We start from the raw sequence: 144,179 nt of genomic DNA on the forward strand, positions 1-144,179 counted from the left end.
TCTGTTTCTGATGGCGGCGCAGCAACCCAGGAGGACCTTGAATTAAATACATGCAAGCGCCCAAATTTCAAAGAATCGTTCCTTTCTCGCAGCGCATGGTGCGACCAAAAACTCTGGAAAGAATAGAATCATTAGGCGCAAAGCGATACTTGCGAAGCGTGGGAGGCGCCGTGCACTGCGGTGGGTGCAGCAACTGGATCAGCGTGTCGTGGCACCGGCCACGTAGAAACTTGGCCGGCGCCGGACCGTCGAGGGGCTCGAAGCGGTACGTTGCGAGGAAGAACAGCAGCTTTCGCTACCGTGTATGGGAGCACGTAGTTTATTCCTCTGTTGCTTGAATGTACGCTCAAATCGTTCAGCTTCTCTGTTCAACTGAGCACTGGTAAGGTGAGTGATACCATTGGCAATACAAAACTCTTCAAAGTCCTGAACCGTGAACTGTGGTCCGTTATCTGTATCCAACACTTGAGGCAAGTCTTCCAAGCAAAAAGTAGGTGACAAAGCCTGAATGGTACAACGCAACATAGTCGCCTTTGTGGGCGCTGCAAACGGATATTTGTTGAGAGTCCACAATAATAAGCTAACGAGTGCTCCATAACAGACCAGCGAAGTCAATATGCACTTGTTGCCATGACGATTGAGACTTTGGCCAAGTTGAAAAAGTTTGTGGCGGGGCCGACAGATTTTCAGCACAAGCGCTGCACTGTGACATCGTTTCACTGCAGGCGTCCATGCCCAGCCAAATACACTGCCGACGTGCAAACTGTTTTGTGCGTACAATTTCCCAATTCCCTCGATGGAGCAGTCGCAACACATCTTTTTGCAACACTTTGGAAATAAGCACACGTGAATGTCCAAAGTCATTTTGCAATAAAATCACATTGTGCTGGACGGAAAGGCTATGGCGACGAGCCAAATATCGGCGCACAAAAGAATTCTGAATGTTTTTCCTGGACGAAGCCAAGCAGTACAAATATAGAGCAACAAAATGTTCAAGTCAGCATCTGCTTCCGTGACCTGTGCAATTTTCCTATAGTTCAGTGGAAAAGTCTGTAAAAGTTCAGTGGCCTGCGCATCGATCTGACAAGATGCGGCAGTAGCGTCGAATTCAGAATCAGACCTAACAGGCAGGTGAGAAAGGACGTCAGCAGTTGCTTGCTTCGACATGGGACGGTACAATATTTTGTACTGATATTGCGACAATAACAAAGCAGAACGTTGCAGCTTCTGAGCCACGCAGGGTTTGGACGTTTGAACGTGTAGTGGCTTATGATCCGTCACTAGGTAAAACTTCCGACCACACAGATAATGGTGAAACTTTGTCACATCACAGATAATAGCAAGCGTTTCCTTCTCGATTTGGGAGTAGTTATACTGAGTCTTGGTCAATAACTTGGAAGCGAAAGCACTCGGCCTGTCCTGTGAACCAAATATGTGCGAGTGCATAGCTCTGATTCCGTACGAAGAAGCGTCCACTGCTAAAACCACAGGCTTAGCGGGATCGAAATGAACAAGGCACCTGGCACATTTTTAAGTTTATGGAATAAATCCTGACAACCTTTAGTCCAAATGAAAGTCACATTCTTCCGGCGCAAACGATACAACGGAGCCGTGATCTGGGCTGCGCTGGGTATAAACCGGATATAATATGTCAACTTCCCGAGAACTGAGGGCAATTCCGTCATGTGCCGTGGAGCAGGGAGATCCCAAATGGCCAGCGAATGCGACTGAAGGGGATGTACACCTTGGATCCCAAGAATAGGGCCTAAGTACTGAATTTCAGACTGAAAAGGACACATTTGTCCAGGTGACACTTCAAAACTGTAGCTGAAAGCACTTGAGAAAGCGTACGAAGTTACTGATGTGTTCCTCCAGTGAACGTCCTGATAACACAATATTATCCAAGTAATTTGAGCAGAATGGAAGTTTTGCAGTAAACTGTTCTAAGTAGCGTTGCAATATGGCAGATGTGGAAGCGGTGCCAAAGGGTAAGCGCAAAAATTTGAACAACTCTAAATATGTTTTGACCACATCTGAGATTCATCATCGAGCGGAATTTGCAAATACGCATCACGTAAGTCAATTTTTGAAAAATAGCGGCCTGCACCAAGCCTGTCCATTAATTATGAAAGGCAAGGCAATGGATAAGTAACAATTATTGTTGGCGGATTCACAGTGGATTTAAAGTCAGCGCAAAGATGAAGTCTCCCAGATGGCTTTGGTAGGATAACTAAGGCAGAAGACCACTGACTAGCCTGGATAGGAACAATAACACCGTTGTCTTGCCATTCTTTTTAGTTCACATGCAACTTTATCTCTAAGAGCGTGAGAGATGGGGTGCGCCCGAAAAAACCTAGGCTGCGTATTGTCCTTCATTGAAACGTGCGCAACAAAATTATTCGATCCGCCAAGTCCTTCAGGTAATAAATCAGAAAACTCCACAGTCAAACGAGTAACATAGTCGTTTGGGTTGAAAGCAGAAACAAAAGTACATTGTCCCGAATACAAAGCCCAAACAAATCAAAAGAATCGAACCCAAAAATATTTTCACAGTCTCGCTAATGTACAATTGTAAATGTCACTGTTCTGATGTGAGAGTGGAATGTTGATAAGTAAACTAAATGTGCAAAGCACTGGAACGTCATGTCGGTTATATTCACTAGCTTGCGTGCAAGATTTTGTCAACTGTGGTAAGCCCAAGTGTTCATAAATGGCAGAAGGCGCACTCAGCGTCTGGCAATGACTAAGTTACGGCTTTCCACACGCAAAGCAAGTCGCATTCCGCGAAGTGCAATTTTGTCTCTTATGCTTGGAAAAGCAGCGGGGACATGATTTCACAGAAGACACGCGTGATACTCTTTTACTCTTGCCGTGGGGGGGGGGGGGGGGGGGGGCTATTTGTGCACGTTTGTCAGTCCCACGGCCTATCTGTTTGTCATTTTGCGTTACACTGCAAATGGGAGGTATTGCAAAATTTTCCGTAGCACTATCACACGAGTCCTGATGTTCAATAATTTGTAACACTTGTTTCAAAGTAAGCTCAGAATGGTTAAGAATTTGTTCACGAATCCTAGTGTCTGGCACATTGTACGTAATTACATCTCGTATCATTGTGTCACTAAGGTACTATCCATAGCTACATTGAAGATGACACTATGGTATCAAACCCTGAAGCTCAGTGACCCACTGACGGTATGTGTGTTCTGGCTTTCTCCACAGTCGAAAGAACTTGTAACGAGCTGCAGCAACCTGTACCTGATCCTCGTAATACTTAGTGAGGGCAGAAACTAAATCTTCAAAAACTAGCAACTATGGCCGACTAGTCGGGAATAACTTCTGAGCGAGGCGGTAAACTCCTGTGCCGGCCACTGGCAAGAAAAGGACAGTACTTTATTTCAGTTTCTATAGTAATGTGTACAATCACCAACAAATTTAATCATGGCACAGTTCAGTGCACCTTTAACCCACACTGACACAGACTCTGATTCATTTACTTTACGACGATTCCTTGTCCTGAGAACCAACGGCATTGTAGACATATAGTAAGATGAACCACAATCTCTGTCATACACTTCACATATCTGAAATGTATGATAAGCAATAACTTCTCGGCTGTTAAAAGTCTCCAGCCCTGATACAGTCTCCACTTTACCACGATGAACTAGAGCCACAGTAACTCAACCATTACTATGTGCACTAGCATCAGCATTAGAAGTGTAAAATTCAGTACGCATCCACACAACACTGAAGGATGATGCAGTTGATGTGAGTGAACCACTAATTCCATGCCTCTTGTTGTTCACTGAAATCTCGGAACAGCGGGATGCTTGGAGGCGGTGCCTTGGATGTGGCTGGCTGTTGTGGCGGAGTTGATGCAGCAGCTGAATGTACATTAATGAGCTGCTGGACGCACATCATCCACTGTGACGTTTGGTAGTTCTGAAACTGAATAAATTGCATTAGATCAAAGCCAGCAGCAGCAGCGGAGCATAGGTGCATGTGGTGTAGGAGGCGGGTTAGGGGCCATGTTAATGAGAGTAGTGCAAAAATTATAAGTAGAAGCAAGGAAAAAGGAAGGCAATTAGTAGCAATGCACCTCTGAAAGGAAAAGAGAGGCGCCTCTGAAAGATAAGAGAGAAACATTAGTGAGGCGGTGTGACAGAGCGGCGAAGAGCGAAGGCAGTGTCGATTCTGGAATTCTCGTCGCCAGATGTTATGTCGCCTACTGTGGGAGTCAGCACTGACAGAAACAAGGAAGGAGAGAAGTTCTGATAGCTGGTGACAGGAATCCAAATCATCTGTACAAAGCACCTGAGGATTAATGTTACTCTTTATAAATATAACTTAGCTTGAGGTGCTGCTTGTGCCTCCTGTAAGCAATTACTGCTCACTATTACTACTCGCAGAATGCAGGCTAGGTAACATCTTCCTTCTACTCAGTACTGATGCACTCAAAGACTGCGACCCAACTGGGTCGACCAGCGATAAGTGACTGGTTAAATAAGTGTTGACAGGGGGCGCTGAACTCTTGCTGGAAGTGTGGCGCTGCCCGTTCTTTCCACTGGCGGTGGGTCAGCGCCTTCTTGATGCCGTTTCACAGCGGTGCACTGGTCGGTGAGCAGTCGATACTTTAGGATTGCACATTTTTATTGTTAACTAAATCTTTAAATTCTTCCTGTAAGTTACTATAATGTCGTTTCATAGCAAATTTGTAGTCTGTCTGTCATTACCATTAATTTTTAAAAGCTTGTGATGATAAATCACCAGATTGCCCCACTGAGCCTGTAAATGTCCCACATACCACAAACAAATAACGAAGGGGGTAGGTAAATCGTGTTGACACCACAGTGCTGCCGAATTGAAGAGAGTTGTGCCAGCTGAAGAATGCCAGCCACACCGCAACACTAAATGGGAGGTCGCGCTGTGACGGGTACTTCCAAGAAGGACTGACCAAGGTCAAGACGGCCCGCACGTGGTCTGCACATCCGGCTCATGTGCAGCCTGGCACGCTGTAATTGGCCGTCGAAAAGGAAAGACTATTTCATTAGTACATCCAAATTACATGTTTTTAGAGATGCATGCCTGCGTCAGTAAAAATGGTACACGTTATTGTTCGTCTGTTAAGACGCCTTTTTCTCAAAAATGGGTAGAAGTATCAAACTGAAATTTACGTGAAATACTAGGTCTACGGCCCCTTGACAGCGTAGAAAATTGAACCATCTTGGTCAATGCAATCAAAAGATACAGCCTTCTCGTAAGACCCCTTTTTCTCAGGAATGGGTAGAAGTATCAAGTTGAAATTTATGTCAAATACTAAAATCTATGATCCCTTGGCAGAGTAAAAAATTCAAGCTTGTAAGTCAATGCAGTCGAAACATACGGCTATTTATATCACATATGTTGATACCCGCAAACTCATTCAGCAGAACCTTTCATGAACTATGTATGTACATAATTATGTTTGTTCGAACGCTCAGAGCGCGAGTCCTACTCTTGCTTGCTTGTTTTTTTTTATATTATTATCTCTATCGGTTCATGTCGCTATGGACAGCTCCCCATGTACTAGTTAAAGAAGATACCAACACATTTTCGACTTTGAAAACACGCGGTTTTTCCTCTATTTTAGCACAGTAAATGGTAATTATACTGCGTTTGTGACCATAGATGAATGATAGGCGAATACACCTACAGTATAGTGTGACCATCTTCTCCATATTCGACTACAATCGCATTACTTTGTAAAAAGACAAACGCTAACTTAACCGTTGAGGTTGAGTACCAGACGAAGGGGATGTCCAGTGGGAACTGGGAATAAGTGTCAAACAGCTATATTGCAGCCATGACTGCCATGTTTATAATCTATTTGGTGTTGGAGCTGTCTCTTTCTACAGTTCGTTAGTTTCTGTAGAACGAAGCAACAGAGAAAAAAGCGGGTACTTTATGTCGACATCGTGCCGCACAGATTTACATCCGACAGATTGCAAAACAACGCCGAGAGCGCCGCCGTGACAGGAAAAGAATATGATATCCCGTGAACAGCCTGACAACAAGCAATGATTTCAGTTTTTAATAAGGCACAATGTTTCCCCTTGTATTCGGCAGAGCTAAATCTGCGGTTCAGTAGAACCACAGGCAATCGTTCCTAGAAGTGCACGAGAATTCTGCAATGAATAAAAACTCTACTCGAGACTCCAGGAGGTGACATTGACACCCCTTGCGGATGCCGAAGCGAACACTGGCAACAAAGGAACTTTCGCCTTTTCTCACTCTTTTCTTGTCCCTACTGTAAAGTCATGCAGGACGAGGTGTTTCGCTCTTGTTCGGGCATAAAGGTGTAGTGCTGCTCATATGTTTGTGCATGTTAACGTCGTATGAAGAAAAGAGGTCCTGGTTTAATTAGTCAAAGTAAGCTAATACTCTTTTCCTCAAAGCAAGTTGTCATTATTCTGTCACACCATCTCATATTTTCCTGTTTGTGTACTTAAGCCCTTTTTCCCTGAAGAAGGGCGTGTTGTTCTCTCATGGTGCAACTTGGTAACCTTCAACCGATATTTGTTAGTAATTGGATATGTTTTTCAGGAGTAACGCACTTGCCTATTGTCCGATTATTAGTTACGAATTTTACTGGAAATATGGATCTACTACCAACAACAGTAATGCCTAACAGTGCAACAAAACAGAAAGAAACTTCAAAATGGTGATACAAAAAGGTATAGCTGCTGGGCATTAACAAAGTGTGGGGAACAACGTCAGCATAATACATTGCAATGTTTCTTGCAGCTCAGTAGGTCGTTGGGCGTGCAGGTTCACCTTAGATCCTAGAAGTGGCAGACCACAGTTTCAGTTTATTGCAGCCTATGGGCGAACGTTTGTCTCACAAATAGCTGTGTTATTATTCTGAAGGAATGAAGAAATATGCCACACATAACGCTCCAAAAATGGTACTGTATCCATCCAATGAAATGCACATATCTGGGACAATAATGAGCGAAGAAGTAGCAGATAGCTTGTAGGCTTTATTGTCTATGAACCATGGACCTTGCCATTGGTGGGGAGGCTTGCGTGCCTCAGCGATACAGATGGCTGTACCGTAGGTGCAACCACAACGGAGGGGTATCTGTTGAGAGGCCAGACAAACATGTGGTTCCTGAAGAGGGGCAGCAGCCTTTTCAGTAGTTGCAGGGGCAACAGTCTGGATGATTGACTGATCTGGCCTTGTAACATTAACCAAAACGGCCTTGCTGTGCTGGTACTGCGAACGGCTGAAAGCAAGGGAAAACTACAGCCGTAATTTTTCCCGAGGACATGCAGCTTTACTGTATGATTAAATGATGATGGCGTCCTCTTGGGTAAAATATTCCGGAGGTAAAATAGTCCCCCATTCGGATCTCCGGGCGGGGACTACTCAAGAGAACGTCATTATCAGGAGAAAGAAAACTGGCATTCTACGGATCGGAGCGTGGAATGTCAGATCCCTTAATCGGGCAGGTTGGTTAGAAAATTTAAAAGGGAAATGGATAGGTTAAAATTAGATATAGTGGGAATTAGTGAAGTTCGGTGGCAGGAGAAACAAGACTTTTGGTCAGGTGATTACAGGGTTATAAATACAAAATCAAATAGGTGTAATGCAGGAGTAGGTTTAATAATGAATAAAAAAATAGGAGTGCGGGTTAGCTACTACAAACAGCATAGTGAACGCATTATTGTGGCCAAGATAGACACAAAGCCCATGCCTACTGCAGTAGTACAAGTTTATATGCCAACTAGCTCTGCAGATGATGAAGAAATAGATGAAATGTATGACGAGATGAAAGAAATTATTCAGGTAGTGAAGGGAGACGAAAATTTAATAGTCATGGGTGACTGAAATTCGTCAGTAGGAAAAGGGAGAGAAGAAAACATAGTAGGTGAATATGGATTGGGGGGAAGGAATGAGAGAGGAAGCCGCCTTGTAGAATTTTGCACAGAGCATAACTTAATCATGGCTAACACTTTGTTCAAGAATCATAAAAGAAGGTTGTATACCTGGAAGAATCCTGGAGATACTAAAAGGTATCAGATAGATTACATAATGGTAAGACAGAGATTTAGGAACCAGGTTTTAAATTGTAAGACATTTCCTGGGGCAGATGTGGATTCTGACCACAATCTATTGGTTATGAACTGCAGATTGAAACTGAAGAAACTGCAAAAAGGTGGGAATTTAAGGGGATGGGACCTGGATAAACTGACTAAACCAGAGGTTGCACAAAGTTTCAGGGACAGCATAAGGGAACAATCGACAGGAATGGGGGAAAGAAATACAGTAGAAGAAGAATGGGTAGCTCTGAGGGATGAAGTAGTGAAGGCAGCAGACGATCAAGTAGGTAAAAAGACGAGGGCTAATAGAAATCCTTGGGTAACAGAAGAAATATTGAATTTAATTGATGAAAGGAGAAAATATAACAATGCAGTAAATGAAGCAGGCAAAAAGGAATACAAACGTCTCAAAAATGAAATCGACAGGAAGTGCAAAATGGCTACGCAGGGATGGCTAGAGGACAAATGTAAGGATGTAGAGGCTTGTCTCACTAGGGGTAAGATAGATACTGCCTACAGGAAAATTAAAGAGACCTTTGGAGAGAAGAGAACCACTTGTATGAATATCAAGAGCTCAGATGGCAACCCAGTTTTAAGCAAAGAAGGGAAGGTAGAAAGGTGGAAGGAGTATATAGAGGGTTTATACAAGGGCGATGTACTTGAGGACAGTATTATGGAAATGGAAGAGGATGTAGATGAAGACGAAATGGGAGATAAGATACCGCGTGAAGAGTTTGACAGAACACTGAAAGACCTGAGTCGAAACAAGGCCCCCGGAGTAGACAATATTCCATTGGAACTACTGATGGCCTTGGGAGAGCCAGTCATGACAAAACTCTACCATCTGGTGAGCACGATGTATGAGACAGGCGAAATACCCTCAGACTTCAGGAAGAATATAATAATTCCAATCCCAAAGAAAGCAGGTGTTGACAGATGTGAAAATTACCGAACTATCAGTTTAATAAGTCACAGCTGCAAAATACTAACACGAATTCTTTACAGACGAATGGAAAAACTCGTAGAAGCCGACCTCGGGGAAGATCAGTTTGGATTCCATAGAAATGTTGGAACACGTGAGGCAATACTGACCTTACGACTTATCTTAGAAGAAAGATTAAGAAAAGGCAAACCTACGTTTCTAGCATTTGTAGACTTAGAGAAAGCTTTTGACAATGTTAACTGGAATACTCTCTTTCAAATTCAGAAGGTGGCAGGGGTAAAATACAGGGAGCGAAAGGCTATTTACAATTTGTACAGAAACCAGATGGCAGTTATAAGAGTCGAGGGGAATGAAAGGGAAGCAGTGGTTGGGAAAGGAGTGAGACAGGGTTGTAGCCTTTCCCCGATGTTATTCAATCTGTATATTGAGCAAGCAGTAAAGGAAACAAAAGAAAAATTCGGAGTAGGTATATGAGCCATGATGCTATGGACTGGGAGCAGGGATTGTGTAAGGATGGACGAGTATATAGTGTAGGTTCATTGGACGGTGGAATACCACGGTAGGAGGGGTGAGAAGAATAGTGGGTAGGACATTTCTCATTTCAGGGCACAACAAGAGGTAATCGAAACCCTGGCGGAGAACGTAATTCAGTTGCTCCAGTCCTGGATGGTACTGAGTTACGAGGGGAATGCTCCTCTGCGGCCAACTGTGGGACTTTGGGAGGTGGTGGGAGACTGGAAAGATAAGGCACGGGAGATTAGTTTTTGTACAAGGATGGGAGGATAATCACGGTCACTGAAGGCTTCAGTGAGACCCTTGGTATATTTAGAGAGGGCCTGCTCGTCACTGCAGATGCGATGATCACAGATGGCTAGGCTGTACGGAAGGGACTTCTTGGTATGAAACGGGTGGCAGCTGTCAAAGTGGTGGTATTGCTGGTGGTTAGTAGGTTTGATATGGACGGAGGTACTGATGTGGCCATCTCTGAGGCGGAATCAACATCTAGGAAGGTGACTTGTTGGGTTGAGTAGGACCAGGTGAAGCAAATGGGGGAGAAGTTGTTGAGGTTCTGGTGGAATGTGAATAAGGTGTCCTCGCCTTCAATCCAGATAGCAAAAATGTCATCAATGAATCTGAACCAGGTGAGGGGTTTAGGATTCTAGGTTTTTAGGAAGGATTCCTCTAGATGGCCCATGAATAGGTCAGCATAGGATGGTGCCATGTGGGTGCCCACAGCCATACCATGAATTTGTTTGTAGGTAATGCCTTCAAAGGAGAAGCAATTGTGGGTGAGGATATAGTTGGTCATGGAGACTAGGAAGGAGGTTGTTGGTTTGGAATCCATAGGGTGTCTGGAAAGGTAGTGTCTGATAGTAGTAAGGCCATGGGCATTAGGAATGTTAGTGTACAGGGAGGTAGCGTCAATAGTGACGAGCAGGGCACCGTGTGGTAAAGGGAGAGGAACTGTAGAGAGTTGGTCGAGGAAATGGTTGGTATCTTTTATATAGGAGGATAGGTTCTGGGTAATACCGGTAGGTTGAAGGTGTTGGTCTACGAGAGCAGAGATTCTCTCAGTGGGGGCACAGTAACCGGCCACAATGGGGCGTCCTGGGTGGTTGGGTTTATGGACTTTAGGAAGCATGTAGAAGGTGGGAGTGTGGGGAGTGGTTGGGGTAAGTAGAGAGGTGGACTCTGGAGAGAGGTTCTGGGATGGGCCTAAGGATTTGAGTAGTGACTGGAGATCCTACGGTGGTGGAGCCTTTGTCTGCAGGTGGGATTATAAGATCGGGATCAGTTTTTAGATGGTGGACTGCGTAACCCTCCTGGTCTCAACCCTCGTTAGTTACTCACTGTCCTCACCCATCCAGCCCCCTCCCTGTTCCCATTCCAGCACTACACAGCCATCATTTCACTGCCACACCCAGTCTTTTAATTTCTTTTATTTTTATTTCTCTCCTTTCCGCTTCTTACTCCCTCCCCCCTCCGCACCTTGTCTCCTACCCTCCGTCTAAACTGCAACACTTTACTGTCTGCCACTCCCAGTATATTATCCCTCCTCCTACCCGCCCCAGCCTCCTCCTTACCCCCACCCAGTCGCCACTCCCATCATGCACTGGTGCTGCCGCTCGCAGTGTAGTTTCAGCTCTCTGAGACTGAAGATGTGTGTGCAAGTTGCACTTGCGTGAGTGTGTGTGTGCATGTGTGTATGTGTGTGTACTGCTGACAAAGGCCTTAATGGCCGAAAGCTGTTTGTGTGAATCTTTTTGTTGTACCTATCGCGGCTCAGCATCTCCGCTATATGGTGAGTAGCAACTTTCCTTCTCTCGTATTGATACATTACATCCTGGATTTTCCATTGTTTGATCTTCTTCATATGGTGCACATTTTTCAGCAATGTAGTATGCTTATCCATCACTAAATATACAAACTGAGCTGACTGATGTTGGTATCTAAAATCACATAACCAGAACCAATGTAATTCACCATACACTACCCTACGCAGCTAGACATGAAATGGACAACTGATTTTTAGTGCCCCTGTAGTGCAGTCGCAAGGTTCTTCCAGGAGAATTAATTCATGGAGAAGAAGTAAAAACTTTGAGGTTCGCCGATGACATTGTAATTCTGTCAGAGACAGCAAAGGACTTGGAAGAGCAGTTGAACGGAATGGACAGTATCTTGAAAGGAGGATATAAGATGAACATCAACAAAAGCAAAACGAGGATAATGGAATGTATTCAAATTAAGTCGGGTGATGCTGAGGGAATTAGATTAGGAAATGAGACACTTAAAGTAGTAAAGGAGTTTTGCTATTTAGGGAGTAAAATAACCGATGATGGTCGAAGTAGAGAGGATATAAAATGTAGACTGGCAATGGCAAGGAAAGCGTTTCTCAAGAAGAGAAATTTGTTAACATCGAGTGTAGATTTAAGTGTCAGGAAGTCGTTTCTGAAAGTATCTGTATGGAGTGTAGCCATGTATGGAAGTGAAACATGGACGATAACTACTTTGGACAAGAAGAGAATAGAAGCTTTCGAAATGTGGTGCTACAGAAGAATGCTGAAGATAAGGTGGGTAGATCACGTAACTAATGAGGAGGTATTGAATAGGATGGGGGAGAAGAGAAGTTTGTGGCACAACTTGACTAGAAGAAGGGATCGGTTGATAGGAAATGTTTTGAGACATCGAGGGATCACAAATTTAGCATTGGAGGGCAGCGTGGAGGGTAAAAATCGTAGAGGGAGACCAAGAGATGAATACACTAAACAGATTCAGACGGATGTAGGTTGCAGTAGGTACTGGGAGATGAAGAAGCTTGCACAGGATAGAGTAGCATGGAGAGCTGCATCAAACCAGTCTCAGGACTGAAGACCACAACAACAACATTTTTATAGGCGGTGAAGTTGATGGTTACAACAGTTACTTATAATCCAACACTTGCTTCTTTCTCAATACAGTCACATGCTAGCGAAGACTCGGAGGTACCGGTAATCAATATCGAGTAAAATTAATGTTTAAAGCTGTCGACAAAGAAAGTAATGGACTTTTGAAAGTGCAGGCAAATAAATATCTTAAGATGTCCTCGATTACAAAGTTAACAGGCCATGAAAAAATAGCATTTGTAATTGAAGCAAAGGTGATATTAAAGAACTCAATTGCAACATCTCGAAATTTATCTCAGATTATACATGTTGTTGTTGTTGTCTTCAGTCCTGAGACTGGTTTGATGCAGCTCTCCATGCTACTCCATCCAGTGCAAGCTTCTTCATCTCCCCGTACTTACTGCAACCTACATCCTTCTGAATCTGCTTAGTGTATTCATCTCTTGGTCTCCCTCTACGATTTTTACCCTCCACGCTGCCCTCCAATGCTAAATTTGTGATCCCTTGATGCCTCAGAACATGTCCTACCAACCGGTCCCTTCTTCTCGTCAAGTTGTGCCACAAACTCCTCCCCAATTGTATTCAATACCTCCTCATTAGTTATGTGATCTAACCATCTAATCTTCAGCATTCTTCTGTAGCACAGCATTTCGAAAGCTTCTATTCTCTTCTTGTCCAAACTATTCATCGTCCATGTTTCACTTCCATACATGGCTACACTCCATACAAATACTTTCAGAAACGACTTCCTGACTCTTAAATCTATACTCGATGTTAACAAATTTATCTTCTTTAGAAACGCTTTCCTTACCATTGCCAGTGTACATTTTATATCCTCTCTACTTCGACCATCATCAGTTATTTTGCTCCCCAAACAGCAAAACTACTTTACTACTTTAAGTGTCTCATTTCCTAATCTAATTCCCTCAGCATCACCCGACTTAATTCGACTACATTCCATTACCTCGTTTTGCTTTTGTTGATGTTCATCTTATATCCTCCTTTCAAGACACTGTCCATTCCGTTCAACAGCTCTTCCAAGTCCTTTGCTGTCTCTGGCAGAATTACAATGTCATCGGCAAACCTCAACGTTTTTATTTCTTCTCTGTGGACTTTAATACCTACTCCAAATTTTTCTTTTGTTTCCTTCTCTGCTTGCTCAATATACAGATTGAATAACATCGGGGAAAGGCTACAACCCTGTCTCACTCCCTTCCCAACCGCTGCTTCCCTTTCATGCCAGATTATACATATCTGTTTCAAAATCAAAATCTTCAGTTAGTATGCAAATTTGCCGAGTGGTATAACTTCATCACTATTCTTAACTATTTTCCTATAGGCATACAGACTGTATATTATCTTTATCTTACTGTAATTAATCACGAGGGTTACTGCCATATTTGCACTGATCATCCACTGACGTCACACTCTGCCCTTGGTCAAACTCAGATAGATCGCGCACCTTCCCCAATCTACACACATCCATAGCTTTATATCGATAGTAGATCGGTGGTCATAATGCTTTGGCTGACAAGTGTAGCAGGTGGCAGAAAGTAGCTGGCAGAGCTACCTGATCACCCAGACACAGCCCCTGCCAGGGAATATGGGCCCAGCCTCGACAAGCTGCAGCCAGAATGGAAGCCCTATTAACCACTCTACCACTTCTTATTACATGTGCCCCCAGTTTCCAACAATATTTCCACTAAAAAGTCGTCGGTAAAGTAATTAAATCATAAGTGGGCAATCATCGAAAAACGTGCCACTCCTTCGATATTTTCCTATAGTGTTAAAGTCATTCCACAACTACAGAATTGGTTTGCTTCCTGTGACTTCCACATGGAGTTGACACTGGATGTAAATTGTGCATGCATAGAATAAGAAATTCAGTGCTGATCTTCAGCACCATCGCTGGAGACGCTAGTAGCTGTATAATACGTAGGAGTAGTGGACCTAAAGAAAGTGGAAGTAGATGTTGGGCTGATAGAAATGTAAATCATCAGTGAAAGAAGCGGTTTCCCTAAAAAACATTACTACTGATAAAAATTGTATTATGTCATTGGTTGCATCTGACCTGCGAATTGAGCACATCGTGTAGATGTTAGGACTGTATACTTCATTCAAAAATTTAACAGAAAATAAGACCGGAAAAATTTGACGTATTTCTCGCGATATAATTTAAGGGAGGTAAGGACATGTACAGAGGTATATACACTCCTGGAAATGGAAAAAAGAACACATTGACACCGTTGTGTCAGACCCACCATACTTGCTCCGGACACTGCGAGAGGGCTGTACAAGCAATGATCACACGCACGGCACAGCAGACACACCAGGAACCGCGGTGTTGGCCGTCGAATGGCGCTAGCTGCGCAGCATTTGTGCATCGCCGCCGTCAGTGTCAGCGAGTTTGCCGTGGCATACGGAGCTCCATCGCAGTCTTTAACACTGGTAGCATGCCGCGACAGCGTGGACGTGAACCGTATGTGCAGTTGACGGACTTTGAGCGAGGGCGTATAGTGGGCATGCGGGAGGCCGGGTGGACGTACCGCCGAATTGCTCAACACGTGGGGCGTGAGGTCTCCACAGTACATCGATGTTGTCGCCAGTGGTCGGCGGAAGGTGCACGTGCCCGTCGACCTGGGACCGGACCGCAGCGACGCACGGATGCACGCCAAGACCGTAGGATCCTACGCAGTGCCGTAGGGGACCGCACCGCCACTTCCCAGCAAATTAGGGACACTGTTGCTCCTGGGGTATCGGCGAGGACCATTCGCAACCGTCTCCATGAAGCTGGGCTACGGTCCCGCACACCGTTAGGCCGCCTTCCGCTCACGCCCCAACATTGTGCAGCCCGCCTCCAGTGGTGTCGCGACAGGCGTGAATGGAGGGACGAATGGAGACGTGTCGTCTTCAGCGATGAGAGTCGCTTCTGCCTTGGTGCCAATGATGGTCGTATGCGTGTTTGGCGCCGTGCAGGTGAGCGCCACAATCAGGACTGCATACGACCGAGGCACACAGGGCCAACACCCAGCATCATGGTGTGGGGAGCGATCTCCTACACTGGCCGTACACCACTGGTGATCGTCGAGGGGACACTGAATAGTGCACGGTACATCCAAACCGTCATCGAACCCATCGTTCTACCATTCCTAGACCGGCAAGGGAACTTGCTGTTCCAACAGGACACTGCACGTCCGCATGTATCCCGTGCCACCCAACGTGCTCTAGAAGGTGTAAGTCAACTACCCTGGCCAGCAAGATCTCCGTATCTGTCCCCCATTGAGCATGTTTGGGACTGGATGAAGCGTCGTCTCACGCGGTCTGCACGTCCAGCACGAACGCTGGTCCAACTGAGGCGCCAGGTGGAAATGGCATGGCAAGCCGTTCCACAGGACTACATCCAGCATCTCTACGATCGTCTCCATGGGAGAATAGCAGCCTGCATTGCTGCGAAAGGTGGATATACACTGTACTAGTGCCGACATTGTGCATGCTCTGTTGCCTGTGTCTATGTGCCTGTGGTTCTGTCAGTGTGATCATGTGATGTATCTGACCCTAGGAATGTGTCAATAAAGTTTCCCCTTCCTGGGACAATGAATTCACGGTGTTCTTATTTCAATTTCCAGGAGTGTAGAAAATAATTCGATCAGTGAGAGAGAGTGGAATGGAAGGGAAATCTTTAATATTGCTTCATGTACCCTCCACCATCCACTGTACAACCATAATCTGCTTAGGTGTAGGATGTTTGCAGATGATGCAGTTGTCTATAAACAGGTAGTAGTGAATTTCAGAAATACCTGTGGAGGATTGGTTATTGCTGGGGTAGTTGACCTGAATGTAAATAACTGTAAGTACTGCATCTAAATAGGTATAGAAATTCTCTACCATGCAACACTGCAAACATTAACCTTCGTAAAATACCTATGAGTAATCACCTGAAGCAAGCTATAGCATACATCGGATTCAGATTCATTTGCAGGAACCTTAAGGGAATATATTTAAACATCCACAAAGGAGTGAGCTACAAAACACATAGTAAGCTGATCTTTTTTATAAGTATTTGCTAGTCAGCCTGTGATCCTTGCCATATTGGATTAATAAAAGATCTGAGTTTTTGTCGTAGTGTCAGGAGAATACTATGGGTCTGGTCAACAATAACAACAATTTTTTGTTGTAGATGCTATGAGAAAGGCGATATGCATCATGGAGAGGTATTTCGTGTTGAGAAAAAAAAATCCGTGAGAGTATGTTGTGGGCGTGCATTTCTTTCCCGCGTATATGTCATGTGAAATTATTACAAGTTGAATGGAGCAGTATGAGTGTCAATAGACTCTCTACAACACAGCACAAAGTATCATGTGGGTGTCACAAATCTGATTTCTTGGCATGATGCCCATATAGACACTAGAATCATTTCAGAAACCTATTGCATTTTGAATCCTATTTAATTTCCCTATTGTACAAGCCTTCAATATATAGTGACTAAAGGGGACAAATTCACACAGTGTCCCTCTACTCTAGTCGAAATCTGTTATTATGCAGGTACTATGCTACGTATATTTTAATTCAAGGTGCAATAGCAAGGTCTCTTTGATCATTGCTCTGGAGAACTATAAATACATCTTCTTGTATATTGTCACCATTAAAATGCTAAATACGATGTAGAGATCATAAAAAAGATTAGGTTATTTACAGTGGCATGTAGACAATCATTTCTTAATCAGTCTTTGTGTGGGAGCAGAATGGAAGTGATATCAATAAGACTGTTGTGATGTGTAGTGGCTTACAGAATATATGTTTAGATGTTGGCAGTTCTCTCTATAAGGGAGATGCAACACTAGTAGGCTGTAGCGATGTACATTGTATCTAAATATGCATCTCATTATTCCAATACACACACACACTGCTCACAATGTTTTGGTCTCCACACATGTCGTCACGTGCATAATTATACTAGACGGAAGTGCCTACAATTGCTTGAAATGTGAAGTATCTGTCTCTTCGTGATCTTTGTGCACACTAACCATAACCACTGATGAGATAAGGAAGAACATGAATTTTATTGCTGCTCATTTCACTTGCAGCAAAGGGCTTTTGCTTCTTCATTGTGTAGATTGAACAGTAGTTGCAAAAGACTACATCCCAGTCTTACAACGTTTCCAATTTGAACATTTCGTCCTTAGTCTTCCATTCTTATATTTCTCTTTTGGTTTTTGTACACATAGTATATTTCTCTATGGCCTACACCTATTTTCATGAGAATTTTGAACATATTGCAATATTTTATGTTGTCAAATGCTTTTTTGTAGGTGGACATATCCTATGGACATGTCGCGATTTTTCTTGAATCTTACTTCCATTATCGAAGATAGTGTCTGAACTGCCTCTCTGGTGTTTTTATCTTTCATTAAACGAAACTAATCGCCATCTACGAGATCCTGAATTTTCTTTTCCATTCGTCTGTCTGCTATTCTTCACTGCAACTTGGATGCATCAGCTGATAAGCTGATTGTGCGACAGTTCTTGCACTTCCCAAAGATATGTGATCCATGTCTTATAAAGCTTTGTTAAATCCTGGCTCTCATGCTGCATCCCCTTTGTCTTCCATATCGACTTCCATTTCCTCTTCTGTGACTTCATCAGACAGTTCTTCCCCGTTGTACAGGCCTTTGATATATTCTTTCCACCTACCCCTCTCTTACCTGTGTTTAGCAGACGAATTCCTCTAGGACTTATAATGCTGATGGCGTTTCTTATAATGTCACCGAAAGCTGTGCTGATTTTTCTATATTTTGAATGAAACCTGCCAATGACCTTTTTTCATTTTTCATATTTTTTGTGCATTCGTTTCGTTTTGGCTTTATGCACTTCCTATTTATTTCATTTCCAATGGATTTCCATTGCTGGATCCTGTCTTTTCTTCAGCATTTTCGTGCTTTCTTCTTTCGTTGATTGGTTGAAGTTTTTCTTCTACTACCCAAGGTTTCTTTGCAGTTACCTTCCTTTTCAAATGCACGTAATCATTCCCCTGTACTTCAGCATCCCACTTCTTTCCACACTAGCTCTTCTGGACTCTTTTCTTATCTTGAACTTCTGTCTACGAAGATGATGATTATGATCTGAGTCTACATCAGCTCCTGGGTATGCCTTGCAATCCAAATCTGATTTCGGAAAATCTGTCTAACTATTATGTAACCCAGCTGAGATCTTTCGGTGTCTCCAGTCCTCTTCGTCTTGTGATTTTTGAAAACTGTATTCTCTGTTACTTAGCTGAAATTAAATAAAGAATTCAGTTAGTCTTTCTTGTCTCACATTCCTACTAGTGATCCCATATTCTCCTGTAACTCTTGTCTTCTGTTCCTTCCCTAAAATAGCATTCCAATCAACATTGATTATTAGGCTTTCATCTCCCTTTACATACCAAATTACACGTTCAGTATCCTCATATACTTTTTCTATCTTTTCATTTTCTCCTTGTAACATCGATATGTATATGTGAATTGTTGTTTTTACGTTGGTTTTCTGTCAGTTCTGATGAAAATAATCCTATCACTGAACTGTTCACAGTAATTCGCTCTCTGACCTACATCCCTATTCATGACGACCCCTGCTACCATTGCACTATTTCCTGCTGCTGTAGACATTACCTTATATTTGTCTGACCTAAAATCCATCATTTTAGACAACTACAAATTGACAAACTTTTGCTAATTTTCTATCTTCTCATCTATTAACAAAACGTTTTGATTAGTTATGGCATTTGGTTATCAAGTTCGTTTAATTCACATACCTATCCCGTTTTGCACATCTTTAGACATTTCAAACACTTTTCTGAGCTTCTCTTTTTAACTGTTTCTCTATTTTTGCTATTTTTAACTAGTTTTGAAACTGTGGTCGTATATGAACACAGACCAGTAGCAGGCAACCATGCTATCATGCTCACTTATTGCTCACCACAACATCCTGTAATTCAGGGATAGTGAAATATGTAGCAATGACTTAAAATCTTTAGAACAGCCTCTCACTTTTGATTAAGGAAGGACTAGGCCCAAGTTTGCACATATAATAAATTTAATTATAGTGTAGTTCCTCAGCACATGTTCACATTCCTTGGTACTCAAAAAAATATACTGTGCAATTTACATTCACTACACTCTTTATCCTTTAGCAAACTAATTTTGAAATAAATATGATCACTATCAAACTCTCTTTAAACCATTTCAGTAACACCAAAAATTTAAGCAAAGGCTTTCGAAGTGAATTCAGAAGGAAACTCGCCTCACAACCAGGCTAAAGTTTACCTTTCCCTTAAATAAAATATACTAAAAAACTCAACGTTAAAAGGACACAAGTATAATTGCATTTAAAAAAAATATTTACCCAATTAATAAAATTATTGAATGTTCAACATTATCCTAGCAAACTTTGAACAAAGCAAAATTTCTGCAAGCTTAATTACCACACATTTAAGCATAAGCTACTCAGACAATTATAGCTCAATAAGAGTGCTAAATTACAGGAAGAAAATAAAGTTTAGAATTTTACAGTCCTGCTCTAGACACATGCCCTTCTTGCTCTCCGAATGGACCCACATGACCCGCGTACTCCACCGAGCCAAGTTACATAAACATTGAAACCAGAACAAGAAAGCCTTCTAGAACACACAGAAGTCTGCTATTGCAGTCTTTAACATGCAAATAAAACACAATAAAATAGTGGCCATACAATTAAGAAAACAACCCCACAACTTAATTATGAGTAAAAACCCTTAACAATTACACATCTCTCTTTAACTAATGAAAAGAACATTCGCTGATATACACATATGAAAACCAAAATTCCTCTTTCGCAACCAATTAGCATGTCCTGGTTTAGTCGAATATTAATTAACGACAAGTAATGAGCAGCACCAGTATCATAATCTGAATCTGAACTGAGAAAGTTTTTATCGACGAACGAGCCTGTGCAACTCTTTAATTCTTGCGATAATCACAGTTGTCGTTGGAATGATGCTCACTAGAAGATTATCGGTAAGACTGAAACTCCAGCAGATGGAAACGGAGCCCCATAACCAACGTCTGAGGGCCAGAGAGCAGTTGCGCCTCCTGGTCTCTCAGTTCCGTCAGCCTCACTGCTTGCATTGGACATGCGCTATACATCCAGCAGCGCGAGACAAAATCGATACTGGCTAGCTTACATCGTCTTTGAACCAGAGGAGATAGATTCTATTACCTCGATGTGAACACATAAAAATATGTGCATGATCTCTTATGATATTTCAATATTCGTAAAATTATTGAATAAAAGTGATTTTCTCACTTTTGTTCAAGCACACTCTGATTTCTTAATGTAACGTAGTTTCATGGGTTTATCATAGACCTAATTTATGCATTGCACTGGTTTGCAGCATACATCTCCCAATCCTATATGTACCAAATTAAAAGTTCCTGAGTAAGGCTCTTAACGAATTTCTCTGAGTAGAAGTAACAGCTGGAGTAAACATTGATACAGCTAAAGAGGAGTCATACAACAAACTTCTATAACCCCACTACCGCAAAAAAAAAAAAAAAAAAAAAAAAAAAAAAAAAAATCAAGTGTAAATAGCGTAGTAAGACGTATTAATTCATGTTACTAAGCAGTAAACTTAGCAATATGCTAACGACTATACACTGAGGTGACAAAATACCGTGTCGGACTGCCTTTTGCCTGGCGTACTGCAGCAACTCGACGTGGTATGACTCAACAAGTCGTTGGAAATTCCCTGCAGAAATATCAAGCCAAGCTGCTTCTATAGCTGTCCATAGTTGCAAAATTGTTGCCGGTGAAGGATTTTGTGCAGGAACTGATCTCTCGATTACATCCCGTAAATGTTCGATCGGATTCATGTCAGGCGATGTGGTTGGCCAAATTATTCCCTCAAATCGTCCAGTATGTTCTTCAAACCATCACGAATAATTGTGGCCCAGTAACATAACGCACTATCACCTGCAAAAATTCCACCGTTATTTGGAAACAAGTTGTCGAACATAACCATTTCCACCCAATGATCCGTTCAGTTGATCAGTTCAGTTGAACTAGAGAATCCACTCTATTCCATGTAAACACAACCCACCAGCTTGACAACTTGGGCCCATGGCTCTGTGGGGTCTGCACCACACTCGAATCCTATCATCAGCTGTTACCAACTGAAATCGGGACTCATCTGACAAGTCCAAGGTTTCCCAGTCGTCTGTGGCCCAACTCATATGGTCATGGCGCCCAGGAGAGGCGCTGAAGACATTTGCGTCGGTATTCTGCTGGCATAGCCCTAATAACGCCAAATTTCGCCGCACTGTCCTAACGGGTACATTCGTCGTACATCTCATGTTGATTTATACAGTTATTTCACGCACTGTTGTTTGTCAGTTAGCACTGACAACTCCACACAAGTGCCTCTGCACTCTCTTGTTAAGTGAAAGCCACTGGCAACTGCGTTGTGCGTGGCGAGAGACAATGCTTGAAATTTGGTTATCTCGCCACATTCTTAACACTGTGGATTTGAAATATTGAATTCCCTAACGATTTCCAAAATGGAATGCTCTGTGCATCTAGCTCCAACTACCACTCCAAGTTCAAAGTCCGTTAATTCCCGTCGCGCGTCATAGTCACGTCGGAATTCACGTGAGTCATCTGAATACAAATGACAGCTTCACCAGTATGCTGCCCTTTTATACCTTGTGTACTCAGTACTACCATTATCTGAATGTGTGCATATCCCTATGCCATGACTTTTGTCACATCAGTGTATATCGGTGTGTATGGTAAATACAGCAATCAGACATCATAGTAGTCAACAGTGAAAAACGCTAGACACAGAAGGTATAGACCAACTATAATTTTTTGTGCTCCATTCACATGTGAAACGAAAAAAGGTGTACAAATCATAATTCGAAGGATCTTATCCTGTCACCTTACAGGAATTCACAAATTATTATTTCCCAGTTAAAGTTGATAACGAGAATAACACTGAAGCAAGTCTTGTAATCTTGGATCGCAGCATTTCACATGCATTGTGAATCGCCCCTACAGCATATTTTACACAGAGTGTGGAAAACCAGATCATTAGCTCCAGTATGCATACATAGCGGCCATACCTAGCTCATGCAGCCTCGAAACTCTGCCAGACACTCGTTTTTGCGTCATTGACAACTAAGATCATATTCCAAGACACGTCTATCAACATTTGGAGTAATTTACTTAGGTGGTAGGATAGGTGTGTTCTAGCACATAAAAGGCACAACTATTTACAAAGTCGACATTTATTGATAAGACTGGTTACAAGACGCTATTTGCAGAAGGAGACCAAATATCACAGATCATTTTTCATCACAGGACAACACTAAGTCACTATACATGCTATGTTTCAGATATGACCACTGAAATCATTGGACACATCCTGTCACATAAGCGAACACTGACATCACTGTACACAATCCTCGCTTGAGCCATCACTGAGACCACTGGACATATCCCATTACACAAGTGGCTCCTGACATTATAACACTATTATTCAATCAGTCATCTAATTTATAATTTTTTTACTTTAAAATTTGTCATAATATAACTGTGATAAGAGACTATTTGGAAAGTGTGATGTTGGAGGGCTTTGCTAATGTATATTTGTAACTTATGTAAAAAATATATGAAATGTACGATTTGCTAAATAATATTTTGTCATGGATTGATGCAATGAAAATGTTCGTGTATGTAATTTTATATACTTATGCAAGTTGTCATTTGTATAAAATGGTACACACTTAGGGACAATGTGTAGGATACGTGTTTAATAAAAGATGGAATTTCTGAAAATAATTGTTGTGTACTAACTTTTAAAGTGCAAGTAAAAGTACTGCATAATTTATATAGCAGAAGTGCTGAAGCGAAATTTTGCTTCACTACTGAAATAGATAAAATTCCTTCAGTTATAAATGAAATTCAGTAAAGTACAAAGAGTTATAAGAAGAAAATTGCTTATGTGCCTCAGTAACTCTGAAATAGGGATGCATAAAAATTTTGAATGACAATATAGAGTGACCAAACCCTACCTTTTGCTTTTGACAGATCATTTATTAGCAGAAAGGCGTAGTCAAAGTTTCTTAGCAAATTTAAATGTGTGTATTATGCTAGTAGAATATTTAAGTATTTAGTTTGTTGGTTATACAAAATGAAAACATAGAAGTCCTCTCTGGCCATTTTTTTTAGTACATAATGGTGATTAAAAATTCGCGGCCTTTCTGGGTCAGAACTATATATGTATATGGGTTTAGTAGCTAAAAGATTCCTGTGTATTTCTCATAACCATATTGTGAAAAGTTATATTTATTTGTGAATTTATGTTAGGGAATAGCAGGATCATAGGCCAAATTTACTTCTTCTGCTTTTCTGAAACTTATCCGTCTCTTTGCATAGATAGGCTGGCGACCTTAAATCCACTAGAAAAACCACTTAATGAACTTGGTATAGAAAGGTCCTAGATTCAGTATTATTCTATTTTTACTGATAGTCTAATTTCCACATCCTTTAATCACACATTCACACTCAAATCTTGTAAAAGGTCTAACATTCTACGACAGTTGTAGAAAGTATGCATGTTTATGTTGTGTATACCTGACTATTGTAGGTGTGGCAGTAGCCAAATTTTCATGAACAAAGAAAGGTTGTGTGCCATGCCAGTGGATTCCAAATGGACACGTGCAGCATGCGAACAAAGTGCGTTCAGGAAGACTGGAATGCCAGAGGCATCACTGTAGATCAAGCTAGTGGCTGAAGCATTGAGGTTTTGCTCAATTATATCATTCCTGACTGGAAGATGGCAGTGGTGGGGTGATTATGAGTGCCACAGACTTGGGCATGCTCATTGAGCAACTGGGATCCAAATCGTCTGCTGGTATCCATGGTCATAGGGACTGGGGAGGCAAACTCAGCAATACATATACTCACAGATGCTCGTCCCACAGTTTTGGCTGAGATGTCAGAAATTGATGACACCTCTGGTCAGCATGCAAAATGGCTGATGATTGTTAAAAGATACCATTGAGTGTCAAAGATGGGAAGAGGACAGACAATATCAACATGAATGTGACTAAACCTTCTTGTGGCGTCAAGAAAATCATCAAGAAGGAGCATGGACATGTCAGCCAACCTTTCTATGTGGCACAACAGTAGACCCTGGTGCAACAGTCTCAGCGGATGCCAGGCCATACGTAGCAATGGGTAACAAGCCTGGTAGTGGCTTTAACACCAGTTTGTCTCAGGTTGTGGATGCTGTCAAAGGTCTGACAGTGGAAAGCGGTAGTGGTTGTGCTTGTCTGTAGAGGTATCACAGAACAATTTTGCGTCTGCATTGGGGATAGAGACGTGTTTCAGTCTGGAGCCAGTTGTTGAATCTTGGTGATAAGCACCCAACTCTTTATCAGCCTCTTGTGTCACAGCAAGTGCAGGAAAATCTGTGCAACTTCTGCTGTTGGCAACTCATGACAAACAGGCAGCAACAATGTTGTCCATTCATGAGAGACGCCAAATATCTGTGCTGAACTGTGAGATACACTGAGCTTATAAAACTCATGGGATAACGATGTGCACGTACACAAATAAAGGTAGTTTCTCGTATATATGGTATAAAAGGGCAGTGCTGTCATTTTCATGCAAGCGATTCATGTTTCTGATTCAGGTTTCTGGCGTGATTATGGTTACACGATGGGAATTAACCTGGAATCGTAGTTGCAGCTAGATGCATGGAACGTTCAACTTCGGAAATCGTTAGGGAATTCAATATTCCAAGATCCACAGCATCAAGAGAGTGCTGAGATTACCAACTTTCAGGCATTACCTGTCACGTTCGACAACGCATTTGCCAGTAGCCATCACTTAACGGCCGAGAGCAGCGCCATTTGTGTAGAGTTGTCAGTGATAACAGACAAGCTATACTGCGTGAAATAACCATAGAAATCAATGTGAGATGTGCGACAAACGTACCCGTTAGGACAGTGCTGCGAAATTTGGTGTTAATGGGCTATGGTAGCAGAAGATCGGCGCAAGTGCCTTTGCTGACAGCGTGACACTGCCTGCGCTGCCTCTCCTGGGCTTATGTCCCCATCAGTTGGACTCTAGACGATTGGAAACCGTGGCATACTCAGACAAGTCCCGATTTCAGTTACGTGGAATGGACTGAATCCTCTGGTCCAACTGAACCAATCATTGACTGGAAATGGTTATGTTCACCTGCTTGAGGCCATTTGCAACCATTCATGGATTTCATGTTCCCAAGCAACAATGGAATATTTTTGAACTACAGTCTGGCCACGATTGTTCACAATTGGCTTGAAGAACATTCTGGACCTTTCAAGCGAATGATTTGGCTATCCATATCGCACGACATTAATCCCAAAGGGAACATAATCTAAAGGTCAGTTCCTGCACAAAATCATGCACCAGTAACAATTTCGCGATTATGGACAGCTGTAGAAGCAACATGGCTTAATATTTATGCAGGGAACTTCCAACAACGTTTTGAGTCGATACCACGTCGAGTTGCTGCACTATGTGGGGCAAAAGGAGGTCCGACACGATATTAGGAGGTATCCCACGTCTTTTGTCACTTCACTGAATATTTAAATTGGCAGAACTGGCGTTGTGATCACTGATGTTTGTCTGACGGAAAGTATAAATGAGGAATTTGTAGTCAATAAGTATCATGAAGTTCTTACGCTCCAGTGATGGACAAAAGTAGTGAACTGTGTCATGGATGGCAAGGAACTCCCTCTCACAGATGCTTCATTTGTGCTGTGAAAGTGTAAGGTTCTTTGAAAAGAAAGCCAGTGGTTGTCAGAGGTCACTGAGGTGTTTCTGCAAGGCTACATCTAAGCCATGCTGGCTGGCGTAGATCACTAGTGCCAGCTGGGTGCTGTGCTGAGTTAGCCAGAAGTGTGGTGTTGGCAAGGCTGTTCTTTGTAGTGGTAGAAGCAGCGTTCATTTGGTCTGTCCAAGAAGCAGGATTGTTATGCTTTGTGTTAAGACCAGCAAGGGGGTCTGTTAGTTTCTCTTGAATAGAGACTGTGCCAGAGAAATGATGCCAGCAGAAGTTATGCACTCCAAGGGACCAGCAGAGGTTTTGGGAGGTTTGTGGGTGCTGAATTTCCTGAATACCCTGAGCCTGTCAGGGGAGGGGGATGATACTCTCTGCACAAATTGGTGGCCCAGGATTGTCACCTGGGAGGCACCATAGATGCATTTGGTGGGAGTGATGATAGCCCCAAAATCGTTGAACTGTTGAAACATTACTGTCAGATGATCATGGAGTTCCTGCAGTGAGGAAGAAAATACCCATATGTCGTTGAAGTAGGCGAAACAAAAGGGCAGGTCATGCAACACACTGTCAATGAATTGCAGCCATTTCTCAGCAGCATTTCAGAGGTCAAACGTTATATAGAACGATTCAAAGAGGCCAAAGGGCGTGATGATGTCAGTCTGCGTGATATTTTCTGTGGCAACTGGTATCTGCATGAAAGCTTTTGTACAGCTTGCTGAACAGTGAAGGGTCTGACTGAGATCTTGTCTTGTGACAGCCAGAGCGAGAGAACCAGCAGCAGCGAGTACTGTTTGTATAAAGCGTTTATTTTGCATTTTGTTTACGACCTTCCACTAAGGAAGGGATTCTATTTGTGTTTATCTGCTCTGCATAGTAACTAACAGTTCTTGATAAAACTTTACGTAGTTTTCGTGTTAGATTTCTTAGTGTTTTCTTGATCGTTTAGAACAGAAAGCGCCCTAAAACCGTCTTTTGTTTGTTTCGCGGCCGTTAGCCACTAGTCACTTGAATCAGCAATTGTCTTGTGACAGCCAGAGCGAGAGCACCAGCAGCAGCGAGTACTGTTTGTATAAAGCGTTTTTGTACTTATTTGCTGCGCTTAGCTTTTAAATAGTTTTTCTGGGAAAACCTAGCGTAGTTTTCGCGTCTCGTATTTCAGTGAGTGTTTCTTGATTATCAGAGTAGCTCATCAGAAGATTATCTTGGGAATTTGTCACCGTATAGAGTAGGGTAAACAGTCATGTGTAGGGACTGTGGTTGTTGTGAGCGGACGCAAGGAGAATTGGCCACTCTTCGGGGGCAGGTGGAGGCTTTGTCTGTTAGGCTCATCGAGCTCGAGGCGCAGGCGCTCATCGAGCTCGAGGCGCAGGCGTCGGCTCGTAGTGGCGTTGGGGCAACTGTGGTGAGACCTATGCCTACTTCGGTGGCCTTGAAATCACATGGAACCCTTGATGTCGCTGCGTCTTCCGGCAGTGAGCATCTTACCGGTCAGCCATCACTCCAGGGTGAATGGCGGACAGTGGTGGGCTCGCGCGTGCCTGGCCGAAAGGCGAAGGTGGGATCTGGCCGCGTGGCAGCTGCCTTACCCCTTTCCAACAGGTACGGGGTGCTTCCTAGTGGTGATGACATCGTTTCCGAGCCACCACAGGATGTCTCGCCTGTTGGGCCAGTGGCCGATTCTCCGGCAAGGTCCCGACAGTCACAGAGGGCGAGCCTATTAGTTATAGGGAGCTCCAACGTTAGGCGGGTTATGGAGCCCCTCAGGAAAATAGCGGGTAGGTCGGGGAAGAATGCCAGTGTGCACTCGGTGTGCTTGCCGGGGGGTCTCGTCCGTAATGTGGAGGAGGCCCTTCCGGCAGCTATTGAACGCACTGGGTGTGACCGGCTGCAGATAGTAGCACATGTCGGAACGAATGACGCCTGCCGCTTGGGTTCTGAGGCCATCCTTGGTTCCTTCCGGCGGCTGGCTGATTTGGTGAAGACAACCAGCATCGCACGCGGAGTGCAAGCTGAGCTTAATATCTGCAGCATAGTGCCCAGAGTCGATCGCGGTCCTCTAGTTTGGAGCCGTGTGGAGGGTCTAAACCAGAGGCTCAGACGACTCTGCGACTATAATGGTTGCAAATTCATCGACCTCCGTTATTGGGTGGAGAACTGTAGGGCCCCCCTAGACAGGTCAGGCGTGCACTACACACCGGAAGCAGCTACTAGGGTAGCAGAGTACGTGTGGCATGCACACGGTGGTTTTTTAGGTTAGAGGGACCCCCCCTTGGGCGAAACGATAAAATACCTGACGGCTTACCAGAGAGGACATTATCATCGTTGATAAAGAACGTCCGTCCTCAGAGACCAAAAACAGGAAAAGTTAACGTAATATTGGTAAACTGCAGGAGTATCCAGGGCAAGGTTCCTGAATTAGTATCTCTTATTGAAGGAAATAGTGCGCATATAGTATTAGGAACGGAAAGTTGGTTAAAACCGGAAGTGAACAGTAACGAAATCCTAGACACAGAATGGAATATATACCGCAAGGATAGGATAAACGCCAATGGTGGAGGAGTATTTATAGCAGTAAAGAATTCAATAATATCCAGTGAAGTTATTAGCGAATGCGAATGTGAAATAATCTGGGTTAAGTTAAGTATCAAAGGTGGGTCAGATATGATAGTCGGATGCTTCTATAGACCACCTGCATCAGCAACCGTAGTAGTTGAGCGCCTCAGAGAGAACCTGCAGAACGTCGTGAAGAAGTTTCGTGATCATACTATTGTAATAGGGGGAGACTTCAATCTACCAGGTATAGAATGGGATAGTCACACAATCAGAACTGGAGCCAGGGACAGAGACGCTTGTGACATTATCCTGACTGCCTTGTCCGAGAATTACTTCGAGCAGATAGTTAGAGAACCAACTCGTGAAGCTAACGTTTTAGACCTCATAGCAACAAATAGACCGGAACTTTTCGACTCCGTGAATGTAGAAGAGGGTATCAGTGATCATAAGTCAGTGGTTGCATCAATGACTACAAGTGTAATAAGAAATGCCAAGAAAGGAAGGAAAATATATTTGCTTAACAAGAGTGATAGGGCACAAATCGCAGAATATCTGAGTGACCACCATCAAACGTTCATTTCTGAGGAAGAGGATGTGGAACAAAAATGGAAAAAATTCAGAAACATCGTCCAGTACGCCTTAGATAAGTTCGTACCGACTAAGGTCCAAAGCGAGGGGAAAGATCCACCGTGGTATAACAATCATGTACGAAAGGTACTACGGAAACAAAGAAAGCTTCATCATAGGTTTAAGAGTAGTCGAATCATAGCTGATAAGGAAAAGCTGAACGAGGCGAAAAAGAGCGTAAAGAGAGCAATGAGAGAAGCATTCAACGAATTCGAACATAAAACATTGGCAAACAATCTAAACAAGAACCCTAAAAAGTTTTGGTCATATGTAAAATCGGTAAGCGGATCTAAATCCCCTATTCAGTCACTCGTTGACCACGATGGCACCGAAACAGAGGACGACCGAAGAAAGGCAGAAATATTGAATTCAGTGTTCCGAAACTGTTTCACTGCGGAAAATCGTAACACGGTCCCTGACTTCAGCCGTCGCACGGACGCCAAAATGGAAAATATTGAAATAAACGATATCGGAATTGAAAAACAACTGCTATCACTTAGTAGCGGAAAAGCATCCGGACCAGACGAGATACCCTTAAGATTCTACAGTGATTATGCTAAAGAACTTGCCCCCTTTCTATCAGCAATTTATCGTAGATCGCTGGAAGAACGTAAAGTACCTAGCGACTGGAAGAAAGCGCAGGTCGTTCCCATTTTCAAGAAGGGTCATAAATCAGATGCGAATAATTATAGGCCTATTTCGCTTACGTCAATCTGTTGTAGAATAATGGAACATGTTTTGTGTTCTCGTATTATGACGTTCTTAGATAATACAAATCTCCTTCATCATAACCAACATGGATTCCGCAAACAGAGATCATGTGAAACTCAGCTCGCCCTATTTGCCCAAGAAATTCACAGTGCCGTAGACACTGGCGAGCAGATTGATGCCGTATTCCTGGACTTCAGGAAGGCATTTGATACGGTTCCGCACTTACGTTTAGTGAAAAAAATACGAGCTTACGGAATATCGGACCAGGTTTGTGATTGGATTCAGGATTTCCTAGAAGAAAGAACACAACATGTCATTCTTAACGGTTCAAAATCTGCAAATGTAGAGGTAATTTCGGGAGTACCGCAGGGAAGCGTGATAGGACCTTTATTGTTTACAATATACATAAATGACTTAGTTGACAACATCGGTAGCTCCGTGAGGCTATTTGCAGATGACACGGTTGTCTACAAGAAAGTAGCAACATCAGAAGACTCGTACGTACTCCAGGAGGACCTGCAGAGGATTAATGCATGGTGCGACAGCTGCCAGCTTTCCCTAAACGTAGATAAATGTAATATAATGCGCATACATAGGGGCAGAAATCCATTCCAGTACGATTATGCCATAGGTGGTAAATCGTTGGAAGCGGTAACGACCGTAAAATACTTAGGAGTTACTATCCGGAGCGATCTGAAGTGGAATGATCACATAAAACAAATAGTGGGAAAAGCAGGCGCCAGGTTGAGATTCATAGGAAGAATTCTAAGAAAATGTGACTCATCGACGAAAGAAGTAGCTTACAAAACGCTTGTTCGTCCGATTCTTGAGTATTGCTCATCAGTATGGGACCCTTACCAGGTTGGATTAATAGAAGAGATAGACATGATCCAGCGAAAAGCAGCGCGATTCGTCATGGGGACATTTAGTCAGCGCGAGAGCGTTACGGAGATGCTGAACAAGCTCCAGTGGCGGACACTTCAAGAAAGGCGTTACGCAATACGGAGAGGTTTATTATCGAAATTACGAGAGAGCACATTCCGGGAAGAGATGGGCAACATATTACTACCGCCCACATATATCTCGCGTAATGATCACAACGAAAAGATCCGAGAAATTAGAGCAAATACGGAGACTTACAAGCAGTCGTTCTTCCCACGCACAATTCGTGAATGGAACAGGGAAGGGGGGATCAGATAGTGGTACAATAAGTACCCTCCGCCACACACCGTAAGGTGGCTCGCGGAGTATAGATGTAGATGTAGATGTAGATATATCTGTCTGGCACAATAGTCGCCAAAGACATGTACTCAAATAATCATTACATCACATATCCAAATTGGATATCTACTCATCTGAAGCCTTGTCTCAACAAGTTCTGAAGCAATTTCTCACAAAATATTGAACAATATTGATAATAAATATAGTGCTTCTGAATCTGATGACAGTCGCTTCATTGTCTGGAGACGTGTAGACTGTCACTAGATCGTGAATCCTGTTCAGGAATTTAGTTACTTAAAATACGAAAATAAAAAGATATTTAAAAGTGAAAACGTGTAATTGATGTTGTTAAAACAGACTGTCTTGATATTATATAACGATTTTCAACATAAATGTTGTGATGTTGTTGTTATGTTGTGTGTTTATGATAGTACTTTTGTGTATGTCGATTTAAGGACAATATCTGGAGTCAGGATAACTACATCTAGTTAAAACTTTAGATGGAATGAGGTGATGAGACCTTGAAGAGTATTTTGAAAGTGGGTTGTAGTCAGGATGTGATGTTGGTGATTATGGGTTGATGAAGGGTATTTGTCAGGTACGGATTGCGAGAGTTGGGGTGAAGCATCAGGATCTGTCTGCAGTTTTGTGAGGATTGGGTGCAGTAAGAGTGGACATACTGCACCTGATATGGCCTGAGTGGTACAAAACAAGAATATATATGCAGGAGACAGTAAAATGTGTGTGGTTCTGTGATTAAGTGGTTATTGCATTCAGGCGAAATGTGGAATGGGTGACCAGTGTAATTTGCTGGAGATTAAGGGATTACTCAAACTGATGAGTATTTTCGGGAACAGTCGTGATAAGACAGATTGCATTGGGGATGGGATGTAGGGAATTATTTTGATAGAGTGAAAATTTAACATGGTAAATAGGCACTGTCATTTCAGAGGTTTTTATCTTCAACTTCTACAAATATGTGAGGAGTAAAAGGTTACAGGTATTACTTTATGGAAGGGCATTGTCTTAGAAGGGGATTGGATTTTCAGTGAGGACAGCTAGGTGAGCTTTTATATTTCTGCCTTTGATGGTAAATGTAGATGAGAGCCGGCCGGTGTGGCCGTGCGGCTCTAAGCGCTTCAGTTTGGAACCGCGTGACCGCTACGGTCACAGGTTCGAATCCTGCCTCAGTCATGGATGTGTGTGATGTCCTTAGGTTAGTTAGGTTTAAGTAGTTCTAAGTTCTAGGGGGCTGATGACCTCAGAAGTTAAGTCCCATTGTGCTCAGTCATTTGAACCATTTTTTGTAGATGAGAAATTTTAGGAGCAATATACATTGGTTTGAAATTGACAATATTCTTTGTATGGTGCCAAATGACAGTACAATTAACAATAGTGGACAAGCATTCTTGAAGAGAATGGGGAACAAGAGCAGTGGATATGGAGGAATTTTCGATCTAGGAACCAGGACTGGAGTTAAGTTCCTAATCAACCTCCTGTGGCCTCAGACTCTGTCTCATAGAAAACAGCTGTGAAGGTTGACAGATAACTTGGAAGCCAGGGTTTATTTGTGATTTGGGGAGGGGGAGGCTGTATGGTGCAATGATCCTTAGGGCCAAGGTTGTGGATGGGAGGTTTTGTACCAACACAGAGCAGAACGCAGGAATTGAGGAGTGATCAGGTATTGATCATAGACTCTTTACATAGTATGAGTTGAATAATGAATGGAAAGAAGATCAGAGTATAACGTCCCATTGATAGTGCAGCCATTACATAAGCTCTGATTGAGAAAGGGTAGGGAAGGAACTTTGCAACTGCCTTTCAACAGTACCATTAAAAAATTTCCTTGAGGGCTTGAGGGAAATCTGGGAAAATCTAAATTTGGATGTCTGGACAGTTATTTAAGGTGCTGTCCTCCAAAACTGTATGATGTTGGATTTATGTTTTCTATTCTGGAGGATAGCGTCCTGGGAATAAAGAGTCTGTGGTCAGCACAGCACAGGTATGTGTTGAAGAAGATGTTTAAAAAGTGATGAAGGTCATATCCATTGGTTTAGTGTTGGCAGTTTCATGTGGGATTTCCTTGGCTTCTTGGAAAGACGAAGTATCAGTACCCTGTATTTTGTCTGAGTTTTTTGTTTCGGCAAGGAAACTGTGGAATTTCGTTTGACACTGAATTTATCATACCTGGAATGTACTTCAGTTGATGCAGATAAGAATGATATGACTATTGCAGGTGCATATGAGGTTGAAGGGATGATGCTGCTGATGTTTAAACTTGTAGGTTACTGTTCAGATGGTGCTGTTGCTGGGTGGTGCTACTGAACTGGAAGTGACAATGACCAAGGAGCTGATGTAATGGCAGCTGCAACAGGACAAATAAATGAATTCATTTGTGGTGGATAAGGTGGTAGATGTGTGTAAGGTGGCATAAAGACTGGAGAAGTCATTTAGCGGTGGAGTATGCAGGAAATATGGGTCAACGAAGGGGGTGGGGGATGAAGTTATGGGTGTCGGTAGGAACAGAACAGAAGTGGGTGTAAATGACTGGATGTTGTAGTTGTGGTATTGTCCATGGCTGATTTTCTCGGTGAATGTTCGGAAGAAGGCAGCAACAGAGACAAAGTGGACAACTCGAAATGAGGAGCAGGGGGCAGGAATGGTAAACGGCGACTGGGAAGAGACCAACCGTTACGACAGCGATAACAGTTAAGTATGATCCTGGCAGTGTAGGTGCTTTGAAGAAAGATGATGTTGATGAAGGTGACGATTGCAGGGAACATGGAAAACTTTTCTGGCGATGACAGCCTAAATGTGGGTTAGTGGGAGCAAGGAAACTTTACCTTGCTATGAACTGTAACGGGTGTACCTTGCCTTTCTAGAGTATAAGTCGATGAGGTGTCCCAGTACTCGGATCGGATGACGGCTGCCTAGTCAGCAGTGTAATTACGTATGAAAGGTGCTTTTATACATATGTATTGACAACGTTTTTTAAATAGTTTGTCTGTTACGTAAATTATTAAAATTAAATTTTTTAAGGTTGAGTTCGAAAGCAAAGTTTGATGGCATTTTCAGCTGTCTATTAACTTTATTTTTCCAAACTATTACATGTGCCAGTAAAAGCATGAAGCGAATGCATTGCTCGGTCAATATCTTTGTACGTTTATTACTCTCTCAAAGATCATCAGTATAAGTGTATCACATATTTCCCCTTCAAATTGTTTGTAGCAAATTAGGTTGCATGTAGTGGTCAGGTGATTCAGTGTTTACATACCATGTGAATTGTTTTATCGGCCCAAACTTTTGATGTTGAGACTTAAAAATTGCTATAGGAAATTCGGTCTGCCGCTTAACGTATGATTGATGTGCTCCTACCGCGACACAAATTGAATTAGGTCTTAAGAACTTGTAGGTTTTCATAATCCGCAGAAGTTGCGCAGGAAATTAGTCATCGGATTGAACGAGTGTAGTTTTTGCAGTTGGAGTTCGCAACCTCACAAAATTTAGAAGGTAAATGGCAATGTGTAACCTTCTCATAACCTCGTTAAAAAACCGGTGATATCGGTATTGTGTAGTTATAGATCTACACAACCTTTGTTATGAAAACACATTTCCTTTAAACAAACTTTGTGTTATTGTTGTTGTCTTCAGTCCAGAGACTGGTTTGATGTAGCTGTCCATGCTACTCTATCCTGTGCAAGTCTCTTCATCTCCTACAGCCTTCTGAATCTGCTTGTGTATTCATCTCTTGGTCTCCCTCTACAATTTTTACCCTCCACGCTTCCCTCCTGGGCTAAATTGGTAATTCCTTGATTTGTCAGAACGTGCCATACCAACCGAACCCTTATTCCAGGGAAGTTGTGTCACAAATTCGGGACTGATGACCTCAGATGTTAAGTCCCATAGTGCTCAGAGCCATTTGTCACAAATTCCTCTTTCCCCCAGTTCCTCGTTAGGTACATGATCTACCCTTCTAATCAGCATTTTTCTGTAGCACCACATTTCGAAACCGTGTATTCTCTTCTTGTTTAAACTATTTATCGTCTATGTTTCACTCCCATACATGGCTACACTCCATACAAATATTTTCATGAAGGCCTTCCTGTCACTTAAATCTGTACTTGATATTAGCAAATTTCTCTTCTTGAAAAACGCTTCCGCTACGGTTGCAGGTTTGAATCCTGCCTCGGGCATGGATGTGTGTGATGTCCTTAGGTTAGTTAGGTTTAAGTAGTTCTAAGTTCTAGGAGACTGATGGCCACATATGTTAAGTCCCATAGTGCTCAGAGCCATTTGAACCATGTTTTGAAAAACGCTTGCCCTGTCATAGCTGGTCTACATTTTATATCCTCCCTACTTCAACAGTCATCAGTTATTTAGCTTCCTAAACAGCAAAACTCATTTACTACTTTAAATGTCTCATTTCCTAATCTAATTCCCCCAGCATTACCTGATTTAATTCAACTACATTCCATTATCCTCGTTTCGCTTTTGTTGATGTTCATCTTATATCCTCCTTTGAAGATACTGCCCATTCCTTTCATCTGCTCTTCCAGGTCTCTGACAGAATTACAATGTTGTTTGAAAACATCAAAGTTTTTATTTCTTCTCCATGGATTTAAATTCCTATTCCAAATTTTTCTTTTGTTTCCATTACTGCTTACTCAGTATACAGTTGGATAACATCAGGGATAGGCTACAACCCTGTCTCACTCCCCTCTAACCACTGCTTCTTTTTCGTGTCCCTCGACTCTTATAACTGTCATCTGGTTTCTGTACAAATTGTAGTAGCGTTTTGCTCCCTGTATTTTACCCCTGCCACATTCAGAATTTGAAAGAGAGTATTCCAGTCAACATTGTCAAAAGCTTTTTCTAAGTCTGCAAATGCTAGAAACATAGGTTTGACTCTCCTTAACCTATCTTATCTAAGTCATAGGACCAGTATTGCCTCGGGTGTTCCACATTTCTACTGAATCCAAACTTATCTTCCCTGAGGTTGGCTTCTACCAGTTTTTCCATTTGTCTGCAAAGATTTCCTGTTACGATTTTGTAAACATAACTTATTAAACTGATTGTTCAGTGATTTTCGCACCTGTCAAAACCTGCTTTCTTTGGGATTGGAATTATTACATTCTTCTTGAAATGTGAGGGTATTTTGCCTGTTTCATACATCTTGCTCAGGGTAGTTCCATGAGTAACAGAATGACACTCAGTGATTGTTTCTGCACTTAAGCATAGAAAAGACCAAAAACCATGATAAAAGACAAAAAAATTTAATATTTTATTTTATACAAAACCAAAGGAACACAATTTATTTAATTTAATAGTTTAAGTTTTGTTCATATAAAGAGACTCACGTAAAAGAAACTTTCTGGTAGTGGAATGATATAATTCCGGCATGCATATTTTTATCATTTATAATGCAACAATAATTCAACATGTCCATTCCCTATAAAAATTCACGAAAATTATATTGTGAAGAGGATAAAGGGAAACGAAATGGTATAGAAGATAAATGCACGAAACTAATATTTTACTAACACAATAAAAAAAATCGCTGTTAATGGAACGACAGTCAATAATAATGGAATGACACTTTCACTTGAAAATTACAAGTTTTATTCTGCTCTGCTGAATGGGTAGGGAAATGGTACTTATTCCTCTGGTCTATAGTAGGTGCAGCTAGTTTCTCTACAATTTGGTCTTTTTCTACCCAACATTTATATTCCTTTGCGGGAAGTGTAAATATATTTCCATTTGCATCATTCTTTCTAAGAAAAGAAATTTCGTAACTATCATCAATGTAAATCACCTGCCCCACAAAAAATTTTGATATGTTTCTTCCAGCATACGAAACCAGAGCAAAATCACCTTGATGCAAGGCCGTATCATTGATCAGGCCTTGTGAATTTTCTTTGGCTGAAGATCGCTTTTTGAAATTGTGCACAAACCTCTGGAGAGATAGCGAGTAATGCTGGTACTCAGTAATATATGGAATGATAGGTTAAACAGCCCCCCCCCTCCCCTCCCCTCTCCTCCCCTCCCCTCCCATGAACCATGGACCTTGCCGTTGGTGGGGAGGCTCGCGTGCCTCAGCGATACAGATGGCCGTACCATAGGTGCAACCACAACAGAGAGGTATTTGTTGAGAGGCCAGACAAATGCGTGGTTCCTGAAGAGGGCAGCAGCCTTTTCAGTAGTTGCAGGGGCAACAGTCTGGATGATTGACTGATCTGGCCATGTAACACGAACCAAAACGGCCTTGCTGTGCTGGTACTGCGAACGGCTGAAAGCAAGGGGAAACTACATCCGTAATTTTTCCCGAGGGCGTGCAGTTTTACTGTATGGTTAAATGATGATGGTGTCCTCTTGGGCAAAATATTCCGGAGTTAAAATAGTCCCACATTTGGATCTCTGGGCGGGGACTACTCAAGAGGACTTCATTACCAGGAGAAAGAAAACTGGCGTTCTGCAGATCGGAGAGCGGAATGTCAGATCCCTTAATTGGGGAGGTAGGTTAGAAAATTTAAAAAGGGAAATGGATAGGTTAAAGTTAGATATAGTGGGAATTAGTGAAGTTCGGTGGCAGGAGGAACAAGAGTTTTGGTCAGGTGAATTCAGGGTTATAAATACAAAATTGAATAGAGGTAATGTAGGAGTAGGTTTAATAATGAATAAAAAAGTAGGAATGCGGGTAAGCTACTACAAACAGCATAGTGAACGCATTATTGTGGCCAAGATAGACACGAAGCCCACGCCTACTACAGTAGTACAAGTTTATATGCCAACTAGCTCTGCAGATGATGAAGAAATTGATGAAATGTATGATGAGATAAAAGAAATTATTCATGTAGTGAAGGGAGACGAAAATTTAATAGTCATGGGTGACCGGAATTCGAGAGTAGGAAAAGGGAGAGAAGGATACATAGTAGGTGAATATGGATTGGGGGTAAGAAATGAAAGAGGAAGCCGTCTGTTAGAATTTTGCACAGAGTATAACTTAATCATAGCTAACACTTGGTTCAAGAATCATAAAAGAAGGTTGTATACGTGGAAGAATCCTGGAGATACTAAAAGTTATCAGATAGATTATATAATGCTGTATACTGAGCAAGCAGTAAAGGAAACAAAAGAAAAATTCTTAATTAAAATCCATGGAGAAGATATAAAAACTATGAGGTTCGTCGATGACATTGTAATTCTGTCAGAGACAGCAAAGGACTTGGAAGAGCAGTTGAACGGAATGGACAGTGTCTTGAAAGGAGGATATAAGATTATCATCAACAAAAGCAAAAGGAGGTAATGGAATGTAGTCGAATTAAGTTGGGTGATGCTGAGGGAATTAGATTAGGAAATGAGACACTTAAAGTAGTAAAGGAGTTTTGCTATTTGGGGAGCAAAATAACTTATGATGGTCGAAGTAGAGAGGATATAAAATGTAGACTGGCAATGGCAATAATGGTTCAAATGGCCCTGAGCACTATGGGACTCAACTGCTGTGGTCATTAGTCCGCTAGAACTTAGAACTACTTAAACCTAACTAACCTAAGGACATCACACACACCCATGCCCGAGGCAGGATTCGAACCTGCGACCGTAGCAGCAGCGCGGCTCCAGATTGGAGCGCCTAGAACTGCACGGCCACCGCGGCCGGCGGCAATGGCAAGGAAAGTGTTTCTAAAGAAGAGAAATTTGTTAACATCGAGTATAGATTTAAGTGTCAGGAAGTCGTTTCTGAAAGTATTTGTATGGAGTGTAGCCATGTATGGAAGTGAAACATGGACGATAACTAGTTTGGACAAGAAGAGAATAGAAGCTTTCGAAATGTGGTGCTACAGAAGAATGCTGAAGATTAGGTGGGTAGATCACGTAACTAATGAGGAGGTTTTGAATAGAATTGGGGAGAAGAGGAGTTTGTGGCACAACCTGACCAGAAGAAGGGATCGGTTGGTAGGACATGTCCTGAGGCATGAAGGGATCACAAATTTAGCATTGGAGGGCAGTGTGGAGGGCAAAAATCGTAGAGGGAGACCGGGAGATGAATACACTAAGCAGATTCAGAAGGATGTAGGTTGCAGTAAGTACTGGGAGATGAAGAAGCTTGCACAGGATGGAGTAGCATGGAGAGCTGCATCAAACCAGTCTCAGGACTGAAGACCACAACAACAACAACAGGTTTAACAGCAAGGATGGTTTTGGTCAGCTCTATTGAAACTATTCCTATCCATGTTTGATCTAATTCCTCTTTATTCTCTGCAATTTGCAGGGCAGAGATATAAAATGTTTATGCCACAACATCTTTCACATGCAATTTTTGCAAAGTCCTCAGCACCAGATAGTATGTGTTTGCCAGTTTTGCAGACAGTCCAGACTGCAAGCTTTACAGTTCCACCAATCCATGTGACGTGACAAAGAAGTTCCATGAAATATTTATTCCGTAGTTTTCTCATAAAAATGTCAAGTTGGCAAACAGGAAACTTTGCTTAAATTGACTGGCTGTACCATCACTCATGAATGTGACAGATTCTACCTCTGGGAAAGCATGCAATGAATATTTATTGTGATCAAGTTCATCACTAACAACAGCACAAGAATATGCATCATTTTGTGAGTCCCAACATATGCTGTAATCAAAGTGATTTGTGGTTTTGACCAATGAGCACTCTGGACTTTATTCTACAGGTGAACAGTATAATTTTCTGCAAAATCTACTTGCACTGAGGTTTTCTTCTTGTTAGCAGAATTATTTTTGCTTTCAAAAAGTTTTGATTGTTGTCTTTTATTAAACGTATGTTGTGAGAATTGGGGTAGCATGTTTAAAAGAGCATCAAGACTCTGACCAACAGTAGCATGAAACTTTTTCAGTGATTCGCAGGTTCATTTCACAGGTTCACTGTTTGCCATCGGGTCCATTTGATCAGCTTCTTCATTAAGTTCTCAGCCAAAGAATACTTTTCTTTCAAAGATACATTTGCTCACTTTTCACAGTTTGACATCATGCAAACTTCTTTCTCTTGATTGCAAGCTATTGTGCTAATGGAGGCGGAAAAAATGGTTTTCGCTTGTGGAACAACCTCATTTATAACTTTCAAAAGTAGCTTTACGTTCTCATGGTAATGGCAGAGAGACACGTTGTGCGGTGTATCTTGTAAGGTGCACAGAAACTTGGTCTTGATGTGCAGAGCTTGGACAATTTTATGGACATGTCAGGGAATTCCTCTTGATATATAACATGGGCTTCTTTCAAGGTCATGATCATGTACCTGTTCTGGACTTTGGTTTTTCCACTTTCCTTATCCTTCATTATCACATAATCTTTCATCCCAGGAGTTTGGCATTAAATATCATCTCAAACATAAAAAGTATCAACAGCTTCTTCTGTGCCTGGATTTAGGCAGCTAATTCCAAGACAACTTTCTTGCACCTTCTTGAACATCTAGGTAAACAAGTTTCTACATGTTTAACTGCTTTCGTTAATGAAGCGGGAGATTTATATGGACTGTTGGGGTAGGTGACGTAAGCATCACTATCACTGCTGGTTTCTAACTTTATTTCTGAATTTTTTTTTTTTATTAAGTTTCTCTTTTTCTCGTTATTTCTTAAGTTGAGCAACAGTTAAACTTCGCTGTTTTTTCCTTTACCTGTCTTTCCCCTTAATCTCATCACTTAACGCTGTTTCCGGTATTCTCTCATTTCCTCACCTGATGTGAGGAGCATGATAACAACTGTAAAAATGAAATATCTTGTTTGATAAGTATTGTGGAAACAGTGTAATTGCTAGAAATAAGCTAATATCTATTTTCAATAAAAAAATTCTATTCAGCACACTATATTAAAATGTCTCTATTATTTAGGCATAATATGTAGTGACCTTTAAAGATAACTGCTAGTACATAGGAAGTCAGTAACTTCTTTTACTATAGACAATATTGAGCCTTCCTTATAATTTGGCATTGTTATTGCTTCCCAGAGAAAACATAGGTCATAGAAGGATAAATACTGTTTATCAAAATAATAACTCCATTCTATATGTAGTATGCAGCCATTTAGTCATTTCATTGTAATCTTTACTAAGGAAGCTTATTAACTCACCTATCAGCGTTTACTCTTCAGACTCACTGAATGTAAGTTTCTTCTCTCTGAAAAGAACATTCTTGGTTTGTAGAACTTCCCCATTTTCCCTCCAATTTTTGCTAATAGTATATCCAACATACGAAATTGCAGTATAGCCAACATATGAATGTATTTGACATACAACTTATGGAATGTCAGTCAAATTCAGTTATATAATTATTGTCATTCCGTTACCGCAAGTGTGTCATTCCATTACCACTTTAAAATATTGTCTATAATGAACATTTTTTTTTTTTTTTCTCTGCTGTGATACTTTTATCTGTCTCATAAATCTGTATTTGCATGCCTATTTTCAGGAGTCTATAAAACTGTATTGATCCTGAAAAACAAATTTCAGGCTTTTTTCAGTAATGGAATGACAGGAGATAACAATAAAAAATAAACCAACTTGGGGACTGTACTAATTAAATAAAATCAATATAAGCTATCGAAATGGGCTGCCCTTAGATACTTGTAAAGTTTTTCCGATATATTCTGTTAATAAATTGCTTTACAATGCATCATTGTAGTACTTTTGAAAACTAATTTCTTAGAGGGTCTAGAAGCTGAAATTTAAGACAAGCTGTAAAGCCATTTGTCCAGTTCCAGTACTTCTTAACATGAGTATGAAGCTTCAAATTAAAAAATTGTGTTTCAGCTAACAGAACTGATAATCAGATTTGTAATGAAAATATTTTTAATTTTTAAGATTTGTGTCCATGTTCTCATGTAACAGCCCCTCTCCAGATGGAAGTGTTTTGTCATGGGTGGTTCTCCCAAGGCTGTCAGCAGTTCTGATGGAATGTTGTCTACTCCCATGGCCTTGTTTCGACTTAGGTCTTTCAGTGCTCTGTCAAATTCTTCACACGATATCATATCTCCCTTTTCATCTTCATCTACGTCCTCTTCCATATCTATAATATTGCCCTCAAGTACAATGCCCTTGTACAGACCCTCTATAACTCCTTCCACCATTATACTTTCCCTTCTTTGCTTAGGACTGGTTTTCCATCTGAACTCTTGATATTCATACATGTGGTTTTCTTTCCTCCATAGGTCTTTTTAATTTTCCTGTAGGCAGTATCTAATCTTACCCCTAGTGATATGCCTCTACATCCTTACATTTGTCCTCTAGCCATCCATGCTTAGCCATTTTGCACTTCCTGTTGATCTCATTTTTGAGACATTTGTATTCCTTTTTGCCTGCTTTGCTTACTGCATTTTTATATTTTCTCAATTCATCAGTTAAATCCAGCATCTCTTCTGTTACCCAAGGATTTCTACTAGCCCTCGTCTTTTTACCTACTTGATCCTCTGCTGCTTTCCCTATTTCATCTCTCAAAGCTATCCATTCTTCTTCTACTGTATCTCTTTCCCCTGTTCTTGTCAATCGTTCCCTAATGCTCTTTCTACAGCCTCTGGTTCTTTCCGTTCATCAAGGTCCTATTTCCTTAAATTCATACCTTTTTGCAGTTTTTTTTAGTTTTACTCTACAGTTCATAACAAATAAAATGTGGTCGGAGTTCACATCTGCCCCTCGAAAGTCTTAAAATTTAAAACCTGGTTCTTAAATCTGTCTTACCATTACATAATCTATCTGAAACCTTCCAGTGCCTCCAGGCCTCTTCTACGTATGCAATCTTCTTTCATGATTCTTACACCAAGTGTTAGCTATTATTAAGTTATGCTCTGTGCAAAATTCTACCAGGCAGCTTCCTCTTTCATTTCTCACCCCCAGTCCATATTCACTTACTCCTTTTCCTACTGTCGAATTCCAGTTCAGTCTCCAGTCTCCCTTAACTATCTGAATAAGTGCTTTTATCGCATCATACATTTCTTCAATCTCGTCATCATCTGCAGAGCTAGTTCGCGTATAAACTTGTACTGCTGTGGTAGGCATGGGCTTCATGTCTATCTTGGCTACAATAATGCGTTTACTACGCTGTTCATAGTAGCTTATCTGCGTTCCTATTATTTTATTCATTATTAAACCTACTCCTGCATTACGCTTATTGGATTTTGTATTTATAACCCTATAGTCACCTGACCAAATGTCTTGTTCCTCCTGCCACCAAACTTCACTAATTCCCACTATATCTAACTTTAACCATCCATGTCCCTTTTTAAACTTTCTAACGTACCTGCCTGTATAAGGGCTCTGACATTCCACACTCCAATCTGTAGAACACCAATTTTGTTTCTGCTGTTAATGACGTCTTCCTAAGTAGTCCCCGTCCAGAGATCTGAATGGGGGACCATTTTGCCTGTGGAATATTTTACCCAAGAGGTTACCATCATCATATGACCATGCAGAAGAGCTGCATTCCATCGGGAAAAATTATGGCTGTAGTGTCCCCTTGCTTTCAGCCGTTTGCAGTTCCAGCACAGCTCAGCCATTTCGGTTGATGTTACGAGGTCAGATCAGTCAATCATCCAGACCATTGCCCTGAAACTACTGAAAAGGCTGCTACTCGTCTTCAGGAGCCACACTTTTGTGTGGCCTCTCAATACCCATCCATTGCGGGTGCAACTACAGTACGGCTATCTGTATCGCTGAGGCATGCAAGCCTGCCCACCTATGGCAGGGTCCATGGTTCAGGGGGGGACGGGGGGATAATCTTTAAAGGTGATGAAATCTTTTGTATTCTACATCTTACGATCACACTGTATGTCGTAAGGGGAGGTATGTTGAATTGTATATTTTTTTGTTTATGTACGAGGAGTCTTTAACTGTCTGGTTTTGAAGAAGTGTATTGTGCAAAGGCATCTGAGCATGCCACATGACCTATGTGATTCACTATGTTGTTTCCAAGAATGGTATTTTACAAAGTCATCCAAGGATGTCACATGACTGTACTCAGACGTTTGTGTCTAGTATCTCGCAAGTACATTTTATAGCCATATAGGTCTAGAGCTTCAGCTATTTGATATGCTGGATACACTTTGGGAGGAGAGATGCAGTTGAGAGCTGCTGTAGTTATGTCAGAAGTGTTCATATAGCTCGGTGGTACTGTATTACCTCAAAAAGTACATATCTACATTTCAGATTACAGGTAGTAGGCCCACACTGTTTTAATATATCAGGATGCTCCATATATCGCTTGTTTCTGTTGAGATCAGTTACGTATGCATATTTAATTTAAAATTTTGAATGTGGTACTTACATTAATTGTGTTGCTTAAAGGTTGATTTTCCACAAAATCTATTAACACTCCCTTTGAGAGCACCCATCCAACTTTGTGTAGTGACTCAGGGCATCTTTGTTTTCATTATTTAATTATCACAAAATCCTCATATCTCCTTTTACATCAGTAAATATGACTATGCCGTGACTAAACTGTTACACTTAAAATTGGAAAATGATCTTTTGGATCTTAGTACAGCCACACCATTTTGTTTTTTTTTCACTGTTTCCACAACTTGTTGGAAATGAATCTAATGTGATTCATTGAACAAGGTAATACCGAATTGTTTCCTTTGTCCACTTAGTCTGGTACTTATTGCTGAGATTTTTGTTAGTGAAAAATGTCAGTTTTGTGTATCCTAGTAATTCCCAACCCATATCTCTCTATTTAGCTCTCCTCGGTTTTTGAATGGGTTTTACATTAGAAGTCCTTACCTCTCTGCCGTGAATCAAAGCTGCTAGTACATGCCAATTGTTAAACTTTATTTTTCAGGTTTGCTGGAAGCTTATTTAATTCAAACCTCTATTTAATGTGCCGAAAAGACTTCAGGTCTTAAGTCTTATGTTTATTTCTTTTCCTGCCCATACAGTTATCACCTCGAGTTCCCCTCCCCCCCCCTCCCCGTCCCCATACAAAAACCCGTGTTGTAGGACGCCAAAGTTAACAAGTGGTAATAAGTTATTCCATTCATTGTCTAATTTTATCAAAAATATGGTAAACAGACTGTCAGTTTGTTCAGATATGTTCCACTAATACACATTCTTTTTTTCAGTTTGAGAATGTGGTAATTTCTGTTTAACTATTGAGATCAGTTATGTCTTAAGGAATTATCATACCTGACTCTTCTTAGTTCAGTAGTTAGTTAGTTTCATGTTCCATAGGTCATTTTGCAGGATAGAACAAGTCATTTTGCATTCACACCGTAAATTAATTTGCACATATGGTTACATTCTGAACAATGAAGTTTTTTCCCAAAAAAGGGAAAGAAGGTGTGCAGATGTTGTGGGTTAGTAAGTCCTGCCCACCACCTTTTAAACATTACAGTGTTGGAAATTGTTCTGTGGAATAGGAGTTGTGAAGGAGAAACTTTCTCAGTTTGTTTTCAAATTTTACTTTGCAGTCTTTCAGACATTTTATATCACTTGGTAAGTGATCAAGAATTTTTGTTGCAGCGTTGTGTACCCCTTTTTTGTGCTAAAAACAACCTTGATGCTGAGTAATGAATGTCAGTTTTCTTTCTGGTATTGTAATTATGTACATCATTATTCCTTTTGAGTTGTAGTGGATTATTTACAACAAACACTGTAAGGGTCTAAATATGCTGTGAAGCAGTAGTCAGAATGCCCAACTCCTTAAACAGGTCTCTACAAGATGACCATGGATGAGCACCACATATTATCCTTACAACGTGTTTTTGTGCAATGAGGACTTCCTTTCTTAAAGATGAATTACACCAGAACATTATTCCATATAACATTACTGAATGAAAAATGTGCAAAGTATGTCAACTTACTGATCTGTCTCTCCCCAAGATTTGCAATGATTGTAAGTGCAAATTTAGTGAAACTAAGTTGTTTCAGGAGTTCCAAAATGTCCTTTTTACCAATTTTAAAATCCCGTTATGAACACCTAAGAATTCTGAAGTTTCCATTCTGTTTAATATTTCCTTGCCCTGTGTTATAACATTGATGTAGTGTCCCTAGATATGCAGAACTGAACATGTTGTGTCTTTTTAAAATTGAGGCTGAGACCATTCAGTCAGTGATACTTTTAAGAACTTCGTTTACAATTTCTTCTGTTCTTCAGTTTCTGTATGTATGCTTGGATTGATTAAATACTTACATCATCAGCAAAAAGAACTAATTCTGCTTGTTTTATATTAGACAGCAGATCGTATACACGTATGAGGAACAATAATGGACTTCAATTGGGCCTTGTGGATCCCCATACATGATTTCTCCCCAGTAAGAATTATGTCCCTGGCCTACATTGATTGACTTACTGAGTGCAGATTTCTGCATTCTTTTGGTTAGGTATTACATTATCCATTGTTTGGCTATACCCATCAACCCCATAATACTTTAATTTACCTTGGAGAATACTGTAATTCACACATTCAAAGGCCTTAGATAGGTTGCAGAAAATACGAAATTTTATTATTTAATGCTTGTGAAATCTAGTGAGTGAACATGTAAATGGCATTTCAGTAGAGCAACACTTCTGAAAGCAATACTATGATTTACTCAGGATATTATTGTTTATAAGGTGAAATACTATTCTGGAATTCATCATCTTCTCAAAAGTTTTGGAAAATGTCAGCAGTGAAACAGGCTGGTAGTTATTGATATTTCTCTATCACTTTTCTTCTAATAAAGTCTAATATTAGTTGTACCATCAATGTATACTACACACACACACAGAAAGTTGACACTTTGCACGGCGGCTGATAGGAGCGACCGTAATGGCATTTCCTATTTACAGTCACTGCCATCAGCCACAGCACGGAGTGTCAACTTTGTTTGTGCTAATATTATGTTCTTCAGTATACTAAGATGCTGAAATTGCTGTTTAACCCTTTCCAGCCCAACTTTTATTTACTTGTGGGAAAAAATATTTTTTCACGTATTTCCCTACATAATGATTGGAAAAATACATATTTATAAGAAATTTTGTTATATTTTTGTTTTTGGAGGGAAATTTGGGATGACTCCATATGGCAACATTGGGCAGGATTTGTTTCCTTCAGTCAGGTGGTTGGGATGTCACAGTGCTTGGTAATGGAACTTGAATGAATATTTTAATTACACAATTTGATGCAGTTTAGTAAAGAAAAATTAGTACATACAATAATGCAACTTGCATTTCAGGACAATTTTATATTTTTTACATCATGATTGTTACTTTACATGAAAATTTAAGAAACAGTTTCTGTCTTTGGTAAAGCAAAGAGGTTTATTACATTTGATGCATTTCGTTCGAGAATATGCTGTAATGCACAATTTACATCTCTGTTTGTTTTCTACATGCTGTGGCCCGTGTCCAGTGTCATACCTTACATCATCAACTGGGCTGGGAACCAATGGGGCTCGTTTCTTCACAACTGTAGGCGATGGACTGACATCTGATGGCCGTCCTCGTCTTCTTACCAAAATGTCTCCTGCTTTTAGTAGTAGTCCATGAGCTACATCAGACCGAAAAATCAACATAGACATGTGTTTGGTAATTCCTCTTTGTCTGCAATGTTGGCAGTTTAGGAGCCACACATTCACAACACACATATCAAGGAGGTGGAATACGATCCTTAGATAAAATCTTTTCACACCAATATTACTCCTATACAAAGCAACCAGCATGTCATGCAGATCAACTCCTCCCATCGAACGGTTATATTCTCTAACAATGTCTGGCCTTGGAACATCAATATATTTTCATTCTCCCACTGACCAACGTCTCACTGGTTCTACTGGACTTACTCCTTTGTATGATGATGCAAGAACGACAGACTTGTTATCATACCACTTCAGCGCTATGATGTTTCTTTCTGTTTCAGTTCGGTAATCGTATGATCCTCATCCCTGCTTTTTCAGCTCACTGTCTGCTTTTAGATTGAAGCCTTGAAGTCTTGTGGGTCTAACAGTTCCAACAGCCAAAATGCCATAGTTTTTCAGGGCAGAAATAAGATTGTAAGAGGTGAACCAGTTGTCTGTAAACACTTTAAAATTTTTATATTTTGGCAGACCTTCCACAAGCCTTATCACAATATCACCACTTATACCAAGACCAGTATCCTTATGTACAGTTCCTTTCCCTCAGTATATTTCAAAATCGTACACAATTCCACTAGAACCAGCATGGGCAAAAACTTTTATACCCCACTTGTGTGGTTTGCTTTTTACATACTGTTTCAGGGATGAATGACCTTTGAAAGGAATGATTAATTCATCCACTGAATGATATTTCTCAGGTTCAATAATTGAAAAACCTTGTTTGATTTTGTCAACAAATGGTCTCACCTTGAACAGCTTGTCATAATCAGGGTCCTCTCTTCATTTCGTTTTAGTGTTGTCATTCACATGTAAATAATTTCTTAGCTTATCAAACCTATTTCTAGGCATTGAGTCAGCTATTGGAGAAAATCTTGTAGACTCTGCCCAGTACATTCTGTAACTAGGCATTTTCACAACACCTGCTAGGATGTTTATCCCTATATACTTTTCTATTTCACGAAAATTTGTATCTAAAGATGCACCTGTTTCCTGTGTGCAGTATAGATTAGATTGCTCGACTAGGTTCTGGATAATGTCATCACTACACATTGTTCTGAAATACTGCAAAGGTCTCAGTTCATTTCCTGGAGGTTCAGAAAAAACTGCATTACATGATGTGTCCACTTCTTCAATGTCCTTCATTCTCCACCGAAGATCCCAGTGTGTATCACACTGAATGACTTGGTGCAAGGTTTGGCTCAGCAAGTAATCTTGAAGCTAAGGGAACATCATCTTCATCATTGGCTTGAGGGTCCAGAATTCCAACCACATCAAGGTCCATTCCTTGAAGAAACTGTATATCCAGTGTAGTAGGGTCCTGCTGCCGAGCATTTTCAATCTCTTTCTCCAGATGTATCAAGGTCAAAATCAGATAAATCACCTTCGAGAAGCAGCAATATTTCTTCTTCTGATAATGATTTATGATTGTGAATCATCTGGTAAACAAGCCAGAAATTTTTTACTAAAGCAGCTAAAAAACTGGTAAATTAAATCATTAAAAATTTTAACATATTAATATTAGTTAGTATAATAAAGCTTCAAAAGAAACTTGAAAATATTAGAGTTACACATTATGGTCAACTTTAGTCGAAGTTATTGCATGTACTACAGTTGGTAACATAACAAATGCCCAATGATGCCAAATGGAATCACACATGTTTGTGACTTCCAAGCAGAAAATTACCATAACCAGCATTATTTTCAAAGTGTTTACTAGTTAATTTACACTTTCAACAATAATTTATTAGTGCAACTTTTATATTAGTTTGCTTCCTTTACCTTGATATAATATTTTGAAAGTCCAGCTGGGTGCACTGTACCGTAGACACCATGCAACAATACTTTTGTCAAGGCATTGTAGCCTGGTGCTCTCTGTTTTAGCGAATTCGCGGTAGCCAACCTAAGAACAATGAACTTTAGAAAGCCCTGTACACTAGTTTATAATCTTTGGACAAATAGTTTGGCCTTGGGAAAAAGTTAAATATGATGATGCCATATGGCATCACTGGGCTGGAAAGGGTTAATTTAAACTTGCGTGCCTCCTCTTTTCTGAAATAAATTCTTGTACCTGCATCACTGATTTCATGCCAGAATAATATGTTTCTTTTGAGCTGTGCACCTGTTTTTCACTGTGCTTCTCAGTAGTCTGTGATTACTTACAAATTCTAAGGTGGCCTAGGACTATGATGCCATTCATGAAGTTAGTTTAAATTTTAGTTTGATTCTGTCTTTTCCAGAATCCATTTTATATTTGTTTTCTTCTGAAAGAATGTGTTTAGAACAAATGTATTATCATTCTTGTCAGTTTCTACTGACATACGATATTTGCCATACCTTAAAGTTTCCCACTGAAGACTTGCTCTTTAATTTTGTCACATATTTGCATTTAATTTGTAACCACCTATTATTTTGTACTGAGATTTCCTGCCTGTTGGTTTCTGCAACTCTTTGTGATGGAATTGCACCTTTTCTTCAGAATGTGGATATGTTAAGGCAAAGACTTGAATAGTTTCTATGTATTAAAAATCTTTCATTTCTTTTCCAAACAAGGCTTGATATTGTGTTGGCAAATTCCTTCAGTATCTATAAACTCTTTTTAACTTTTTTATTCACAATAAAGTGTATTCCTGAGTTTCTTGTTTGCTTTGTTTCTTGGGTATAGAACGCATGTCCTGATTTTAATTATGTTTTACTTATTTCTAATAATCCTACTAGTCCTATATCCCAATTGATATTAGTTAATTCCACTTTTTACTTGACTGGCCTTTGTATCATCCTAAGATTCTGTAACTATATTATCCCTAAATATAGTAGAAGCTGTTTGTGTCTATCAATGTTTATGTGACTCAAGAAGCTTTTTGATCAAATGGTTTACAGGCATTGTCTCACTGTGCTGTATGTAGTGTTGGTTCATGATCAGACCATTGATATTTCTTCCCCACAAAGATATCCCTCAGCTTGATTAAATTATGTTTACTATCAATTACACAATGTTAATGATCTAGCGGACAATATTAATAGTAGCTTTTCACAGACGATTTAGTTATCTACAGTGAAATACATTCTGAATGAAGCTATACAAATATTCTATAAGATTTTAAAGTTACGCAGTGATTGTCAGCTTGCTTGAAATGTCCAGATTGTGAAATTATACCATTTGCAAAAAAAAACATATTAGCCTATGAATACAATATATTAGTGCATCACAGTTGGAATCTGTAAACTCATACAAATGCCTGGGTATAACATTTAGTAGGGACATTAAGTGTAATGATCACATATGTTCAGTCATGGGTGAAGCAGGTAGCATACTGTGGTTTATTGGTAGAATACTAGGGAAATGCAGTCCAGCTACAAAGGAAATTACTTAAAAATCACTCAGGTGAGGCATCCTAGAATACTGCTCTAGTCTGTGGGACCCACACCAAGTAGGACCGGCAAGGGGTACTGAATGTATACAGAGGAGGGCAGCGCGGGTGTCACAGGTTTGTTTGACAAGCGGTAGAGTGTCCCTGAGATGTTGAAAGAACTGAACATCTAAGAAAGCGTACTAACAAAATTTCAAGAACTGGATTTCAGTGATGACTCTAGGAACATACTACAACATCCTACACATTGCTCCCATAGAGATTATAGGGATAAGATTAATTACAACAAGCTCAGAGGAATTTAAATAATCATTCTTCCCACACTGCATATGTGTATGGAATAGGGGAAAATGCACTAATAACTTGTACAGTGGGATGTATCCAATTGCCATGCACTTCACAGCAGTTTGCAGAGTATAGACGTAGGTGAATGGGAATTTGTGGATTTGACATTGGAATCTGTTGTGGTATGCTCACTGTGAAATAATAGATATTTCCACCCAGTTTCTGGAAGATGCTTGTTTTGAGTGTTATTTAATGGTAGGCTATACTCATATAAGTAAAATCCATATCATTAATTGTGTTATATATTATTATTTAACATAATGCCAATGATCACTTTTTTCTGAATGTTGCAGTGGATAATGAAGCCATATGTAATTATAATTCACGTATTTCTTATTGCGACTCACATGTGGGTAGCTGCACATCTCAGAGATGAAGTTGAAGATAATGAGTTTGCAGAATTTGAAGATTTTGAAGAAGATGAGGAAGAAATTCCACTGAAGGACTCACAAGAAACCAATCAGGTGCCCAAAGCCAAAGCACCTCCAGATCATCCAGAAATTGAAGAAGAAGAAGAAGAGGAGGAGGAAGAAGAAGATGAAGCAGTAGTGGAAGTAAGTAAAACTTGACTTGGCATGCTTGTTGGTTGTTTTTAGTTGTTTTCTGACACCATTAGACCTGACAATAACCTGGCCTTTTTTTTTTTTTTTTTTTTAAAAAAAGAGTTATGGAATGTTTCTCTTCTTTTGTATCACATGGGAAATATATTATCCACATATTACTTGTTTGCAATTAAATGTCGAGTAAAGTAATACTCAAACAATAAAGGCACGTATTAAGATACAGCTTTCGTTTGTTAAATTTCATGAGGGCTATTCAATAAAGAGTGATGATGGAAAACACCTCCCATGAAAGCATTTCTCGCAGATTAGGGAATAGGAAAAAGTTACATTGGTCCAAATCCGAAGTATAGAGAGGGTGAGGAGTGCAATTCACATTGATTTTTGTAAGACATTTAGTAATAATATTTGCAATATGTGGCCACACGTTTTCATGGTGCAGCATCCACCTATTTCACAGATATGTGGTCTTTTGCACTTGATATGAACTTCCAAACTTTCCAGAACAATCCTGTAGTATTGCTCATTTTATGGTTTGTGCAGGTAGAACATAATGATAAACCATTCCATGAATATCAAAAAATGACTATAACTTCCCAGCAGAAGCAGTCCTGTTTTGCTTTTTTGTAAGTTGGTGATGGAGATTCCCATGCTGAGCTTTGCTGTTTGCTCTCAGGATTAAAATGAGGTAGCCATGTTTCATCAGCAGTGATTACCTTTGAAAGAAACTCTGGATTTTCTTCTAACATACCTTCAACTGCATGCAGACCTACAAGCGAATGTCCTTTCGTTTGGGAATTAGCAGTCCAGGAACCCACCAATGACAAACATGTTTTAGGTGTAAATTATCTTTGCCAACTTGTGGGTGGCATACTGTTGAATTTTCTATGCTCCAGAATGTGTTAGTAAGATTATTTATCCATCCTCTCGCACAGTAACACCTGCAGTGTTGTTTTATTCCGTAAGAGCAGTGACTGGAACACTGGGTCCAACTTCCTATGAAATTGGTTGTCTCCCGTCTTTAAACATTTTAAACCATCTTTGAGCTGTGCTCTAGGGAAGAACAGATTCTCCATAGGCCTCCTGCAACACTGCATAGACCTCAGCTGAAGCTTAGTTGAGACAAAAGCAGAGTTTCAAAGTCGCATATTGTTCATCACACCTCGCCACCATGGTTGCAATATGTCTCAATTTGCGTGCCTCTCACAGGTGTGAACCAGGAGTGCCAACAATGAAACTGATATAGCATGTTCTGTATGCATTAAGCAAACGAAATATCCTAAGATTAAATTCTAGCATGAGAAATTATGACAATAAAAATGTTGTGGCCATTCTTTAGTGAACAGCTGTTGTACATTTGTTGTGTAGTTATACAATTGTGACACACATGTATCTGTCAAAAGAGTGATAGAAATGGCAGTGTGGGCTTTGTTGCTGTCAGTTTCTCTGACTTTCTTTGTAAGATGAAGTCCAGATAAAACCTCTTTACTTTAATGGAGGTCCATTCCAAACTTTACTGCATGCCTTGGAACACAAACTGCACTAGGCCTATAAACTTAGTTACAGTGTGGGTAACAGGTGGCTGGCACTACTGTTGTTTTGTCTCCCTGATTAAATCAAATGTTGAAAAATTATGATAGAATGAATAATCTTATCAATATTTTAGGATCATTTGGAATAATTTAATGTTAGATTGCAGTTATAAAATTACTATGAAGCCACTGTTTAGTTTATTGTGATCAGTCACAAACTGAGTGAGATGACAGTGGTTAGAACACTGGACTCTCATTTAGGAAGAAAGCTGTTCAAATCCCCATATAATTATTCTTATTTAGGTTTTTCATAGTTTCCCTAACTTTTCTAAGCCAAATGCTGGAATGGTTCCTTTGAAATTCTGTAGTTTTTCTTCCTCCTGTTGAAGCTAATGTATTCTCTGATTGACAGGACATTGAAGTGTAATCTTCATTCTTCATTCAACTTTTTCAACTGGTTTTGATGCAGTGCTTCAACTACACCCATCTTCTGCTAATTTTTTCAGTTTGGAGCTCTCCTACACCCAATAGCCTTCCATCATATTTTACGTATATTAAGTTCTTCCTAGCTCTGTATTATTTTCTCATAACTATTTCTTTCATTGTCAAGTTTACAGTTATTGGATGTGTCTCAGCATGTCTCATGAATTTGTCCCTTCATCTGGCAATGGCTTTTCTTTCGACTGTTCACTTCCTTTCTAAATTCTGTACTAAGATGTAAGTTTAACTCTTTCTTACTGATATGCAGAAAGGCTGCTTTGTCTCTGAACAGAAGAATTAGCATCTGTTACCTTTGATCTTTAATTCCTCTCTTAATAGTAAAGGAAACCATACATGAGCAATGTGTTTGTCTGAGGGTAATTAAGTGAATGTAAGGCAGCTCAGAAGGTAACTATTGCAGATGTTGCTTTACTTTCTGTGATCTGGAGCCCTGAACACTCAAACAATTGGTAGGATGGGAGCACATAATTTGTTCTTTGGTGCAGTCCCCAGAAAAGTAGCCACAACATAGTTTTGTGCCCAAGATGGGTCTTGCTAAAGTACAGTTACGGACACTGATACCAGGTAGCTACTCTAAGCAGCAGATACAGAAATACATACCCACTTCCACATGCTATTTGATTTCAAAAGCTCGTAAAATAAAGAATGAGAAAGGTATGTGGGCATGCCCAGATTCATACTGTGGGCATCTGTTGCAAGATGATATGCTTACTGTTGCTCTGCAATATTACCCAAATGATGACAAAGATTGCAGCAGCGAAGTCCTAACCGGGCTGATGTTATCTCTGTTAGTTAAAATGGTAAAAAAGTTAAAAAGATGTATAACAAGATCAATAAGAGAAGCGTATCTCCTAATGGAAAAAAGAGAACCAAAATGGGTAGAATGCCTGTCAGTGAAGGAAGTATGCACATGCATTTACTGCTCTAATTTGAAACTTGTTTGCTTTGCCATAAGCAGTGTCACGAGAAAGATGTACACAGATGGACACTATGCTTTTGTGTATATGTCTAGAGACACAAGATAAATGTTTGTTGCAGGAGGGTGCAATGTATCGTGATACTGAAGTGATGACTGTTGAAGCATTACACCTTCAGGATACTGACAATAATACACTCCTGGAAATGGAAAAAAGAACACATTGACACCAGTGTGTCAGACCCACCATACTTGCTCCGGACACTGCGAGAGGGCTGTACAAGCAATGATCACACGCACGGCACAGCGGACACACCAGGAACCGCGGTGTTGGCCGTCGAATGGCGCTAGCTGCGCAGCATTTGTGCACCGCCGCCGTCAGTGTCAGCCAGTTTGCCATGGCATACGCAGCTCCATCGCAGTCTTTAACACTGGTAGCATGCCGCGACAGCGTGGACGTGAACTGTATGTGCAGTTGACGGACTTTGAGTGAGGACGTATAGTGGGCATGCGGGAGGCCTGGTGGACGTACCGCCGAATTGCTCAACACGTGGGGCGTGAGGTCTCCACAGTACATCGATGTTGTCGCCAGTGGTCGGCGGAAGGTGCACGTGCCCGTCGACCTGGGACCGGACCGCAGCGACGCACGGATGCACGCCAAGACCATAGGATCCTACGCAGTGCCGTAGGGGACCGCACCGCCACTTCCCAGCAAATTAGGGACACTGTTGCTCCTGGGGTATCGGCGAGGACCATTCGCAACCGTCTCCATGAAGCTGGGCTACGGTCCCGCACACCGTTAGGCCGCCTTCCGCTCACGCCCCAACATCGTGCAGCCCGCCTCCAGTGGTGTCGCGACAGGCATGAACGGAGGGACGAATGGAGACGTGTCGTCTTCAGCGATGAGAGTCGCTTCTGCCTTGGTGCCAATGATGGTCGTATGCGTGTTTGGCACCGTGCAGGTGAGCGCCACAATCAGGACTGCATACGACCGAGGCACACAGGGCCAACACCCGGCATCATGGTGTGGGGAGCGATCTCCTACACTGGCCGTACACCACTGGTGATCGTCGAGGGGACACTGAATAGTGCACGGTACATCCAAACCGTCATCGAACCCATCGTTCTACCATTCCTAGACCGGCAAGGGAACTTGCTGTTCCAAAAGGACAATGCACGTCCGCATGTATCCCGTGCCACCCAACGTGCTCTAGAAGGTGTAAGTCAACTACCCTGGCCAGCAAGATCTCCGTATCTGTCCCCCATTGAGCATGTTTGGGACTGGATGAAGCGTCGTCTCACGCGGTCTGCACGTCCAGCACGAACGCTGGTCCAACTGAGGCGCCAGGTGGAAATGGCATGGCAAGCCGTTCCACAGGACTACATCCAGCATCTCTACGATCGTCTCCATGGGAGAATAGCAGCCTGCATTGCTGCGAAAGGTGGATATACACTGTACTAGTGCCGACATTGTGCATGTTCTGTTGCCTGTGTCTATGTGCGTGTGGTTCTGTCAGTGTGATCATGTGATGTATCTGACCCCAGGAATGTGTCAATAAAGTTTCCCCTTCCTGGGACAATGAATTCACGGTGTTCTTATTTCAATTTCCAGGAGTGTATATGCATTGTGGGAGGGAGGAGAGTTGTTGAAGAAGACAGGAGAGCCAGACAAGTTTGATACAGAGGTTAGGCATTGGGTCATAAAAGGAATAGTTCACCATCATATCCAGACGATTCAGAGACAGGCTATAGCAAAAGTAAAATCAGCCACATCCCAGAATACTGCCACATTAGTTCCTCGTTTCAACTTTGCTGAGAACGTGTCTGTTGCTTTACAGAACGAAATTCAAAGTTATCGCTGGCACACATCACAGGTATCAATATTCACATGTGTTGCTCACTTCCTGGGAACATCACACTGTTTTGCTATTGTCAGTGATGATCTCAGTCATGCCAGTGCACATGCATGTCACGCTGTCAGCATGATAATTGATGACATAGCATCAGAGGCCATGCATTTCATATACATTTGTATGTGACTGACGGTGCAGCGTCTCATTTTAAAAACTGCTTCCAGCTTTATGAGCTTGGTCAGGAATTAAGACAAAAAAAGGGATATTTTCAGCAAAAGGTCATGGAAAAGGTGCATGTGATGGAGTAGGAGGTATGCGTAAACATCTTGCAACAATATTTAATCTCCAGCATGAAGCTGTTGATACTATAAGAGATGCTACTAGATTTGTATACACCATATTGACATTAGTAACAAACATGAAACTCTTAATTATAAATGAACGTACATCAAGGGAATTCCATTAAAAAAAAAAGAGAGAAGAGTGTTCTTCTATGAAGCATGTGGTAGGAATTCAATCAAGTCACTACTGGGTTGCATCCCAGAGAGACACATAAATTGCAAGAATGGTTCTCTACAAAATGCAGTCTGTTACTGTGTGAGAAATGCAGAGACCACAATCTACAATAAAAGACATCATAGTGAGCCACTTCATTTCTTGTGTGTATGACAATCTGTGTTAGGTGGGGCAGATAATAAATGTCTCTCATGAACTGCAAGATATAACCATCTCCTTTATGACACCTCTTGGTCCTGCATATGCTTTCAAATGGCCATCATCATAAGGTCAATGTACAGTTCCCATTTCCCTAGTACTGCTCTTATTGGATCATCTTTGTTTGCGTGAAAATTCAGCTTGGCTATACAAGTTCAGTGAGCAGTAGATGAAAAACGCAAACGAACTCTTTCCAACAGTGCAGTGTTGATTGTTACATTGTAGGCAATTTTAATTTGTGGAGAGTCTGAAGAAGTAAAATCATGACAGAAGACAATAATAATTTATGAACAATATCATAAAAAGAAAAATGGGTATAAAAATATTCTGTATCTCATTATTGTTATAAAATGTATTTGAACAAAATTATAAATTGTTTTCTCACTCACCTATAATGTAAAGTAATTATTTTGTTTCAGAAATACCAGTTTTGCATGATATTTACTTAAAATCAGCAAGGAATTTAAATATTTAAGTGTCCATGATTCTTTTTTTTTTTTTTTTTTTTTTTTTTTTTTTTTTTTTTTTTTTTTGTAAAAATATAAAAAACCCTTGAGAGTAGAGCTAGGTCTACCTAATAAAATTCTCACATTTTGTTCAGACAAGTATTGCCCACTCTGATTGTACATTTCCTAAGTAAAACAACCAACTAAAGTACCATGAAATTTTTAGAACATTTAGAATGGGGGTTTTGGAGAAAATAATTTCTAAATAACCAAAAAATGTCAGATTCTTTCATCTTTACGTACAAATATTTTGACAGTTTAAGAATTTCATACATTAATGCCATAGCTGACAGTTAGCAGTCTTCCACTTTATCATTTCTCAAGACAGTTGACATCATGTGACTATTCATATTTTCAAAACAAAGTATTTATTGAAAGTATTCAGATCTCTATCACTTTTAGTTTCTTTATTACAATTTTTCAATTTTCCCTATCATTACAACATTTTCACAAATACTTTCATTTTGAGAGGTCTGTAGCATTTTAACACATCATCAGAAAATCAAAATATTATAGTTTTGGAGAGGTACTGGGTGGAACTTAAGATACCCCGGGTGATCAAAAAGTCAGTATAAATTTGAAAACTGAAAAAATCATGTAATAATGTATATAAAGAGGTACAAATTGACACACATGCCTGGAATGACATGGGGTTTTATTAGAACCAAAAAATACGAAAGTTCAAAAAATTTACAACAGATGGCGCTTCATCTGACCAGAATAGCAATAATTAGCATAACAAAGTAAAACAAACATGTTTACTGGAAATGCTCAATATGTCCACCATCATTCCTCAACAATAGCTGTATTTGAGGAATAATGTTGTGAACAGCACTGTAAAGCATGTCTGGAGTTATGGTGAGGCACTGGTGTCGGATGTTGTCTTTCAGCATACCAAGAGATGTCGGTCGATCACAATACACATGCGACTTCAGGTAACCCCAAAGTCAATAATCGCACGGACTGAAGTTTCCTTGTACTCCCACAGATTTTTTAAGTGCTATTGGTTGTTTCTTAGAGATGTTGGATCTAAGCTGGTGGCACCTTGGTAAGTTTTTCTACAGATTTTGCAGTGAATCGCTACTACTATTTCTAGTGGGAGCAAAGCTTCAACATGCTCCATGGAATTGATATAACGTTTTGTTGGTGGCAGGTTTTGAGTGAGCACAAAATTTAATTCTGTAGCAAGGATTTTCAATTTAATCTCATAACACTTATTTCAGTGAGGTTAACTACAGTATGGGTCCCTGTTTCTTGTCACGGCTTTTTGGACAAGAGATCGTATTCTGCTGTCTGGCACGCAGTTGTTTTTAGCAACGTGAATTCTACTTGTGACAGTGTCATATTTTCAACCCATTCCCAAGAAACTGTAGGGTGTGTAGATGGCACGTAAAGCTGTAGCTGAAGAGAGTTTTAGAGTGATCTCTAGCATTCATCGGGTGTCACAAATTGTGTCTTGTACTAGTACTGGATGTACAAGACACATAATTTTGTTGGCTACTCATGTGTTAATAGGATGATAGATTTTGGCAAACATATGTACAACTTGCTTGTCTTACAGGTTGTTAGGAACATCAGCATACTCATCTTAGTCTTCCTGCAGACCTTGTGAATGTAGTAGATCTTATATGTGGCAGACAATTAGATCAGTCAAAGAGAGGCTCAAGAAACAAAAGTAACACACCTGACTGAAACAACCAAGCAAATAAGCTGCTGCAGACAGGATCAAGAAAGGAATTATGATGAGATCAGTGTCGCTGTGTGAACGCCAAGTTTTTGGAACAGCATATTTAAGAAGCCTGTCAAAGTAAGAGATACTGGAACACCCCCCACAAAAGAAAGAAAAGAAAAAGTATGTGATGGAGGTTTCACTTTAAACAAAGCTTGGAGTTTTTCACTCACTTTCTTAAGATCCAACTGGCTAATGTGTCCACCAGAGTGGGAAAATGCTGACTTTTTCAGAGTATTAGTGTGAGCTCTGAAAGATAAATGAGTATTGGGAGTCAAACTCTTTTATAAATAGCTCTGCAACATCAACAACAGTGAAGATGATGACTAGGTTGGTCATTGAAATATCGTACATAAAACAGAATCCACAACTTTGCTGAATAAGCAAAAGCACACTGTTAGTCACACCAAGAAAACACTAGAGACCATAATGTTTTATGTATAAGTAAAATTTTGTGAATGGAGAAGAATGTAGAACTTGCATTTTTTAAATGGTTTGTCTTGTTTCTTGAAAACTACTACTTTCCAGATTCAATACTTTTGCTTTGCTGAATATTCTAAAAATATTTTCCCTGAAGAATGAAAATGAATTTCTCGGTGATGTATCTTTGAAGCACCATGGGGAAAGGGGGGGGGGGGGGGAGAGGAGAGAGAGAGTGAGTTAGAGTTTTGTGTGTGTGTGTGTGTGTGTGTGTGTGTGTGTGTGTGTGTGTGTGTGTGTGTGTGTGTGTGTGTGTGTGTGTGGGCGCACACGCATGCTGGTATATTAAAGCAGTAATAGTATTAATTTTTTTTTAAGCTTTGAATGAAATTGTACTTATTTGTTTGATTTTAAGCAAATATCTTTGATGTCTCATTGCAGATTGTCTGTTTCTTGTTTCAGGATGATGATGGTGAATTTGATCATTTCCAAGATGAAGAAGAGTTTGAAGGTTTTGATACTGTTGGCCAGGGGGGCAAGCCAGATGACAAAGAAGCACCAAAAATTACAATAACAAAGGTAAAGATAGTGAAATTCAGGAGGTACTTCTTTTCATTCTGGCAACATTCAACTCATTTCTACACGCAATTGCACCACAAACAAATTGCCACTAATGAATATTCATTTCCAGTAAATTTGTAGTGAATGCCATCCTGGCCTGTCCAGTAGATGATTTGCTGTGTAATGTATTGGTATCACCTGATGATGACTTGCTCAGAATTTGAGACTGACCCGACACTGAAAAATACCGTAATTAGAAGATGGTTATTGTATTCCTCGTAGGTATCATACCTAGTGTGCTAGTCACCTTTCTATTTATTCCTTCTTCTGTGTGCCGCCCCAGGGTAGCTGTGCGATCTAAGGCACCTTGTCATGGTTCGCAAGGCTCCCCTCTGTCGGAGGTTCGAGTCCTCCCTCAGTCCTTTGTCCTTAGCGTAAATTAGATTAAGTAGTGTGTAAGCCTAAGGACCGATGACCTCAGCAGTTTGGTCCTGTAGAAACTTACAAATTTCCGAAATTTCCTTCTTCTGTGTGGCTGCTATCCCCTATTTGAGGAATTGGAACAATTTCTATGTGCTACACACAATGTGCGATCAAAAATTTTCTACAGCAACATTTGTTCTGAGTAATCTGGCACTGTTTATAGGTGGTATGCCTCAAGGCAAACTGATGAAGTGGTTCTTCCGTCTGCCAAAAGAAGGTTGCAGTTACTCGTCAATGTGTTTAACTGTTTATTTGACATTGCATATAGGGTAAGGGACCAGAGAATTCTGTGACTTGCATGGTAATGTGATTGATAATGTGCTTGTTAAGTACGGTTTGCAACTGGTAAAAATGCTTCAGCAATCAGACTCAATTTTGTGTAGGGGAAGGGAGCAGGGAATTGTATTGTCATATGTCTTGCTGTATAGTATGACTGGAGAGGTGGCTTGTGAAGTACTTTTGCAAGTAGCACATATGCTCCAGAAATCCAACTCAAATTTGTGTAGTGGGAGTCACTCATATTGGTTTGATGTCAGCCAGTTAAATCATATGGTTATCATGTTGATCTTAAGATATATGTTAGGAACTGAAAGCCATGGATGTGCTTGCTGAGAATGCTTTATATTCACAGTAAATGCTGAAAATGTTATATTTAGGTTGTTTTTCTGTGGAAGGTGCATCTTCATGACTTCCTGCAGCTGATGTATATAGTTACCTTTACAATCAAAGTTGTATACTTCGTGTTACTTTTAGTTCTTCATTTTGCATAGGGGGATGTGGGGCAACTAAACATAGAGATTTGTAAAATGAAGTACATTTGTATACGAAATGTTTATTATTGATTTAGTACTCTAGTCTGGCTCTGATCGTATGATTGTATTTCGCAGTGAACTTTGCTTTCTTACAATGCCAAAATTCCTTTATTCTTTGTGAATAGATTTGTGTGCACACTCTGTCCACGAGGCATAGTGTCTTGTATTAGTTCTTTGTGTCATTTCATACTGTTTCATTACTATTATGAATTAATATTTTCATTTTGGCTTATTATGCTATCTTTTCTTTTAATAAGTATATGGTCTGGGAGTGTGTTTCTGTTATGAATGTCCAATTGAATGAAGGTTAAATTAACATATAAACTAGTAGCTATTGGACTTACAGGAATTGCATCATCTGTTGTAGGTTCCACTGCACTTCAGAACTAACTGGGACAGTTTCTACCTGGAAATGCTGATGATTGCTGGTTTAGTAGTTTATGCCATAAATTTTTTCAGTGGAAAAAGCAAGAATAGCAAACTAGCAAATGCATGGTTTAATGCACACCGTGGCATTCTAGAAGAGAATTTCAGTCTTGTTGGTTAGTATCAGAGTGTCCCATAATTTAGACTCTAAAAATTAATTATCCTTATGCTAGTCTAGTCTATGTTTATTATGAAGTAAATTGTGTTTATAATTTTGCTTGATCAGTATATTTTTGAAGCTCAACAGGGACTGAAGTATAAGTACAGTATCCTTCTGATTATTCAGAGTAATTGGAAAATAATTTTCAAATATATATTGTTTGTTTGAAAGTTGTGTGCACTGTAGGTCTGTTATTTCTTAGAATTATCTGTGATGTTAGTCTGCTTCTGAGAAGAGATGACATTTTTTCACACAACATTTTGAATTTTTCTTGCAGCAGTGATGTCATTGTACTAAAACCTGCAGTGACCCATATAATCTCGGAGAGTATCGACACATTGCAATGCAGTACTATGACCGACAGGGCTACTGTCTTCATCCCCAATTTCACATTCAATGTCCTCTTCTTTGTTTTTTGTGAAGCAGCTGTCACAATTCCGGCATAACTCACTGACTGGAAGCAGGGTTACAGGCATCAGGCTTCAGCCACTCAGTCAAGTTTTCTTCATTGACATCTTCAGAACCATTTTAAACCCATTGTCAGATTCATTATTTGTGTAGTTATTTTTTCATCACTGAAATCTTGAAAATCAGTTTCTTCTGTATATGGAAAAATTTCCCTCCATCATCGAACTAGTGTGTGTGGCTTGACTTCCTGTCAGGCATCAGAAATTCCATGTGTAGCATCTAGATCTGTCAATCTGTCCCAGAATGCCACCAAATCACCCTCATCAACTAGCATTCTCAGTAGACAAGGCTGGTAGTGTTGTTTCACTGATGCAGTTATGCCTATTCCATTGACTGTATAATGGCAGTCATGTTAGGAGGTAAAAGCTTAGTTTCAATGAGACCATCATCAGATATGAGAATCCTCTCATCGGGAACTAAAAGGGGAGTTATCAAGCAATAGAACAGCCTTCTGTGGCAATCCTTTCTCTTCTAGAAATTACCGAACTTGTGGTACAAAATTTTACTATCCATTCCTGCTCCTTTCTGGTTGTAATAAAGCACAGGGAAATCCTTAGCTGCAATATCCTTGGCTGCTTGTGATTTTCTTTTTATTTTCCAGTCACTATTAGTTTCATTTTGTGGTTCCCAGAAGCATTAGGGCTGCACAAAATTGTAATGCTTTCTTTAAATGACTTTTATCCAAGACCACGAATTTTGCTGCTAAAAGTTAGGGTTCTAGTTGGCAGACATTTCCAGTGCAGACCACTTTTATCTGCATTATAAATTTGGTTGGGTGTGAAATACTCTTATTGCATACATTTCTGGAACTCATCCTGGAACGAATGAGCTGCTGTAAAATTTGAATTAAGCCTGTCCTCTTGCACAGTAAGCCTGCAAATCCCCTGACATTATTTGAATATGGTTAGCCATCTGGATGAGGTTTAAATAGAGCTTCAGGAAAAAATTTAACTTTTTTGGCACACACTGTGCCTGAAACAATGACACCTTCTGTTCATTTTTGGTTAAATCATAGCCAAAGAGCAGCATCTAATTCATCAGATATAGATCTCTTAATGCATTTTTGTGCAGATAATCCAGAATTAGAATCGCATTTTGGGACAAAACCTTGTATTTTCTGCTTATCCTTTTTAATGTCCTGTACAGTCTGCATTCCAGTACCATAATCAGCACTAGTTTTGCAGCAGTTTCCCCTCATCTTTCAGTTAATTCTAAGTTTTGTTTTAATATCAAACATGTTTCATCTATTTCTCCGTCATCACTTTTCTTTCAAGTTGCTTCTTTGTCACTTACGCACCGGCTAATATCGGAAAACAGAGTTTGTTTTCTATTTACATGGAACAAGCAGGCTGATAACAGTGGAAATGGCACTCTGTTGCCACACGGCAGTTGTTTAAACAATGGAAATGGCACTTATTGTCATGCAGTGGGTTGTTCTTTGCTATTTAATAGAGAAAAAGGTGCAGGCGTTTTTTAAGCATGAATAATCCACAAAGCAGATAATCTGCACACACGTAATCAGGAGTGCACTGCTGGGTGTGGTGGTTGTTTGGGCAGACTGTGGTTCTTTTGAGCTGTAACAAGTGCAGTTAAGATTCTGTTAGCATTGGTTACTTTACAAGTACTTTTGAATAAATGTAATTCACATAACAAAAAGAATGTATACATAAATAATGTGCCCTTCTTGTGTCTTGTGATGTACATAGTAGACATCTCTGTACATTTCCAGTGTATGAAAAATCTAGTTTGTGCACATGATATATCTTTTCGCTGTTAGTGCACACAGCTGCCGTTCAGTTCAAATGGCTGCTGTGTGACAAGCAGTTATTGGTAATAATCAAGTTGTGATGATAAAATCAGTTTCCTGTGTACAGTGTAATGTTTCCTCTCTTCGGGGTTCTGCCATGAAAATACAAAATAGAAAATCTGATTGGGTTTTGAATTTTGATGGAGTAAGTTACGGATAAGGCGGACTTCGTATCACTGATTGAGATAGTGCTGTAATTTGACCGTGAAGGGCAGACCAGGTCGGCAACACTACAAAAAGCGACTGTAAGGAAGTAGCATCAGAAATAAGTTGAAATTTACCTTATAATTCTGTTAGAAACGTAGTATTTATTATAATATAGTCTTCGTGGCTGCGTCTGGAATACTTCTTAACTTTCTTGTAGGATGACCTGTTTTTATTGTTCGCTGTCAGGATTAATTTATAAATTTGGCGATAACCATTGCGATTCACTACTGAAATAACTTCGTTTCGTAATATAGTTTTAATTTCCTCATTGTTTAATACAGCGCCGAAAAATACACATCTTGAACATATGAAGACTAGTTGTTAGAAACAAGCACCTACGGAAAAAAAAAAAAAAAAAAAAAATACCTTATAAAAAATCTGTCGCTAGCGCAGCGCTCTTCTGCATGCGCGATCGTAAATCATATCTTTGCACTGGCGGAGGTGCGGTAGTCAAAGTACCGTTACAACAGCTAGTATTTGTTTGTATCATTAAGCATGATACTATAGCTGCCACTCTTTGTGTGAGAGCTACCTTAGCTTCCTTAACAGTACAGGTGACATTTGTTTAAATTTAATTCGCAAATTAATATGCGGAGTTAAATGAAGGCACATGGGCCACAAGTTCAAAATGGCTAAGCAGGAATGGCCAAAGGACAAAAGTGAGGCTGTAGAAATAGAAGCATCAGTCTTTTTACTGATTTGATGTGGTTCACCATGAATTCCTCTTGTGTACCATCCTCATCATCATCTCAGAGTAACAGTTGCAACCTATGTCCTCAGTTATTTGCTGAATGTGTTCCAGCCTCTGTCTTGCTCTACATTTTTGACCTCTACAGATCCCTCTAGTACAATGGAAGTTGTTATGTGATGTCTTAACATATGTCCTACCATCCTGTCCCTTCTTCTTGTCAGTGTTTTCCATATACGGTATTCCTTTCTCACTGATTCTACAGAGAACCTCTTTGTTCCTTACCTTATCAGTCCTTCTAATTTTCAACATTCTTCTGTAGCACCGCACCTCAGGTGATTTGATTCTCTTCTGTTCTGGTTTTTCCGCAGCCCACATTGCACCACCATACAGAGCTGTACTCTAAACATAGGGGGGAGATAAATGCCACCTATGAAAAAATGAAAGAACTTTTGGAGGAAAGGGAATCAGCTGTATAAATATCAAGCGCTCAGAATGAAAACCAGTACTAACCAAAGAACGGAAAGCTGAAAAGGGGAAGGGATATATACAGTGGCTATACAAGGGAAATGAACTTGAAGACAGTATTATAGAAAGGGAAAAGGAAGTAAAGAAGACAAGATGAGAGATGTGATAATGTGAGAATAATTTGACAGAGCAGTGGAAGGCCCAAGCTGAAACAAGGCCCCTGGTGTAGACAACATTCTGTTAATTAATGCACTATTGGAAGGACCAGCCAAGGCAAAACTATTCTACCTTGTGTACAAGACATATGAGATAGGTGAAATACCCTCAGACTTAAAAAATGATTAAATAATTCCTATTGCAAACAAGACAGGTGAGAACTGGTGGGAATATTTCCAAAGTATCAGTTTAATGAATCATTTGCAGAACATTGGCAAAAACTAGTACAGGGTGAGTCAGCATTGTCTGATGGTTTTTAAATTTATAGCACCCAGACATTTTAAAATATAGTAACTTATTTTATTTTTAAAGATACACAGTCAATAAATGTTTACATCTTATGTGTTCATTTTGAGAGAAATTAATTGTTTGTGAAAGATATTGCCCTTCAAGTACTGGCCTTCTTTTTCGGTGTTCGCATTGACCCTTTGCACAAAGTTTATCATCACTATCTCCAGCGTGTTATGGGTTATAGCATGAATCTGTCACTCAGTGGTATCCTGTAATTGAAGCACAGTATGTGACTTTGCTCTTGAGGAAGTCCCACAAGAAAAAGTCACATGGAATGAGGACAGGAGAGCAGAGCAGCCAGTCAACATCTCCTCAGTCGGATATCACTTTCCATGGAAACGACTTCCCTACTTCAGACATAAATACATTGGAAGTGTGAGCTGTTGCACAATCTTGCTGAAACCAAACATTTCAACAATTTATCCCAAGACGACGAAGTTCCAGGGTGAGAAATTCACACGACATGGTCAAATAATGCTCTGAGTTCACAGCATTGGCTTTCCCATTTTCTTCGAAGAAATAAGGCCCCATGACACAAAATTTCCCTAATCCAACCCACACTGTGACACAGCCAAAGAACACCGTCACTGTGACACAGCCAAAGTGCAGTGGGCACTGGTGCAGTCGTTGAGCATTGTTTGGATACCAATAATGGTACTTTTTTTTTTTTAAACCCTGCTGTTTAGGTAAAAGTGAGCCCCATCTGACATTAAAATCGCAATTCCAGGTTCTTGCACCAACACATCTGTCGTTGCTTCAGCGAAACGTCTTCTCACAAAATGTTGAGTCTTCAACACCTGAACAATTGCAGTTTTGTGGAAATGAAAATTTAGACAGTGTAAAGTGCATTGAATGGACGGATTTGATAACCCAAGAGAATGTGCGTGTCATCTAGCAGATTGGTTGGGTCTCTGTTGAATTGCATGTTGCACAACTTCAATGTTTTCAGGTGATGTGGCCGTGTTTGCACTGCCTCCTGGTTTTTCCTTCAGTGCAGAACATGTTTCAAGGAAGTTATTAACCTGTAGCAGAATTTTATTATGGGTTGAAATTGCACCATTATGTGGAATGTTGAATTGGAGATAGAACTTCCTCTGAATGGTGGCCACAAGTACTGCATTTTTAAAGAACATCTCTATGATGAATTCACGGTGTTGCCCAATCCAATTCTCCCCATTGTAACTAAACTGTTGTTGTTATGGAAAACAAGTTTTAGATAGTGTTGGCTGGAATATACTCTTTGAAACATTGAAGGTAGCAAGGATAAAAAACAGGGAGCAAAATGTTATCTACAACTTGTACAGAAAGCAGACTACAGGAGGACATGAAAGGGAAACAATAAGAAGGGAGTTATTCAATCCGAACACTGAACAAGCAAAGAAAATCAAGTAAAAATTTTGAAAATGAATTAAAGTTTGGGGAGAAGAAATAAAAACTTTGAGGTTTGCTGACGACTTTGTAGTTCAGTCACAGTTGGTAAAAGACTTGGAAGATGAGTGGAATAGAAGGGAAAAAAAGATTAAAAGATGAACACCAACAAAAATAAAATCAGGCATATTGAATGTAATCAAATTACATCAGGTATGGACAAAGGGGAAAAAAGCCTTTCTGAAAATGATAAATTCCTTAGTACTGAATATAAATTTGTTAGTAACTCTTTTCTGAAGGTATTTGTCAGCAATGTAGTTTGGTACAGAAGAGAAACATGGATGATAAACAGCACAGAGAATAATGAAACAGAAGAATTTGAAATATGACACGACAGAAGAATGCTGAAGTTTAGATGGGTAGATTGAAACCAATATTCGGGCAGAAGGACTACAACAATAACAACAGCAGCAGCAGATTGAAATCCAGTTGGTCAGAGATGTGGTCAAAGATGTGTGAAAGAATAGAGGAAAGGTTATTTGATTGGTGCCTCTGTGAGAACTGTGAGGTGGCAGCAGTGAGCATAAAAGTGGTTTGTGGTAGATGACATGGCAATAGAAGCTGAAAAAATGGTTTTATTTGATTTCAAAATAAGAGTAATAAGAAAGGAAGAGTGATAAGGAACACTGATACTGATTCACACAAAAAGACAGGGATCAGAATTTGGTGTTCTTAAAGACAGCCAGAAACCTGACAGTATATGTTGGTCCTGAATAGTGGTTTACAGTAATCAGTTACTACTTACTAACCTCTGGAGGTTTTATGGAGTGTTCAGCATAGATTGGGTAACAAACCAATGACAGATTTGACGTGCCATGAGCTGAATTTTTCATTGCATTGAAGTTCTGTTTTTGTTCAGAAACTATCACAAGCTGTTCTGCTATTGATGCATGGGAAATGTTTCACAGTTATGTTAGCCACGCAAGTAGAGAGCACTAGAAAGCTCTGTTCACTGTCATTTGTCTGGAATACTACACAGGTTTAGTAAATGTAAAATTAATTATTAGATGTAATTGGACCATTGTAATGGAACTTCACATCTAGACACAATGGGAATTTCAAAACTCTAATATACATTGTTAATCAGTTCAGATATAAGTGTCAAATTGAAGTGAGAAGTATTTCTAAGAGGGTAGTGAGCAGTAATAATGGACAATTTAGGTTTTCTGAAGCAGGTCAAAATGATACTTCTGTAAAATGAACCCAGCACTTAGTTACATGGGACACTATAAATGCCAATGATATGCATGAGTAATCTTTGACTTCTCTAACCACAAAATGTAATTGTGGATCTTCCAAAGCTATTTACAATAAAGCTCTGAGAGATGGAGTATAGCATTGAGAGAAGTTGACTTTGAAGAGTACAGCCATGTGCAATTAAATTGGGACAAGGTGTTGAGCCTCTAGACAAGTGAGAAGTAAATGATTGTGAGATTAATACGTATTAGCTTAGTGCCTGCTGCTTCCCTTGCATAGACTGTATGGTCTGCAGAGATATTGTTTGTTTTTATTTAATAGAATTTTTATGTCGTCCACAAATTGCAACTCCTTGTAAGCTTTTTGCACCAATTAAGGCCATATAAGCATGGTCTTTTCTGAATATACTTCTGACCAAAAAGCAATTCTGGTAGCTGGAGTCCAAGGTTTTTCTTAATCATACCTTTTGTGTTCTTGTGGAGATATTTCCATAGCAACTTTTATTCTCTAACAGATATTTCTCTGTATCTAACAGAGAAGTGAAATATCATATTTGGCCCGCCCGGTTAGCTGTGTGGTCTAACGCACTTCTTTCCGGGTGGGAAGGCGTGCCGGTCCCTAGGCATGAATCTGCCCGGCAGATTAGTGTCAAGGTCCGGTGTGTCAGCCAATCTGTGGATGGTTTTCAAGGCGTTTTCCCATCTGCCTTGGCAAATGCGGGCTGATTCCCCTTATTCCGCCTCAGTTACACAATGTCAGCGAATCCTGCACAAACTCCACATACACATACACCATAATTACTCTACCATGTAAACATTGGGGTTACACTTGTCTGGTATTCCCAGGGGGAGGTGGGGGGAGGGGGGATCCACTGGGGGCCAAACTGCACAATAACCCTGGGTTCGGTGTGGGGCGGTGATGGGGTGAGTAGACTGCTGTAGCCTGTTGTGGGGTTGTGAACCACTGAGGGCTACGGCGAGGATGAAGCCTCTCCGTCGTTTCTAGGGTCCCAGTTCCATACAATACAATATCAATTGTCATAAACTAGCTTTAAAATTGTTTTAATGTAACAAAATATTTTCTTAAAAATTTTCACTCCCTGTTGAACTCCCTTAGTGGTGGAATTTTCAGAAAAACTGAAACATGTATTTTTTGTATTTCAAAATGAGAAGTAAAATACCATTTTTCATAGATGTAGCCTTAAAAATCCTTTAGAAGTTGTTTAGTAATTCTTTATCTTCAAAAAATTCTTTTCAAAAATGCTGAAAAATGTATTTTTTAATTTTATGACTGAGATATGAAATACCAGTTTTCATAGTTCCAGCTTCAAAATTTCCTTAATAGCGACATATTTTCAATAAGTCTTTCATCCCCTACTTCATAACCTTAGGAGCGGAATTTCGTTCAATCGCTTCTTAAACGATGCCTACAGTACAAATTCCACACCCTCTCCAAACTTCAAGTTTCTATTCTTAGCAGTTAGGGCTGGGCGATGATGAGTCAGTGAATCAATCTGACCCAATACCCCTTTAGGGGTGAATTTCCAAGAACAGTGAAACATATTTTTTCATCTCTAATTGAGAAGCCAAACTCCAATTTTCAAAGATTTAGCTTTAAAAACATTTTCGTAGTGAAATACTTTCGTAGAACATTTCACCACTTATTTCACCTCCTAAGGTGTTGAATTTCCAAAAACAATGACATGCATATGTTTTATTTCTAACAGAGGAACCAAATATGAACGTTCATACATCAGGATTTAAAAATGTTCCCACAGTGAAATATATACATAAAAACTTTCATCCCCCCCCCCCCCATTTGACCCCCATGGGAGTTGAATTTCCAAAAACAGTAAAACATGTATTTTTTATTTTTAACTGAGGAGCCAAATTTAAATTTTCATTGATTTAGTTTTAAAAATGCTTTCATAAGAAAATATGTTCGTAAAAATCTCTCATCCCCTATTTCATCGCCTTAGGGGTTCAGTTTCCAGAAACAACTAAAACACACATTTTTCGTTTGTAACCAAGAAACAAAATAGATTAGATTAGATTAGATTTACTTTCATTCCAATTGATCCGTAGTGAGGAGGTCCTCCAGGATGTGGAACATGTCAGAAAAACAACAATACATGACAAATATTTACAACTAAAACAAATAAGCTAATGTACCATTCCACAGGTCCCAAGTGGAATGATCATCATTTTTTAATGAACACTATATGCACACAAAATTCTAGCTTTCGCAACCAATGGTTGCTTCGTCAGGAAAGAGGGAAGGAGAGGGAAAGACGAAAGGATGTAGGTTTTAAGGGAGAGGGTAAGGAGTCATCCCAGTCCCGGGAGCGGAAAGACTTACCTTAGGGGGAAAAAAGGACGGGTATACACTCGCGCGCGCACACACACACACACATATCCATCCACACATATACAGACCCAAGCAAACGAAAGCGCTGGCAGGTCGATAGACACACAAAATTCTAGCTTTCGCAACGAACGGTTGCTTCGCCAGGAAAGAGGGAAGGAGAGGGAAAGAAGAAAGGATGTGGGTTTTAAGGGAGAGGGTAAGGAGTCATCCCAATCCCGGGAGCAGAAAGACTTACCTTAGGGGGAAAAAAGGACGGGTATACATTTGCGCACACACACACATATCCATCCACACATATACAGACACAAGCAGACATACTCAAAGACGTAGAGTTTTGGCAGAGATGTCAGTCGAGGCGGAAGTGCAGAGGCAAAGATGTTGTTGAATGACAGGTGAGGTATGAGTGGCGGCAACGTGAAATTAGCGGAGATTGAGGCCTGGAGGGTAATGGGAAGAGAGGATATATTGAAGAGCAAGTTCCCATCTCCGGAGTTCGGATAGGTTGGTGTTAGTGGGAAGTATCCAGATAACCCGGACGGTGTAACACTGTGCCAAGATGTGCTGGCCGTGCACCAAGGCATGTTTAGCCACAGGGTGATCTTCATTACCAACAAACACTGTCTGCCTGTGTCCATTCATGTGAATGGACAGTTTGTTGCTGGTCATTCCCACATAGAATGCGTCACAGTGTAGGCAGGTCAGTTGGTAAATCACGTGGGTGCTTTCACATGTGGCTCTGCCTTTGATCGTGTACACCTCCCGGGTTACAGGACTGGAGTAGGTTGTGGTGGGAGGGTGCATGGGACAGGTTTTACACCAGGGGTGGTTACAAGGGTAGGAGCCAGAGGGTAGGGAAGGTGGTTTGGGGATTTCGTAGGGATGAACTAACGGGTTACGAAGGTTAGGTGGATGGCAGAAAGACACTCTTGGTGGAGTGGGGAGGATTTCATGAAGGATGGATCTCATTTTAGGGCAGGATTTGAGGAAGTCGTGTCCCTGCTGGAGAGCCACATTCAGAGTCTGGTCCAGTCCCGGAAAGTATCCTGTCACAAGTGGAGCACTTTTGTGGTTCTCCTGTGGGAGGTTCTGGGTTTGAGGGGATGAGGAAGTGGCTCTGGTTATTTGCTTCTGTACCAGGTCGGGAGGGTAGTTGTGGGATGCGAAAGCTGTTGTCAGGTTGTTGGTGTAATGGTTCAGGGATTCCAGACTGGAGCAGATTCGTTTGCCACAAAGACCTAGGCTGTAGCGAAGGGACCGTTTGATGTAGAATGGGTGGCAGCTGTCATAATGGAGGTACTGTTGCTTGTTGGTGGGTTTGATGTGGATGGACGTGTGAAGCTGGCTATTGGACAGATGGAGGTCAATGTCAAGGAAAGTGGCGTGGGATTTGGAGTAGGACCAGGTGAATCTGATGGAACCAAAGGAGTTGAGGTTGGAGAGGAAATTCTGGAGTTCTTCTTCTCTGAGAGTCCAGATCATGAAGATGTCATCAATAAATCTGTACCAAACTTTGGGTTGGCAGGCCTGGGTAACCAAGAAGGCTTCCTCTAAGTGACCCATGAATAGGTTGGCGTACGAGGGGGCCATCCTGGTACCCATGCCTGTTCCCTTTAATTGTTGGTATGTCTGGCTTTCAAAAGTGAAGAAGTTGTGGGTCAGGATGAAGCTGGCTAAGGTAATGAGGAAAGAGGTTTCAGGTAGGGTGGCAGGTGATCGGCGTGAAAGGAAGTGCTCCATCGCAGCGAGGCCCTGGACGTGCGGAATATTTGTGTATAAGGAAGTGGCATCAATGGTTGCAAGGATGGTTTCCGGGGGTAACAGATTGGGTAAGGATTCCAGGCGTTCGAGAAAGTGGTTGGTGTCTTTGATGAAGGATGGGAGACTGCATGTAATGGGTTGAAGGTGTTGATCTACGTAGGCAGAGATACGTTCTGTGGGGGCTTGGTAACCAGCTACAATGGGGCGGCCGGGTTGATTGGGTTTGTGAATTTTAGGAAGAAGGTAGAAGGTAGGGGTGCGGGGTGTCGGTGGGGTCAGGAGGTTGATGGAGTCAAGTGAAAGGTTTTGCAGGGGGCCTAAGGTTTTGAGGATTTCTTGAAGCTCCGCCTGGACATCAGGAATGGGATTACCTTGGCAAACTTTGTATGTGGTGTTTGAAAGCTGACGCAGTCCCTCAGCCACATACTGCCGACGATCAAGTACCACGGTCGTGGAACCCTTGTCCGCCGGAAGAATGACGATGGATTGGTCAGATTTCAGATCACGGATAGCCTGGGCTTCAGCAGTGGTGATGTTGGGAGTAGGATTAAGGTTTTTTAAGAAGGATTGAGAGGCAAGGCTGGAAGTCAGAAAATCCTGGAAGGTTTGGAGAGGGTGATTTTGAGGAAGAGGAGGTGGGTCCCGCTGTGACGGAGGACGCAACTGTTCCAGGCAGGGTTCAATTTGGATAGTGTCTTGGGGAGTTGGATCATTAGGAGTAGGATTAGGATCATTTTTCTTTGTGGCAAAGTGATATTTCCAGCAGAGAGTACGAGTGTAGGACAGTAAATCTTTGACGAGGGCTGTTTGGTTGAATCTGGGAGTGGGGCTGAAGGTGAGGCCTTTGGATTGGAGGAAGTGGAGCTGGAAGTGGGGAGATTGAGTAGATGGGAGAGACTGGGTTTGTGTGCAATGAGAGGAGGTTGAGGTTTGCTGGAAAGGTTGTGAAGGGTGAGTGAGTTGCCTTTCCGGAGGTGGGAAACCAGGAGATTGGATAGTTTTTTGAGGTGGAGGGTGGCATGCTGTTCTAATTTGCGGTTGGCCTGTAGGAGGATGCTCTGAACAGCCGGTGTGGATGTGGGAGAGGAAAGATTGAGGACTTATATTAAGGATAGGAGTTGACGGGTGTGTTCATTGGCTGAGTTGATGTGTAGGTGAAGGATTAGGTGGGTGAGGGCAATGGATTGTTCAGTTTGGAACTGGTATAGGGACTGATGGAAAGAAGGGTTGCAGCCAGAGATGGGAACTTTAAGTGTAGGGACTGATGGAAACATCCTTTCATCTTTCCCTCTCCTTCCCTCTTTCCTGACGAAGCAACCGTTGGTTGCGAAAGCTAGAATTTTGTGTGTATGTTTGTGTGTCTATCGACCTGCCAGTGCTTTCGTTTGGTAAGTCACATCATCTTTGTTTTTTATATATATATATTTTTACACACACACAAATCAGTTGGTTTTACTGAGAAATTCATCAATGGAGTAGAAGGAGTTGGCCACCAATAAATCCTTTAGGCTTCTCTTAAACTGAATTTCATTGGTTGTTAAGCTTTTTATGGCTGCTGGCAAGTTATTGAAAATGTGTGTTCCTGAATAATGCACACCTTTTTGTACAAGACTAATTGACTTTAAATCCTTGTGAAGATTATTCTTATTTGTAGTATTGATTCCATGAATTGAGCTGTTGGTTTGAAAAAGTGATATATTTTTAATGACAAATTTCATTAAGGAATAAATATATTGGGAAGTAGTAGTTGGCATCCTTAGTTCCCTAAACAGGCTTCTGCAGGGTGTTCTTGAGTTCACACCACATATAACTCTTACTGCACGTTTTTGTGCCCGGAAAACTTCAGCTTGGCTTGATGAATTACCCCAAAAAATAATCCCATATGACATTATGGAATGAAAGTAATCATAGTATGCCAGCTTTTTCATTTTTATATCTATGACTGACAAAATTCGCATTGCAAACAGAGATTTGTTAAGACGTTTTAGCAGGTCTGTGGTGTGCTCCTCCCAGTTGAATTTATTGTCAAACTGTAATCCCAAGAATTTAACACTGTCCACTTCTTCTATCTTCTTGTCATCGTATGTTAGACATATACTCGTGGGACACCCCTTGCAAGTTCTGAACTGCATGTAGTGTGTTTTTTCAAAGTTTAGTGACAAAGAATTGGCTAGGAACCAGTGATTAATGTCCACAAATATTTTATTAGCAGATCTTTCTAAGACTACGCTTGATTTGCTATTTATTGCAATGTTTGTATCATCGGCAAACAAAACGAACTTGGCTTCTGGTAATGTTACTGATGAAAGGTCGTTGATATACACAAGAAAAACTAAGGGCCCCAAAATGGAACCTTGTGGGACCCCACATGTAATTAGTTCCCGGTTGGATGATGCCTGATAGCTTGATACATGTCTCTTTCCTAATAACACCCTTTGTTTCCTGCCAGAGATATAAGATTTGAACCATTTTGAGGCATTTCCTGTTACATTATAATACTCTAATTTACTTAAAAGGATATTGTGATTTACACAGTCAAATACCTTTGACAGATCACAAAATATACCAGTTACCTGCAATTTTTTGTCCAATGAATTAAGCACATTTTCACTGTAAGTGTAGATAGCCTTCTCAATATCAGAACCTTTTAGAAATCCAAACTGTGACTTTGACAGTATGTTATTTGAGATAAGATGGTTATAAAGCCGACTGTACATTACTTTTTTGAAAATTTTTGAGAATGCTGGCAACAGTGAAATTGGACGGAAATTTGACGCTATTTCTTTATCTCTCTTCTTAAACAGTGGCTTAACTTCAGCATATTCCAGCCATTCAGGAAATATTCCACTGATAAATGACTGGTTACACAGATAGTTTAATATGTTACTTAGCTCAGAATCACATTCTTTAATTAACTTTGTTGATATTTCATCATAGCCACTAGATGTTTTTTATTTTAAAGATTTTGTGATAGACATTATTTCTGTTGGGGTAGTGAGGGTCAAATTCATATTATGGAAGTTGCTTGAAATTTCTGGTCTGACGTATTCCATAGCAGCATCTACCGAACCTGACAACCCCATCTTTTTGCTAACAGGTATAAAACGTTTATTAAAATGTTCTGCAACACTACACACATCTGTCACCAATGTATCATTTACTCTTAATGCTATTTGTTCCTCTTCATGTCTGGTTCTACCGGTCTCCTCCTTCGCTATATCCCATATTGTCTTTACTTTGTTATCTGATATGACTATCTTTTCCTTGTAATATATTTGCTTTGACATCCGTATTAAAGTCTTTAATATTTTGCAGTATAGTTCATAGTTGTAGCTTTAAAAATTCTTTAGTAGTTCTTTACCAATGATATATTTTGGAAAAAAAAGCTTTCACCCACTATTGCAACCCCATGGGTTAAATTTCAAAAAATGCTGAAATACATATTTCTCTATTTCTGACCAAGAAACTCAATACCAGTTTTTGTCAGTCTGGCTTCAAAATTGCCTTAATATCCACATTTCATTTTGTCCCCTGTTTCACCCCCTTAGGGTTGGAATTTTGAAAAGTCCTTTCCTAAATGATGCCTACAGTGTAATATTCACACCTTCTCCAAACTTCAAGTTGCTATCCATAGTGGTTTGGGCTGGGCAATGATGAGGCAGTCAATAGGTCTGGACATTGTGTTTTATATACAGTGATTACAAGTTGACTGCTTGTAACTACCAGGAGTGATCTAGAAATTTCAAAATGAAAAAGAAGTGTACAGTGAGACATAATCACATTGTCAGTGGAGGGTAAAATTCTTACAGTTATTGTCCTGTAGATTGTTGTGATAGGAAATTATCAACTGCAGTAGCACATACAGCTATTGGTGTGCAGCATCTGCTTTAATCTAGAAACTTATGAAGAACTGATGGTAATAAATGTTGAGATATGTGAAGGGAAGCAGAGTCATTAGCTTTTTCTGCAATTATCGCCATAAAGTGTAAGCTTCTACAGTCAGAAATGTTAGTTTTTTTCAGACTATTAAGCGTATGCAAGTGGATTTTCCGAGGTGACGTACTGTGTGCAATGAAATGAAGCCAAAGTCTCCCATGAATGTATCCTCTTCAGATGGGTGTGCACACATTTGACCATGACTTAACTGCATGCAAAATTTTAATAGTTGTAAGCTTTTGAAATTGTCCATTTATTTTCTACTTAGCTTGTCTCCCCTTGCATACTACCATTTATTCATTCCCTTGTCAGTTTTGGGTTGATTGTAGCTAGGTGGTAAATTTTGTCAGTAAATGATATATATTCAATATATGAGTTTACAATCATAATTACACTAAATAATAGAATTTTGTTTGTTGACCACTTTTTTATTTTACTAATTGCACAACCTTACACATTTTGGCTCTCAAATAAGAAAGGAATAAATGAGAACTTTTATACAAACCAGAGGTAGATCCAAAGATTTGAGGTTGTATCCCCAGTTAGTTAAAGGAGTTTTTCTATCATTTATTGCTTCTTTCACCTCTGACAGTGATTTATTAATGTTGCAAATACCAAGTTGCAGTGTGGTTCACAGTCCACTTTTAACTGTGGGTCATATTACAAGAGGCTTGGTAAGTAAGTTGAGCGGTCGGAGGAAGGTAAGGACCATGCCTAATAAAACAGTGTGGTCTACAAACAATTCTTTGATTGAGGATAGTTTTATTTTTACTACTACTACTTTCTGATTGAATGCTATATGGTATCTTTTTTCCATCTACATTGCATGCCATATTTTCTGACCATTTTCTTCTCACTTCAGAACAAGGCACTTTTCCACCTGATATCCAAACCATAAAAGTGTCCTGGTGCTATGTCTGATTGGCTTCTTGCTGCTACAGACATGTTCCAGGTCACATTTATTATTTATTACAGTACTCATACTGCAGTTGTGGTAATATGTATGCTAATTGTTCCAATTTTCAGTGCTTGACAATAAAATATAGATTTGTGAAGTTAGAACCCTTTAGTTCTATCTGTTCATGGCCACAACTTGATCTTTGACATGTTTGGTTATCTTTAATCCTAGAGTTATAGTTTATCCTCTCTTGAATATTATGGTTCATTATCATCAAAAATTGTGTAAAAATGCTTCATCAAGGTAATGCAGACAGAGGAAGGGTGCAGCTTTGTTGATGAAATTATGAAATGGTCTGTGAATAATATGGTTAAAATTAATGAGGTGTAGATTATAACTGATTCCTCAAAATGGTAAATTCGGGTCTCATTGATAATTATGGATAACTGTATAATTTTATGCACGATAATCTTGACAACCCATCGTGCGGCTTTTGTGTGCCCTTGTGCCTACTTACTTTTCCTGGGGACAGCTGAGTAATTATCTTTTCATAAGCAATTCATAGTTAGTAGTGACAAACACACAGTTTTTAAGTGGCTGTTTGATCTGTCAGTGAAACATGTGCTATAACCTGAAGTTCTAAACCATGTTAGAATTCCAGTGTCCAAGATTATGACTTTTGTTTTGTCATCATTTTTTATAGTTTTGCCATATTTAACTCTTTCCATAGGTGATGATGGGAAAATTGAAAATGAAAATCCTGGGCTAATGAAAGACTCCGAGAGCATGTATCTATTATGGTGCAGTGGCCGAACATGTTGTGAAGGAATGCTTGTGGAACTGAAGTTACTGAAGGTATATCATGTCATAAAATGTAATAAAATATAAAAAGCTGTTGTTTCAGGCATTTCAATTATGAAATTTATTAATGTTTTAGACTCTATGCCTCTAAGAGCTGGACTTGACCAGACTTGTTGAACACATAAATTACATTTCATTTGAGTGTCACCAGCTGGCGTCACTACTTCATTTTTGATGCACTGAAGACTAGTGGTTAATGAAACAACTCTATTAGTCTTTTAATTACATAGTGGGGTAAAAAAATAAACATATTTGTAAGTTGAAATCATTGCATGACAAAATTTCCAGTATATACATGCATTACACATGCATTCATGCTGGTGATTACTGCTGTCCACATGCCCCGTAAAGTACTGTGTTAATGTGTTCTTTTTCCCTCACAATATGCAAAAATATGGCGGTCAAGCGAAGCTGTTAAAATGAATGATGGCTGACTACTGCCAAAGCTATAACAGTACTCAAAATTATGAGACAGAATTGCTGGCTTACCTTCACGGGGCAAAATGTGTAGTCCTCCTTATAGACTCATATAAAATAAAAATTATAGAATCAAACAGTGGAAAATCTAGGACGGAATGCAACAGTATTATGAAAAGGAAAGTTGCTGAGTCGCAGATAGGCACAACAAAAAGCCTGTCACAAATAGAGCTTTCAGCCATTTAGGCCTTCGTCAACAGTAGAAGACTTCTATTGTTGACTGTCACAAGTAAAGCTTTCAGCCATTAAGGCCTTCGTCAACAATAGAAGTCTTCTATTGTTGACGAAGGCCTTAATGGCTGAAAGCTTTATTTGTGACAAGTCTTTTTGTTGTACCTGTCTGTGACTCAGCATCTCTGCTATGTGGTGAGTGGCAGCTTTTCTTTTCATAATATTGTTAAATTACAGAGTCATATATTTTGCAACCATTTTTCCTTTGCGAGGAGGGTGATAGCTTAAGGAAGGTTAAAAGGAAGAGCAGGTCTCTCAGATCCCATGATGAGAAGGGTCCACCTGTAGTGAGGATGGGAATAGACAAAGATGAAGGAGGTGGTGTCAGAGAGTGAAGATCAGAACACTGGTAAGGACTGTGCCAGCTTAATTACAGGGATGATAAGGACATACAAACAGAACCTAGTTTGATGTGTCCATTTATATCAGTTACACAAGAGACTGATATTTGCTTCTCTTGGTTCTGACATGCGTAATGTGCACTCACTGATTGCCTCAATTGTTTCTTGTTTATACATTCCACCAGCATTACCAACTGTCAATAACCACTTGGGTACGGAAAACCTAAGCCATAAAAAGGGGCTGTATCCTCCAATTGAAAGAGGTAACTTAGTCACCAACCACCAAGCTTGTGTTTGCGGTCTGTAACTCTTAGGGAACTAATGTGTTGCAACGTCAGCTAAGTCATAGTGTGCCACTGAATTGATGTAACTCAACTTTGGTATCAATGCAGTGGGCACTGCTTTGAACTCGAGTCTATAGAAATATGCGGAATGTTTATGTATCCGCATTGTCTGCTTTGCTGAACTGGCAGGAAACATTTTGCATTGTGTATTCACATCAAGTGCTACGCTACGACAAGTGAAGAGGAAGAATTAATTATATGTTGTGCTGCATTAACAACACTTGACAAAATAAGCTGAGGAAGATAATGACGTATTCACTGTTCGTGAACAAAGACGTGTTATAGAATATGTGGCAGGAATGACACAGTGTGAGCTGAATTTTTAAGTTGGTTCTGGTTTTTGTAACTTCCCTAGGATGTCACCATCAGATTTTGAAATTCTAGTGAATAGTACAGTGCCATTTCTTTCAAAGAAAGATAAAAACTTCAGAAAAACAGTTTCTGTGAAACAAAGACTTGCTGTTACTCTTCATTTTTTGGCAACAGGACATTCATATCAAAGCCTTGCACATTTATTCCTCATTTCAAAGCCAGCCATATCTCAAATAGTTCATGCAGTTTGTGAAGCTTTGGTTGCAGGACTGAAGAATATAGTAAACACAATTAAGCTATGTTAGTATTGCTGAAACATGTACTTAATTTATTATATATTTATTTTTATTTTCATGTTAAGATTATTCCACAATATCATTTTCAATAAAGACAACTTCTCCAATGAATGTGACGGGTTATTGTTGTTGCTGTTGCTGTTATTGCTGCTGCTGCTGCCGGTGCCATTGTCATATTGAGAAAGGAGAGACCTAATTTTTTTTATGTATGTCACTGCTGCTGGTGATAAAAAACCAGTACTTTTTTGTAGGGAGTCATGCTTCTTTCTAATATTTTTATAAATATGACTTCAAACATTCCAGATGCACTTCTCTGTCTCATAGAGCGTGACAAGTTTGTAAATTTTGCTTCTTATCCGTTCCTTTTCATAAAGGAACACACACAAAGACAACAGACAACATTACAAACTGAGCCAAAACGGACACTATCACTGTGTAGTAGCATTTAGTGATGGCAGGCCAGGAACAATTTTCTTTTGATCTGACCAACACAGCCATGGAACACTTGTTGTGTGTTGACTACATGCTGTGAACACTGTTAGCTCAGTACTGGCCATGAACAGTGTTGCAGAACATGTTTAGAATTCAGTGTAAATGTGCCTTTATGCAGCTTCCCCAGCCCTTACTCCTCCGTGGCGTTTTTAAAGCACACAGTGTGCTTTGGGGCTCTGCAGCCATGTGCCCCAGATGTAGAGCAATTGAGAGCTTCTAGTGTCTTCATATGCATGTTTGTTGAATATGGGGCAGAGCACGCACTCTCTCTCAATCTCTTGGTATGCTTTATAGTGTTTGCACACGCCACTCAGTGGGAAGTGTTCAATGACTTGTACTCAAGTGATCACTTCCTAATCTGAATTCATCTGCCAGACAGAGTGGTGCCAGAAAGATAGTCACAACGATGGGTGCTCAGTAGGTCAGACAGGGCACATTACAGCCAACTTGCTGTGTTTGAATACTGTGACATCATCAAGAAATGGGTGGATCATATTATCAAAATGATCCATCACACCACTGAAGCATCCATTCCACAGTGTTCATGCCAGCTGAAAAAGCAGCCAGTCCCGTGATAGACAAAGAAATGTCGTTCTGCAATCAATCAGGACAAGGATGACAGCTCTGTGTATATTCAAGTGGCGACCAACTGCAGGGAATCAAGCTGCCTCTTAGGTAGTGAGGGTAAAAAGTTGTCAAATTACCAGACACATCAAAAAGAGATCGTGGCAACAGTTCCTGAACACCATAAACCATTCCACTAAAAGTACAGTTGTATGGGAGGCCATCAGGATGACTTATGGGGAGGAGGGAATTGCACAGTGGCTGTTGTAATGGGGAATGGAAACCACCAGACCAACCTGCGAGAAATTGCCCAAAGTACGGCAGCCTATTTTGCCACAGCTACCGCCGCTGCCAGCCAGAAATCAGCATTCCGAAACCACAGGGTGGCTGTTGAAAGGGGCAATTGGGACTCCCATGTGGCAGCTAGATACTGTATTGTGTGCAGCTTGATACACATCACATGGTCATGATACGGTCCATTATGGTTTCTTACAGCACCTCACAAGGCAGAGCAAAGAAATCCTCCATTCCCTTTTTAACCTCATTTGAATATCAGGATACTTTCCCAACTCGTGGAGAGAGGTAATTTTAATTCCATTTTTAAAACCTGGGAAGGATGGTATATACGCTAATAGTTTTCATAGTCTTGCCCTGACTAGCTTTTTGTGAGAGACCTGGAAGTGGATGGTTAGCTGCCATCTAGTCTGGATTGTAGAATCTCCTTAGTTGCTTTCAGTGTGGGTTCCACCATTGATGACCGGACCCTTCTGGAAGCAGCTATACAACAGGCTTTCCTGCGCCATCATTTTTTGACACCAAGAAGGCCTGTGATACTGCTTTGAGACACAGGTCTTCCCATATTTACACAGTCCTTCCTCTTGGTACACTATTTTAGATACCAAGTCAGTGACTTCCTCTCTGATCACTTGAAGCAAGAGAATGCTGTCTCTCAAGGTAGTGTTTTAAGTGTGACTGTCTTTGGCATAGCTATTAATAGTGTCACGTGAGTAGTTGAACATTCTGTCCAGTGTTCTTTACATGTTGATGACTTCTTTGTCTTTTGTTCCTCCTCTCCTGTGTTTTGTTCCTCCTCAAGCCTTGCAACAACTACTCATCAATTGCAGCAGACTATTTGTCAGTTGGAGGAATTGGTAGAGAAGAGGGGCTTTAAATTCACTACCAAGAAGTCTGTGTGTGTTCTCTGTAACAATTCACATTCTGTTTTAAACTTTCTTGAATTGAGGATTAGGGACACTGTTCTTAATTTTAAAGGCATGGTGAGGTTTCTGGGCCTTACACTTGATTTGCCACACCTTAGGAACTTGAAAAGATGGTCCCTTAAATCATTCAGTATTTTAAAGTGTCTTAGGCACAATTCATGGGTAGCAGGCAGAACATGACTGTTCAAGTTTTATAGGAGCTCTGTTGGTTCTCAGCTTGATTATGGATGCTTGGTGTATGGGCCTGCATGACCCTCTTATTTAAAGATGTTGGACATGGTGCTTCATTAAAGAAATTGGCATTGGCTGGCCACCAGGGGTTTTGAACTAGCTCTATATTGAGCCTTTGTGCTGAAGTAGTGAGTCTACACTTCACTTCAAGCGATGACTCCTCATGGTGCAATAGGCCTATAAAACACTGCCCACACTCTACACATCTGCATACCATCCTGCCCCATTGCTTGTTCACCAATGGAAAGGTTTTTTTGTAATCAACACGAGTGATGAGACCATATGGGGCTTGTGCAAAGTATTCCCTTTTAGAGATGGGTGTGGTTGGTTGTAATTTATTTCATCAAGGTTGTAGCAGACCTCCACTGTAACCCCTACAGAGATCCAGAATTATTTGATGCAGTATTAGAAGGATTAAATTCTAGAGTTTACATTTCCAAATATGCTTTTTTAGATAGGCAGCAAAATTTTAAAGTTGTGTACACTGACAGCTTCAAACAAGGGAACTCCTCCCCAACCGGTTTTCAGGATTTGCCTTTGCTATGAATACACTGTAATTAATGCAGAGCTCCATGCAATCCTGAAGGCAGTTGTGCAGATGAAGCATCTTCAGGGCAAGCATCTTGTCCCTGCTCTGATCCCATTATTGCCTTACAATCATTGCTGCACAGCACGTAGCAGAAAAACTGGTCCAGCTAATACTTCTTTCAATGGGTGGGAAGTAGGTGTCATTCTGCTGGGTGCGGTGACACTCAGGAATCTGGGGACCGAACCACCAAAGAGGCCTGCAGGGAACATGACACAACAAAATGCGCCACACCCCTGCGGACTGTCATTTCACTATTGCATCAGAGATCCATGCAGTTGTAGAGGAGTAGTAGTTGCCAGTGAGTGATATTAATCTGTGGTCGCTGTAGCCAGATACCAAGCCATGACATTCCTCATCCTGGTCACACAGGTGGGATAATGTGACCCTGATACACCTCTGAATTGGGCATTGTCCCCAAACACATGGCTCCATAATCCAGTGAGAGGATCCCCCAGTCTATGAAACCTGTGGTGTGCAAATCACTGCAAGCCACATTTTTCCTGAGTGCATTTTATATTGTAATGAGAACACAGAAACAAATTTCTGTTGGAGTCAGCCCTCTGTTGTAGCTGATATAAGATAAGTGTGGTGAAGATTTTAAAGTTTTGTTAAGTGTCTGGACTCTAGGCTGGGGATTTTAGTATGTTACAGAGAGGCTGGCTCGTACATTCTATCTCAATGATTTGCTAACCACAGCTATATGCTATATTCTTCTACTTCTTTCTCTTCCCTTTTAATGTTTATTGTAGGGGTACCAAGCTGAGACACCTCTCCTTGTCCGGATGGTGCTGTGGAAAGTGTAGACTATCTTTTGGCACTAGTGAAACATGATTAGCAAGTTAATATTTGTTCATTCAGATTTACAGTTCTTTTCTTCTTGTCAGCCTCAACTGACACCCTGTGCCAGTGACACAGTGAAATTCCCACTTTGGGCTCAGCTGGCAAGGTTGCTGCTCCAGCCATTTGGCCGAAGTCCTGCAGTTGCAGGCTGCCATCTGGCTGGCAAAGCCATAGCATGAGATTATGCCCCCCCCCCCCCCCAACTGTGTTACAGCATCCGCAGTCTCTCTCTGGAAGACGTCGATGATATGCGGTGACCCATTTGGGTGTACCGCACTGTTGGAAGGCATGTAATTGGATGATCCTAGGCCACTGCAGTCTCTCTCTGGAAGACGTCGATGATATGCGGTGACCCATTTGGGTGTATCGCACTGTTGGAAGGCATGTAATTGGATGATCCTAGGCCACTGGGCAGATAGGGTCTTGCCTTGGCACCCGGAAGTACCTATAGTGATAATCAGGAACATAAGTGCCAGATGGTCCTCTCACTCAGCATAGGCGATGTTGTTAATGTGATAAGCACTGCGAGATGTACTGGTGTTGGAAGACCCCCAGTCTCCTCATCAGCGATGTTGTAGGCAGCGGCAAATGCGAAGTCTGACGAGTGGCAGATCATGGTTATTTGGACGTTACCATCTCAGGAACGTTCACATGAAGTGCTGGAACATCTAACACATGGATGTTGCTACATCATAATAATCATTGAATTGAGTGCTTTGGTACAAATGCCATCAGTGCAAATGACCAACTGAATTCAGAGATGGAGAACCGCAGTACTTATGGAGATGGGAGGTAGGTAATGCCGTGATGTTCTGTTCATTATAATCAAATGTAGCCTGCTTCTTTACTAGTGGTCAACAGTCGTAGTTCTTCTCTGTTTGCTTCTTTTTTTTTTTTATTTTTTGTCATCAGTCTTCTGACTGGTTTGATGCAGCCCGCCACGAATTCCTCTCCTGTGCTAACCTCTTCATCTCAGAGAAGCACTTGCAACCTACGTCCTCAATTATTTGCTGGATGTATTCCAATCTCTGTCTTCTTCTACAGTTTTTGTCCTCTACAGCTTCCTCTAGTACCATGGAAGTCATTCCCTCATGTCTTAACAGATGTCCTATCATCCTGTCCCTTGTACTTATCAGTGTTTCCATATGTTCCTTTCCTCTCCAAAATCCTTACCTTATCAGTTCATCTAATTTTCAACATCCGTCTGTAGCACCACATCTCAAATGTTTCAATTCTCTTCTGTTCTGGTTTTCCCACAGTCCATGTTTCACTACTATACAATGCTGTACTCCAGACATACATTCTCAGAAATTTCTTCCTCAAATTAAGGCCTATATTTGATATTAGTAGACTCCTCTTTGCCAGGAATGCCCTTTTTGCCGTTGCTAGTCTGCTTTTGACGTCGTCCTTGCTCTGTCAGTCATTGGTTATTTTACTGCCTAGGCAGCAGAATTCCTTAACTTCATCTACTTCGTGACCATCAATCCTGATGTTAAGTTTCTCACTGTTATCATTTCTACTACTTCCCATTACCTTCGTCTTTCTTTAATTTACTCTCAATCCATACTCTGTACTCATTAGACTGTTCATTCCGTTCAGCAGATCATGTAATTCTTCTTCACTTTCACTCAAGATAGCAATGTTATCAGCGAATCATATCATTCATGTCCTTTCACCTTGATTTTTAATTCCATTCGTCAACCTTTCTTTATTTCCATCATTGCTTCCTTGATGTACAGATCGAACAATAGGGGCAAAAGGCTACATCCTTGTCGTACACCCTTTTTAATAGGAGCACTTCGTTCTTGATCCTCCACTCTTATTATTTCCTCTTGGCTGTTGTACATATTGTATATGACCTCTCTCTCCCTATAGGTTACCCCTATTTTTTTTTTTTTTTTTGTTTTTTTTTCATAATTTCGAACATCTTGCTCCATTTTACATTGTCGAATGCTTTTTCCAGGCCTACAAATCCTATGAATGTGTCTTGATTTTTCTTTAGTCTTGCTTCCATCATTAACCGCAATGTCAGAATTGCCTCTTTCATGCCTTTACCTTTCCTTAAGCCAAACTGCTCGTCATCTAGCTCATCCTCAATTTTCTTTTCCATTCTTTGGTATATTATTCTTGTAAGCAACTTGGATGCATGAGCTGTTAAACTGATTGTGCAATAATTCTCACATTTGTCAACTCTTGCCGTATTTGGAATTCTGTGGATGATGCTTTTCTGAAAGTCAGATGGTATGTAGCCAGACTCATACATTCTACGCACAAAGGTTAATAGTCGTTTTGTTGCCACTTCCCCCTATGATTTTAGATATTCTAATGGAATGTTGGATATCCCTTATGCCTTATTTGATCTTAAGTCCTCCAAAGATCTTTTAAATTCTGATTCTAATAATGAATCCCCTACTCTTCTAAATTGACTCCTGTATCTTCTTCTATCACATCAGACTAATCTTCCCCCTCGTAGAGGCTTTCAATATATTCTTTCAACCTATCTGCTCTCTCCTCTGCATTTAACAGTGGAATTCCTGTTGCACTCTTAATGTTATCACCCTTGCTTTTGATGTCTCTGAAGGTTGTTTTGACTTTCCTGTATGCTAAGTCTGTCCTTCCGACAGTCATTTCTTTTTCAGTGTCTTCAGATTTTTCCTGCAGCCATTTCATCTAAGCTTCACTACACTTCCTATTTATTTCATTTCTCAGTGACTTATTTTTCTGTATTCCTGAGTTTTCCAGAGGATTTTTGTACTTCCTCCTTTCATCGATCGTATGAAGTATTTCTTCTGTTACCGATTATTTCTTTGCAGTTACCTTCTTTGTACCTATGTTTTCCTCCCCAACTTCTGTGATGGCCCGTTTTAGAGATGTCCATTCCTCTTCAACTGTACTGCCTACTGAGCTATTCCTTATTGCTGTACCTATAGCCTTAAGGAACTTCAACCGTATTCCGTCATTCCTTAGTACTTCCGTATCCCACTTCTTTGCGTATTGATTCTTCCTGACTAATGTCTCTTCATCCCCACTATATTGTGGTCTGAGTCTACCTACTCCTGGGTACACCTTACAATCCAGTATCTGATTTCAGAATCTCTGTCTGACCATGATGTAATCTAACTGAAATCTTCCCGTATCACCCGGCCTTTTCCAAGTATATCTCCTACTCTTGTGATTCTTGAACAGAGTATTCGCTATTACATGCTGTTACAGAACTCAATTAGTCTTTCTCCTCTCTCATTCCTTGTCCCAAGCCTCTATTCTCCTGTAACCTTTTCTTCTACTCCTTCCCCTACAACTGCATTTCAGCCCCCCCTTACTATTAGATTTTCATCCCCCTTTGCATACTGTATTACCCTTTCAATATACTCATACACTTTCTCTATCTCTTCATCTTCAGCTTGCAACGTCGGCATGTACACCTGAATTATCATTTTCAGTGTTGGTTTTCTGTCGATTCTGGTAAGAACAACCGTGTCACTCAACTGTTCACAGTAACACACTCTCTGCCCTCCCTTCCTATTCATAATGAATCGTAACTCCGTTGTACCACTTACTGCTGCTGTTAATGGAGCCTTTGCATTTTCTTGTTTCCCTGCCATGTTCAAGCTTCTGACATTCCATGCCCTGACTCATACAACATTATCCTTTCATTGGTTATTCAATCTTTTTCTCATGGTAACCTCTCCCTTGGTAGTCCTCTCTCAGAGATCCGAATGGGGGACTATTCTGGAATCTTTTGCTAAAGGAGAGATCATCATGGCACTTCTTCATTTACCGGCCACACGTCCTGTGGATACACGTTATATGTCTTTAATGCAGTGGTTTCCATTGCCTTCTGCATCCTCATTCCATTGATCATTGCTGGTTCTTCCACCTGTAGGGGCAGTTTCCCATCCCTAGGACAAGAGAGTGCCCTGAACCTCTGTCCGCTACTCCGCCCTCTTTGACAGGGCCGTTGGCACAATGAGGGTGACTTCTTATGCCAAAAGTCTTTGGCCGCCAATGCTGATTATTAATCAAAATTTAAGTGGCGGCGGGATTTGAACCCGGGACCGAAGACGTTTTGATTACGAATCAAGGACGCTACCCCTAGACCATAGGTGCAATATTAGTTTGTTAAATGCTCTTAACTACTGTCAAGTCTGCGATAGATGTTTGCTGCGTCCAAGGTAGAGTTTGTTGCTCCATGTAACAAGAGCTAATGAATATTCTGTCTCTCTCTGTCTCAGTGGACATTTTGCTGAATGTGTAAGTTGTGTCTGCTGCTGTAGCAACTCGTGCTCGTGAAAGTGACAGACTTTGAGCATTAACTGTTTCTTCCCTTCTGCATAGCTATGTCATCATCTCTGCCTGGTGTCACCTGCAGCTGTAGTAGTGTGAACTTAAGAAAAAATTTAATTTCTTCCTTTTTCTGTCTGCACCATAACAATATTTTCAAACTGTGTGTGTGTGCGTGTGTGTGTGTGGGTACGTGCGCGCGCGTGCATGCATAGGTGTGGGCATGTACAAGTGTATCTACATATACACTTAGGGTATTATTTCACTTTTCCTGTAGTTACTCGTTAAATTATTTTTTTTTATGCTTCAACCACACTCATTCTATGAAATGTTAGTATGGGCACTAAAAATCTTACTGTTGTGTGATCACACAAACAAACCATTGTTACCATCGTCGTCATCTTCATCATCATCCCCCCCCCCCGCCCACTACCTTCCATCTGTGGATTTGTGCAGTGCATCTCTCCTGATTGCCCGACTCATTGGACAAGCCCCTATTGGGCAAAAGGACTACTTACACTAAGGTCAGCCTGCATTGGGGACCAAGAGACAATAAAGGCAGAGTGAGAAGTAAAGATAGAAATGAATAATGCAGTCAAGAACTAGGACAGCAATAAAACTGTGACAAGAGGGAAATGGGGGGGGGGGGGGGGGGGGGGAGTGAAGAAGAAGAACAAAGATGAAAAAATAAAAGTTTTAAAAATATAATAAAAGTATAATATAAAAAAAACTTTGAGGATGTGTGCTGACAGTGCTCACTTGTAGGGGGGTGTCAGGATGCAAAGATGTGTTGGAGGCCATGTTCCCTACTCCAGATTTCAGGGAAACTAGCATTGAGTGGGAGTATTTAAATAGCCCGTATGGTGTAGCAGTGATTCCTTTGAGTCATGCTGTAGAGCAGTGGTTTTAGATCATTTTGGATCCACAGTTTTAGATCGTTGTGGATCCACAGCTTCTTTGACCTGAACATGAACACCGCAGCTTCTTTCGCACATGACCTCTGACTCGGAGTATAGGGAAAATAAACTCAACTTTCGAAAAAAATGAATAAGAGTAATTATTTCTTTTGTATCGATTAACATAACACATTTTAAGCCAGTTCTAATGTTACTGCATCATATTCTTGCAATGAAATTGATGGGAAGTATAAGCTTGCTTCTTCATCGTCAGTTCTTTACGTCACGGCACAAGATTGGAAATTGTGACTCACATCTCCTTCTCCATGTTCATTTGTGATCTATATTTCATGTTGACACTCCTGCTTCACTAAGTTCCAAAACTTGAACAGTGATGAGGAAACAAACTTTGATTTCATTGTGGTGTCTGAAGAAATATTAATAAATTGCTCTTATTCTTCAGTGGAAAGTGTTGACAGAATTCAGTACTGAAAGGGTGTATGATCCTAGTGTGCTTGTCTGGTTCTAGAAATTACTCAGAATATAGTCACTGAATTCAGTTAAATGACACAAACCAAATCACAGTTCTCAGTTCTTCTCTCCACTGAATGTTATTGTCTTCTAAGACTGTGTGAAGGGCAGGGAAAATGTAGAGTATATCTTAATCATACAACTTTCTCCCACAATAGTAGTTTCTTCCTGAAGACTGAAATTTTGTATCAATTTCAGACACTTGGTCTCATTACATTGAACAGATACATCCAGTGAATTGAGTTTTATGAAAATGCATGAGCTTCAAAACAGTCACTGTTAAATGAATCTAAGTGTTTCTCTTGAACAATATCAGAGTTAAATTCATTCCTGAATTCAATAACCCTTTCAAGACATTCTCACATGAAAGATAGGTACAGAAAGCTGGCTTAAGCCAGAGATAAATTCTGCCGAAATTTTTACAAAGGTACAGACGGTGTTTAGAAAGGATAGATTGCATGCAACCGGTGGTGGAGTGTTCGTCGCTGTTAGTAGTAGTTTATCCTGTAGTGAAGTAGAAGTGGCTAGTTCATGTGAATTATTATGGGTGGAGGTTACACTCAACAACCGAACTAGGTTAATAATTGGCTCCTTTTACCGACCTCCCGACTCAGCAGCATTAGTGGCAGAACAACTGAGAGAAAATTTGGAATACATTTCACATAAATTTTCTCAGCATGTTATAGTCTTAGGTGGAGATTTCAATTTACCAGATATAGATTGGGACACTCAGATGTTTAGGACGGGTGGTAGGGACAGAGCATCGAGTGACATTATACTGAGTGCACTATCCGAAAATTACCTCGAGCAATTAAACAGAGAACCGACTCGTGGAGATAACATCTTGGACCTACTGATAACAAACAGACCTGAACTTTTCGACTCTGTATGTACAGAACAGGGAATCAGTGATCATAAGGCCGTTGCAGCATCCCTGAATATGGAAGTTAATAGGAATATAAAAAAAGGGAGGAAGGTTTATCTGTTTAGCAAGAGTAATAGAAGGCAGATTTCAGACTACCTAACAGATCAAAACGAAAATTTCTGTTCCGACACTGACAATGTTGAGTGTTTATGGAAAAAGTTCAAGGCAATCGTAAAATGCGTTTTAGACAGGTATGTGCCGAGTAAAACTGTGAGGGACGGGAAAAACCCACCGTGGTACAACAACAAAGTTAGGAAACTACTGCGAAAGCAAAGAGAGCTCCACTCCAAGTTTAAACGCAGCCAAAACCTCTCAGACAAACAGAAGCTAAACGATGTCAAAGTTAGCGTAAGGAGGGGTATGCGTGAAGCGTTCAGTGAATTCGAAAGTAAAATTCTATGTACCGACTTGACAGAAAATCCTAGGAAGTTCTGGTCTTACGTTAAATCAGTAAGTGGCTCGAAACAGCATATCCAGACACTACGGGATGATGATGGCATTGAAACAGAGGATGACACGCGTAAAGCTGAAATACTAAATACCTTTTTCCAAAGCTGTTTCACAGAGGAAGACCACACTGCAGTTTCTTCTCTAAATCCTCGCACAAACGAAAAAATGGCTGACATCGAAATAAGTGTTCAAGGAATAGAAAAGGAACTGGAATCACTCAATAGAGGAAAGTCCACTGGACCTGACGGGATACCAATTCGATTCTACGCAGAGTACGCGAAAGAACTTGCCCCCCTTCTAACAGCCGTGTACCGCAAGTCTCTAGAGGAACGGAGGGTTTTAAATGATTGGAAAAGGGCACAGATAGTCCCAGTCTTCAAGAAGGGTCGTCGAGCAGATGCGCAAAACTATAGACCTATATCTCTGACGTCGATCTGTTGTAGAATTTTAGAACATGTTTTTTGCTCGAGTATCATGTCGTTTTTGGAAACCCAGAATCTACTATGTAGGAATCAACATGGATTCCGGAAACAGCGATCGTGTGAGACCCAACTCGCTTTATTTGTTCATGAGACCCAGAAAATATTAGATATAGGCTCCCAGGTAGATGCTATTTTCCTTGACTTCCGGAAGGCGTTCGATACAGTTCCGCACTGTCACCTGATAAACAAAGTAAGAGCCTACGGAATATCAGACCAGCTGTGTGGCTGGATTGAAGAGTTTTTAGCAAACAGAACACAGCATGTTGTTATCAATGGAGAGACGTCTACAGACGTTAAAGTAACCTCTGGCGTGCCACAGGGGAGTGTTATGGGACCATTGCTTTTCACAATATATATAAATGACCTAGTAGACGGTGTCGGAAGTTCCAATGCGGCTTTTCGCGAATGATGCTGTAGTATACAGAGAAGTTGCAGCATTAGAAAATTGTAGCGAAATGCAGGAAGATCTGCAGCGGATAGGCACTTGGTGCAGGGAGTGGCAGCTGACCCTTAACATAGACAAATGTAATGTATTGCGAATACATAGAAAGAAGGATCCTTTATTGTATGATTATATTATAGCGGAACAAACACTGGTAGCAGTTACTTCTGTAAAATATCTGGGAGTATGCGTGCGGAACGATTTGAAGTGGAATGATCATATAAAATTAATTGTTGGTAAGGCGGGTACCAGGTTGAGATTCATTGGGAGAGTGCTTAGAAAATGTAGTCCATCAACAAAGGAGGTGGCTTACAAAACACTCGTTCGACCTATACTTGAGTATTGCTCATCAGTGTGGGATCCGTACCAGATCGGTCTGACAGAGGAGATAGAGAGGATCCAAAGAAGAGCGGCGCGTTTCGTCACAGGGTTATTTGGTAACCGTGATAGCGTTACGGAGATGTTTAATAAACTCAAGTGGCAGACTCTGCAAGAGAGGCGCTCTGCATCGCGGTGTAGCTTGCTGTCCAGGTTTCGAGAGGGTGCGTTTCTGGATGAGGTATCGAATATATTGCTTCCCCCTACTTATACCTCCCGAGGAGATCACGAATGTAAAATTAGAGAGATTAGAGTGCGCACGGAGGCTTTCAGACAGTCGTTCTTCCCCCGAACCATACGCGACTGGAACAGGAAAGGGAGGTAATGACAGTGGCACGTAAAGTGCCCTCCGCCACACACCGTTGGGTGGCTTGTGGAGTATAAATGTAGATGTAGATAGTGATATTTACTGTAATAAATTAGCAAAATGCGCTCAGCCTCCATATCAACACACATTTGTCAAAAACATCATAAGTGGCTGACTTTTAATTAAGTTTGTCAATCACTGATTAAATAACCTCATGAAGGACAGCACTCTCATGCTTTTTAATGCCATTGCTTCTTGGTGAGTGAAACAGTGTATCTAAATAGCATGATTTGTGTTTTTACAGATCAGAGCTTACAGTGTGGTGTAACAACCAGCCATGCAATGGCATCTATCTGTATACTAGTCTATCCAGTTTTCCCAGTTAACATTGTTTTCTTGCATAACAGAGTGTAGTATTTCAAAGAGTTCTGTGGCTTTTGTTCCAAATGTTACTTTTTCTGCAGGAAAGATGATGATCTCTGTGAATTTTGTTGTAATGTACAAACTACACGTAATAAATTAGATGCACATCACACTGTTCATTAACGTCATCAGCCATATTGAATATTCAACAAGTAATAGTGTTGTCTGACAAGAGCATATTTCCAGATTGCTTAGCAACTGACTTACCCATGGTAATACATACCATAATTGGGCAGGCTGGTAAAATAAAGTGCCACCTCTGCTATGGTGTGAGGTTTCTTGCTCTTTGGTACACAATAGGCAACTTCGTAATGTGAAAGAGGAGCCTTTGCCGTAATCTCAGCTTGTTTAGTGAAAGCTTTCTTTTGTTCTGTCATTTAACTTGTGGGACCATTCGTATGGGGGGACTGATGACCTTAGATGTTAAGTCCCATAGTGCTCAGAGCCATTCGTATGGTTTGTTTACCAACCTACTGTGAATTGACTCCAAATGTAGTATCATTTTTTAGGAAGCATGCTTTCAATAGCTAGGACTTTGAAACAAATGATGCTCTGTGCTTGTGTTCCATTTCCAATGACAGTACACTTTAAAACGAAATTCAAGTAACTGTCATCATACTTCTCTTTAAAACTGCATGGTACATTGGAAATATTACATTTTGAACTTGCATGTAAAAATTTGTCCATGCTGACAGAGAAACACAAATGACAGAAGACAAGCAGCAATTAAAAGCTATCTACATTTGACAAAACTAACCTGCATGCTGACTGTTACTGAGTAATAACAAGCAAGTCGTGTGATTCAACTGTCATCTACATCACTCCAATATTAATAACACTTTATACACCAGCTTTGCAATACGTCACTACTAGTTCACATGTTGATCCTTTACTCAGAAAGCAAACAATACAAATTATTATTTTTATGACACCCGTACCTTAAGGTCATGATGGCTATGAGAACCGTGACTTGAAGTTTGAAAGCCCCTGCTGTAGAAGATGAGCAGCAAGTGGATACTGGGTGTTCTCAAGGTGGACAGCTCTTTTATGCCCATTTAAGCACTCAGCCAGATAAGTGTTGGCCATGCCTCCATGAAATGCTCGACAGTGGACACAGGTGGACATGTTAAACAACATGTATGGTTTTGTAAGATGCTCCGTCTTTGGTATTGTAGGATTCACCAATGGTGGGGCTGGACTAGATAGGTGTGCGAAGCAATTTTTACAGCCGGGGAAGAAGCCTTGATGTCCGGAATGTCATACTAAGATGTTACGGAGGTTGGGAGAAGTAATATGTTGAGGGATTTGAGGCCAGGAAAAGAGGGGAGTGCTTCTTAGATTTTCTAAAGTGGGAACTACATGACACAGAGGTTGAGGGAAGATACTGCCCAGGAGACTTGTTTGTGAATAAGATTAGTGGGGTAGATGCAGGAGAGGAAAGTCTGGAAGAGGTTGCTGGTGTAGGTGTTGACAGACTCGATGATAGAACATAGGGCAGACACATTTTGTCACGGATTCCCAGGGGAGGAATGTTTGAAGTAGGAGATGTGACAGCTGTCATTGTGTGGCAGCTGTCAAAGTGTAGTTATTGTTGCTTATTGGTCAGATTTTTTATCACTTGCTACTGTGACATTGTGGTATTTAATGTAGCATTAATCCAGTCATTATGAGTGCATTCCAAGATTTAGCCACTCACTGCTTCTCCTTTTGTTTGTGTCACGTAACAACAATTAAAGTTGTTTGCCGGTGTAAAACTTTAATCGAAGAGACAAAGCCTGTACATATGTTTTCCTTTCCCCGTTATTCACCTTGAAGTGCTACACGGATTTGTGCTTTTCATTTTTATGTAGTCCTAATAGATGAAATGTTAGTATCTTAACCTTTACAAACTGCAAAGAGAGAAGAAGTTATAGGGTTAAAACTGTTATTTACAGAAATGTAAAATTGTAGTGAGTTTGTTGTCTGATCTGTATTTTATGCAGAGGTTTATCTCTTGTCTGTTACTTAGGTTTGGATCTTCCACTATTTAGGATTGCAGATTTCTAACATCCGTATAGAACATGAAGATATGTAGACTAAATGATAGTTCAGTAAATAAAAGAGCAAGCAAAATGATCGTGCAATACAGATGAGAACAACAGGAAAATATATATATATATATATATATATATATATATATATATATATATATATAACGAATTTTGTGTGTATGTTTGTGTTTGTTTGTGTGTCTTTCGACCTGCCAGCGCTTTCGTTTGGTAAGTCACATCATCTTTGTTTTTTGATAAATTTTTCCCACGTGAAATGTTTCCCTCTATTATATATATATATATATATATATATATATATATATATATATATATATATATAATTTTTTTTTTTAAATAATCGTTCTGTTGCAGCGCCAAGATCTTGTTGCTGTCATAGGACAATTGATGCGGCCTTCCAGTGATCAGGTACACATCAGGGTTGATATGAACAAGGAAGATATGGACAGTTTTGTGTTCTGTATTGCTGCTAAGAAAACTGCTTTAAGACTTTCAAAGGAAATGGCAGATCTGGTAAGTATGGTCAAATCCTTTTCTAAGAAATAGGATCAAGTTTCTAATTAATTTTTTTTTCCTCTGCCCATTAATGTGCCAGTATTAAAAGTAGTTTATCATATACAAAAAGATCCTGTATAGCTAGTGTATTCATTCCACAGGGCAAAATGAAGTTATAAGATGTTCCAGGAGAAGGTGAAAATTTTGCAACAAACAGACGATATATGTACTTAGGTAGAAAATACAATCCCCTTAAGACTGCACGTCACAACTGACTACCACACTGCTCATGCTCCAATAGTGGTTCACAAGAGACTGACTGTATGTGTCCACAGCTAAATCAAATGCAATATTGTTTTCAAGACATAGAGTAAATCTGCCAGTGGTAATAGCACTAAGTCACTACCACTACCCTTCAAAGATGTTAGTCAGTTATCTGGGACTCTTTATCAGACATAAGTTAACCTCAGAGGTACACACAAAATACATGTCTAAGAAATGGGAAGTGGCTGTCAACAGAATTAGAGTTATGGCATGACTTGGGTAGGGCTTAAATGTCAGCACGGTGCTGACAACAGTACATCCAATTATAGTTGATGGGAGTGATGGTTATGTATCTGCAACTGACAATTACCTCAGCAGAATTAATAAATGCAAGTGTAAAGCAGTGAGAGCTTGTGTGGGAACAACACATGCCACCCCTACCAATGCAGCCTAAGTTGAAGCACATGAACCTCCGGTCCGTCTACTCCAGTGGCATCTCTGCATCCATTCCCCCCCCCCCCCCCCCCCTCTTAAAAGGAATCAACATGAATCCAGCAATATGGAAAAGATTGCCTCAGACCTAACCCTACAGTGCTTAACCGTGACATTCCTGGATAATTAGAATTCTTCCTCCTCAAGTCCAAGGGTATGTAGATACTCAGGAGATTGCAAGGAATGTCATTAGAGCAGATATCCTACATAGTTTTAGCATCCCACTCACATTGAAATTGTCTAAGGTGTACATAATAACTAGAGTTACCTATGACCATGAGGCTTACATTAACAATAAAACTTTGTTGCTGATTTTAAAACCCTATCTGGAGGCAATATGTACCTATACTGATGGCTCCAATACCAGTGACTGTGTTAGAAGTACGTACTGCATACCATGTTTGCAGAAGTCTGGGCTAATCAGATAACCAGCATAGGCAAGAACCATAACCGTGGAATTAGTTGCAGTACTAGAAGCATTTAATTTCTCCTAGCAGATGACAGCATCTCTGGGTTTCCTACTTGACAACTCACTCAAAAATTTCAGCAGCTGTTTGACTTAAAACGTCATTTTATACAGGATTGTTGAAGTGATTGAATCCTTGTGTGAAGAAGGCTATTCTGTTCATTTCATTTGGGTAAAATCACACTGTGGTTCACTGACATTGAGCTTTTAACCATTTAGCCAAAGAAGCTGCTGTGACAATGATTACCACATGCACTGCAATCCCAGGTCTGTGTTACCAGTATGATGGCAACAGGAATGGGAGGAAACAAAAAGGTACAAAGATCAGAAGTATGCAGTTCGCCCATCGCTCCTCTATTCCACAAAATCTCATACATAATCATTGCTTAAACACCTTGGTTCTCTAATATTCAGACTCAGATTGAACCAACAGATGTTTCTGTAAACATCTTCACAGGCTGCACAAGATAGAAACACATTTCTGCTCTTTTGGAGAAGAAGAGGACACAGATCACTTTTTCTGAGGTTGCCCCAGACGGCATGGAAGTATTACAGTCATTGAGCAATAACTTGTGAAGCTTTGTCATCTATTGTCAACCTGTATGACGCCTTTGTTAGCAATACAGAATCATAGACTTCATAATGTGACGTACAGATTCACCACTGCCACAGGTATCCACATCTAATACCAATATATGATTGATGCTGAAAAGCTCAAAAGTGGTCTATATCATTTGATTGTACACTGTTTATAGGGTATTGGTCTGTCTGTAACTACGTATGTTCTGTCTACAATATGTGTGCGCATGCAAAAAAACAAATATTATAACATCAGTTTTCTATCAATAGCTGTATATTTTATATAGTTTGTTTTCTATAGTATTATGGTGTAAGCTAAAGGCCAATAAATTAAAAAAAAAAAGGTTTCTCAGAATCATTTTGTGTAGCCTTCTGTTCTAAAAGGATCTTTCTGTTACTGATTTGAATATAGGAAATAAAAAATGGAAATGCAATGTTTTAGTGATACAACTCACTAAAATGTTTTCAACATATACTGTACATTATCCTTATAAATTCAAATTTTACACCCTAAATATCTTCTTGAACTGAATATATTGATGATGCCGCACCCAGTCCAGCTTCTGAAATGACTGGGGAAGTTTTTCATTTTGAGTGGGCCTTAGAGGTTCATTTCAATCATCTAACTGTGGGAGTACAATTGAGTGATGATTATTCTTCACCATATGGTCGTGCAGGTTTTTGGAACATAGTAAAACACACTCAAACTCTTTCTCACTTCAGCGCTTCTCTCCATTCGTGTGATCACTCTCTTCAGAAATTGCGTTTTCGGCTGCTATTATTCAGAAGGATTCCATCATCATCTTAGTTAGCTTTCTCACAGAATGAGACTCCTAAACTTTGATTACTTCCATGTCATTGCTTTCTGTAATAGCCACCCAATCCTTATTCCTCAATTCTTCAGAATTTGAGTTCAGGGCCTTACACTTTCTATTCATTCACATCTCTAATTCTACTGTTTGTGCCATTCCCATTCTTTTTTCTGATTCATTGGCAGTGTAACTAATGTCCAGTTCATTTTCTGCAACTGATACATCATCAGACGACAGTTTTCAAAAGAAAACTTTTAATACATTTTGGAGTGATCATTGTCCCATTCATCTCTAATCATATTGATTGCCACCTTAATCTTTAACTGTGGCTGAATGTCTTGGTGGTAACCTCACCTCAAGCCACAGTCTGTTAACAAGCTTTGAAAATGTGCCAATAGCCCCTTGGTTCATAGGGTGCAATTTGGAAGTAGTGTTAGAAGGCATTAAATAAAATTGATACTTTCATTCAACTCAATAATTGGAGACAGAAGGCTGGGAACATTACCAGTGAGGAGGACTATTTTGGAAAGTATTTTTTATTTCTTACACTATGCCTGAACTCATTATTCAGTTCTTTTTGAAAAAAAAAAATAGTACTTCAGTTTGAAGATGCCGTCCAACCTGTTCACCTCTGTGAACAGAAAACCTACTCTTACAAAATCATTTCATTGTCTTCTCTGACATGGGGTAAGTAAAAACAGATTTAGTTTACAACTCCCTAAAAGTGTTTCCTCTGAAAATGAGAATGCATTGATTATTAGTGGCCATAAAACTGGGAGCAGATTCTTTAGCAATAAAAATGAATGGACACCTGGTCATTAGTTTCGAACCCTTTTTATCAAAGTTAAAAAATTGATTCTTTGTGTAATATTTAGTCTCACTTGAAATTATTATTATTTTTTCTCAGAATTTATTTGTTTTAACTGTCTCCTGTTGTCACTTTTATATAATGGAAGCAAAATCAATGCTTCAAATGATCAAACCAATATAGTCTGGCAGAGAAACTTAGTGGATTGCCTGGTTTAATGAGATTAACCAGTATCAAGGGCCACGTTCATATGCATTAGATACAGAAATTTTGTTAAATATCATACAGCCATATTGATCGAAATACGCCTTACAACTCGTGTAGACAATTAATTTTATAGTGATACTAATGTACTGTACCGACAAGTAACTACATTGTTGTGTTCTTGTTTGGTAAATTTTTGGAATCTGTTCCTGTACATGGTAGTGTCCTACTGTTGTAAGACTCATTTCGAGGTGAAAAGTAATATGAGGGTATTCATTTGTGTACCATGAGTAGCTTTGTTTTTATATATGAATGTGACATTCTGTTAAAACACATTTGCACTAATCTTGCAAATATTCTCATTGCAATACATTTTGAAAGGTGATTTGGAAAACAAATCAAATCAATTATACTGACACCACTGGGTTGTAAGGGTTTGTTACATGAAAACACTCAACAAACAATCCTCATCAACTTCTGGAAGCTAGTCAGTGGACTTTTAATTTTCACTGTATAAGATTGTGTTAAACATTGCTTACAGGACATTACTCCACTTCTACAGACGTCACCAAATGGGACATTAAACCCTAACTTTCATTCTTTACTGGAAGCCATTAATGTTGATGTGCCCTTTTGTGTTTAGAACCCTCAGCAATACTATATAAAAAGGATAGGTGCTACTCGCAACATAGATAGGCATTGAGTGGCAGGGAGGCACATTGAAAAAGAGTGCTAGATACTGGTAGCCATTCCACAAACTCTTTCATCAGACGGAGGCAAAACAAAACAAAACACACACACGCACACCTCACAGACACATGGCCACTGTTGTCCCTGGATGCTAAGATCTGAGTCAAGCATTAATGTCTGGAAACAGCAGTGTTTTGTATCCCGCCTGGAAGGTGGCGCGTGGGTAGGATCAGGAAAATGTAATATACGTCGGTACTGCAAGTGAGTAAAATTGGTTTACTGGTGCAGGAATATTTACAGAGGCATACATAACTTAATTCATAGGTGCAAAGCAGAAGCAAAGTGTCCTGGCCATCTAGTCTTGATCCAAATGGGCAGAATCTGGAGCGGAGCTGTCCCGCTCCGGCTAGAGTGCACTGTCGTCGGTGTCTCATGCCGTGGCATTGTTGTTATCGATACCACACACACACACACACAGAGAGAGAGAGAGAGAGAGAGAGAGAGAGAGAGAGAGAGAGAGAGTGAGTGAGAGTGAGAGTGAGAGTGTGAGTGTGAGTGTGAGTGTGAGTGTGAGTGTGAGTGTGAGTGTGAGTGTGAGTGTGAGTGTGAGTGTGAGTGTGAGTGTGAGTGTGAGTGTGAGTGTGAGTGTGAGTGTGAGTGTGAGTGTGAGTGTGTGTGTGGGCGGGCGCACGCGCGCGCGTGCGGTGTTTTGTTTTGTTTTGCTTTGTCTGTCTGATGAAGGATTTAGTGTGCTAGCTAATTATATCTAGCAGTCTTTTTTCAAAGTACCTTTCTGCCCCTCAACACCTCTATGTGGTAGTAGCGTCTATCATTTTCAAGTTGTTGTCATTCCATCTCAGATTTTCTGTTGTTTGGTTTATAATTGTATATTCATCTTGAGATAAGAACAATATTATCAAAATGAAAGGTGTTTGTGGTTAAATATATTTCTAATTTTTTGTCCATTTTAGAGTGTATACTGTCCAGAGAGGCGTTCAGTGGAGAAATACGGCTTGCCAGCCAGTTTTAATTTGCTATCTGAAATAGCTGAAGCATCTTCTGCTCTTTTGGATTCAAAAGTTGTAAACGTCATTAAAACTCACGCAGATATGATTGATTACATTCATTTTTCTGATCAATATTCAGGCCCAAAGCAGCCAGAGTAAGTACTGGAATTCATTTGATTTTCTTAAATGCCGCATAAGAAGGTCAAACATACAAAAATTTGTTAATGCATTCTTGCTGACTGTTGAGAATACTATTGTTGTTCTCACATAAATGATGTTTTCCATATAGTTCTTTTTTTTTTTTTTTCTTTACGTCTAGATCCACTTTTGATAAAGCTATGTTCAGAATTTCCCTGTTGATATAAGTAACTTGTAAGTGTTACAAAACTACTTTATATTTGTTCAGAAAATTCAAGGGATTCTGAATAATTTCTGATGTATAGTAAATTATATAAGAGCAAGGAGAAAATTTCTTAGTGTGGCACAGTGATGATACTGATATCAGCATGTCTTCTTGTGTTGTGCTGATAATGTTCAATGTAAGTGAATGTTTAATGTTAGTGAAGTGTAAGCTTCATTTGTGGAACAGTTTTGTTAGTAAGGTATTTTGAAGTAATTTTGTTGTTTTTGCTTTGTTCATATGGATAAAATGGAATACTACACCATTAATTTTCTTTGCATTGTTCATATTAACACTAACAGAAATTTATCCAAAATTGTTGTTGGTGTCTGTTTATTTGCAACCATTATGAAATGAGTGGCAGATTTAAAATATATATCATACTTGCCTTGAAGTGAGAGGCATAAAAGCTGTCCCACAAAGTGGATTCACAGATGAAAACACCAAGAAATTGCACAGTACGGTATTAGCCTCTAGCAGTTAAATGTGTATGAAATAAGCATATCAAAAGAAACAGATTAGTGTATTTTACATGATGAACTAACTGTCCCACCCGGCATTGCCCAGGCATTCATTTTAGTAATTTTCTATGAGGAACATTCAGTTTCTGTACACATAACACAGCTGTGTCTCGCATTTACAACATGTTTTTGTAAATGTCTGTGGCAATGCCTCTTCATAGCTCTGTAGATGGCTATTGTTTCTATATACAGCCATTTGAGTTTCACAGTTAGAAGCTGTCAGAAATGCTGCTAGGTGTCAGGGATTTCCTCATGGTGACTTGGCTGTAGGAGTGTCTTAGTAGCAAAGAATGCATGATGTGGTATTTTTTTTCACACATCTCAGTGTTTATGACGTCATAACTCCTGAACTGTGTGTGGTTCCATGATATAATTTTGTTGGTGCATTGGGTGACATGTGTGGAGGCTGTCTACGAAATTGGTTGTGAATAGAATTCATAGCTCAGAAGTAATAAATTTAAACATCATGCGTGATGTGGCAGTTTTCACACATCTCATTGTTTATTACATTATATCTCTTGAAATATCATAGGTTGGTGGTTCTTGTCCCACAGCAATTGTTGCCTGACAGTAAGGGATATGTGCAGTTACTGTGAACATGATACAGATCTACAATCCATGCTAGAATGGGAGCAGTTAAAACAGTGAGTGAAAGCTGGTGGTCCCCACAGGAAAGGTGACTCATCTGCTGCAAAAACTATAAGCAGTGCTTTCTGTGATGCATAAGGGATTTTTCTTTTTGATTACGTAGTAAAGGATAACAGAGCAGCTGGTAAATGTCATGGATGTCTTTTATACTAATATGTGAATAAATATGTGAGAAAATACCAGGACTTAAAAAGGAATGAAATCCACTTGCATCACTGAGTGAGGTGGCACAGTGGTTGGCACATTGGACTCTCTTTCGGGAGGACGATGGTGTCTGGCCATTCTGACTTAGGTTTTCCATGATTTCCCTAAATTGCTTCAGGCAAATGCTGAAATGGTTGCTTCAAAAGGGCACAGCTGATATCCTTTCTTGTTCTTCCCTAATCCGAGCTTGCATTCCATCTCCAGTGACTTTGCTGTGACAAGATATTAAGCATTAAACTACTACTACTACTCTTCCTCCTCATCTTCCATCAGAATATTGCACCTAAACATGGGAAAACTGAAGTAAACATTATTGGAACAACCATAATATCCACCATACTGGGAATCTTTGTTTTCACTTCCTCTCATATTTATTGAAATTTTTGGGTGATGAATGCATTGAAGTTAATGAAGAAGTGGCAAAAGTTAATGGATATTTTGCAGACTTTCCAGAGTCACAGTCTAAGAATGGAAGCTACTGAGAGTAAAAACGCTGAACAGCGTGCACTGTACTAAAGGAGATTGCATTGAAAAGTTAGTGCATTAATTAACTAAAGATTTTAAAAAGCATTCTTTCACTTGCCAGGCTGAGAAATTTCCCGAGCATTTATTTGTGGACCACATAAGTAGTCTTTTTCTGTTGTTTGTTTGATATTCGAAGAATTAGTGCATCATTATTTTAGAGCTACTTCTACGAGGGTCACTCCAAAAGAAATGCACACTATTTTTTTAAAATCCATCTTTTATTCTACATGTTTGAAAGTTTTACAGTGTGTAGATACATCCTTTAGGAACAATATTTTCATTTCTCCACATAATTTCCATCCCTCTCAACTGCCTTACACCATCTTGGAACCAGCACCTGTATACCCGCACAGTAAAATTCTAGACCAACCTGTTGGAGCCACTGTTTGGCAGTGTGCACAAAGGAGTCATCATCTTCAAACCTTGTTTCACGAAGAGTCTTTCAGTTTCCCAAAGAGATGATAGTCATATGGAGCCAGGTCAGGACTGTAAGGCGGATGTTTCGGTGTTGTCCATCGGAGTTTTGTGATCACTTCCATGGTTTTTTGACTGACATGTGGCTGCGCATTGTCGTGCAACAGCAAAACATCCTTTTGCCAATGTGGTTGAACACGATTCAGTGGAGCTTGAAGTTTCTTCAGTGTCGTCACATATGCATCAGAATTTATGGTGGTTTCAGTTGGCATGATGTCCACAAGCAAGAGTCCTTCGGAATCGAAAAACACCGTAGCCATAACTTTTCCAGCAGAAGGTGTGGTTTTGAATTATTTTTTCTTGGGTGAATTTGCATGATGCCACTCCATTGATTGCCTCTTCGTCTCTGGTGAAAAATGATGGAGCCATGTTTCATCACCTGTCACAATTCTTCCAAGAAATTCATCTCCACCATTCTCGTATTGTTCCAAAAGTTCGCTGCATACCGTTTTTCTTGTTTCTTTGTGAGCCACTGTCAACATCCTGGGAACCCACCTGGCACAAACCTTTTTTAACGCCAACACTTTCAGTATTCTGCAAACACTTCCTTCCCCTATCCCAACATAGCGTAACAATTCGTTCACTGTGATGCGTCTGTCAGCAGTCACATTGGAGTATGTGCAGTATGAGGCCACCGCTGCAAGGACAATCCTCAATATTGCCGTGCCCGCTTTCATCACGTAACCTGCTTGCCCACCGACTAACTGTACTGGGATTGACAGCAGCATCTCCGTACACCTTTTTCAACCTCTTGTGGATGTTTCCCACTGTCTCTACAGGAATTCTATGACAGCACGTTGCTTCTGACGAACGTCAAGTGTACCAGCCATCTTGATGACATGCTGTGACGGCGCCACTCACGGGAACAGGTTGAACTAAGTTTGAAAACAAGTGGGAAGGCTGTATCTACACACTGTCAAACTTTCACAAATGCAGAATCAAAACTTTATTTTTACAAAAATAGTGTGCATTTCTTTTGGAGTGACCCTCATATGTGTGGACTTCTATGAAACATTTGCAATAATACAGACCTCAATGTAGTGGTATCATCAACAAATGTGACATGAAGAAGGTGGAATATTACTTGTTGACTAGGTTACAGATAATCATGATATAAGGGACCAGTTTTATGACTGGTTTGATGCAACTCTACATGTTGGCCTATCTTGTGCGAGTCTCTTCTTCTCCAAATAACTACTTCAACCTACATCCATTTTAACCTGCTTACTGTATTCATCTCTTGGTCTCCCACTCACTTCCCTCGGCTACTAAACTGGTGATCCCTTGATGTCTCAGAATGTGTTCTATCAAGTGCTCCCTTCTTTTAGTCAAGTTGTGCCATAAATTTCTTTTCTCCCTAATTCCGATCTTCAGCATTCTTTCTTAGCACCACATTTCGAAAGCTTCTACTCTTTTGTTGTCCACATTTCGCTTTATGACGTTGCCTTAAAGTTCACCTCTATTGTATGGACCCTCTATATATTCCTTTTAGCTTTCCCTTCTGTGAAACTTCCTGGCAGATTAAAACTGTGTGCTCGATCGAGACTCGAACCCGGGCCCTTTGCCTTTCACGGGCAAGTGCTCTTGCCTGCGAAAGGCAAAGGTCCCGAGTTAGAGTCTCGGTCGAGCACACAGTTTTAATCTGCCAGGAAGTTTCATATCAGCGCACACTCCGCTGCAGAGTAAAAATCTCATTCTGGAAACTTTCCCTTCTTTGCTTAGGACTGGTTTTCCATTGGAGCTCTTGATATTTATATAGCTGCTTCTCTTTTGTGCAAAGGCCTCTTTAATTTTTCTGTAGGTGGTATCTGTTGTTCCTGTAATGAAATGTGCTTACAAATTGTTTCATTTGTCCTCTAGCCATTCCTGTTTAGCCATATTGCACTTCCTGTCACACTCATTTTTGAGACTTATATCCTCTTTCATATGTTTTATTTGCTGCATTTTTATATTTTCTCCTTTCATCAGTTACATTCACTATCTCCTATGTCATCCAAGGGTTACTACTAGACCTTGTCTTTTTACATATTTGATCCTCTGCTGCATTCACTCTTCCATCTCTTAAAGCTAACCATTCATCTTCTGGTGTATTCCTTTCCCTTTTATAGTCAGTCGTTGCCTAATCCTCCCTCTGAAACCCTCAACAGTCTCTGGTTCTTTCAACTTATCCAGGTTCCATCTCCTTAATTTCCCACCTTTTTGTGCTTTGAAGTTTTAATCTATAATTCATAACCAATAAATTGGACAGATAGTCCTCATCTGGCCCCAGAAATGTCTTACAATTTAAAATCTGGTTCTGAAATCTTTGTCTTACCATTATGTAAGCAATCTGAAGCCTTCGGGTGTGTCCAGGTCTCCTCCACACATCTAACCTTCTTTTATAATTCTTGAACCAAGTGTTAGTGATGGTTAAATTATGTTCTGTCCAAAATTCTACCAAACAGCTTCTTACATTCCTTCCCACCAGTCCATATTGATCTACTGTTTTTCCTTCTCTTCATTTTCCTACTGTTGAATTCCAGCCCCCCATCACAATTACATTTTCATCTCCCTTAACTGTATGAATAATATCTTTTGTCTGGTCCTATATAAAACACTAAGCGTTTTTAAGGCTACCATCCAGCCCCTTGTTGACCAGTCTGGTGTGGCAGTTGAAGATAGGAAAACAAAAGCTGAAGTTTTAAATTTCACGTTCAAAAAATCATTCACAGGGGAGAATAGTGCTACAAACAGACTGTCATTTGACCATAGGACAGATTGCCATATGGACGACATAGTAATAAGCATCCCTGGTATCGAGAAACAATTGAAAGCAAATAAATCACCAGGCATCAATGGAATCCCAATTCGGTTTTACAAAAAGTACCCTATGGCATTAGCCCCTTCTTTAGCTGCATTTATCACGAGTCTCTCGCCCACCACAAAGATACAAATGACTGGAAGAAACTGCAGATGACTCCAGTGCATAAGAAGGGTAGAAGAACAGACCCGCAAAATTACAGACCAATATCCCTAACTTTGGTTTAGTGCAGAATTCTTGAACATATTCTCAGTTTGAATATAATAAACTTTCTTGAGAGTGAGAAGCTTGTGTCCACAAATCAGCATGGTTTTACAAAGCATTGTTTGTGTGAAATTCAGCTTGCCCTTTTCTCACGTGATATACTGGAATCTATGGATGAAGGGCAACAGACAAATGCTACATTTCTATATTTCCGGAAGGCATTATACAGGGTTATTACAAATGATTGAAGCTATTTCACAGCTCTACAATAACTTTATTATTTGAGATATTTTCACAATACTTTGCACACAAATACAAAAACTCAAAAAGTTTTTTTAGGCATTCACAAATGTTCGATATGTGCCCCTTTAGTGATTCGGCAGACATCAAGCCGATAATCAAGTTCCTCCCACACTCGGCGCAGCATGTCCCCATCGTTGATGCGAGCTCGCAGTTCTGGCACGTTTCTTGGTAGAGGAGGTGTAAACACTGAATCTTTCACATAACCCCACAGAAAGAAATCGCATGGGGTTAAGTCGGCAGAGCGTGGAGGCCATGACATGAATTGCTGATCATGATCTCCACCACGACCGATCCATCGGTTTTCCAATCTCCTGTTTAAGAAATGCCGAACATCATGATGGAAGTGCGGTGGAGCACCATCCTGTTGAAAGATGAAGTCGGCGCTGTCGGTCTCCAGTTGTGCCATGAGCCAATTTTCCAGCATCTCCAGATACACGTGTCCTGTAACGTTTTTTTCGCAGAAGAAAAAGGGGCCATAAACTCCGTGAGATTGCACAAAACACGTTAACTTTTGGTGAATTGCGAATTTGCTGCACGAATGCGTGAGGATTCTCTACCGCCCAGATTCGCACATTGTGTCTGTTCACTTCACCATTAAGAAAAAATGTTGCTTCATCACTGAAAACAAGTTTCGCACTGAACGCATCCTCTTCCATGAGCTGTTGCAACCGCGCCGAAAATTCAAACCGTTTGACTTTGTCATCGGGTGTCAGGGCTTGTAGCAATTGTAAACGGTAAGGCTTCTGCTTTAGCCTTTTCCGTAAGATTTTCCAAACCGTCGGCTGTGGTACGTTTAGCTCCCTTCTTGCTTTATTTGTCTACTTCCGCGGGCTACGCGTGAAACTTGCCCGCACGCGTTCAACCGTTTCTTCGCTCACTGCAGGCCGACCCGTTGATTTCCCCTTACAGAGGCATCCAGAAGCTTTAAACTGCGCATACCATCGCTGAATGGAGTTAGCAGTTGGTGGATCTTTGTTGAACTTCGTCCTGAAGTATCGTTGCACTGTTATGACTGACTGACGTGAGTGCATTCCAAGCACGACATACGCTTTCTCGGCTCCTGTCGCCATTTTGTCTCACTGCGCTCTCGAGCGCTCTGGCGGCAGAAACATGAAGTGCGGCTTCAGACGAACAAAACTTTGAGTTTTTCCACGTATCTGTAGTGTGTCATGACCATATGTCAATGAATGGAGCTACAGTGAATTTATGAAATCGATTCAATCATTTGTAATAGCCCTGTACATGGTGCCCCGTTGCAGGCTGTTAATGAAGGTATGAGCATATGGAATAAGTTCACATATATGTGAGTGGCTTGAAGACTTCTTAAGTTATAGAACCCAGTATGTTTTCCTCGACAGCAAGTGTCCATCAGAGACAAGTGTGTTGTCAGAAGTGCCCCAAGAAAATGTGATAGGACCACGGTTGTTCTCTGTATACATAAATTATTTTATGAACAGAGTGGGCAGCAATCTGCGGATGTTTGTTGATGATGCTGTGGTGTACAGTAAGGTGTCAAGGTTGAGTGACTGTAGAAAAATACAAGATGACTTAGACAAAATTTCTATGTGGTGCGATGAATGGCAGCTAGCTCTAAATGTAGAAAATTATAAGTTAATGAGGATGAGTAGGAAGAACAAACCTGTTATGTTCAGATACAGTATTACTAGTGTCCTGCTTGACAGAGTCAAGTCGTTGAAATTTGTGTTAACGTCGCAAAGCAATATGAAATGGAACAAGCGTGTGAGAACTGTGATAGGGTAGGTGAATGGTCGACTTCAGTTTATTGGGAAAATTTTAAGAAAGAGTGGTTCGCCTTAAAAGAGACGGCATACAGGATGCTGGTGTGACCTATTCTTGAGTACTGCTTGAGTGTTTCAGATCTGTACTAGGTTGGATTGAAAGAAGACAACAAAACCATTCAGAGTTGGGCTGCTACATTTGTTACTGGTGGGTTCAAACAACACATAAGTGTTACAGAGATGCCTGGGGAACTGAAATGGGAATCCACAGAGTGAAGGCAACATTCTTTTCAAAAAAACACTACGAGAAAATTTAGAGAACTGGCATTTGAAGGTGACTACCAAACAGTTTTAATTCTACCAACATACATTGTACATAAGGACCATGAGGATAAGATACAAGAAACTAGGGCTCGTATGGAGACATATGGAAGGTCTTTTTCCCTCGCTCGATTTGCTAGTGGAACAGGAAAGGAAATGGCTAGTAGTGGTACAGGGTACACTCTGCCACGCACTGTATGGTGGCTTGCGGTGTATCTATGTAGGTGTAGATATATGTGTATTTCTACAACCTCTTCGTCTGCAGAGCTAATTGGCATATAAACTTTTACTACTGTGTTAGGTGTGAGATTTGTGGTTATCTTGGCTACATAGTTCATTTCCTAATCTAATTCCCTTAGCATCACCTGGTTTAATTTGACGACACTCCAGTTCCCTTGTTTTGCTTTTGTTGATGTTCATCTTATATTCTTCTTTCAAATACTGTACATTCCGTTCAACTGCTTTTCCCAGTATTTGCTTTTGCTGATAGAATCGCAGTGTCATCAGCAAACCTCAGAGTTATTATGAGGTGCTGAGAACCATGACGGCCTAAAGCACACAGTCATCAAGCACATATGGAAGTGAAATAGCTTTTCGTGAATGTTCATATAGGTAACATGGACCTACAACACAGATAAACCTGACTCACCATAATATCAACAGATATCAGGAACCTGCATACCTGCTACAATCTCAAAGCTGATGTTGATGTGCTTAAGGCCACTGTGATTCTCAGTGCCTTGTATGTATTTTTTTAGTAGTTAGAACTGCAAGTCTATGACAAGTTTCAGTGAGTGCTGCACTACCAGTCTGTGAGTTTGATTAATTATATTTAATACCCACATGTGAATTCACCTGTGCTTTTTGTAATTAAAAAGTGACAGAACAGAGCTATGAAAGTGCCAGCTTAGATTATTAAATAAAAAAATATTTTCATTGAAAATTGTCCTTGCATGTTTAGTTATAAGGCTAGTACAAAAGGAGAGGTCAATATCACAAGAGATGAAAAAATAGCCGTTTGAAATAGAATGTTTCATACTGTCATAGGCTTTATTCTGAATTATTTACGGGATACAACAAATTTAACATATGGTGAGGTCTCACATTTCCACTAATGTAAATAGTGTGTATATTTATGGCCTCTGTGATAGCTGTTGTGTTCGCTCTTAAACACCAAATTCTTCTAGATTGTCGAATTTTGGGCCGAGGGGGGGGGGGGGGGGGGTAGAAAGGTATATTGAGCGTATCATGTTTTTAGTATTCTAGCATTTTAATTGAATTCTACAAATAACTTTAACTACAGCCATTTACATTTTCTCTGCAGTGATGCAAATCTTACAAAATTGCCTGAAACAAAGAAGGTATTGTTGTTCAATTTCAACATGATCGTTAAGGGAAGACAAATAGATGAAGCCATGGAACAGATGAAACCTCTTATGATGCTTGTTATCTACTGCATGGAGAAAGTTAAGAGATTCCGTCTCAGCAGAGAGGTGTGTATTATCATTGCTTATTAACACACAAAACAGTTTTGGCATTTGTATTCATTCACTTCCTGTCTCGTGTATATGATTATGTGCATACAACTAGATTCTAGGATTAATAGAAGAGGAAGGGGGGAAATTGTCCTATTTACATAATCTTCTGTTTTGTATATCTTTGCCAGTTAATACATTAAGACATTTCTTTTTCTCTTTTCGTAGACATATCACAGAAAGATACAACCAGTTGTCCAATTTGGTGTTGCTATTATTTCTCTGTTGCTAGCACAGTGAAAATTCATAACATTAATTTTGACAAAATTCAGAATTACAACCAGTAAACTGCAGCTGCAGATAATTACTAAGCTTCCAGCCAGTATAGTATCATAAAAACAATTGTGAGTCAGAATTTCAATAGAAAAATAGATAGAGAAAAATGAGGTGCATATTCTGTCCAGTTTGTCCTAAACTTCACTTAGGTAGCAGAAGAAAGAGATTCCAAGCTCTTGCAATTCTGTATCTTATAACTCTGGAAGGAGACCTGTATCTCTCTTTGCCACTTTCTGACCATTGATGGACGTTTCAAATGACAGATGTGAGTTAACTGGAGTTGTAAAGGTTGAAGCAACCTATTCAGTTGATATATGGATGTAAATATGTGAAATTTAATTTAAAATATTCTGGTTGATGCAGGCAAAGAATAAAGCACAGAAAAATAGGAACCGTGTGGATGAGGCTTTCCTCAAGACGACACATGCTGCAAGGGCAGAAGCAGCTGCAGCCCGCCGTGAGGAAAAGAAGAGGCAGGAGAAGGAACGTATTTTGCAAGTAAGTTTTACTGGAATGGTAATGTTTGAATACAGACTACAGTTCATCACCACTGTAAAATCAGTAACACTTAAAGATAATTTTGAAGGTTTCATGCATAGCTGATATTTGGTTCATTGGAACACTTACAGCAAACGTGGAGCACCATCAAACCAATACACATTTATAAGTTCAATAATAATGTGTAACTACTAGACACAGCAGGAAGAATTTCATTGCATTCACACTCCTGGTATTTAGTATGCTGTCAGGTTGAAAGATCATTATTTTTTTCCAGTGTCAGTGTGGAGCTGTGTGTAAATCAGTCTCTTGAATAAGTTTACTAGGCATTTGAGGATTCTGTTTGTTCTGTGACCATGGTCTTTCTTTTCTTTGGTCACTTCAGGTACAGAAGGATTATCATGAATACGAAATCAGGTTGAATATCAGCTTCGATCTGCCAGATTGAGGTTGAGAAGTATATGTCCAGAGAACTTCAAACACTCAACCTTTGTTTCTATATAAATTGGTATCTACTAGTTCTTTTTCACCTGTGAATCTTGAGGACAGCTGATCTTTTCATTATTTTTCAAAACACGGAACACATGTTCTTTGGTAGCAGGTCTCGATCCATTACTAAGCAGGCAAAAACTGAATTGCTACTCTTATATATTTATTTGAGCCAGATGTTTTCTTCTCTCTCCATACATTATTTGAGTCATAATTTAACTTACACGAGATTTCTTATAGTTTCTACATCTATACATTCATGCTTTCAGTGGTATGGTGATTACACTTTCATGAAAATATAATAGTGAGCTTTCTTGTTCATAGATTTTTAATGAATGATGAAATAATGAAGTTCTTGCGCCTTCCACTGATTTGAGTAACTCTGTATACAATTACTTCTGTATACTTCTTTCAATCTCAATTCACATTAGATGTCCTTTCATCCCCCCTGTAAGTGATTCTTGCTGTAAATGCGACCTCTGTAACATCAAACATGCTGCAGCTGACGCCATGGAAGAGCAGGGTAAATGGGAATGTGACAGAGAGTTACATCAGCGAAAGGCCAGAGTGTGCGGGCAGGACTGCATCGCAGTGCAGCAGAAAGGAGCCATCAGAACAATGATACAACTGTGATTGCCTTTGATTTGATGAGGACTTTACCGACAGATATCTGTTACTACAAGTGGCAATTGTCGACATACTGCCTTGGAATACACAACCTGCGTACCAAGAAAGCTACCACGTATGTATAAAGTGAGGGCGAAGCATCCTGAGGACCGCAAAAAAGTGGATTGTGTCTCATGGATTACATTAAACATAATGTCCAAACAAAGCGACAGATTATGTACTCGGATCAATGTGGCGGGCAAAATTGGAATATAAAAATGGCCTTCCTGTGTCAATTCATGGTTCTGCATGCAGACTTCAGACCGGAAGTAATCCACCATAAATTCCTAGTCAGTGGGCATACATACCTACCATGTGACCAGAACTTTGGTATCATGGCAAACAACAGGAAATTTCACCCAAACATATACACACCCTCTGACTGGATGAATGTCATTATCACTGCACAAAAACAGCAACACTTCACCGCTATATGTATGACAAAGAATGGTTTCGTGTCCACAGTACATTTAGAGAGAAACATACGTAACCGTAAAGTGTCGACACAAAATACCAGGGTGCAATGGTTCCATATTCAGTGGCTTCAATATAAAGCATCCTCTCCCCAGATGATGTGTTATAAGTGCTCCAATGAGCCAGATGTCCTGAATGCTGACGTTTTTCTGAATGAGGTTAGAAAGTAATGGAGAGTCTGGACATACTATATCCCAATGGACATGCTATTAGCGCATTGAAAAAGACCGATTTAATGACCTCACAGCAATTCGTAACCCTGGTGTACCATAGTTATTACCGTAACTTGAAGACAACTGCACAGCCGTGTGGCGACACTATCCCTGCAAATGATGATATGGATGATGAACATTAAAACCTCATGTGTATCTTGTCCAATGTTCGACTACAGTTTAAAGCATGTTTCGTGTATTATGGCCAAGTGCGCTGAAACAATAGTGGCCTAACCCACACAAAAAAGGGTCTAAATACAGTATTACGGTTAACTCCAGGTTTAGCCGATTACCGGACACCATACCACATTATTTATACCACAGTCATTGCTATACGCCACAATCACTACCTTACACATCAATTCTGCAAACGTCAATATCTTCCAGTGGCCATTTCCACAAACCAGTGTGCAGTGGGTTAGGCCACTATAGTGTTGATAGCCTCAATTCTGTTCTGCGGCTTCTTTATAACTCTGGATGAGAGTACTCCCTAAAACCTCGTAACTTTACCATCTACTCTGTATCTTTAAATAAGGCTCTTTCCAAAATGTGATAATTCATTGACATGGAAGTCTTTCTTTGGCCAAAATAACTCATTTTTTGTTTGAAATTTAAGCTGTGAATGGGATCAGACCTGACACATTTAGTTTAGTAGTTATAAATGTTGGGCATGGTGGCTGTTTACTGTTATTAATTTTTAGGTACAGCAGAGTAGTTGTTCTTCCATAGGTTGGTCTTGACATCACAATGCTTCACTAAGTATAGTCTTGCTGCAATGGTAGGCTCGTGGCTTGTTTGACCTAAGGCGCAACTTGTCTGTTCAGTTTGGAGGTCAGACAAATTGCGGTACATGGTATATTGAAAAATGTCATCCAAATAATATTAGAACAAGCTGAGAGGAGGAACCATATACCTTAGCACAATTGTCTGTCTCTGCCTGACCAGCAATCAAATAACACCAAGGTGTTGATCAGTTAATATTGTATTTGTCTGTGTTTGAAGGAAGATGACCCGGATAAGCAGCGCAAATGGGAAGATCGTGAAATGAAACGCCAAATGAAGAAAAAGGCGCCAAAAATGAAGCAGTTGAAGGTAAAAGCATTGTAATCTTTCTCATTGTGCCCATGTCCCTGATCAGTTCATTTTTTTATGTCACAGTAATAATTTATTTTCAAAGAATATGATCACCATTTTCTTTTGACAGTTATGAGAACACTTCTCCGCCTGGGTTATGCTTTTGTAAGTGAACATTTAGTACTTAACTAAAAAAAGATTTATTTATGAAGAATACCATACATATATTCATTAATTCTTTGTAATAAAGTATTTTCAAATTTTGATACCTACCTTTAGGTCATTTTTTAGAATTACTTGTCATATTTATTATTGTCTTCCAAACAAAATTTTGGAAAATTGTAATTAAAAATGGATAAAGAAAATTAAGCAGCTAGCATACTCATATTTTACAACCTGTATTTATGAAGTGCAATAAATATATTATTTATTGTGTGGTGTAAGTGTCTTTATTGCAACATTGTTATTAAAGAATTTTATTTTGGTTAAATATTAAATAGTTGTCATTGTCCTTAAAACATCCATAGTGTAACCTTCATAAAATCAACAGTTCGTAATGCCAACAGCCTCCTAGTACCTTATTTAACACAAGTAAATCAGATGTGTTAATGCGCAACTGTACAGCAAACCCTCATTTGTGTGGGGAATTTTAAGTTACTGGGTTAAAGTTAGGACAATTTTACTCTTATTTGGCTCCAAGACCCAATTTTCAGTCTTTTCTTGCAATAATTTCAACTCTGCAGCAAGGATATTTCACCGCATATTGCTAGTCATGTAGGTATGTCAGATCACAAGACTTTCTAATGCCATTCTCTGTTGAAACTGACTACACACAAAAACGGAATAGATCCAGTACATCCAGAGGTTCTTGCTTTAATCGTTGGCTCTGAATTAAAGCAAAACCTTGATTTGAGGTTCTGTCACCTATTATGTGAGGTATCTGTGATGTTTTAGAGAGAGGAAACTTTTTACATCTCAGTCTTCCAAAAATAAAAATATGACCTACCTCATACTGTCCTCTGAAGTGGAAGGGCACACTGAGGGCTATCTATGGCGAAAGGTTGGGGCACCCTAAAATAAGGTGCTTGCCATTGTCCCTTCTCCAGCTGTTGAAAATCTTCAAAACTGCTTCCTGCATATGTTAAGCAAGTTGTACAGTAGAAACAAAATGTGAAGACATGCAGGTTGATCGCATAGCTTCCTTTATAGTGACTATCAGTGAAGGTGAAATACATCAAAATGGAATATCTTAAAATGGGCAAAATTTCTTCAACCATGTTTGAGGTTTCCTGTGGCTGCTTCATTATGAGCAATATACAGAGGCAGGTAGTGAGAACTTGAAATGATTTTCAGATTTCAGTTTCAAGACCAGCTCTCTTCTGTTTTCTTCATATACTAAAATTTGGAGCTCAGTGCCCAGACATCAATTTCTTAAAGCATTAAGTCACAGTTATAAAAATAAAATAAAATGAAATTGGGGGGGGGGGGGGGGGAATGTTTTAGAAGATTTCCGAGCACTATTAATATCTTCTTCACTGTCGTTGGTGGCTGAGTGTGTAGCACAGAAGTATTGTAATTGTGAAGTCGTCAGTTCGAACCTCAGTAGTCGCAGCATGTTTCCTTGCTTTTATTTAAACTCTATATTTATTAACAAATGACAATGTTAATTGACAAATATTGAATCTTAATTTTTTTTAAATAATGTTTTTATTTATGTTAGCTGTGTACCAAATAGCAGTGCTGGTTGTGTAAACAATGTTCAGTTATATGATAAATTAGTGCTGCCATAGGTATTAAGCAAGAAATAGGAGATGCAGACCAACTATTTAATAAGAACTGAGGAAGCAATGTTCATGTATTTTTGCTGTGTTACATTTATACAGAATAAATGCAGGGAGTTCATAGAAGTTTCTACCAGCTGCTACTGTACACTATCATAAATAACCATGGACTATGGTAGTTTTCTTAGTAGCCTTGGTCAGTATATTAGGTGTGTCGCATACCTACTAATGGTTGCCCCATTTTGATCTTTTTGTTTTTAATGCAGGCTTACTGGGTTCCCCTAGAGACCTGAAGTGGTGAATTGTCTCAAAACTGGGTGGGTATAAATAAAAAGCCGCATAACCTACGAAACATTTTTGTTCTACAGAGTTACCCTCCTGTCTGTTACTTAAATAAACAGTATAACAAAAATTAAATTTTCAATGTTGAATTATACTTCTATTCACAAATTGTTGATTTTCAATGTGAAACAGGGATGTTGGAGGCTGGTGGAGGCGGGGAAGGAAGGAAGGGAGGGAGGGGAGGGGGGGGGAGAGGGAGAGGGGGGGGAGGGAGAGAGACAAGCACACCTCATGCTCACATGACCACCATCTCCGGCAGCTCAGACTGGAATGCAACTGTCACGTGAATGAATGCAACAACCAAAAGGGGGCAGGATAGGGAAAGGGATAGCAAGGTACAGGTGGAGGGAGAGAAGAGTGTTGTCTTAAAGAGTGTGCAGGGACTAAATGGAGGCATGAGAAGACTGCCACTAGGCACAGCACTGAGATGCAAGGGAGGTGGGGAGGGAGAGCAGGATGGAGAGCTGAAAAGTAGAGGAGCACGGAAGGGGAAGGATGGACAGGTGCATTGACAAAGGGCAGCACACAGTGAGGGGGAGGGGATATGAATAGGGAGGAAGTGATAGGACAGAGGGGTCAAACTGTTGGGTGGAGAGTGTGGACACAGTAATCTTAGGTTAGGGCCAGGATAATTTTGGTAGCATAGAATGTGTTTTAAGGATAACTCCCATTTGCACAGTTCAGAAAATCTGGTGCTGGTGGGGAGGATCCAAATGGCCTGGATTGTGAAGCAGCCATTGAAATGCTCAGCTGGATGTTGTGCCACAGTGTGGTCTACTTTCCTCCTGGTCATAGTTTGGCAGTGGTCATTGTGGACAGCTGGTTGGGAGTCACACCAACATAAAAAGCTGTGTGATGGTTACAGCAGAGGTGGTATATGACAAGGCTACTGTCACAGGCAGCCTGCCCTCTTTTGGGGTAGGATAATCCTGTGACAGGACTGCAATAGGAAGTGCTGGGTGATTGGATGGGATAGGTATTGCACCTGGGTCTTCCACAGGGATATGATCCTTGTAGCAAGGGATTGGGATTGGTATAAGGATAGACTAGGAAGTTGTGGAGATGGGGTGGGCAATGTAACACCATTTTAGGAGGGATCGGGAAGAATCTTAGTTAGGATGTCCCTCATTTCAGGGCATGATGATATGTAATCAAATTCCTGACAAAGGATGTGGTTCAGCTGTTCCAGTCCAGGGTGATATTGGGTGAAGGCTTTCATTGTCCTGACAATTGCATTCTGGTTCGAGCCACCGGAGGTGGCATCATGTGTATGTGAGGTGTACTAATTTGTTTGGACAAATGTGTGTGTGTTTCCTTTTTTGAAGTAAGCTTAGGTCAAAAGCTAAACGTGTAACAGTCTTTACAGTGTGCCATCTTAACTGTGAGTAGCAATCTATTCCTTTTCCTTATATTGATATCCCAACCTGAAATATCCTTCGTTTAATAATTTTGTCAGATATTCTTTGAGATTAATGTTAGTCAGTATATTTCCATGTAAATGGAAAAAAAAACCACCTGTGAGCGTGTTTCTATAAGAAAGAGCAATGCTTTCGGTATTTTGTCCAAATGTCACATGAAGAAGCAGCACTGAAATTCTCTATTCACCTATCACCATGCATACACAGATTTCTTGGATTGTTATGCAAATGCAACTACAGTCGCACTGACACTTGACAAGAGACCTACCAAAATGACAACAGTTAGACAGATTTGTACCACAGCATGAGTGAGGAAGGAGTGAAAAAAGTGCTAACAAGTATCATCAAGGGAATTTAAGGCACCAGTTGGCCTAAAACTTCACCAGCAAACCAAAAGATTATACAAAACTCATCAGATGAATACAACCTAAGAATATATTTGGATCTGTTTGTGTGCTGCTGTTAAAAATATACAATAAACACTGGAAGTATGATAAATACGCCAAGATCAGTTGTAATTTTTTTTTTGAGGAAATTGATTTATTTATTGGCATTTCTGTAAAAGGTGAGTAAGCTGTAAAGTTAGATATGGTAAAATATAGGCAGCAGATTGCAAGAGTCCAGTGCAGTCAAAGCTAATTGTCGTTAACAACAGGCAGAGAAACTTTCATGATGTGGCATTTATCTTTGACTATTTAAGAGAGCCAGATGACAAACTTTATGTACCAGTACTTGCTGTAGGCAGTGGCGAATATATAAGGGGGACACTCCCACCCCCACCCCCCACGCCCCTTGCAGGGCCGCCTGCATTGCCATCAATTAGCCCACACACCATTCGTTAATTTCTTTAATCAGTCGACTTGACTGAATCTAGTTATCAAGTAGTTGTACTTTCCTATGTAGCATGTGCTTCTGCGTCATCGTATTTTATACGTTTCTGCCTGGCAAAAACTGTGATCATAACAATGATGCTATGACATATTGGAAAAGAACTGTTTTTATTCCAACACTGGGCCATGTTACTACTCACACAAGCGTTTTGCTGAAGAAAATATTTATCATTTAAAATTCAACATACTTTTGCCCTCACAACTGCTGAAACATGATTGTAATGATCTGGCACAAATTGAATCAGTGCTTAACTATACTACCATTCTTTGAAGAATAATCATTCATTGTGATTAAAAAGAGACTGATGGGGAGACTGTTCAATACAAGGAAACGAGCATAAGTGCCCTTAATGACCGTGATTCAGTTATGCAAGTGTTGGCTATTTGTCCTAGAGCTCACTATCCAACTTTGCACATGCTGTTCAAAATACAGGGTGATTCAAAAAGAATACCACAACTTTAGGAATTTAAAACTCTGCAACGACAGAAGGCAGAGCTAAGCACTATCTGTCGGCGAATTAAGGGAGCTATAAAGTTTCATTTAGTTGTACATTTGTTCGCCATTTCAGCCAATAAAGTTTTTGGTCCCTTTTTCTTCGAAGGTGCTACTGTAACTGGACTACAGTATCTGGAGATGTTAGAGAATTGGCTGTTCCCTCAGCTCGAACAAGAAGCACAACAATTCATATTTCAGCATGATGGAGCGCCACCACATTGGCGCTTATCTGTCCTGAACGTCAACTACCCGAGGCGATGGATCGGCCGCCAGGCAGCCCGTGACAGAGCATGTCATCACTGGCCTCCAAGAAGCCCTGACCTTACCCCCTGCGATTTTTTCTTATGGGGGTATGTTAAGGATATGGTGTTTCGGCCACCTCTCCCAGCCACCATTGATGATTTGAAACGAGAAATAACAGCAGCTATCCAAACTGTTATGCCTGATATGCTACAGAGAGTGTGGAACGAGTTGGAGTATCAGGTTGATATTGCTCCTGTGTCTGGAGGGGGCCATATTGAACATCTCTGAACTTGTTTTTGAGTGAAAAAAAAAAAAACACACACACCTTTTTAAATACTCTTTGTAATGATGTATAACAGAAGGTTATATTATGTTTCTTTCATTAAATACACATTTTTAAAGTTGTGGTATTCTTTTTGAATCACCCTGTATATGCTTGTCTACCTGCATCTATTACTACAGTAGAAAGAAATTTTTGAAGATTGCTGCGTACAAAGACATGGCTGACATCAACAATGGAGGAGGACCGACTTAATGGCTTAGCTCTGTTGAACACTCACCCTGACATTGATTGTCCTATTGATGATGTAATTAAACAATTTGCCTGGGAGAATAGGCACATAGAAGTCATCATTTAAGGAAGAGAACCACAACTGTAACTTTTTTATATCATAAGATGGCAGTGTCTTGTATATGTGTATAATCAGTTAAAATAAAACTTTCTTAAACTTTGCATGTGACTTATTTTTTATTACAGTAAAAGTAAAGGTAGCTCAAGATATCTTTAGTGCCCATTCTTAGGTTTTTCTGTACTGCCACTGGCTGTAGGATACCTCTGCTAATCATGTAGAATATTTAGCACTGACTTACAGACATAAGTAACAGCATGACCAGTCATCTGCTAGTCCAACACTACTTTGTCAAGCTGGTATTCACCCAATGAAGGTCAAATCTATTATGATGGTAGTAATTTAAGAAAGTAATAAAATGAATTTCTACACTTGTTGAAAGATTTGTATTTCATGGTTTCTTTTTTACTGATTTAATTACAGTAAATAACTGTTAGATTAGTTTCAGAATTTAAAAGTGGATGTCAGTTTTCATTTTCTCAGCAAACAATACCTTTATTGATACTTGTGGAAAAGTTGTTGTCAACCCTCCGAAAGATTTTAACATCACACTGCTTTGGTATGGTTTTATTAGGGATGGTATACACTTGTCTCCATCAGGTCTTTGAAGGTAACTGCTAGTTATAGGGGAACCTGCATTTTTTGTGTGTACAGTCATTGCCAGACGTGAAACCAGCAATAAGTGACGAGGGGGGGGGGGGGGGGGGGAAGTCTTTCGACAGGGATTATTGAACCCCTGACCTTTGAATTTTTGGTCTAACCAAGCCAAAAAATGGCATTGCAACAGAAGCTAAAATGAATCATATGAGATATTCCATGTAACATAGGACACACGTACAATATTTAAAAGTTTAAAATTTGGTACTTTATACTTTTTTTTTTGAAAGGGCTGGACTTTTTACTGTATGGCAACAATGGTTTGTGACCCATTATTGCTTTCCCTTCATAATTTGTGGCCATTTTTATAACACCATACGTTTTTCATGTAATGAGAGTGTGAGTTATTGGAGATTTGGACCTTCATTTCAACTCGTTGGCAGGTAAGAATTAGAATATCATTATTTATATTACTGTTACATACCTTAATGTATTGCATAGAGTGTTTAAAACTGAAGTAGGGAAATTATAGGTTTGGGTAAACAATATAATACAACAGCATGAACTTTCATGTAATTAAGTTTTTATACAAATAGAGATATTAGAAATAACTTTATCTTGTTCAGTAATTTACTTCTTAATGTGAATGTGGAACTAATATCACTACTAAAAATTTCCCAATTTCAACCAATATTGTAAAAACAGAAAACACGAGTCACGTAATCTGAGTCACAGTTGTATTATTTTAAGATTAGAAGAAGAGGATGCCCTTAGAAGCAGCAGAAAGACAGGAGGAGGAGGGAAAAGTTAAAGAATAAAGGAAAATATGAAGAATTTAAGAAGCAGCATCTGGAAGAAGCTCGAAAAGAGCAGCTGAGGCAGAAACAAAAGTTTCTACATTTGAGTCAACATACGCAACGGCTGTTATTAGAAGAAGAGCTAAAAATAGGGAGAGAGTCAGAAAACACAGGAAACATAAGATGCAAGATCAGCAACCTAGTAAAGCAAGTTTGTCACCATATAAGTCACTTAATGCTAGATAACGCCATGGCTCGAATGCTGCAATTGCTTACATTAGCAACGTACTGTCAACCATACCTGTGAAAATGTGAAGGTAGTTTCAATCTGGTCAGATAGACCTGCCTCACAATTTAAAAACAAACATATTACTGCTGCTGTACCTTAATTTCATCATTTCATAATGTGGAAAGCTATTGAAATTTATTTTATACATCCCATGGTAAAAAAGCCATTGATGGAATTGGTGAAGTTGTGGAATGGCTACTGGGGAATGCAGTAAAAAAAAAAAAAAAAAAAAAAAAAAAAAAAAAAAAAAAAAAGCGAAAATTCATGGTAGGTGATGCATCAACTTTTGCTCAGGTAGCTGCAAGTACCACAACTATGCAGGTTTTTCATGTGTCTATTCACGAAATTCAAGGGATCAATGTAATACTTAATCTGGCTCAAATATTTTCTTCAGTACCAAACATAAAGAGCATTGACTGCTATCACCACAAGAAAGGAATACTACAAACATAACTGCTTTCTCCAAACAATTTTGCTACTGCAGATCATTGTACTGTAGAAACTATAGAAAGTGTGAAAAGTGGAGACTGGTATAAAGTAGGATAAGACAGTAAATTCAATGCTGGAGAAGTACATGCAGTTTTTGGAAATTCTTACTTAATCTGTGCAATGGCCTGTAAAATGTGATGAAATTATAAAGAAAATTAATCCACTTGATTTAAATGCAAGAGGATATTTTCAGTTCTCGGACTTTTAATTGAAATTACAGATCATTTTCCCAGATGTCATGCTCTTATAATTTTTCATAGTGTTTGAAAAGTGTTAAGTTTACCTCATTTCTTATTTTCATATCTCTGCTAGCAGGAAAAAAGTAGCAAGTAACATGAGTTACGTAACGTTGAGTCACACGCCTTTTTCAATACATCACAATATTTCACAGGGTATAAATATTTTTAGAAATTTTTAACTGTCATTTGAATGCCAACCTAATACACATTTTCTGTGATAAAAACCATACTCCCAATAGTTTGAGGACACTTTTGACCTAAAATGCACATTAGGAATTGGATGTCCCAAATTTGTAACATGAGTCATAAGATAAATTACATTCTTCTTCTTTAATTTTAATGCCCTTCCCTGCTTAAACAACACTTCAAAATCTTTACCTGAATAACAATTTGTAATGATTTACAAAAGAAAATATGGGTTTATAGATTGATAACATAACACCGATTATTTCAAAATGTAACATGAGTCACCATGGAATGCCCCATATAACTGCTTTGAATGAATTATTAAATTACATAAATTATGAGACTGTGTGTGTGTGTGTGTGTGTGTGTGTGTGTGTGTGTGTGTGTTTTACATACACCCATCATTATTATTAATATTATTATTATTATTATTCAATAACATGTGAAGATTAATACCTTTATTTGTGCTTATTTACATACAAAGATCAAGAAAAGCCATTTTTTGCATATCAGTGGCTTCTTTTCAAGATAAATATTAGTTCTATCTATAGGGGCAGACAAGTATATACGCTATACCTTAAAGTTCTTTGTGTGCTTGACTTCGGCTGTCCCACGTCTGCAATATTAATTTTCTGAGCTATAAATTTCCATTTCGTAGTTGGTCTTCTCAGATTCTCGATAATTTTGCAACAGTCTGAGGTTAAGCAGGATAACTGTCTCTGTGAATGGGAAACCTTTGGCGTGTACGAAGTCAGCTATTATGACATTGATTCCAGCAGGACCAGGGCACTGTTTTTCTATCCAAGGCAGTACAGCTCGGTTGCACGGTTCACCGCACGTTTTCTTCAATGTGGATAATGGATTACACAGTACAAACTTTATATTAGGTGTAAGTACACACTGACTAACAAACCCAGACCCTGCTGGACGACGATTCAGTGTCTCTGTGAGGAAGGTAAGCATCTTCTGTGGGGATGTCGTATCTGGCCAGGGAGTAGGCCAGCGCCGCGCTGGCCAAAACCCTTGCCCTGCAGCATCCCTGTATATTACAATCACTTGGAACCCTTTCTCTCTCATCCAAGAAAGACTAATACTTTTCACATCACTAATAGCTGGACAGATCATGCCATTAAAGACACAATCCAAAAGTGATACAAGCTGACTATGATCTTCAATTGAGAAATTATAAAAATGTTGGAAGTCAAGAATCACCACTTCTCCTTGATGTGTGTCAAGAAATGCACGCACTTCTTGTAACAGCGAACTTATCTCACTGCCGTACAAACCATGTACAAAGTAAAGTTCCTTACAGTTCTTTTTTGTTGCAACTCGCAAATCAAAATACCTGTTACAAAGAGAGAACAAATGTATATATTTTACAAGCCACTACAAATAAATTCTTAGCATGAAACATGACAATTTTAAATCTTTGAATAAAACAGTACCCTGAACCACTGTAAAAAATAAACATATATAAATTTGCTCTTATTGCATAAAAAATATATTTTGCCAAGAAACTATAGGGATATAACAACTTCCTTTACTCACTGGGAATTTTTAATTAATTTAAAATTGTGTGTACTGATGGAGTACCACAGATTATGCTCATAAAAAGTGAGTACTGTAGCAAAAATTAGGACAAATCATGAATGAGCACAAGAAAAATGTGGATTGCTAATTTTTGCTTCTCAAAGCCAATCAGCAGAACAAATTAATACACTAACTGAAATGAGGGTCCACTTATTCTCCAATGGTATTCAGATGAACAAAGGAGCAATATTTTTAGAAAAAAATATAAGTAACTTATCTGACGGCCCTTTGGTATCTGTAAACCACAGGCAGACTTTTCACTTTCATTTCTATCTCAAACAATAAATGTACAACACACTTCACATGCAGTCACTCACTTATTTACACAGTGAAGCATATCATTTCAACCTATGATGGAAGACAGTGTGGGTATCTACATGATGTGGGTTGAACAATAAATAGCACAAATGTAACATTAAGGTGCATGGTGGGCAACCAAGTACTACAAATTGCCATGGTCGAATTCTACCTGTCCATTCATATAAATGGGACGTTCAGTAGTTAAAGTCATGGCACAAAAGGCAGTACAAATATATGCTTGTGAGCTATGTTGACACTTTAATATATATTGCTTCCCCCTATAGCAATCGTGCTGTTACAATTTTTCTTTTTGTTGTTGGTATATGCTGGGGCCTACTGGATGTTGAATGCAATAAGTGATCCAAGAAAATGAAGAGACTGAATGAGTTATAGAGACATTTCTAGATAGTCAGGAACAAGTTATTATGCAGTATTGTGGGAATCTGACTATTTTATTTAAAACACTGACCATTTTAATACACCTTCACTTGAGAATTATGTAGCAGCTATTTCTACATAAGGCACCTTTTATTAATTTTCTGGCTGAATTGTCTAAAAATAGGCTCATAGTCACTAAGGTCAAAACAACTTTGTTGTTACCGAAAATAACATCTCAGTTTAAAGAATGAGAAAGACACAGTGAAAGATAAATATTACTTAAAGAAAATATGAAAGCAAGTGTTGTCACCTACTTAAAAACCTCCAGTGTTTGAAATTACACATTATTACAGAGCTTTACATGTTGTTACATTTGCAGTGATTACCTGATACCATATTTCAGTTGTTCAGTAAGAGAGGTTTGCTGAGTGACAACCCAGTTATAAACCAGGAATTTAACAATTGGTCCAAATATCTTCCCCAATCTCCGCACAAGGGGTCCTGAATCCGGGGCAATGGGTGACATTCGAGTAATAGAGCTGCTACCGGAGTCATGAGTACCTGCCAAATAATAACAAATTAACAGAGCTGTTGCCGGAGTTGGTAACAGTAACATTCTCAATATTCCTTATCAGCAGAATCAGACTTCATTCAGAGGGTAATACTTGGCTGTTCCGTACATCAATAAATGAAGATATCTTTGATGTCATGAGAGGCTGGATAGAATATGAAGAAGAAAAAGGCGAATCATGTTACAGGCAAAGAAAGTAATGTGAAGTATTCAAAAGGATGAATTCTAAAACTAGCATCTATAGAAAAGATATTTTAGGGGACAGCCCAGTGCTGCTACTACAGAACTCAACTGCATGCTCAAAATAGAGTCCAACGTGTGGAAAGAAATGAACACAAAATATGTATAATGGCAACAGAAGATAGTCTACTCATGAGTAGACAGAAGTTAAAAAAAAATAATGAATAAAATTAAACAACACACATGTGATTGAAGTCTTAACAGGCATGCTAAATGTACCACAGGATAAGTAAGAGTTCAGAAAAATCACCATCTGAGGAAATGATCCTGTGGAATACGTATCACATTAAATGAGTATTATAGTGTGATACACTGCCTCTTCTTGACACCGTAGACTGCTTTTCAGCTGAAAATAGAATATAACAGATTATGTAAGCAACGTGATGCACTTTGCAGATTGGCTCTCATTTAAAGGGGGTACACAAAATTGAAAAAAAATATGACCAGCAAACTGGTATGAATACCTAGGGCACTTGCATGGCTAACAGTCACTGAAGCTGATAAGAATGAGTTACTGAAAAAACAGATAGCTAACAGAAATCATGTTAACTGTACAGTTTAATAATCAATGCTCTTGCAACACAAAATATCTTCAAAGGAAGGGCAGTTACATTTTGAACTAAAGTACAATGTACATGGTACAGTCGTGAAAAATATACCAAATGCTGTATGAAAGACGCAAAATAAAAATTCTGGAACCACCAATTTTCAGCAACGATGAAAAACGTCAGTATTTCAAATTGTATTATACTTGGGTTTCGAAATTTCATTGGATTTACCAGAACACTATTATAAGCTATTTTTATAAACAAATTATAGGTAACCTTCAATGGAAGATTAATACAGCCTACAAAAAAAGTCTAATGTATATTCGTTAGTCATTCACAACTTTCCATACATATTATTCAGAGGAGAAAAAAATTTATGTACCTGGTATTGCCAGACATATTATCGGCAAATTTTGCAACTCTTCTGGAAGGTCTAACATCCAATTCTCTAAATCGAGAATGACCGGACTAGTAGCTGTGTCCGAATCGCCGTATTTTTCTTTGATCATTCTCGTGTTTCTCCCCAGCCGACACTTTCTCTCAAGGTATAATAAATTTTAAAACATTAGTTAAGTAACGCAGAATTCGTCATTATGCCGTATTTACTAACTATGATGGTAAATTTCTTGATGAACTTTTATTTTTACGGGAACGAGATCCATGCCTCAAACTGTACACAATTTTGTAAGTGTGACGGACTACACCAGAATCATACATCGCATTGACTACTGTTTACATGTCGAATGCGATGCAAAGTCTCTAACAAACACACCAAATTCCCACAGGCATCACGATTTCGTGCACTTGCGGGTACTCAACCCGCAGAGCAATTGCGAATCAAGAAATTAAAGCGTCTAATTTTTGATATGTTGCCAACATTGAGAATTCATTGGGATTTCCCTGTTTGTGATTTAATTCTAGTGATTACACTGTAAAGTGCATTAATAGAAAATCCTTAACAATATCATTTTTGACAATTTTCCTGTAAAATTCATCGACGGAAGTCTCTAATCAAAATTTGGATTTTCAACATATTAACTTTTCCCAGGAGATAACTAGCACCCCCGTGTGAAGTTTCCCGCTTGATTTATAGGCAAAAATAAAAGAACGTCGACGGTATGGCAGTATTTCGCAAACAAAACGTCTGGTGTTCACATGGAAGTGTAATAGGTGTTTAGTGGTAATGCATAATGTTACAATTTATTCACTGGCTCCATAATGAACTGTAGTTGCTGTGACACTGCAGTTAAGTTATGAACTTACTTGGGCAGTTCAAAGAACAGCAGCAGGATGTGTCAACTCGAAATTAAGCAAGATTTCAACAAAAGGAAGAACAGGGTCTCTAAGTAACAACCAGAAATATTTCGATTAATACACAACGTATCTCATTTGCTGGATTTGAACTCTTCAGTTTTCGTAAATATATAGGACTATTTTCCAAATTTACTAGTTCGTATCCCGAATACATCACCCACTAAGGTTTCTGCAGTAATCACTGCTGTGCTAATTGTGTCTTGTTTTCCCGCACTATTAACTGGACCCTAACCGTAAAACTCTGTGACAAACACGAATTCGTCAGAGGATTATCTTAGGCAGAGATTTCTGTGGGTGAGATGAGTGCTGTCCGAACCATGGAGGTAAGAATAGAGGGAGACGCCGTGCCGTCACAGCTGCGAAGCTATGTGAAGCCGAGGGTAGCCATTTCAATCCGACCAAAACATTGCTGCTGTAAGCTTGTGTGCATAGGCTTGTCGCTCGCTTTTGGAAGGATTTTGCGCTATTATGGTGACTTGTGTGGTGTTCGGATGTACGAATCGTTCTGATTGTGATGCGAAATCGAAGGGAATAACATTTCATGTGTAAGTTGTCTCGTTAAGTGTGATTTTACAACTTCATTGTGAATGAACGTGTGCTACATCGGTACTTGTACTATAGCGTGTTATTCTCCTGTATGATTCTAGATTTCCTAAAAATGAAAGTCGGAAAGCTCTGTGGGAGAATACCGTGAGGAGGAAGAATTGGCGTGCGTCTAAATGGAGCACTATATGTTCTCATCATTTCCGAGAAGAGGACATAGACCGAACTTCCCTTTCAACAGTAAGGCTCCGAGAAAATGCTGTACCATCAGTTTTCCCTACACACCCAAAACATTTGCAAAAGGTATGTTAATTCAAAGATGATGAAAAATATTATTTAAAGGCAAGAAAACATTTTATTAGCTTTGTAATTACACCCTGGATACGAAAAGAACATTTACTGTAAGAAAAAACACAGAAGTTACACACAAGCCAAGAATAAAGATATTGACAGCAGAGTCATGGAGCAGCACATAAATATAGACGTCAAGGAATTTTTTCTTTTCTTTTAACACTTCCTCCAAAAGAAAAAAATCATGAAATTATTGCTTTGTCTCTTGCATGCCAATTTCTGAACATAGAAAATTAAATCGAACTCGTTCAAGAGGTTTCGTCAAAATATCTGCCAATTGGTTGTGTCCATCAATGTGTTCCAAGAAAATCTCACCGTTCAGATATCTTTCACGAACATAGAAATGTCGGACCTCTATATGTTTAGAACGTCGATGATATTCTGGATTTTTTGCCAACTTCAATGCACTAGCATTGTCAATGTAAAGAACTGGAGGCTGCCCCGACATTTCCACTAATTCTGATAGCAGACGACATAACCAAACTAACTCTTTTGCTCCTTCACTAGCTGCAATTATTTCCACCTAGGTTGTGGATGTGGCCACTTCTTTCTGCAACTGACTTGTCCATGACACTGCACCACCTGAGTACTTTGCAAGAATTCCAGTTGTTGAGCGCCTTGTCCGGTTATCACCTGCGAAATCTGCATCAGCGTAAATCTTTAACTCTTCTTTTTTATTATATACAATTCCAAAATTTAAGGTCCTTTTCAAATACCGGAAAATGCGCTTTACTCTATTCCAGTCTTCAGTGGTTGGTTTCTCCATAGCTCGAGCAGCTTTATTGACTGCAAAAGTGATGTCTGGACGAGTTACTGTTGAAAGGTACATGAGACAACCAATTGCTTCACGGTAGGGTACAGACGACGAAACTTCTTCGTTTTGATTATTGTCCTCACGTCCAATAGGAGTTGAGATTGTATTGCATTCTGCCATTCGAAATCTTTGCAGAATTTCTTCTGTGTATTTCTCTTGACTTACCATTATTGCTCCATCTTCATATTGCTTTATTTTTATGCCAAGAAAATTGTCAAGACTGCCAGTTGTTATTTCGAATTCATGTTGTAAAACATCCATAAAAACAGCAATTTCTTTCTTGTTACTGCCGACAATCAGGCCATCATCAACGTAGATTGCCACATAAAGGCTATTTCCATTTTGTCTACGATAAAATAGGCATGGGTCTGCATCACTGTTTGAAAAACCAGCTTTCTTCATGAACTCAACAAAACGTTTGTTCCAGCAACGTGGCGCTTGCTTCAACCCATAAAGACCTTTTTTTAAGAAACATACTCGGCCTGTACCATCTTCGAAACCTTCTGGTTGTTCCATATATACTTCATCTTCAAGTATTCCATTCAAAAAAGCTGTCTTTACATCGAATTGTTCTAGTAGCATTCTCTTTCAAGCAGCTACAGCCAACAGAGTTCGTATGGTGTCATAACGTGCCACAGGGCTAAAGGCGTCGTCATAATCAATTCCTGCTTTCTGAATACAGCCTTTTGCAACCAATCTGGCTTTAAAGCGAGTACCTCCATTGACTGCAACCTTTCGCCGTAGAACCCAGCGGTTTTGCAATACTTTGGCATTCTTCGGACGGTCAGCCAGCACCCAGGTATTGTTTTCCTTAAGTGATTGAAGTTCTTCACTAATAGCTTGCATCCATTCTTCCTTCTCGTTTGACTGCAATATTTCTGAAAAACAGTTTGGATCTTTGTATCCAAGTGCATCAACTTTTGTTGCCATACAAAATTCACCACTTTCCATCCAGGTTGGTTTTCTTCGTTGTCTTTTATTCTTCTGTTTCTCTTCATTAGAAGATTCAGCAGCTTCTGCTTTTAGAAATTCTGTTAATTCTTTATTTTCTTCAGATTCACTCGACTCTTGACTTTCTCTAGAATCGAGAGTGCCAATTTTTTCTTGAGTTTGGCTTCCTCCAGAAGTGTACAGCCCAGGAGATTTACATTGGTCATCTTTAGATGAATTCGGATCATTAAATTCTTCCCAAGGGACTTCAAATTCAACATGATCACTATGTAAATCACAAACAATTTCTGGCTTAAATTTTACATCGTGATTCAACACCACTTTTCTTTTAGATGGAATCCAAACTCTGAACCCATCTTTGTCATTAACATATCCAACAAGTCGTCCAAAAACTGCCTTATCATCAAACTTGGAACGGAATTGTTTGTTAATGTGAACATAGCAGACTGTACCAAAAATTCCGAGATGATCAAGTCGTCCTACTGGTCGATTAAACCATAGTTCATAAGGGGTTTTATTTTCAACTGAAGATTTTCCAGTACGATTTATTAGGTAGACTCCTGTGTTACATGCCTCTGCCCACAACCCTTTAGGTAATTTACTCGGATTTAGCATTGACCGGGCAGCTTCAACAATGGTCCTATTTTCCCATTCAGCCACACCATTTTGTTCAGGAGTGTAAGGAGGAGGAATCAGTAGCTCTATTCCCCTGTCTGCAAGCAGTTCACTGACATTCTTATTGTTAAATTCTTTGCCACCATCACATCTAAATTGTTTGACACCATGTCCATTAGTTCGTGCTTCATTTAAAAACTGCTTAAGCACAGTACACACTTCACTTTTGTGTCTTAAAAAGAAAATTCGACGAAATTTACTAAAATCGTCTTTGAAACATACATAATAATGCTTGCCTCCAGAAGATTTCGTGCTCATTGGTCCATTTACATCCGCGTGGATTAATTCACCAGTACACGTGTAAAGGCAAACAACACAGTTTAATTAAAACAATATTTGAAATGAGCGTATGTCTGTGAAGAAACATGACTGCTAGCGGCGATTATAAGGTCAGCATTGATAAGCTTGAAGGACCTGACGACTGGGCCAAATGGAAATGGCATATTTCTATGGTGCTACGTTCATATGGACTAGAAGATATTATTAACGGTACAAGTGAACGTGGAGAGTTGCCGCAAGATGCGACAAGTGAACAAACAGAAGCGTATGTGGAATGGCTCAAGGACGACGCAAAGGCAGCAAGTCTTATAGCAAGTGCGCTAAGTAAACCTGTTGCAGAACTCGTCTTAACGTGCAAGAATGCTAAAGAAATCTGGGACAAATTAAGCGCCCGATTTGAACGTAGCAGTACCTGGGCCCATAACCTGATGAAAAATATTATTTAAAGGCAAGAAAACATTTTGTTAGCTTTGTAATTACACCCTTGATACGAAAAAAACATTTACTGTAAGAAAAAATTCAGAAGTTACACACAAGCCAAGAATAAAGATATTGACAGCAGAGTCATGGAGCAGCACATAAATATAGACGTCAAGGAATTTTTTTCTTTTCTTTTAACAAAAGAATTAAATTCTTAGTTTTCAAGTTCACGTTTCAGTGTAATATGTATGTATCGTCGATAATCGAAGTGTTGAGTAACTCACTTTGTCTTTGTCATGTACCAAATTAAAAGCTAACACTACATTAACTGGCGTAAAGTATAGGCCTAAACAGCACACTGTGTAGATTTGCCATTCTATGTACCGTATTTCAGTAAATATTGGTGGTAATGAACAGTGTTTCCCAGTAGTGTAACGTAACTGAAATGTCCCAGTACGTATTACAAACAAGATGTATTTATGGGGCTTTGGAGGGAGGGTATAGCTAACTTAGTTTTCAGTTTCTATTATTTAGCTCTAACCCCGAAAGTAATGGAATACACGTTTGAAGTAAATTATATCAGTTATGTGAATATTTAAGGCAGTAGTTTGTGAACATCTCACTTTGTCTGGTCTACTGTGTTGTACAACATTTTTATTGCACTGTCTTTGCTAGTTAATGGCAGTTATGTTTTAGAAGTAATTGATACAGCTCTAGTTTTACTTATATATCTTGATTTTGGGAGGATTCCTTCAGGTCATTTGAATACATTAATTTCACTTTCCACCTGATTAGGTCCTTACACATAGCTTTTGCCTAGGAATGATTCCACGCTGTATATAGAATTTAAGAGGGGAGGTGCTGGAACACTGAAGTGTTTCTGCAGCTACACAGTATGTTATAAAGAGATAATCTGTTTCTCCACATTGTCATGTAGAAACGAATTTATGAAACTCCTTTTTGATGAGCATCAGCCTCTGCACACACGAGAATATTTGAGAAGAAAATTCAGGTTCGCTGTTTAGATTATGAGACTACTGAAGCTAACAAGTTTGTCTGGTATAATTATTTAGTGAAGTCACAGAAATTAACACTTGGGCTGAGTTAAATATAACTCTGTATTTGGGTTAAGCACAGCAAATGAACATTTCTTTTGTTTGATGCACTATTCATTGACATTCTCCATTGAAAGATATCATTGATTAAAAAGCTTTGGCAGTACCTTCTTGTTAACATTATCCACTACTGTGGAAGATTGAATATGCACCAACCACTAATGCAAAATTAGATATAACACACCCATAGCAATACAGTGTGATAGTTAAACAAGACACCCCAGCAGAAATATTTTACATGTTCAAAGTTTATATTTTTTCAATAAGTGTGTATTAATTGTAGCTTCGCACATGGGAGGCATTTCAAGTTGTCTGCTGAACACAACAACGGTTTTTGTTAGAGTAATGAGTATTTTATGAACAAGATAAATAGTTGCTGGAAAAATAGAATTTATATTTCTGGAAAGGACTAAGAATAGGAGTAATTAGTAGGCTGTATCATGCTGTTCATGACAAAGACTGTAACACCTTCAACCATCTGTTAAAAACATTTCTTAATGTTTTCCATCCGTTTATTTCATTTAGGGAGACAAGAAGAGAAAGCCACCATTGCGGAAGGAGAGCTCTTCCTTTCCATCTTCAGTTTTGGCTGCCGTCAGCAGAGTGCAGGATGAAGAAGTTCCTGCTCTTGTTCCTGAGTACACTGCAGGACCACCAGAACGTAGTCAGACATCCTCTGAAAGTGAGGAACTGAAGACAAAGTGTGAACACCTCATAAGAAAAACTGATCAGTACAAAAAACAAATTAAAACTCTTCAGCAGTCTAAGCGACGACTTAAGAAGAAAGTGGCTAACACTTCGGAACGGCGGCAGTTACTAAGCATGGAAAATAGTGCAGCGACAACTGACAACGACCACGAATACTTTGTTACTGGAATTTATCTCTCTGAAGTGGCAGTCCATATTGTAGTATATGTAGCTGGATTTGTGGTGTGTCACTTAGAGAAAACCTTAAAATGTGAACCATGTTTATCCGTGTTGAGAGGGGATGGTAGCTATGTTGCTTATTCTCTCATTCATAGAAAGAGTAGGGGATGATTGGTTTTACTATCGAATGATGTTGTTGACATCTGTGTCTGTGCAGAAAAAGTGTTCAGGTGTTATACTACAGGTAATTCTAAAGTTCCTTCGAAAAATCAGTTTTCCAAATGTGTGTCTGAGGTGCTTAGTGAATTCATATTCAAGCCAGTGTTTAAGGAGTTAGCAGACCACATGAAAAATCAGCATCCCTTTGACAATCATATGATACTGCTGATTAAAGCAATTGCCACACGATACTTCCTGACATGGCAAAAACATGCAGCCAAGAGAATAAGTGATGCATTGCATGAAAATAAAATCAGGACAACCTATACAAAACTGGTACTCTTTAAAGGTCAGTAACTGATAATTGTACACAGAGGTCTAGTGTGTGAGGCATCTTGTATAAAGCACTCATTATATTGAGGCAAACTGGGAATGTAACCTTATTGTAATTAATAAATGATGCACATTCTTCCTTTTCCATTATGTCTATGTTGTTATAACCAGCTACAAAATGTTTGTGATGTCTGTATCTTAAAACTATTAGTACTAGCATATTCAGGGTATCTATGAAAATTTGTTCTTGGTGTGTGATGGAGTCAGACAATTACAATTTTATGTGTGTGTGTGTAATACCTTCCAAATATATCTTCATCAAACCAACATTTGGAACTACATTATATGTAGAGTGTTTCCAAGTGATTGATACTCCACCATACCAGTATGCAGTAAGGTCATTCCATGTCAAGTCACCCAGGCCTTGACACCAACCATGTCAGATTTTGATGAAACTTGGTACAATTACTTCTTTTATCATCCTGAAAGCACTTGTAAAATTTTTTTGCTCTCTTATAGTTTTTTTTATAAATTTTTAAAGTTTTTAGATTTGGCTTTGTTTCAGCAGTAGGAAATTGTAACTTAAACGTGTCCTCACAACTAAAAAAATTTGTATATTAAAGAATACTCGAGATATCAGTATGAAATTTTGGAATAAGTTTGTGTATTATATCTAAATGTTAAAAAAATTACCATAAAGATATATTAAATTCTTCGAAATGAAAAAAAATTTATAAGGTTTTTTTTTTTTTTTTAGCTAATGGATGTTTAGTTTTACAAAAACTGCAATATCTAGAGTTTCAGACGTGATAGAAAGCTCAAATTTGTTTTAAAATACTCTTAATTGTATAGGCTATTAGATAAAAGAAAAATTATGTTGGCTTTTTAACCTGTTTAATAGTTATCTAATTTTTAAAATAATATTAATTATATTTTAAAAATAAAAAATGCCAAGTGACTTAGACACTGAAAATAAGATTTCGTCTTCTTGGAGTAACAATGTACACTTGGATTTTGTATTGTTACTCCTGTGTTTTGAAGTAAAAAATTATTACAGTGTTAAATAGTGCTTGGATAGTATTTTATTAAGTTTATTCGAACTCTCAGTAAGTACTGTTGCTTAGTTTACAGAGATTCTTTTACAATATCCTACAAAAGTAACCAGAACAGTAATCAGACCAAAAGTGAAATCAGTATGTCAGATATTCAAACCTGTAGTGTAGGGTTATTTAAAAAATCTGACTGTTTCCAAACAACCTACACACCTTCAAAAAAGTTACAACCGGTATCAGAATTGAGTGAGGAAGAAAAAGATTTGATCCACTTACGATCTGGAATTAATTTGTGTGAATTTAAGAATATATGTTCACACCACAGCTACTACTTTTTAAACGTTTTTGAAAAGTATCAAACAACATGTGTAGACACACTAAAAAAACACAAAAAGCCCATCAAAAAATCGTTGAGAAGTGTAGGCTTGGATCTTTCTAAACAATTACTGACAAAAAATATTAGCATAAAACCTGGACAAAAGCTTTGCTCAACATGCCGTAACTTTTGTGAGGAAAAATTAAGAGTTGAAGTCAATGAAAGTGAAACAGATGATGAAGTCATGGTTGAATTAGAATCATTGGAATCCAGAAATCAATCCCTCGTACAAACAAACATTGCTCTTGATTATTTAGGTTTAACACCGATAAAGCTTCATGGCTTGTCAGAACAAAGTAAAGGGTCTTATTTTAAAAGAAAGGTTAGCAGTATTGAAAAGACTGCAAAAAAGGCGGTTTCAAAAGCATTAAAATATGATGCACCAAGTTCTGATGATGACGAAGAAGATAAAAGTGTGGTTGAGAAAGCAAAGGATTTTGATGTAATGATTTCTCTTATGAAAGAGAAGATTTCATCTGTTGGGAGGTCTAGAAAAATCCACATTCTGACCTTGGCTCCAGATTCTTGGACTCGAAATAAAGTGATGAAAGAATTTAATGTAAGTGAGTACATGGTGCAACAAGCTAGAAAGCTAAAATCTGAAAAGGGTATTTTGGAAACTCCTGGTCCAAGAAAAGGTAAAACTCTTTCTGAAAATACAGTAAGACTTGTAACAGATTTTTATGAAAAGGATGAAAGTTCCAGAGTGCTACCTGGAACAAAAGACAAAGTAAGTGTTCAAAAAAATGTGTACATGCAAAAAAGACTAATTTTGTGTAATTTGAGAGAACTCTATTATTCTTTCAAATGGGAGAATCCTGAGGTAGAAGTAGGATTTTCAAAATTTTGTTTCTTGAGACCTAAATGGTGTATCCTTGCTGGTGCTGCAGGCACACACACTGTATGTGTATGCAGTATCCACCAGAATGTTGAACTATTACTGGATGCTGTGAAAATTGAAGAATCTTATAAAGACCTAATTAAGATGCTTGTGTGCAACACAGAAAACCAAAACTGCATGCTACATCATTGCAACAGCTGTCCTGCAAATACTGCACTAACAGAGTGCTTAACTGAAAAACTAAGTGAAGATTATGATTTAGAAGAAGAAATTGTAATCAGTCAGTGGGTTAACACAGACAGGGCAGAAATGATCAAACAGTCTATCAGTGTTGAAGACTACATTTCTTTATTGGTTAGGTCATTGGAAAAGCTCACCCCACACTCGTTTATAGCAAAATCCCAATCAGCAGCCTTTAAAAGATTGAAAGAAGACCCACCACCCAAAACAGCAATTATTGTGATGGATTTCAGTGAAAATTATTCCTTTGTTATACAAAATGAGATCCAAAGTTACCACTGGAATAGTGGTGGTTGTACTTTACACCCAGTTGGAGTTTTTCTAAGAAATGAGGAAAACAATGTTTTTGTTTCCAACCACTGTTTTATTAGTGATGACCAAGAACATGACACTGGTTTTGTTAACTTTGTACAAAAAGAAATTACAAAGTGGCTGTCATTACATCATACTGACATTGACTCAGTTCACTACTTTACAGATGGTTGTGCTGGGCAGTACAAAAATAGAAACAGTTTTAAAAATTTGACTGAACACTTGAGAGACTTTAATTTGAAGGCCCAACACTCTTTTTTTGCAACAAGTCATGGGAAGTCAATTTGTGATGGCCTAGGAGGAACTATTAAAATAATTTTAAGGAAAACCAGTCTACAGCTTTCAGACAAAGAACAAATAATGACAGCAATCGATGTGTATAAGTTTTGTGAAAAAAATATTGAAAACATTCATTTTCACTTTATTGACAAAAAAGAAGCTGATTTGCTATGGTTAAAACTAGAAAAACGTTTTTCAGCAACCCGAACCATTCCTGGAACTAGAAGTTTTCATAACTTCAAACTACTTCCAACAAACAACCTTGAAATTAGAAGGACTACAGATAGTGTAAAACTCTCCTTATTCTTTTCTTTCCATTCTTCTTCTGACTGGGTTCGTGTTGAACCATCCATAAATTGCTATGTGGCTGCAAATTATGATGGTAACTGGTACTTTGGACTGGTAAAAACAATATTCAATGATGAAGAAGATGCAGAAATTCTATTTCTACATCCTTCAGGACCCGCTGCATCATTTTATTGGCCTGAAAGAGAAGATTCCTGCATAGTGCCTGTGGAGCACATAGTCTGTGTAGTAGACGCACCTCAATCAAGCGGCACTGGGAGAATGTATTACTTCAAAAAAGACTGTATCAAAAGAACTGAAAGCTCTTGGATGAAGTGGAAAAACAGTTTGAATCAGCATTAATGTTTATTAAAAAGACAAAATTATTCAAAAAATTCAATGTTTCAAGCAATCATTTGGGTTATACATAAGTGCCGTAAGTAAACTATCTTTGTACATAATTCTAATGTAATGTACTATAATTAATAAACATGTTAAAAAGCCATTATTATTTTTGTTTTATCAAGTAGCCTATATGTTTAAGAGTAAATTAAAACAAATTTGAGCATTCTATCAGGTCTGAGACTCGAGATATTGCAATTCTTATAAAACAAAACATCCATTAAAAAAATAGAAAAAATACATATATATATATATATATATATATATATATATATATATATATTTCTCATAGAAAATATTAATATATTTTAATAGCATCATTTTTATCTTCAAATATGTATAATAAATAAACTTGCTGCAAAAATTCATGATGTTATCTAAAAGAGTTTTTAAGATAAGCAAATTTAAAGTTTTGAATACAAATTAAACTGACCATTTCCGAAGGTTCAGAAAACGCAAAACATAAAAACTTTAAAAATTTATAAAAAAAAACTGTAAGAGATACAGCAAAAAAAATTGCAGGTGTTGTCAGGATGGTATTAGAACCATTTGAGCCAAATTTCTTGAAAATCTAAGGAGGTGGGTGTAAAATTTATTTTTTGTTGGGTGATTTGATATGGAATGACCCAGTACTAGTTCTGCAATAGCTTGTGATCTGTGTGCTTCCAAATGGGACATACATTTCTTTTTGAAATATTTAGCCATTGTTTGGCAGAGTATGCTGTAGTATGTTCTAGCCAGTGTTGTTAATTAAGTTTCCACGAGTGACAACATATTGATGAGAAATAGAATTGCCTCATTTTTGGCACATTGAAATACATTCCCATCATTGTGTGGTATGTTATGGTTTTTGCTTGTGTGTCATTACAAATTATATTTTTTTGTGATCTAGTCCAACAGTGGTTTACCCTCAAAAAATGAGAGATAGTAGTGTTCGCAGGTGAGCGTTATTGGTTTTTCACTAATTCATTGGGCACTAAATTTTCTAGCGGTCTCTCCCCTAATCCACTGAAATGTACCCATGTGTTGCACAGAAACTACAGCCCACAACATTTATATCTGTAGTAAGACATATTTTATAAATGATTGCATATTTTCTTATGTTTGTTTGACTACTTTCCTGGTTTGTGCAAGACCACTGTGATAAATCATATGTATGTGGAATGGTAAATAGTATTACATTTGTATCAGTCAGGAGACTGAGACATTTCTTTCATTCTCAGCAAGCAATGATGTGGACTTTGTTACAATTTCATATAATATTTTTTCTTACATAGAACTGTTATTTTTAAATTCCACAATCTTGTGAAAAGGCAGTTAACTGAAAAGTCACATTGTAATAATTTTTCTGTATACCTGTAACAAGCAGTTCAACAAAGTGGATAACAACAGATCAAGAAAAGCTTTTTTGCTGGAATAAAATTCTGAATATAGTACCTAATATTTATGCTTTATTTCATTCCCAGTTCCCATACTTTTTATGAATGAATAAGGAATATATAGCCTGTATTTTTATTAGGACAATGATTTCAAAAGCAAATCCTAGTTTCAATGTTAGTAAAACTTTGTCATTGGCAAGCAATGAAGCTTCTGCTTATTGATTGAGACATTCCACACTTCTCAAACTATGATGTAAAGTTTTGCTCCATGATCTGTCTCAATCCCTTCATCATTTCATTTTGTACCACTGTAAATACCTGTCAGCTTGACAAGAAAGGCTTGCATTTAAAAGAATGAAAATTATAAAATAGGGAATGACATAAACAAAGCTCAATGTAGAATGGTTTATGCCTAAGCTGCCTAAAAACACTGGGCATTGTTGCCCTGTTAAGAATTCTCTTCCATACCAAAATAAGAAATTGGAACCTAAGGTAAGTAAGCAATAAGTAGAATTCCTTACTAATATTAAAATGAGTCCCATAGCAGACGAAAATTGGAACACTGTTATATTGCCTTGGCTAACAGACATGTCATTTAAGTGCTGCTGCTGCAGTTGATTTGTTAGTTACTAAAAAAAGTGCCGTAGTCTCATATTAGAGCTGCATCATATCACTTATGAGAAGAAATGTGGGTATGTATTGAAGTGTGTATGAACTGTATGGCAAAGTGTTTTGTTTTCTTCCTCAGGGTCAATGTTATCCAAACTGAAAGTACCTGTTTTGTGTATAACAAACACCTAATTTATATTTCTTGGTATTCTCCGCAGTTATATTCCACTTGACAACAGAATGAAGTTGTGCACAATGTGACAGGTTGTTGGCTAAACATTAACTCACATTGAGTTATTTTATCAGACTTATTTATCTGCTGCTTCATTGTTTAAATAATTAACAACAAAGACAGATCATTTGGTTACCTCTTCAGATATAGGTGGTGGTCAGAACCGCAATCAGTCTGTTATACATTAGTAAACAGCTGCTACAATACATCATTCTGAACTCAAACAACTGAAAAGTTTTGGTTTGTATGTCACGAAAATCGGAAAAGACGTCGTCACTTTTCGTAAATCTGGCATTGCTTCGTCCAATCAGATGATCGTAAGAATAAGTAAAGAAAGAACCCTAGTTTGTGAAACACGTTGATTACTGAATTAACAAAATTGTATCGTTTACATTGAAGACTAGCCATTCGTAATATTACGTTCAAAACTATTTTTAATCAGAAGGAACGCGGAATTTCGCCTTTACGAGATTTTATTTTAAACAAAAACTTTGAAACAACCAATCTGACGACGTTACATACGTATATGGTGCAATTAGCGACTTTAATACACACAGCGCTATAGCATACTGGCAATGTTTTGGTCAGAGTGTCATGGCAGCGAGCCACGCCCCCATGGCTTCAACACATAGTACGGCAGGGATACGTAGCGCCATCTCCCCTTATTCTTACCTCCATGGTCCGAACTATAACGCGTACTGGTAACCTGTTGCACATTTGTTTACATATACACATTTCCACGCAAGCCTGTGAATCTTTTAATCAGTTCTTTTGTAAGCCGGTCTCTAATTATCTTAGAAAGTTCTTCTTCAGCCTCAGTCTTACTTAATATAGATCCACCGAACTCGATAGCACTCGTTTAGAATCGTCTCTGTATTATGTGAAAATGGGATATGTAAGGGAGGAATGGTCCACTGGTTCACCAGATGTCCACGTCTTGTGCCCACCAACAAACTTTTTCCCTATGGAGTTATTTAAAACAAATGTATATGTACAAAACTAGGTAATCCTGTGGTCTGAACTGCAGGGGTCGTAAATTTGAGCAAACGCTAGGTGATGCAGTCAATAGAGCACTATTACCTACTGGTAATACTAGCCTAATCCTAGTCCACCCCAGCTCCTTAGCGTATGAAGTAATAATAACAGAAACAAAGTTACCTTTGGGAACGAGGGTGCAAGCATGAGATGTCCAAGGCAGTGTGCGATTTGTGCTTTTACCAGTGGGGAGGGGGATGTCTTAGGGGGTTAGTATAATTATATATATTACTAGCTTGGACTGTGGCGTTACCCATGGTTAAACAGTTATTTATAAATAGATGTTAATGCCGAAACTCACTATTCACGCTAGAGATGGGCAAAGTGAAACACGTAACTGTTTCGAAACAAATGAAACAGTACAATGTAATGTTTCGATACGCTGTTTCGAAACGGTGAACCAGTTTGTGTTTTGTAATCTAATAAACCTAGACATTTTATCATCTTGAATGTCTACTGTATAGGTATGTCCATATAAACACATATGAGGTGCGAGAGCGCTAATCATATCGCAGAAAGTATGAAACTATCACTTAGGCATCTTGGCAGTTTCGTATTTCATGCAACAAATACGCTGCTTTCGTGTCGTGTGACTTTCATACTTTTCAATTATCTGAGGACAGCCGTAGCTGAAGACAGAAGAACCACCACGAACGGAACTGGAGGTGGGAGCGAACTGCAGAAACAACGGATATAGTACTGGGATTCCCACATTCCGCTAGTATGGGAATATACCCATCTTGCTAATTCCCGTGCACACTAAGGGAATCATTGTGGATAATAGGCACAGTGACTATAGACTCACAAATAATGCCAAATAATTCGAATAACTAACAAAATATAACAGAAAAATTTTGTCTTTCAAGGTGTTTCGAACCGTTACTATAAATTCACCATGCTTCCCAGCCCTTCCCGTTCACCATTATACTATCAGTGATATCTCAAACAGATTGCTTGCAATTATACCTACATTAATTTTATGTATATGTATAATAACTGTCACTCTACACCTTTTTTTTTATTCAAAATGTTCTAGGCTTACTTGCGTTTCTTAATATGATTACTGTACTTGAACAGAGAAACGTATGTTATAAAAAAAGTGTAATTTAACTGAATGATTTTCACATATTTATTATTTTGAATGTGAATAGTATGCATTGTTTTATTGTTTGGTTAATGTTTATAAAGCAAATGTTACGCTATTTCGGAATAGGACAGTCATCTAGAAACGAAGCTTTATTTTCGGATATCTTAAGCTTCATGCTATTGCTTGTCAAAACGATTTCGACACTCTTGAAAGTGTTTCACGAAGTGGTATGTTGTGTTTCAGTGCCTGTGCCGAGCCCGAATTTCGTCCGACACAGAGCGGAATAAAACATCACTGTTTCGATACAATCAGTCTGTTCCAAGCACAGGTGGACTGAAACAGCCTTATTTTGAAACAACGATACAGTTTCTGTGTCTGGCTCGAGATCGAGTCTGGTCCGGATATCCGAGACAGGGGCGGAATGAAACACCACTTTTTCGAAACAGTGAACCACAGCCGTTCCGAAACAGATCCGCGTATCGATACACTGTATCGAAACATAGAAACAGTGGCCAAGTCTAAT

The 144,179-nt window shown here is 39.5% G+C and overlaps 2 protein-coding genes across 4 annotated transcripts; one reads left to right on the plus strand and one right to left on the minus strand.

The window, feature by feature from the left end:
• Nucleotides 1-34,550: 34,550 nt before the first annotated feature.
• On the plus strand, nucleotides 34,551-116,118 carry LOC126457775 (PAT complex subunit CCDC47). Of its 3 annotated transcripts, XM_050094357.1 has the most exons (11): nucleotides 51,699-51,835; nucleotides 51,934-52,194; nucleotides 60,834-60,950; nucleotides 62,595-62,769; nucleotides 79,273-79,397; nucleotides 96,858-97,016; nucleotides 102,285-102,475; nucleotides 111,784-111,952; nucleotides 112,634-112,768; nucleotides 115,612-115,701; nucleotides 115,814-116,118. In XM_050094357.1, the coding sequence occupies exons 1-11, from the start codon at nucleotides 51,833-51,835 to the stop codon at nucleotides 115,817-115,819; spliced, it is 1,431 nt and encodes a 476-aa protein (XP_049950314.1). In that variant the 5' UTR covers nucleotides 51,699-51,832; the 3' UTR covers nucleotides 115,820-116,118. The 3 variants fall into 3 exon arrangements, with proteins under 3 accessions (XP_049950315.1, XP_049950314.1, XP_049950313.1); XM_050094358.1 differs by lacking the exons at nucleotides 51,699-51,835; nucleotides 115,814-116,118 and adding an exon at nucleotides 34,551-34,873 and having other exon boundaries at nucleotides 115,612-115,801; XM_050094356.1 differs by lacking the exon at nucleotides 115,814-116,118 and having other exon boundaries at nucleotides 115,612-115,802.
• Nucleotides 116,119-124,522: 8,404 nt separating this feature from the next.
• On the minus strand, nucleotides 124,523-128,555 carry LOC126457777 (PI-PLC X domain-containing protein 3). The gene is made up of 3 exons (XM_050094359.1): nucleotides 128,089-128,555; nucleotides 126,734-126,908; nucleotides 124,523-125,424 (listed from the first exon to the last, which is right to left on the minus strand). The coding sequence occupies exons 1-3, from the start codon at nucleotides 128,213-128,215 to the stop codon at nucleotides 124,704-124,706; spliced, it is 1,023 nt and encodes a 340-aa protein (XP_049950316.1). The 5' UTR covers nucleotides 128,216-128,555; the 3' UTR covers nucleotides 124,523-124,703.
• Between the last annotated feature and the right edge of the window lie 15,624 nt (nucleotides 128,556-144,179).

Source organism: Schistocerca serialis, chromosome 2 (assembly GCF_023864345.2).
Source record: "Schistocerca serialis cubense isolate TAMUIC-IGC-003099 chromosome 2, iqSchSeri2.2, whole genome shotgun sequence".
In the NCBI taxonomy this organism is placed as follows: Eukaryota; Metazoa; Arthropoda; class Insecta; order Orthoptera; family Acrididae; genus Schistocerca; species Schistocerca serialis.

Coding starts and splice junctions, on each gene's coding strand:
- LOC126457775 (XM_050094356.1), top strand. Junction 60,951..62,594: donor CAAAAATTACAATAACAAAG/GTAAAGATAGTG, acceptor CATCTGTTGTAG/GTTCCACTGCACTTCAGAAC. Junction 112,769..115,611: donor AGAAGGAACGTATTTTGCAA/GTAAGTTTTACT, acceptor CTGTGTTTGAAG/GAAGATGACCCGGATAAGCA.
- LOC126457777 (XM_050094359.1), bottom strand. CDS start 128,215: ATGATCAAAGAAAAATACGGCGATTCGGACACAGCTACTAGTCCGGTC. Junction 126,909..128,088: donor AATATGTCTGGCAATACCAG/GTACATAAATTT, acceptor ATTATTTGGCAG/GTACTCATGACTCCGGTAGC. Junction 125,425..126,733: donor CAACTGAAATATGGTATCAG/GTAATCACTGCA, acceptor TCTTTGTAACAG/GTATTTTGATTTGCGAGTTG.